This window comes from Hypanus sabinus, chromosome 9, assembly GCF_030144855.1.
Source record: "Hypanus sabinus isolate sHypSab1 chromosome 9, sHypSab1.hap1, whole genome shotgun sequence".
In the NCBI taxonomy this organism is placed as follows: Eukaryota; Metazoa; Chordata; class Chondrichthyes; order Myliobatiformes; family Dasyatidae; genus Hypanus; species Hypanus sabinus.
In genome coordinates this window covers 43,319,074-43,463,252 of record NC_082714.1, presented here as the reverse complement: position 1 = coordinate 43,463,252, position 144,179 = coordinate 43,319,074, and the positions used below count along the sequence as shown (strand labels likewise).

The window sequence follows — 144,179 nt, the reverse complement described above, 5'->3', positions numbered from 1 at the left end:
ATTTTTATGTCAAAGGCAGCTGCTTATCATTTTGCCTCTGGAACTGGTCCATATTTTGAGCAGGATGCCAATGGTGTTGACAAAATTGAAATATGTAATTGATGAATGAGTAAATGACCCTGATAGCACTGCAGACTACTTTATGATGATTGAGAGTTCACTGATGTGGTAACATTCAAACAGGACTGGATTTGTAGTGCAGGTACAGTGCAAGATCATAAGTCTATCTTATTGTACTAGGAAACTGTTCAATAGTCTTATAACAGTGGGATAGAAACAGTCCTGTACTTGATGGTATGTGCTGTCAGGTTTTAGTATCTACTGCTTGATTGTCGGGGCAGGCAAGTACACTCGGGGTGGGTGTGGTCTTTGATTATGCCGGATGCTTTAGGCAGGGAGAAGTGTCGACAGGGTGCACAGAGGGGAGGCTAGTTTCCATGATGTACAGAGTTGTGTCCACAGCTCTCTGCAGTTTCTTGCGGTCAGTGGCAATTTCCATACCAAGCATTGGTGCATCCAGATAGGATGCTTTCTACTGTACATCTATAATTGGTGAAGGTTGGGCGGGGGAAAACACACTAGACATAATTAGCTTCCTGAGCTTTCTTGACAATGACATCAACATGGCTGGGCAAAGATATTGGTGATGCTCTTACCTGGGAATTTGATTCTCAATCCTCTCAACCTCAACACCATTAGGTAACATATCATCACCATCCTTCTATTCCCCACCTTCCAAAATCAACAACCAGCTTTTTTGTTCTGCTAACATTGAGGGAGAATTGTTGACATGGTACCATGTCACTAGGCTCCCATTCCCCTTGGTGCATTCCAACTCACTGCTACTTGAGGTACAACCCACTAACATGACATCATCTGCAAAATTTGTACATGGAGTTAGAGCAGAATCTGGCCACAGTACAAATGTACAAGGAGCTGCAGACACAGCATTGTAGGCACCAGTTTTGAGTTAATTGTGGCAGAGGTGGTGCTGCCTTCTTCTTCATGCACCTTGCGCGTTACACGCTTGGGCAATCACGGCTCTCCACATCAAACAATCCCTCGCAGCGTCAATGGTATCTTGCTCATTTAGATTTGTTAGCCATTTCACAGAGTCCATATATTCTTCTCTGCCTTCCTCTTCCATGTTTCCCAGTAACGTAAGGCATTCTATTTCTCCCTTTCTGATGATATGGCCCAAGAAATTAAGTTTCCTCTCATTTAATGTTCTCATTAAAGATCTTTTTGTATGGGCACATTGGAGTGCTGTCTCATTAGTTACCCTGTTACGAAATCTCGTAACTGGATCACTTACCAGCAAAGATAGAGAGGTCCGTTGAAGTCTGATGGTACTACTTTTAAAAGTATTTATTGATAATGGGCACAAAAATAAGATTAATGCAAACATACAGATAATATATGTCGTCAATACTAAATCTAAAGCGCGGGTATAATAATGACCAATAAGAAATAGCTCTATCGTTGTCTAGGGGATAATGTATTGTCCGATGGAAAGATAACAGTCACTGTTAGTTCGTTCAAGTTGCAGCGTTTTTGGGTTTAAGAGCGAGGCGGTTTAAACTTGCCCAGGTCTTTTATGATGCCAATCCGTTGAGTCAGGGGAGTGGGTTTCCCCGTTGTTAGCTAAAAGCCGTTTTCCGTGGTTCCAGCCACCAATTCCAGCAACGGAACTGAACATACGTGGCCTCCTTCAGATGACTTCCTGCTGTTACATGGTCGCTTAACGTTTCTTCTGGTGCATCTGAGGGGCTGTTCCTACAGACCCTCTTTTATCCTGACTCGCAGGGTCGTAGATGTCAATCAGGTTGGGGGTGATGCAATCTCTCCCTCAACCAGCCCACTTTGCCTGAGGGCGTTCACGTAGCACATTCTCCAATCCACAACTTTGTCTTCCGGAGACAATGGCCATGTCCCGTAGCTTTACATCGCCGGGGAAACGAGGCATTCTGCACATCTCTCTCTCATTTCCTGGGCCCCTTGACCCAACCCAACAGTGATCTTGCGATTCTCACAAAGGACAGGGCTACGGACGTAACAACCCTATTTCTAAATGATATTTTCAGTATTCTTCGAAGAAACCATATTTCTGGGGGTTGCTTCTAGGTTTCTTTGGAGTTCTGGTGTTAAAGTTCATGTTTTGGAAGCATACAGCAAGATTGACCAGATGTAACATTTTAGTAGCCTAAGCCTTGTTGTGATAGAAATATGTCTGTTGGTGAAAATGGATTTCATTTTTTGGAAGTTGGTTTTGGCAATGGCAATTCTTTTTATTTTTACTTTACTTCTAGCATCTTGTAACATAAAGCTACCAAGGTATTTAAAGCTGGTCTTTTGTTCAATCTCTTGGTTACCGATTACAATTGGCATTTGGGAGTATCCTGTTTTGATATTACCATACATTTGTGTTTTTTTTTTACAGTTGATGGTTTAGACCAAAATCTGCACTTGTTTGTACTACTTTGTCTAGGAGGATTTGTAGGTCTTCTGCTGCACTTGCTATTAGGGTGGTATCGTTTGTATATCTTATATTGTTGATGTTAACACCTCCAATTTTTATCCCATCTAGATCTTCTATTTCTCTGAGAATCATTTCACTATAGATATTAAATAATTCTGATGAGGCAATGCATCTCTGTCTAACTCCTCTTTGAATTTTAGACCAACTGCTTATATTATCATTTTTACCGCCATTTGATTCCAATATAAATTTTGAAGCAGTTGTTGGTCCCTTCCAACAAGAAGGGCCAACATTAGCGAGAATCTAAAATAATTTTTCATGTTGCGCTTTGTCAAATGCTTTAGATTTAGAAGATCTGGGCATAGATATTCTTTTTGAACTGTTTATTGGTGCTGCCTATCCTTACTGATTATGGTCTTATGGTGAAGTAAAGGATCCAGTTCCATCATTTTATATTATTTAAAGATACAGCACAGTAACAAGCCCTTCCAGCCTGCTCAATTACATCCATTAACCAATTATCCTACTAACCCCTAATGCAAGGAAACCCATACTTAGAACGCACACTCTTTGCAGATAGTGGCAAAATTAAACTTAGCTCACTATTACTGTAATAGCATTTGGGTAACTTACACTTAAGAATGATCTCAAATCTTGTAAAGGATTTGTAATGACTCTTTACATCCCCAATAACTGTATGAAAACCTCAATATCTTGAGAAGGACTGGGTCAGCCAATTTGAATGATGCAGTGCTAGACTTCTTGAGAGTGGATCTTCAGATTCATCCATTATTTCTGGTTTAGGAACACCAGGATTGTCCTGAACCAGAATATGTTCCACTCAGAATTTAAAATACATGAAGGAATAAACTCCCCAAAACACATTATCAGTGATTACAGATTTTCCAAAAACCTTGTTTTGATACAAAAATGTAATGATTGCTTCCAAAAAAATAGAATTTCCCTTTATTACATGAAATTGGGACATAAAAAACCTCATTAGCTGTACCATGCATTGGAAGATCTGTAGGCAGAATAAGTGCAATGAATAATTCACCACTATGCTGCAAGCCTAGCTGATCTTGTCTGGGTGTTTACAAACTGAAATGCCAGTAAATATCCAAAGCATAAAATGTAGAGAATAAGAGAGAGGTCCTGTCCCAGCAAGATTCAATGGAATTCTTAAGCAACTAATTTGTTGCAAATTTTGAGATTTTGAAAACTGATATATGCACCTCTAGTTCAATGATTCTCTGCCTATTACAACTATTAAAGTAGCAAAGCTTATGCTTCAGCATTATTCACACTCTTATGTTTTTATTAATTTTAAACAAACATGAGAAACATAGTTTGAGAATACATAATTAATAGGTTAAAGTATAAATACAAATAGATAATCCATATATAATAACCTCCCAAACTCATAGTGATTACGAAAAAAGGAGTAAATAAGAAAAAAAAACCTCCAAAAAAAAACCTAACCAACATGGGCCATTGTATTATGTCAAATATACACAGCAGCATCAATAACTCCGCACCTTCATCCAGATAATTAAGGATAATAAAAGTAAGGTTTATGAAAAGTCAGTTTAGCTCATATGAAAATGTTGAATAAATGGTCTCCAAGTTTCTTCAAATTTAATTGAAGAGTCACAAACAACACTTCTAATTTTTTCTAAACTCAAATAAGAAATAGTTTGAGAAAACCACTGAAATATGGTTGGAGGATTAATTTCTTTCCAATTCAATAGGATAGACCTTCTAGCCATTAACATAACAAATGCAATCATTCGTCGAGATGAAGAGGATAAACAACTATTATCCACCATTGGTAAACCAAAAATTGCAGTAATGGGATGCGTTTGCATTCAAAACTTTTGAAATAATACCGAAAATATCTTTCCAATAATTTTGCAAGCAGGGGCAAGACCAAAACATGTGGGTCAATGAAGCAACTTCAGAATGACATCTGTCACAGGTTGGATTAACATAAGAATAAAATCGAGCAAGTTTATCCTTAGACATATGAGCCCTATGTACAACCTTAAATTGTATTAAGGCATGTTTAGCACAAATAGAAGAATTGATTAATTGTAAAATTTTCTCCCACTGCTCAGTGGGTATAAGACAATGAAGTTCTTTTTCCCATTCCTTCTTAATTTTTCCTGATACTTCTGGCTGTATTTTCATGATCATATTATAAATGATGGCTACTAAACCCTTCTGGCAAGGATTCAGAGCTAAAAATTTTCCATAATGTCCATTGGACATAATTTCAAAAAAAACTGTAACATGTTATTCAAGAAATTTCTAACTTGCAAGTATCCAAAAAAAAATGAGTTTTAGGCAAATTATATTTATTAGATAGCTGTTCAAAGGGCATAAAACTACTATCTAAAAAAAATCACGAAAACATGTTATACCTTTTGTTTTCCATAATAAAGGCGTGATCCATAAAAGAGGGTCGAAAAAAAGTTAGATATAATAGGGCTTGATAAGATAAACTTATTCAAGCCAAAGAATTTACAAAATTGAAACCATATTCGTAATGTATGCTTAACTATAGGATTGATTATTTGTTTATTCAATTTAGATGAAGCAAAAGGAAGCAAAGATCTTAAAATAGAAAACAATAAGAAGTCTTGTACGATTCACATTCCAAATTTACCCATTGTGGGCAAGATACTATAATCGATTCTTGTGTCCAAAATATTAAATATCGAATATTAACTGCCCAATTGTAAAATCTCAGGTTTGGCAAAGCCAAACCACCCTCCTTCTTAGGCTTCTGTAAATATTTTTTACTTAATCTAGGAGCTTTATTCTGCCACACATACAAGGATATTTTGGAGTCAATAATATCAAAAAAAGATTTAGGAATAAAAATTGGTAATGCTTGGAATAAATATAAAAATTTGGGTAATACTATCATCTTAATAGCATTAATTCGACCAACCAATGGCAAAGATAATGGGGACCACCTGGTAACAAGTTGCTTGATTTGGTCAATTAAAGGTAAAAAATTAACTTTAAATAAATCCTTTAACTTGAAATATATTATAAACCTTTGGCTTCGGTTCTTACCAATAATCAGAGATCTTTTTTTCAGTTATCCCGTGGTACAAGGCAAGGCTGTCCTTTAAGTCCTTTATTATTTGACATTGTTTTGAAACCTTTAGCCTTTGCCATTTGTGAATCACCTAATATTTTTGGTATTACTCGTGGGGAAGGGACATGTTATCATTATATGCTGATGATTTGTTACTATACATATCTGATCATGAGAGATCTATTCCTGCTATTTCATCCTTGCTTGCTCAGTTTAGTAGCTTTTCTGGTTACAAACTGAATGTTAATAAGTGTGAATTATTTCTATTAAATATGCAAGTTCCAATTTATAAACACTTACCATTTAAAATTGTTACAGATCATTTTACTTATTAAAATTACCGAGAAACACAAGGATTATTCACACTCCTAAAGATGGGAAGATAGCTTTTTTTGTTCTGCATCATGACTTGCATACTTGATACAACATATTTAAATAGAAATGTAAAAGACAAATGGAAAACAAATGCTTTGGCAATCACTTCCATTTTCAGAAGCAGATGTTAGAGGGAGATGGAAAGATAATTAGGAGACATTCCATTTGTCAGAACTTTTTGTTCATGCCACTTGGAATTAAAGAATGGAGACTAAAGATTGCCACCCATGGACTTGAATAATTAAGATTCTTCTCCAGATGGCTATCAGAACATGTTCTTTCCTGAAAATTTCTGGGTGCAGGCTTTGCCACCATGACTCATTCCTGTGGTCCTGATATATCTTCAAAATCAAGGGTTCATCATATTACACACCCGCGCTATATTTTCATGCTCCTATATCTGTGCTACTCTTCGCCCTCAGATGTTAAAATGTTCTCTTTTTACATCCTGCTCTCTAACTGTGCCACAATCATTCCTGGACACCAGTTACTACAGTAATTCTGAAATTGCTTTCAAATATCTATTTATGGCAAGTACTGACAGGCCACTTCATTTCTCCAGTTCCTACACATTGTGAATGAAGCATGCCCTCCCATGAAAAGACCACACATCCAATGTAATTTTTAATTCACTATGAGCAACCCTTTAGAACTCTACAAGTAACATCTCTGCAAGTATGTGGTATACCCTTTGAAATTAAAAGTAGAACACATGTCCATTCTTTGTAAAATGCAACACCAAGCAAATGGCATTAATATTGCATAAACAATCTTTATTGGCACCCTTCAGAAATTCCAGGATATATCATTTATATCTGTTGAGCCAAACAGCCTTCAATCAACAAACATTAATTAAATGCAGGAATTGCATGGATATATTTTCCATTCTGTTTCATGTCCAGATGTCTCACATTATAATAACTGAAGCATAGTTTAGTTTCAAGTTTAATGTTCAAGAATACATTTCCATACTATTGATCAGTTACAGCACATTGTACGTAAGATGATGGATGAATTCAAATATTGATAGTTTTACAAACATTAGAACTCACTTATGCCAAAATGTCTGTCAATGTATTAAACTATTAGCTGCCTAGAAGCAAACATTTACCAGAAATCTCAGCTTCAAGTTGGTACAAACGCTAAAGTTCAAAAAGGAGAAAAGCAGCTAACTGCATCAATTTACTGCATTTGTATCTCCTCTTGCCACCTTCACATCTAAATTCCCACCTGTGTTTTTAAAATGTTTATAACTTTCTTCTGTCAGTTTTAGTGTATCAAGATTAAGATTTAAACTGAGCCTCTTCTTGTTCAGATTGACAATTTCTTATCAAAAGCCACATATCGCCAATATTGCTCTTCAATAGTACTCATTGCAGACACACACTGATAATGACAAGATCAGCAGAATCCATTATGGTAGCTAGTTCAGTGGACTTAGTGGTAGAGTGTCAGTGCTATGGGGCATCCTCCTGGTAATTCACTCCATATGCAATAGCTAAAGTCACTGCAGGTTTCTACTCAAATACCTACAAAAACTGCAAAATGCACTTATGGACTACTAATAAGAGTATTTTAATCTGTTCCCATTAAGATTATTGTAAATACTTCACTTGCATTGATCACTTTGTTTTAATTTCTTTTAATTTACAGGTTAATCAAATTTATTAAAATAAAACTTACTTACTGCAGTTTATTATTTAGTTTTTGTTACTAAAACTGGATACATCTTCCAAGGGAAATTATAAAACAATTCAACATAACTGGAGTACATTGCATCACTGATGATATCAATGGTAAGACAAGGTGGCAGATTGTGGCCCACTGTACCAGTAAGAAAAAAAAAGGACCTATACCCCAAAACATCAACCCATCCAAACCCATCCTTGATCCTTGGAGATTAAACAATAATCTTAATTGCTAATAAATATTCATCTATAATGAAAATAGGTGTGAGCAAGCTCTTTCAAAATTCAAAAATCAATTTTCCGTGTTACAAGGCGAGGAATTTCTGTGGGAGGTCAACTGAAAATGCAGCAATAGATGAAAGTAAAACTCAGAGGAGTTGCTTTTAAAGAGTGTAGTAAATGATATCAAGCATATAGTAGTGGCACATAGTTAAATTACTTGCCATCAACTTTAATCTGAAAAGATAGCAGAATTAATTTTAAATGGAAGCACAGGTCAAAATTTTCAGGACAGTGGTATAATGAGATAGTAATAAAATTGGCACTAAAGTGACTCCTGACAATAAAGGTGTATACTACCTCGAGCTTTAATTTAGATTGCAGATGCATGCTATTTTAAAGCTTTAACTCAAAAAAGGCACTACAATATAGCTAATTGTGATACATAATGAATATAAGTACTGATCAAAGTACTTCCATAGCAATACAGGCATGAACCACTACCAACCAAAATATATTACAAGCAAAAAGAAAAGCCAATCCACCACCATGGATACCATGAATACACTAATCACCACAGTACAGGATGCTATTGCCTCTGTCAGTTATTCAAGAATAAGCTGTCTCTAGCTATTAAAGGCTCAGCTTTTCAGCTGTTGATCATTACTTCCATTCTTCAGCTCACAGGACTCCACATTTTACTGAACAGTGATGAAAGTTAATGACCTGTTAGCCTGTTTCTATTGCAGTATGCAGTTAATGGAAATGCAATCAAAATTTAATTCAATGCACTGACGGCATGGAGTGCTGCTTAAATAGAGAATGTAAAGTCTTAACTGTAGGATTGGCTTATGAGCTACAAATTGATGCAAAGAAAAAAAAAGATGCAGCAATGCAATATCCTGCATTTGATCCTAGTTTCAAAACCATTATATTATATCCTGAAATTTCAATTGTCAAATGGGAAACTTAGTGGAACAAATTTAGTGCATTAATATCTACAAACGATACAAAAAGATGCTGCACTGAGCTGCATGCAAACCCAATTCCAAAACATTGTTTTACATTAATAGACCAAATTCAAATGTTTTAGTACACTTTTGACGTGTCAAGTGCACATCTGTGAATGTTTATGCAAAGCATTCAGATTACCTGCTTTTAAACCAGCCAATTACCTTTGCACCAAAGTGACACTTTGTTATATTTCTTACTTCACTACTGCATTTTGCAATTGTAGAAAGTAGTTTCCAACAACATTGAAGTGTATAATGATGCACCATTGTGCACTTTCTATGATAGTACAGCAACAGGTTTTGGTATTTTATCAAGGCTTCTAGAATGCAGATACTATTTCCTTCCTTTCACCCAGATACCATACTATCACATTCCCCAGGTTATCCCTTAAAGCAATATATGCCCATAATTGTATCTAAGTACCATCTACGTGCATCATTACAGGTCCAACAGGGTTTTCCTCCTGGGTCTTCAATACAAGAACTGATTTTTTAACTGATGATTTTGCTCACTGATTGTAAGGTGGGAAACTCATCATCCTCAAAATGCGAAGTTTTGTGGGTAACAAAGTCTTTCTGGGTCAGCACCTGACGGCATGTTGGACACACCTGGCAGTCGAGCTCAACAGTAATGGACGCTTGCCATCCATTTTTCTTGTTCTTTTTTGATTTGTTTGGTACTGGTTTTTCCTGTATTTTCAAGTCCTTATGAGCAGATAGAAGCTCCTGCTGTTTGGCTGTATCCGGCAGCAAAACCAGCAGTTCATTAAATATCTTCAGGAAATTTTCTCCTAGAATTTCTCGGCAGCTCTTATAGTACTCTGTGGCAGAAATCAGACCCTTTGAAGCAAGAATAGGATAGTGTATAAATGAAAGTTAACCAATTATCAGCATAATCTACAAGATAAAACCCAGTAAAGATTCACCAGGTCTAGATATCCATCTTACTGCTTTTTTAAGAATCAGTTATATCCAAAAAACAGAATTTTGAATTTGCCTTGTGAACACAAAGCTGATTGCTGGTGTGATGCCATTTATAAAAATCTGCCCAATTTTTACCCTCCATTTAAGTCCCATTACATGCTATCCAATCTTGCAGTCTTTTGTGCTTCCCACATCCACGCTTCCTACTCTACCACAGTAAAATAAACAATTTGGCAAATTAATAAATTAAATAAAAATCTTCTTTGGCCTGAAGAATTAACTGTTTCCCTTTTCACATATGCTACCTGACCTGCTGAGCAATTTCAGCATCTTATTTTTATTGTAGTTCAGTTACTGACAGAAAAAATTGTGCTGTGTCTTTTTCCAAAGAACGATATGAAGCGAAGGGATTTTCCACCATTTCTACATTTTCTTCTGTTTCTGCAGCTTACCTGTCTGAACTGCCCTGATTGAGTCCTAAACTTGTTGAATTTTGTTTCATCATTGTGCAAAAATGTATTTATGGACTGGATTAACTCAACGTTCCTCTGCTGAAAGTTCTCCGGAATGAGGTAATTATTTGATGAAGGTGAAGACCTACATTAAAAAAAAGTGGTTACTTTAAAAATCTGTTAAGAGTTCAGAAAAATAAATCAGAGATCATTGCTTCTCTTATCAACCCTCTTCATTTCTTACTACTATCCCACCAGCACATTATATGCATTCCCGCCACCATAGGAACATCTCTGGACATTTATCACATCACTGATAAGCAAACAGTTACCTAGAATGTCCCAAAACTTTTAACTGGAGATGGTGTTGTCTGTTGTTCCTTTATGCTTAATGTAAATACCACTGAATATGAACAAGTCAAACCAGCCTACATGTCATAGAAATAGTCAATAAAGAATGGTAAAATTGCCTACATTTAAATTTACTCTGATAAAAATAAAAACACCCTAGAAATAGGCCATATTTCACAAATTTAGAAAAATTAAAAATTCTTGACAAGCTGCACTAAAATAATGCAAAAAGAAATATTTTTCATATACTTCAATGTATCCAAGCTGCATGTTTTCTTGCATGGGCACAAAGCATTTATGAAATGCCCTAGCAATTTTCATTAAATATTTCCAGTTTGTATTTCAGTGAGCAGGGGGATTGACTTTTATACACCAAAGCTTCAGAATCTCCCATGTTTACCATTAAGTGGATATGTTTTATTAAAATACTTACTAAGGGTTAATGAATTATAGAAATTTAAAGTTTATCAGATAGAACTTTTAAGTCAGAATTTCTGATGACAGGTCAATTTTTTTCTGCCTAGCTATTTCTCAAGGGCCTAGATCTGTGTTATTTTCCTGACATTTGCCAGGTGTCCAGAAGCCACCATCAGCAGACGTTTTATTTTAAATTAAGTAGGGGGCGTGTTTGTGTCCTTGAGCAAGGCACTTAACAACACATTGCTCTGCGACGACACCAGTGCCAAGCTGCATGGGTCCTAGTGCCCTTCCCTTGGACAACATCGGTGGCGTGGAGAGGGGAAGGCCTGCAGCTTGGGCAACTGCCGGTCTCCCATACAACCCTGCCCAGGCCTGCGCCCTGGAAACTCCAGGCGCACATCCGTGGTCTCTCGAGACCGACGGATGCCACCACCAGTGGATAGCAACATGTCCAACAAATCGCATCCCTCAAATGTGATTCCCTACTGCCTGGTAGTCTAGGGCTAAATAACAAAAATCTTAAGTCCATTAGCTTAGCAGAACTGAAATGGAAGAAAAAGGCTTTCATTTGACAAAAGGAACAAAGGTTGAGCACATACACACACACACACAGACAGTACATCAGTACATCAACTGTATGTCAAATTTCACAGCTAAACTTTTGCTTTCATTATGGCCCTGGACTCAGGATATAAAACTTGCTTCTCTATACCAAATGGTTGGAGAGCAGAGCGCTGGTATGTGTCCCAATTACAACTGGGCCAATCTACGTCTTCTTCAAGCAATGCATTCTGCTTTCACTCAGTTACTCAAGTAACAAAGATTAAGAATGAAATCAGCAGTTAGCAAATACATAGTGCAACAACCACCATTCCATGGACTACAAAATGTGAAGTGATGGTCAAAGTGCAAATATTCACAAACTGCTGCTCTTTGTAAGACATGTTCATTTCTTACTTAAGCTTAAATAGTAGTAGAAAATTCCATTGCCCAAGCATTCTGCAAGTAATTGGTCACCTCAATTTGCCATTGCTAACTCACATTCTCTTCAACAGAATCAGAAGCAAATCACTTATTGAGGTCAAAGCAGTATTTTCAAAACATCACTGAGACAGAACATCGCAAAGCGAGTACTTTCCACACAAATGCAGGCGTGTCAGCAAAATCTTCCCACAGTGGTAGTAGCCTAGCTTTTATTGCAGAACAGCTCAGCACATGCAACAGGACTTTACTACTCAGGATTTTTCAAAAAAAAAAAATTACCAATCCTTTACTTTGTAACAAATGATTAATGTTCATACACTGCAAATACATTATTTGCAGTAGGGATTAGTTGTAAATTAAATTTAAACAAGTTAAAGCACCTCCAGAAATGAAAAGATTTGTGCTATTTTGGCAGGGAGATCCACCAGTACTGAACCCCTGATTTTTGTTTTGCAGTGGATAACAAAATAACTGCCTCAGTGGAAAGTATTTTACATACTGTTTTGGTGCTGGAATCATAGGCTCGCTGATGTTTGAATTCAGAGGGACACCAGTAAAGCCAGGAGGGGGTTTACTAACAGGGGCAGACAATCCTGGTGGAGGAGGAAGATTGGATGGTGGGCTCTTCACTGGTAATAACTTGTTAAAACCTGGATAAAAAATAAATTCAGAATTAAATGTCTGAAATTAGCTAAAGCTTTAATTTTGAAATCCTAATGTAAAAAGAAAATATTGTTGTTAGATATTTGTCATTACAGTAGTTTGGTACCAAAGCAAAGCATCATTGCACACTACACTGACCCACTAACATATTTACCTAGAGTTCAACTCCAGCTGCCTTTTCAGAAACTCACCCTATCCACATATACTGACTGCCAAATATCAATACAAGCACTTACCCCTCCTCCAGTATACAATCCTTAGAACATTGTGTCATAAAGAGATGGCTCTAATTCTGACTAGGTGCATTTAGTTTTTACAAATAAAATTGTAGTGATCATGTTTTTAAATGGCTGCAGTTCAGGAATATCCACTTCAAACCTGAAACACATTTAAAACAATGCAGCACATTGTTCAAATGATGGCAGATTTGAGGCTTGGAGAACTTTCATGATAACATATCTATCTACACATTAACTATCAACAACAGGAAGGAGGACAGTAAATAACTTTTCCAATCATTTACAGTTAAATGATTTTTAAAGTTCTTTAGCATCATTGTGCAGGGTCTTGAGATTTTAAGCTCTATATTGATAACTGGTGATTTTCGTTACCTGTTGAATATATGACCTCATTTTAACTAGATTACCCTTTCTCAATCTTATTTAATTAATGAATTACACTGAAGCAGCAGCAGAAAAAGTCCCTACAGCTATGAAATTAATGGTTTCCTAGTACTTCTGACTGGAAACACCAGTATTCAACATTCTTAAACAGCTACAAGAACCACTGACTTGACTATGTGCCATGAATCCAGAAGGCCCAGAATTTGGTCACTGATATGCAGCATTAGCTCCAAATTCTGGATAATGCTGGATAATGTGGAAATGAAACATGTAGGGATTCTACAGCATCTGCTGCAAGAGACGGGGGTGGGTGTGAAAATTAATAGGGTCCAATTGGGATTCCTAACTTATGGATTAGGAGGCAAGGGGAAAATATTAATTTAGCTACATTTAAAAAAATTATAAATGTTTAATTGTCCTTCGAATTATTTCTATTTTAATAACTTAAAATATGCATGAATGTCAGAGACATTAAAGCTATTAAAATAAATTACAAGTTTCACATTCCGTTTTGCTGAAACTATCAAAGGCATTCCAATGGCAAGACCTTCACATTCAGCTACCCAAAGCCTGGTCACTTTTCTAAAACATGCTCCTGAATCCTGGGATGTGGAGGGCCAATGAGGTAGTCCCTTACACATCCAGCCCAAATAACAGGCATGAGTGGACAGAAGGCACCAATTCCAAGCTGCACACCCGATCCAGCGATTTTCAAATGTTTCATTTGGTGCCAAGCATAAAATGCATAAAATGGCCCATATTTAAATATTCCCAGTTTGGCTTGCTTAGTTACTTCAAAGAACACTTTTAGTACTTTCTTAATACTTCCACAGATTGGCAGTCTCTGCTATTAAAATCTTCCATGGAGCTTAAATACAACAATCCAACTCAAGGCAAACTATTCAACTCAGCCAAACTGCTATCCAGTTAACCCACCATGCCATTGTATGATACGTAAACTTTTTAAAAAGCAGTGTCTATAGCAGCAGAAAACCCCATGTTCAAAGGCTGGATTGTGATCTTCAATCACTCATCCACAAAAAGCAATTATCAAAGTTCACTGAAACTCATCACAAAAAGCCATTTAAAAAGGGAGCAAGTCAATCAACCGACTTAAAGAAATAAAAGGTGAGTTTCATCTGAATGAATAATATATTTTATGAATGTAAAGTCACTTTCTTGTATGAACTATATACAACTATGCAGTAATATGGTTGATTCAGCCATATTTGTCTTACTGGAATAACTCAAAAAAACTTGATACAGAATAATCCCAATCAATGATTTATTTTCTGTACCAACAATACTCACAAGAATGCATTTAGGAATCTGTAAAACTATGACAATAATGATCAAAAAAAACTTAAAGGACAATTGTTTAAGGTGTTCATATAAAGAACAGTTCTTATCCCAGCAAGTTATCCCAAGCCAAAGCTTTGCAATGTCAGATTCGAAATAATTTGCTAGATTTATCTGCATAGAAACCCTACAGCAAGATACTTTATAGTTATGAATGAAGTAGAATAATGTTCTAGTTCCTAGACCATAGATCCTAAAGCCATGTATCTGACTAATAAATCTCCAGAAATGCTTCCCAATCTTGGCAGTGACTGATGATATTGATAAATGAAAGAGCAAGTTCAAAAATGCTAGACTTTTTACCACCTCTGATTTGCTTAAATTAAATAAGTGACTTTCCATACCCAGAATCAAAGGTGTTTTCAATTCCAATGCAAAATTTGCTTGCAACACACAAGAAGCTGGTCGAACTGGTGGGACAGGTAACATCTATGGAAGTAAATGGCAACTTGACATTTTGGGTGAGGCCTTTCACCTACACTATTCCCCGAAATGTCGACTGATCATTTACCACCATGGCCAACTGAGCTCTTCCAGCTTTTTGTGTGTTGCTCCTGATTTCAGAATTTGCAGTCTTGCACTTACATAAACATACTTAGTGGGCAAAATATTTTAAGCTACTATAGCATGATCACTTCTAAAATAGGTACCTGGAGGTGGATTCTTCGGTAAAACTGGGTTTCCCAGCACTGGAAAATCTTCTTCAGGTAAAGAACTTAAACTATCTTCAGACTTCTTAAACCCTGGTGGCTCCTTTATTGTGCATGTGCTTGCATTTACAGTACATAGTTTGTCAGTGTGACCATTCAATACATGGGTGACTGGTAAGGTCTTCTGTTTAGTTTCTGGAACATTCTCCTTTTGAACATTAGCTACATTTGGTTCAGTAATTGGAGCTGGTGATGAATTTTGTTTTTCTCCCCCAATCTTTTTCTTTTTACCAACTTTAGAGACAGTCTGTGTTGAATGAGTTAATAGAGAAGAAATATCTAACATTGTGGGCGCACTTCTGAACTCCTGGGCTGTCAAGCCAGTACCATCTTCCTCATCCTCCCCATCAGATTTTAAAGCAGTTTTATTTTTTGTTTTGGTACTGAGAGTCGTTGAAGATTTCTTAACAGCTTGATTAGAATTGTTGCTGCTGGAATGCACTATTTTCAAAACACTTTTACTAGAAGCATTAGTCCACGCAGTTGCTGATACCGTGGGTTTTTGCTGTTTAATTTTTGACACAAGAGCAGGAAAGTCTTCTTCCTGAAAAGTAGCATTTTTCTTAGCTGCAGATGTGTAAGTTGGAGTAAGACCTGTGCTACTAGTGCGTGTTGAAACAGACAAACTAGGAAACTCTTCTTCATTTAGGCGGACAGGAATCACATGATTAGAACTGCCAAAAGATAAAATGCCAATTAATCCTACTAGTTTAAAAAATCTTGTATTTATGAGGAATAAAAAGTGACTGATTTGTACAACACAGCCAGTTCTCTTAAACATTGTGATTATGCCCCAACGCCCTTTCTCTAATCTACTAAATAAAAATTTATTCACCCCCCCCACCCAGGATTATGCCATATTCCAATGCTGCCCAACAAAACACTTCATATTTCTTTCCTTCACCCTACCTTTTCATTTTAAATGTGAAACAAATGGTACCACTAAAACAAGCATTTGAATATTACTGAAGAACATATGGAATTACATAGAAATAATTTTAATTACACAACATGACTAGAAGAGAATTTTGAGCAGGTTGACTTGTATACCTTGGATTGGGTGGAGCAGTCACTTGGAAATTCTCTTGCTTTGACAGACCTTTAGCAGACTCTTTAATACCTTTAAACAAGGGCAAATTAAAATTTATTCATGGCTTCGCAACTGTACCACAATCTTTGTTTTGAATAATATACTTATGAATGACTTGGGCTTAATTAAGTGTGTTACCTTAAAATTTAGGCAGTTTCACAGGTCATTTATTATCTATTCCAAGGATATTTAGATTACTTAAATTGCTGAATTTCTTTACTGCAAGTTTAGAACGAACCTTATAATATTCTGCAAAGCAGGCATTGTATACATCAGAAAGGCAGCACCCTTTCTTCCACAATACTACCAGTTACATTACCTTTGTTGTGGTTCTAATCAGTTATGTTGGAGCACATGGGAGCAAACAGTTCAATATTGACCCAATACATTCACAGTAAGAGATAGACTGTTAAACTACTCAAAACCTGCACCTAAGTATATGGCAATCAAAGAAAAACCCTTCAATTTATATCAATGTCGTGGAAGATGAGAATATTAGGCCACTTAGCCACAATAACACCAGTTAATCTAATTCAATATACTGCCTGGGACGCACCTTGCTTAAGACTAGGTTAGGGCGCTTGGTAGCATAGTGATTAGCATAATACTATACAACATCAGCAATTAGAGTTAATTCCTGCCATTGCCTACAAGGAGCTTGTATGTTCTCCTTGTGACTGAATGGGTTTCCTCCAGGTGCTCCAGTTGCCTTTCACATTCTAAAGGTGTATAGATTAATAAATTGTGGGCATGCTATGTTGGCAATGGAAGCATAGCAACACTTGGAGCCACTAGCAAATCCTCGGTGTTGGTTGCTAATGCAAAAGACACATTTTACTGTATGTTTTGATGTACATGTTACAAATAAAGCTGATTTCCAACTTTGAATTAGTACCTTATACTCCCACACACCCTGATGTTCTGCAACAAAAGTAGAAAATGTTGTGAATACTCAGGCGAGGTATCAATCGTGGCACGGGAGATTGTGACATTTCAGGATGATGACTGTTTATCTTGATGACACGATAAGTTACGAAGAAGTTATAAACTTGAAAATGTTAACTGTTTCTATAGCTATTTTGGTCACTTGACCTGTTGAGTATTTGTAGCCCAGTTTTTTTAAAAGAAAGATTGTATTGTTTATTCCTTTTCATAGTTGAAATACATCTTTTAAACATTACTTTGATTAATTCATTATTTGTGCATGTCTGCTTTTATCCTTCATTGGTTTTAGAACCATAACTATTCATTTACCCCTTCATCTTACCCAAAACCATACTGATTAGTTTGAAATCCCTGTATCTATTTGTTCATTCTGACTAAGATCTCAGTTCCTGCTATATTCATCTAGAAGATATTCAGACAGCACAAGGCCTGTCAATTACACCACCTATTGAAAACCAGTATACGTAATTGACAAGTAAACAGCGGAGCTGAAACAAACCTGTAGTCTCACTAGTCGACTTAACTACACTCTTAGCATTACATGCGTCATCCTTTTCACCATGATTATTTTTGCCATTATCAGTTGCTTCCTTTGAAGCAGCTTGCTTCTTTTCCTCTTGCCTTCGTGCTGCTATAGATGCTCGAACAGCTGCAGCAACTTCACGATCTTCTTCCTCTCTGGAAAACCAAGGGTTAATTAGTTACAAATCAAGTCAATGGAGAACTAAACAGAAACTGGCATTATAACATCCAGTTCCTTTATTAGATATTTTATTCAAATCAACTGCCTCCCATTTTATTTATCACTCTTGCCATTCTTCAATTTTTCCAATGCTGATATACTGTTTTGTCCCATTTTGTGAATTTTAGAACCTCCAGTTTGTAATCTTCATAAGTAGAAATAAAACCTCAAATAGATTTTCTACCACTGTATTTTCAATATCCGTAGAACCCACCCCCACCAATGACTTAGCAATGTGCACCTCAGAGTATTCATCCTTCAGAAAAAAAAAAATTGCTGATGCTTGGCCCTTGGAAGATTGAACTCATGCCCCAATAAATGTACATTGATGAGGACGATGTAGAAAATAAATAATTTCTAATTAACAAAGAATATTTCAAAACAAAAACAAAGGCAAAGCTAGGTATTACTCTCCCTAATGTTTAATTAGGATGTGCTGGCCATAATGAGTTTTTTGGTTGTACAAGTGGTGGCAGATGCTACCAAATGGGTATTTAAACACAGGGCTATCCCAATAATCACACCAATAATTTATACTCTCAACATATGCAGCAAAAACAGAGTGCAGGCCCAGCAAAACCCTTCTGCCTAGTCATTAGGATTCTAGTGCTGGTCTAGGGCAGCACAGGTATTTTGATTGGAGAGAGAAAAAATGTCACTGAAAGTGAAATAAAAGGAGAAAAATTTAGGTAAATGAATAGCACAGTTACAGAAAACCAGAAACTGAAGTATTAATAGATGTAGCATTTAATAAGATTTTGTTTGATACCAACTTTTTACCGCATTAACTAAATATCCCTGGGTTCACTTAGTATCCAACTATCTATCAATCTGTTACAGAGCTTCCACAACCCTCTCAGACCACAAGACAAAGAAGCAGAATTAGGCTATTTTGGCCATTGAGTCTGCTCTGCCATTCAATCATGGCTGATCCTTTTTCTCCTCCTCAGCCCCATTCCCTAGCCTTCTCCCCATAACCTCTGATGCCGTGTTCAATCAAGAACCTGTCAAGCTCTGTTGAATACATTCAATGCCCTGGCCTCCACAGCTGCCTGTGGTAACAAATTCCACAAATTCACCACCCTCTGACTTAAGAGATCTGTCCACATCTCTTTTTTCCAAAATGGACGCCCCTCTATACTGAAGCTGTGCCCTTTTGTCCTAGACTCCCCCACTCCCACATCTACTCATAGGTGAAGAATTCCAAAATTCACAGCCCTCTGAATGAAACCATGCAATGGTTATCAGGCAGATGCTGGATTTCTGGTGTTTTCTCCAGCCACCATCTGTTCTTTAAAACATACCTTTTTTTTTGGTTTTCTGGAGAGAATTCAATCCAATACTATGTTGCAGTTTGGGTAACTGGTTCCTAAATCTGAACATTCTCAAAACCAATCCCTGCTGGTCACTGGTAGTTGATCCAAAAGCCTTCACACAAGTACAAATTATGGTGGATTTAAGTGTAATCCAGGCATTGAGGCTCTGGGAGTGAGGAGTCCCCAGACTGACTGAACAAGAATTTGTTTGCAAGGCCAACAAGATCTTTTTTTTTTGCAGTAGCATTTCAGTTGTCAATGCTGTTTTGAAGCTGATAAAAATGACAGAGTGAATTAAGCAGCAGTCAGCCCAGCAGTCATTTGTACTTGTTATAACAAAGAGAACACCATGTTTAAAATTACTCAGTTGGACAATGACAAATGTAACAGGTGCCAATTTAGGACTGAGGGTTTTGCCAAGGGGTCTTCTTTGTAAATCATGATGAGACAGTGTTGCTAACACAAAAGGCCTTTTATCAGGAGGAGGATGCCAAAGGAGTCTTGCTACCAAGTATTGCAAGCCATTTAAGTTCATATTTATGGAATCTGCAAGTTTTGTTTTTTTTTGACTCAGAACTTCAATAATGAAGCACAGAAGGAAAAATAAACAGTGATCTACAAGATTGTGAAGGTACACAGAACAATACCAAACAGATCCCAATATGGTTACAAAGATCTTCAGAAGGAACAAGATTTGAAATTACAACACCTTGTTAATCACACAACATATTACCTGTTATATTTCCACCTGCCTCGTCGGTTTTGTCCTCTATTCTGGCCTCTTCTATTAAATCGATCCACTTCTTCATAATCCTCTCCACCTAAAATACCTACAGCAAGTAGTAACATTAGCTGTGAATGAGCATCCACCAAAACAAGGACAAAAAAATATTTATTATTTCAAAAACTATCATTCTATTTCCTGAGCACAAAAAGTAACCTTGAGTTTACATAAATAGTTAAAGTCCATTATTAGAGTTGATCATCTTTTGCCTTGGGTATCAGCTATCTGTGAAAAAATCACTGGGAAAATTGCTAGAAATGCAGATTGACAATAGCTCAAAACTAAAGTGAACTGCCAGCTTTCTACAAGATGTGGCACGGTTTTAGACTTCCATGCTTCTGTGGTTCCATGCAGTGAACCAAGATAGGCCAGATCATGTGCCTTTGTATCTAACATCCTATTTCGACACTAACTTAAACACTGAATGGAACTGTCGATGTTATGAAGACAGTAAAGCCAATGTTTTAAATTACATGTTCTTTTAAAGCATTTTTTAAAATTACAAACATTTATATTTAAGTTGTTCAAATTAATGAACATCTTATTCCTAGATATTTAAAATGGCAAAGGCCTTTGACTGTGCTGAGATGAGAATTTTCAGCCCTGCTGGCTATTGGCATCTGGCATATATTAGCATAGGTAATTGCGTCACTGCTATCAAGCTGAATCCAGGATGATTCAGGCAATATGCCTAATTTTTAACCTGTTTATCAGCATCAAATTCAGGGACTTCTTTAATCAATTACATTTTTAGCAGTAGTGGATGAATACATCCAATACAAAATGAAATACAAAAATCATTCCAATGAATAAAAATAATAATAAGTAGTAAAAGAAAAATATGATCCCATTTCTAAAACCCTAAAGTGAAATTTAATGTAAAAATGAGGTAAATGATGAGTCTACACAAGATACTATTTAATCAACAGATGGAGTACTTTTAGACAAACTACATGCATGAGTAAGCCAAATGTTTCAATGTACCCTTTAAATAATCTAAGATCAAAGAATATAAATCAAATCAGAAAAACCCATGGTTTAAATTACCAACAATAAACTATCGAGATAACTACAGTGCAACTCCAGAAATTTCACAAGAGGACTGTAATTTAGTTAGGTCTGGAGAGGCTAATGCAAATGTAACAAATTGGAACTCCAGGTACTGTATATTCTTAATTAATCACAAACTATTGTTTCTATGCAAAAATAGAAAGCATTTCAATTGAAAAAAATGTGGAGCAATTTCTGGACCTACACTGGAGCACACTCATTAGGCAATGGATAGCCAGAAAGAGCAACAGTTTAGAAAACACCCGTGAAGCACAATGTAATTTACATTTAAAATGATGTGTAAACATAATCCACTCAAAAAGGCAACACTGAATTCTTGAATCCAACTTGCATATGGTCGAAACAAAAAGTTACATGCAGTTTAGCTCCAATACAGTGGCATTTAATGTAAAAATGAGGTAAATGATGAGTCTACACAAGATATTGTTTAATCTGCAAATGGAGTACTTAGTACTTTTGGGCACTACCATTACTGAAGATCAACAGGCAAGGAAAGAGGTAATGCAGATTCACTTAGATAACTAGGAATGAAAAGAAAACAAGTGAGACTTGTAATAAAATTAACTTATTAAACAGAAATTCAGAAAGGGCCCCCAAGTGCATTGTGAAAGATTATTTCATAAGACCAGTTTTGATATTACAAGCAGAAATGAGGTTAGCATTTGAAAACAAGGATTAAATCAGTGTTTAATAATTTGTGGGTAGTTTTCAGATTCAATAAGCAGTACTTAGTGAGACTATTCTGGGGGAAGAGAAGCAGGATTGGGTAACATTTAGCAAATCTATATGGGTAGAACTTAGAAATAATAAAATGGGTGATAACTTTGAAGGGATTGTACAAGTCTCCCTAATAGCAGGAATTCAAGCAGCAACATGCAAGGAAATCACAGAATCACAGGGCATAAGAGTTGGCAATTTCAACTTCCCTAATAATCACTGGGACTGACCATGCTAAGGGATTAGATGAAGCTGAATTTGTTAAGTGTACAGGAAAGTTTTCTGAAACAGTATGTAGATGGCTCTGTTAAAGAAAAGCCTTTATCAACTTCAGCTTAGGAAAAGAGGCTAACTGAGTGGCTACTGATAGTGTGAGGAAAGGGCAGAGTACTTTGGGTCTAGTGCCATAATTCTATTGGTTTTAAGATAGCTTTAGAAGATAGGGCTAATTCAAAAGTTAAAGCCCTAAATTGAAGCAAGATTAAATTTGATGGCATTAGAAAAAGAACTAGCAAAAATTGATTGTGACAGGCTATTAAAGGTATAAGAACGTCAGGCAAATGGGAAACTTTTGAAAATGAGATACTTCAGGGCCAGCATGTTCTTGTTAGAGTGAAGGACAAGGCTTGCAGAATTAGGGAATCACAATAAGGGTGAGATTAAGGCTTTGGTCAAGAAAAAGGAGGCATACACGAGGCAAACAAGACCCTTGAGGAATGCAAGGGATGTAAGTTAGGACAAAGAGAACACGGGATTCCTTGGCAGATAAGAGTGAAGGAGAATCCTATCCAATTCTACAAGTGTATTTAGAGCAACTGGGTAATTACAAGACAGTAGGTCCTTTGAGGAATCAGTGTAGCAATGTGTGGTGGCACAACACAAGTGACCCGGGTTCAATTCCTGCTGTCTGTAAGGAGTTTGTATGTTCTCCCCCTGAATGCTTAGGTTTCCTCCAGGTGCTCCAGTTTCCTCCCACAGTCCAAAGACATACCAGTTGGTAGGCTAATTGGTTACTGTAAAGTGTCCCGTGATTCGACTAGGATTAAATTGGGGGGGGGGGGGGGGGGGTTTGCTGGGCTACGCAACTCGAAGGATCTGAAGGGCCCATTCCACGATCTTTCTCAGTAAATAAATAAAGATGTGCAGGATCTAAATGAATACTTCAATTGTGTTGTCCAGAAAAGTTCATGGAACCTAGCAAGTTCAAGGAAAGTGATACCCTGAAGCAAAATTTTTAAGGTGGTGGTGCGAAGCAAAGAAGAAGCTTGCCCCTAGCCCGCAGTGAGATACCAGAAGACTGAAGGAAAGCTTTTTTTTTAAAAAAAAGCCAGGGAATTACAGGCCCCAATGGGCTATTTTTCAGTAGTGGAAAGTTATTGGAAGGGGTTCTGAGAAGATTTGGTTGCATATATAAAGGCAAATTAGCAATACTTAATGTAGCTTTGTTCATGGCAGATCGAATCAGATTGCGTTTTTAATTTACAAAAGAAGATTGACAAAGGTAGGGTGGTGAATGCTGTCTCCATGGACTTTAGCAAGGCCTCTGATAAATCCCAGATGGTAAATTGGCCCAAAAAGTGAGAATACTTGTAGGACATAGGTCAGTTAGTAAATTAGTGAAGTTTGCTTTCAATGGCTGAGTAATGAAGAAGTTGGGACATCATGTTACTGTTGTATAACTTGTTGGTTAGGCTGCAGATGGAGGATTGTTTACAATTCTGGTCATGGGCGCTATTAAGCTTGAGGCAGTGCATAAAAGACTCATAGGGATATTGTCTGGACTGGAGAGTTTGAGATACAAGGAGAGGAGTTTCTAACCACTCCTCCCACCCACCCCCACAGACAGAAGGTGTTGGGTATGTGAAACAAGCTGCCAGAGGAAGTGGTAGGGGCAGGTACAATTACAACATTTAAAAGATATTTCGACAAGTCTACGGATAGGAAAAGTTAAGAGGATATGGGATTAGTATGGATAGGCATCTTAGTCAGCATGTTATAATTAGGGCCAAAAGGCATGTTTCTATGCTGTGCAATTCTATGATTCTATTGTCACTTGTGGAAATACAGAGATATTGATGGATACAGAAATAAAAGGGAGAATTTTTTGATCAGAAAAGATGCTCCCATGGCAAATCCAGATTCAGCAGAGAAATAATGCTCAGATGGCATCTGTTTACTCCAACAGATTATAAGTTTGTGTATTTTTGGGATTCTTCAGCTCCTTTCTTAATGGTAACTTGAAATTATGAGGAAAATCATAATTGAACCACAATTTGCAATTGTACTGGTCAACTACCGCACACTGTTACCTTCATTTCGCCTTTGATGTCGAGGAGCATAATTGAACTGCAGGTCAATCTGTCTATTTTGTCTGGCCTCTGCTCTGTTTTTGCTGTGGGAAGCAGCTTTATGTGCTTTGTAATCAATTTCAGAACGAAAAGCATGAGTAAACTGCTCAGTATTACAACGTCCTTCTTCACACAGATAGTGCTTCTCCCGAAAATGATCACGAAGATAATCATAATCACTGCAACAAAATTAAATGCAAATTTTTTTGGGATTGTTCATGAAATAATATAGACCAATAAGGGCATAACAGAACAGAAAATTGCTTATCTAGCACACTGCTTTTAATTGTATACATTCTTGGAGATTAATTGAAGAAACAACAAAAACAATTAACTAAGGTTTTACTGCTGATGGTCAACAACAGAACCCCTCTGGAAAACAAGGACATGATAGAATTCAACAGTGATAACCCCAAAACATTCAACATCTAGGTCCATTTGAATTAAGTGAGCACTTTCAGGAAAGAGATGGTTAAATTCAGTAGGTTTCTGCTCAAATGGGATGTTGAGAATTCTGCAGCTGAAGAAAACAAACCAAAACTCCAGTTCATATTGTATGACATTCAACACACAGACTTCAACATCATCATATTGTAAACAAAGACTCTTCCCCCACCCCCTGATCTCACACCCAGTATCAACGTTGAGCATGATCACATTCTGCGTAAGTGATTCTTTCCTTGCAGGTCCTCTACAATAACTGCAATCTACATGCCATTTCTACCCCTTATTGCTCATTCTTTTAGTCTATAAAAGATATATTATAATAAAAATCATTATTATGTTGCAAATACCTACCCTGTATAACTAAATGAAAAGATCAAGTTTCTGTTGGGATAAACCACGTTAAACTGTGCATCAGTAAATTTGTCTCTAAAAGTTCCATTTTGTAGTTTGCCCACAATTTTATCCGACTTACCTATAATATTCCTGAGCACCATCAGAGTCACAGAAATGGCAGAAATAGTGATCCCGCCTCAAATGTTTAAGTAATTCATCATTATCTAGATAACGATCATCACAGAATTTGCACAAAGGATGGCCACGATGTGAAGTATCATCTGGGTCACCATGTATTCGATGACGGGCAAGGTCTTTCCGGTTATACCATTTTCGTTCATAGCTGAAAATCTGAAAGGCATTTAATTAAAATGAAATAATTCATTTTACCAAGTAGCAATTTCATGGAAAGGCATCAGTTTCACTTTGCAAACTAATATGACAGATGCATAAAACAATACTAATCAGAAATTAACTTCTTACTGAAGATCTCTTAAACATACCATGTAATTTTTGTCTTCTAATTTACTAAGTAATTAACATTTAATTTTTGTTAAATGATTAGTTATTGTACTTTAATAAATTGTATATAGTTGCAACTCAAGTTAAAAACAACTAAAACAAAACACTGAATAAATAACATTGAATTGTAAACAATTTTATAATAAGACCACGTACATCCACGTTAAATCTTAAAAAGGTGTTCGTAACTTTGATCAAAAGCAGATTAGTTAAAACAGTAATATATAGTTTTGGTAATATTTCAGCATTGTTAATCAGTTAAATTCTTCTGAAGACTGAACATAAAAGCCTTGAAACTGATTTCCATTTCAAGATTTCAAACACTTCTTACATTTCCAATGTGAAACTAGATAACAAAATATAGTTACAAAGTTGAATTTATCGCATGATACTAAACCATACCTGATAACTAAGAAGCTTTCAACGCTGAAAATAAAAATTTAAGGATAAAATTTACAAAAAATGGGTCAACTGCAAAGTAACTCATTGTTTGGCAATATTGATTTTATCCATCAGACTCAGTTGATTAGTTTCACAAGGGGAAATTAAATTCAGCAGTTTAACTAAATATTCATTAAAACAAACTACTCAGTGTCCATGAAGTCCATCTGGCTTTCTATAGTTCAGGGATGAAAATGTGCCATCATTTATCCAATTGGCCAATGTAAATCCAAACTCTCAAACTTAACTGACTCTCAACCCAAAGATTACTATTCATGTAGTAAACCATCAAAATATATATTTAAAAAATCACAAGAGTAGAATCAGACTGACCACTTAGCATTGGACATAGCTGGGACAGTCAACCACAAGTTGGTGGTTATGTGTCAAAATTGAAAGTAACAGAAATGCATCTCCTGGCCAATTTCTTGAACTTGTCAGACCCATTTCCCTTTTGTGTCTTGTGTAACAGACAGAAGAAACCCAAGAAACAACAAAAAAAAAAGAGAAATAGACCATTTTATTTGTTATGCTTGTATTGGCAATCAAGACCATGTTTCTCTCCCAAAAAAAAAACAACTTGTGCCACTTTCTTATACTCACTTAACATCCTATTCGATCCATTGCCAATTTGCATAAATGTAGCAACTGAGCCTCCACAGTGCTCTTAGAGAATTCCAAAAATGTATTAGCCTTTCTTCTCACATCTGTCCTAAATGGTTAATCTTCAACATTGAGACTGTAATCCCTGGTTCTGGACACCCTAACCACAGGAAACAAAATCTCCACATATACCCTCTCAAGGCTCATTGGAATCTTAATGCTTCAGCAGAAAAGAGTAGCCTTTAGCATCTCTAAGTTCCATAGTTTCAAGTCACAAATAAGTAAATCATTGCCCTCTCTAAAGTGCTAAATCAATGAGTAGGATAACAAGGACACAGAATATACTTATGGGAATTTCATATGCCATCAGAAGATTGACGAAAGCAGCTTACACAAAATGCTACAGAAACTCAGGTCAGGCAACATCTATAGAAAGGAATAAAAAGTCCACATTTCAGGATGTGACCCTCCATTTGTTCACCCTTCAACAAAAGTAGCTATTGACTTATACAGAGAGCAAGATCAGGCTGAACAAATGTAATCCAACAGTCAACTTATCTACAATAGAAGGTAGAGCTTAGGAGGATTAATGGTGCCTAATGGTGACTCCTTTGCTTGCATCTTTGGAAACAGCTCTATTTCCATCTTTAGTATCTCTATTTTTCCCTTTCAGGGTTCTTTTGAAGACCCTGACCTGGAGTTACATGCTGACTTCGGTTCTTTGCAGGAATGGGACACGCTCTTGGGGTCCAGCTCAAATTCAGAAGCCTAGGACCTTGGGGGCGCTGGAGATGAGCAGATTGAGAGTCGTGTCACAACAGGAGACCTGCGTGTTGTCAGGGGTGTCAGAATATCTGCTGTGGCCCTGGAGACCTGGGATCTTTGCGATCTTCAGACACAGAGCTCAAGAAAGCGGCATAATGGACTTTTAACATCGTAAACCAGTGAGTTGTTTGTTATGTCTTCCCGCTCGCTGGGAAAATGGAGACACCCCTTTCTCCCTTATTAGGGAGAGAGAGAACCTGTGGTATGTCAAATACCAAGTGAAACGCGAAGTCTTTGGGGTAACTGCAGGTTTGTGTTTTTGCTATTGCTTTGCTCATGCTTGAGTGCTCAGTGGCAGTGCAGATGGCTGTTTTCTTTCTTGCCTGTGTGGTGGTGGGGGAGAGGGTTCGGGGAATTGTTACTTGATGCCACTTACACAAGGGAGGGAGGAGCTGGGCAGTGGGAGAGTTTTGGGGTTTTAACATTTAAATATCGTTCATTCTTTGGGGCACTCCTCTGTTTTTGTGGGTGGTTGTGAAGAAAAAGCACCTCAGGATGTATAGTGTATACATCTCTCTGACATTAAATTGTACCTTTGAACTTCAGAACCATAATGCACAGAGAGTGAAATGTTACAAGTTCTTGTGAAGAACAGAAGTTTGAACTTCACTGTGAGGAAAATGTGTTCAACCACAGCAATGCCACAAACAGCACCAGGTGTATCTAAGTGTGGCACCCAGTTAATCAATTCTACAATTACTATGATCCTGCCAAACACAATTGTGAATACTTGTGACTTGTTAAATAGACATGAGATGAAATGGCTACTTAAACACTTTTGAACATCCCAAGAAACCCCAAACAATCCATGAGAAAGCAGTATATGTAACTGGCAGAGAATATTCTAATTTTTCAATGAGCGGTGAACTATAGTCTTCCATGGGATACAATTAAAACAAGTTTTATTTGACAATAGCTTACAAACCAGCATTCTCTGGCACTTAGAAGGTCAAAGGCAGCAGGTCCATGGAAACATTACAACTGCACAATCCCAATTTGACCATTTATTCATCTTCACCTGTTTAAGCATCAAGTTTATCTTCAGCAAAAACTGTAATAATTCAAGTCAGCACATCACCATAACTTAAGGTCAATCAGGATGGACAGATATTTGTTTGGCAGAAAATTCTACATCTGAGGCATAAATATTAAAAATAAAAACACACAAAAGCAATTTTTAAAAAAAGGCTGGCAGGTACCCAGTATCTCAAACTTCCGATCAAATAACTCACCTGGAGGTGTCTTACGCACAGTTTACAACTGAACATCTCGTGTTGCTTTCTCATGTGATGTTCTAGTTCTTCAAAGGTATTGAAGGGTCTTGACTCAAGACATACTGAGCAGTCATGCTGCAGGAGTTTCCTGTTAGAAATAAATGAATAAAACAGAAAATATTGAATGTAAAATACCCAAATAAACAACTGATAAAGGCAAGTTGCAAGTACACACAATGCACTTTCTTTTTCTGAACCAAGTAGACTGTCTGGGCACCATGCTGCAAGGTCCAAACACCATAAAATTAACCCGTTCAATTTTCAGCTTATTTTTATTAAATTAAAAATATTAATGGTAATATGCTGCTCATTTTCTCCTCCATGAGATCCAATTTGCTAGGAGAAAGAGTCTGAATTGAATTAACAAAAATTGGCATGTTCCACTTAAAAATGCCATGAAAAATATTAACAAAGATCCTAATAGATTCAACATTAGAAACTGCTGGAGAGTCACTATTTTTAAAAAAGAGAAAACTGAAGTACCTGAACTGGGTATGAATCTTCCCATCAGCAATATAAATACCATATTTCTTTTCATGGTGGAATTGATGAGTTATTATTGTTGAAAATGGAGACATTTTATTCACAAATACAACCTGCAAAGGACATGATTGCTATTAGTATTTTTACTATAAATATAAATACAATGGCCAGGTTTGCAGAATTTTTTTTTTTTAAATGTGCTCATCTCTACTCAGCATTGTTACATTAAATTGGTTCAGAAGTATCCAGATATATTATGTTCAATCCATTTCCAAAAGAACATCAAACATCAAGTAGTTTCACAGCCTATGTCGGGATCACTCATTTTGCTGCATGGGTGATCATGAATATCCTTGTTTGGTGTCAATAAACTTTGAAACTCTAGTTATGTTTGTACCCAAACACAGAGCCCAATTAAAGTTAAAGCAAAATAATACTAAACTCCGTAATATTTCTGGATACTGCTGTATTTTGTTTTAAACAAAATCTCAGAACTTCTGTGGCTTACCATATGGAATCTAGGAAAGTAGTACTGGAGAGGCTCATGCCAAAAATTACAATTATCTGGAAAAATGCTTAGTTTTGGACATCATACATCAAGAAATAAATGCTAGACTTTAAGCAAAAATGATACAGTACATGACTATCAGTTATTCTAGGCTTTGAAATAAATTTATGAGACATCTTTCAAACCGACCTGAAAAAAAAAGATCAAGTAGATTACAACCCCAGGATCCATGATTTGTCTCATTTTGCCAGGCATATGGTTCTTACTTTAGATTTACAAACCCCTAACCCTAAACCTTGCATGGTCAGAACAGAGTTTAGGCCACAAATCCTCCATTCCGCATTATTCTGTATTCTAAAAAAATACCATGGCAAATATTTCCAAATTAAAATCTAAACGCTTTCTAGAATTAACTGGGAGGTCACTCTCTCATAGAACAGTAACAGTAGCTTTTACATTTTGTACCTGCCAACTAAAAATTTCAAATTCAATACGGAACTGAAATTCATACACTGGTAAAGAACATCTACTTGCAGATACTTCTGTAACTGCATAATGGGAAACAATGAAAGAAGAAATAGCAAGAGTTCAAGGCCAATGTGTTCCTGTAATAGTAATAGCCATGGGGTAACAAGTGCATGGAACATTGGATATTAAGAGATAGCAAGGGATGGAGAAAGAAAAAGCAAACATGAGAGATAGAGGGAATGAATGACAGAGCAGCCCAGAGCACAAAAGTATAGGGAGGTTCTTAAAAAATTAGAAAGGCAAATACAGGTTAAAAAAAAAAATCAGCATACAGGATTAAAGTAAATGTGAAGGTGTCTTATGATTATGTTAAGGGCAAAAGAATACCTAGTGCAAAAATAGGACCCATTAGGGACAATATGTTCAATCTCTGCATGGAGCCAGAAAGTTAAGGCAAGATCCTAAGCACTACTTAAAAAAATACTTTAGCAGGCTTAATACCCAGATAAATCCCCAGGATTGGATGCAATTTATACCAGGCTGCTACAAGAGTAAGAAGTTAGGAGAGCTGGGAATCCAGCTGAGATTTATACATCTTCACTGAACACAACTGTGGAATTATTGGAGAACAGCAAATTGATCCCCCTTTTCAAGAAAGGGAGCAGGGAAAGGTGGTAGGCACCATCAACAAGTTTACAGATGACACAAAGTTCAGCAGAGTTGCTGTCAGAGTGGAAGGTCATCTTAGGCTGCAAAGAGGTATCAGCTTATTGGCAAAATGGGCTAGAAAATGGCAGATTGAGTTTAATCCAGGCAAATGCAAAGTGATGTATTTAGGAGTACTGAATGAATAGCAAATTCTTGGAAAGTATCAAGGAATAGAGGCCTTGGAGTAAATATCAATAGTTCCTTGAAAAAATAGCAAAATATGTACAGAACATAGGTTAGAAAGACATTATGGAATACTGACTTTCATTTGACAGGGAATCAAAAAGGGAAACTACACAGGTCAGACCTCAGCTGAAGTATGGCATGCAGTTCTGATATCCATGCTATCAAAAGGATGAGGTAGCATTGGAGAAGATGCAGAGGATAATCCACAGGATGTTTCCCAGGATAGAACAGTTCAGAAAAACTGAAGAAACCTGGACTGTTTACCATGGAGTAGTTACTTAAAGGTGACATGACTAAGCTACGTAAATATGAGCAATATAAATATGGTAGACTGCAGGAAACCTCCTATATCAGAGGCAAATAAAATCAGAGAATATAGCTTTATGGCAAAGGGGAAAGAAATTTAGAAGGGATATGAGGAAGATCTTCACTACACTCGAAACTACTGCTTGAAGATGATAAACTGTGGGGGAGGGGTGGTCACTGACAGCATTTAAGGTGTCTAGATGAGCACTTGAATCACTTAGGCAAAGAAGGTTGAGAACCAGATGCTGGGAGATGGATTTAATGCCCACTAGTCTGCATGGACGCATTGGGCTGAATGGCCCATTTTCATGCTACACGATTTTATAACTCCTTGGCTATTCCACTCAATCTTCCAGTGTAGAATAAGAGGTAGCTTTAAGTCAGTAGATAAACTGCTATTTGGATGTTTCAAGCTGTAAAAAAGCACAACCATATATTACAGAGGCACAAGAGAGGAGTTTATCCAGGTGGATTGGAGGAGGATACCAGCAGGGATGGCAGGGGTAGACAACCATGCTGACAGGGAAGTTATGAACAGCATAGAACACAAAGAAAGGGCATATAAGGAAACAAGAGTGAGGGGGAAGTTGAATGATTGGGAAGCTTTTAAAATCCAAAAAAAAAGCAACTCAACAATCTATAAGAAGGGAAACGATGAATTATGAGGACAAACTAGCCAATAATATAAAGCAGGATACTAAAAGTCTTTTCAGTTATATAAGGAGTTAAAAGGTGGTGAGAGTTGATACTGGACTACCGGAAAATGATGTTGTTGAGGTAGTAATGGTGGACAAGGAAATAGCAGGTGACTTAATGGGTACTTTGCATCAGTCTTCATTGTGGAAGACACGAGCTAAGTGCCAGAGGTCGGTGAGTGTTAGGGAGCAGGAATGAGTGCCATTGTATTACAAAGGAAAAAGTGTGAGAAATACTCAAAAGTCTTAAGGTGGATAAGCCACCTGGACCAGATGGATTACATTCCAGAGTCCTAAGAAAGGTTATTGAAGAGATAATAGATGTATTGGTAATGATCCTTCAAGAATCACTTGATTTTGGCATGGTCCTGGAGGACAGGAAGGTTGCAAATGTCACTCAGCTCTTTAAGAAGGGAGGAAGGCAAAATAAAGGAAATTATAGGCCAGTTAACCTAATCTCAGTGGTTGAGAAGGTGTTGGAGTCTATTCTTAAGAATGACGTTGTGGGGTACTTGAAGACTAATGATAAAATAAGTCAAAGACAGTTCTGGTTTCTGTCAAGGGAAATCTTGTCTAACCAACCGGTTATTGTTCTTCAAGGAAGTAGCAAGGAGGGTGGACGAAGGAGAGGCGGAGGATGTCATTTACTTAGATTTTTAGAAGGCATTTGATAAGGTGTCACATGAAGCTGCTTAACAAGATAAAATCCTATGGCAATACAGGAAAGATACTGGCAGGAAAAAGGAATAGCTGACAGGAGGAGGGAGCGAGTATAAATAAAACGAGCCTTTTCTGGTTGGCTGCCAGTGGCGTTCTTCACGGGTGAGTATTGGGACCGCTACTTTTCACATTGTTTGTCAATGGTTTGGATAATGGAATTGATGGCTTTGTGACAAAGTTTGCAGATGATATTGTTATGTACCCCATAACTGGGTCACTTACCAGCAAAGATAGAGAGGTCCGTTGAAGTCTGATGGTACTATTTTAACAGTATTTATTGATAAAAATACACAAAATAATATCAATGCAAACATACAGATAATATACGTCGTCAATACTAAGTCTAAAAGTGCGGGTATAATAATAATCAATAAGAAATAGCTCTATCGTTGTCTAGGGGATAATGTATTGTCCAATGGAAATATAAAAGTCACTGTTAGTTCGTTCAAGCTGCAGAGTTTTGGTTTGAGAGAAAGACGGGTTAAAACTTGCCCAGTCCTTTTATGATGTCAATCCTTTGAGAGTCGTTGGGAGTTGGTTTCCCCGTTGTTAGCTAAAAGCCGTTTTTCCGTGGTAAAGGGCACCGGTTCCGGGGCAAATGGAACCGAACGCACGTGGCCTCCCCACCAGCTTCCGCTATTACGGGATCGCTAGCATTTCTTCTGGTACGTCTGAGGGGCTGTTCCCACAGCCCCTCTTTTATCTTGACTCACAGGGTCTCAGATGTCAATCAGGTTGGGGTGATGCAATCCCTCCCTCAACCAGCCCACTTTGCTTGAGGGCTACCACGTAGCACAGTATTGTAATACACAAGTCCGTCTCCAAGAGACAATGGCCGTTTCCCGTAGCTTTTATATCGCCGGGGGGGGGGGGGGGGGGGGGAGGTCAAGACATTCCGCATGTCTCTCTCTCTCATTTTCTGGGTCTCCTGACCCAAATCAATAACGATCCTGCGATTCTCAAAAAGGAGGGGGCTGCAGGCGTAACAATATGAAGTTTGGTGGAGGGGTAGATAATGCTGAGGAAGCAATGCTATTGCAGTAGGACTTAAGACAAATTGGAAGAAAGGACAACAAAATAGCGGATAGAATAGTGTGGGAAATGTATGAAAATGCCTTTTGGTAAAGTGCAGAATATTATCTAAATAAGAAGGTTCAAACATCAGAGGGGCAGAGGGACTTAGGAATCCTTTTGAAAAAACTCTCAGAAGTTCAATTTACAGGTTGAGTCTGTGGTAAAACAGCCAAATGCAATGTTGGTATTTATTTCAAGGGGAATAGAATATAATAATAAGGAGATGTCAGGTGTAAGTTTTTTACTCAGAGAGTGGTGAGTGCGTGGTATGGGCTGCCAGCAATGGTGATGGAGGCAGATACGATAGGGTCTTTTAAGAGGCTTTTGAATAGGTACATGGGGCTTAGAAAAATAGAGGGCTATAGGCAAGCCTAGTAATTTCTGAGGTACGGACATGTTTGGCACAACTTCGTGGGCCGAAGGGCCTGTATCGTGCTGTAGGTTTTCTATGTTTCTATCCCATTAAAAATTATATAGTGTGAACTTTGAGCACTGCTATGATGTCTGCATCGGTCCAAATGGGTATAGGTGCAAAGTATAGCAGAAGTTCACAGCATCAAAAATGAACTTTACAAATAAGCACACCTTTGCAATACATTGCCCTTCATGATTAGCTGATTTAAACTTGTAAAGCAAAACTCAATTTTAAGAGCCTACCCGAGGAAATCTGCAGATGTTGGAAATTCAGGCAACACACACAAAATACTAGTGGAACACAGCAGGCCAGGCAGCATCTATAGGGAGAAGCACTGTCGACGTTTCGGGCTGAGACCCTTCGTCCTTCTCCCTATAGATGCTGCCTGGCCTGCTGCATTCCACTAGCAGTTTGTGTGTGTTGCTTTAAGAGCCCACCTTCTGGTTTTCAATACCTGTTACTCTAGCTGGGAAAACGCAAATCTCTTTGGAAAAACCCAAAATCTGTCAATCTTAAAAGTTTAAAAGTAAAACTTATTGTCAAAGTACATGTACGTCACCGTACACAACCCTAAGATTCGTTTTCTTGCGGGAGATACTTAATAAGTTCGATAACAATAGAATCAACGAAAAGCCTAAGAACTGCAAACATTTGACTTGGGCATGTTGCAATACTGGTTAATACGACACTGCGCTTGGACACGTTACAACAACGCAAGTTAATTTCAAAAAGTTGCGGGTCACAAGGAGACAAGCTTAAGAGTACATAAACGAGGTCAGAATCCAAAGACTACCATTAATAACCAAATAACGCCAGATCGAAATAGCCTTAGTCATCTTGAGTACCAGAGAACTTTGACATATTTCAAATTTGCACCTCCACTTCTCATATGCGGGAAGCCGCCAAGTGACAGCATAAAAAGGGAGTGACCTCGGTGTAGGACAACGCATTGATCACGGTGCGGGAGACGTGAAAGACACACAACTTAGTACTGTACCCAGCAATATAAAAACAAAAGACTTTCAGTAGACAGTCCCCCCCCAGGCGGGCCCGACACCAGGGTCTGGGGTGCATGCGCACACCCACCACTGAGGCCCTTTTGTGGGCTCGCCGGGTTCTGCCCCGCTGCCGAGCCGGTGGAGGTTGGGGGCCGGAGGTGGTTAAACTCCCCCTGCTTCCCTCCGATCCTCATTACCTTGTCGAGCTCCAAGCGGCACACGGCGCAGTACTTCTGCCCACACAGGGCCCTCATCTTGGTGGAGCAGCGGTAACAGACCGGGTGATCGCACTTGCCCACGGCGTAAATCTCCAGCTCCTGGCAGCAGAGGACGCAGCTCCTGTCGGCGCCGGGCCCGGGCCCTGCCAGGGCGGAGGCGGGCGCGGCACGATCACTCACTCTGTCCTTCTGACTGTTGGAGGCCATACTCACTGCACTGCACCCCGCTCTCTCTCGAGGCCTGTCTACCGGCTCACCCTCACCCGGCCACTGACGTCACCGCCACCGGCACACGCAGGAACTGACGTCGCGCCGCCCGTGACGTGGCCGGCACGCGGTTTGTTGCTCGGGACTGATGGATGCGGCATGTGGGACAGAGCGCAAGTAGAACGGGACGGGGCGATGGCCCCCAGTTGCCAGGAGCAATGACCATCAACCCAGGCATATTGCATGTCAACAGCCATAACGTGTCGCACAAATCAGCAAAATCTATTCTTTCCCTTCTGCACCGTTATTTATGTTTTTCTTGTGAATGTCGTGCCTGATACCATGTGCATGTGATGCTTCTGCACCTGTGCGTATTTATGACAATAAATTCGACTATGGCCGACTTTTCCTACGTTCATACACACTTTGTATAAATATCTTTCACCTCTTAAAACTTGCCCCCAGCTCACAATAAGCAATTTCTCACTTTCTGACCTTCACGTTTACTTGATGCTGTGAATCACAACAGTAATAATAATAGTAGTGGGAATAACTATTTATCCCGAGTGGGAGATTCTTTGTTAGAGCAGCAACATTTTAAAACACTTAGCAGTGTGCAGAATTAACTAATAGTAAAGTACTGGATATTATATGTAATAATGTTCAAAATATTAAAGCAGAGACTATCTGTGTCCTCCTGTTTCACACATCATAATACTAAAATAAAAATACTAAGGAAAATAAAGTCTCTGCTTTATTTTCCTATCCATCAAAGAGATCCCAATATAGCAAAGCATTCATATTGCTGCTTTACTTATGTGGTGAACTACATATGCCTGGGTGGACACGTCCCCCTCCGCTGACTGCTCCTGTGGCTCCTCCCACAGACCCTTGTATAAAGGGGATTGAGGTCTGAGCCCGGCCTCGCTGTCTCCAGGATGTAGTATGATGGTCAACCACTGCTTGTTCCTTCTTCCAGTCAATAAAAGCCAATATCTCACCTTTACGTCAGAGAGAGTTATTGATGGTGCATCAACAAAACTGACTCGGGGGTGGAATAAACTTGAAAACCATCTTTTGTGTCAAGGTTCTGCATCGGGCCTGAGGGAAGAGGAAAGATAATAGATATAGCAGTATGAGGAGGATTGGGGCTGGGATAGTGTCTGGTAGGTGAGGGGATGATGGGCTGATGGAATCAGGTGGCGGAAGAAGTGGGCAGGGTGATACTTACTAATTGAGTGCAGAGACAGATTATAAGATTCTGTTGAGGGGATGGGGTGAGGGCATTCACAAGAAGAGGATTTGGAGAAGTTGAATGATATTTGAGGGTAAACTGATGACAAGGTTTATAAGACCATAAGATATAGGAGCAGAATTAGGCCGTCTGGCCCATTGAGTCTGCTCCGCAATTCAATCATGGCTGATATTTTTTTTCTCCTCCTCAACCCAGTTCCCAGCCTTTTCCCAGTAACCTTTGATGCCATGTCCACCTGTCACTCTCTGCCTTAAACACACCCAATGACCTGGCCTCCACTGCTGCCTGTGGTAAAATTCCACAAATTCACCACCCTCTGGCTAAAGAAGTTTCTCTGCACCCCCGTTTTGAAAGGGCACCCCCCTCTATCCTGAAGCTGTGCCCTCTTGTCCTAAACTCCCGCACCATGCCAAACATCCTTTCTACATCTACTCTGTCTGGATCTTTCAACATTCGAAATGTTTCAATGAGATCCCCCTCTCATCCTTCTGAATTCCAGCGAGTATAAACCCAGAACTATCAAACGTTCCTCATATGGTAACCCTTTCATTCCTGGAATCATCCTTGTGAACCTCCTTTGGACCCTCTCCAACGCCTGCACATCTTTTCTAAGATGAGCAGCCCAAAGCTGTTCACAATACTCAAGGTGAGGCCTCACCAGTGTGTTTCAAAGCCTCAGTATCACCTCCTTGCTCTCGTATTCTAGACCTCCTGAAATGAATGCTAACATGGCATTTGCTTTCCTCACCACCAACTTGACCTGCAAGTTAACCTTCAGGATGTTCTGCACAAGGACTCCTAAGTCCCTTTGCATCTCAGATTTTTGCATTTTCTCCCTGTTTAGATATTAGTCCGCACATTCATTTATACTGCCAAAGTGTATGACCATGCATTTTCCAACATTATACTTCATTTGCCACTTTCTTGCCCATTCTTCTAATCTGTCTAAATCCTTCTGCATCCTACCTGTTTCTTCAACACTACCTGCCCCTCCACCAATCTTTGTATTGTCTGCAAACCTGGCAACAAAGTCATCTACTCCATCATCTAAATCATTTATATACAGCATAAAAAACAGTGATCCCAACACCGACCCCTGCTGAACACCAATAGTCACTGGCAGCCAACCAGAAAAGGATCCTTTTATTCCCACTCGCTGCCTCCTACCAACCAGCCAATGCTCTAACTATGTTAGTAACTTTCCTGTAATACCATGGGCTCTTAACTTGGTAAGCAGCCTCATGTGTGGCACCTTATCAAAGGCCTTCTGGAAGTCCAAATATACAACATCCACTGCATCCCCTTTATCTATCTGATATGTAATCGCCTCAAAGAATTCCAACAGGTTTGTCAGGCAGGGTTTTCCTTGAAGGAAACCGTACTGACTTTGTACTAACTTGTCCTGTGTCATCAAGTACTCCATCGCCTCATTGTTAACAATTGACTCCAACATCTTTCCAGCCACTGAGGTCAGGCTAACTGGTCTATTATTTCCTTTCTGCTGCCTTCCTCCTTTCTTAAAGAGTGGATTAAATCTTTCTTAAAGATTTAAGTGCATAGATGTGTTTGTTCTGGAATATTATGAAGCAATATAGGATGGGGGGGGACATGTGTGAGTAGGATTTGGTGTGAAATGAATACTTGGATATATTGTTATCTTTTTGACAGGTAGGAAAATAATTGTAGACTTTGCAGCTAGAGGTGACCAGGATATTGATAAAGGTGTATGACTCTATGTGGATGTTCAGAGCATTTTGTATAGATGATTCAGAACCTGGGCTGCAGGTAAAATTGAAATGCAGGGCCTGAGGCCCCCACTCCTAACCAACCTCATGGCTAAAGTATAGTCTGCAAAATGAGGTTAAAGAACTTAGAGCAAGAGTGCAGTGCCAGAGGGACATCATGAACTGCTGTGTAATTTGCTCCCCCCTCCCCCCCGCACTCTGGAGACAGAGCTTCAGCCCAAGGACTTCACCTTCCATGGACTGGACAGTGGTGTCAGGTGAAGGCAGAGGCAGAGGTATTTGCCTTATGTGGTGCACAGGCGTGGTGGTTCTGTCTCAGTCCTGCTCCCCTGACCTGCAACATCAAAGTTCCAAGTAAATTTATTATCAAGGTCCATAAACAGTATGTCAACATAAACAACTGATTTTCTCGCAGGCATTACACAGTAAATACAAGAAATACAATCAAATCAAGGAAAGATCCACACCCAACACGACGGACAATGTGCAAAAGGCAAAACCTTTGCAAATACGAAAGAGGAAAAAATAATATTAAATAAATAAATAAATAAATAAATAGATAAATAAATAAATAGATAAATAGATAAATAGATAAATAGATAAATAAATAAATAAATAGATAGATAGATAAATAGATAAATAAATAAATAAATAAATAAATAAGCAATAAATAATGAGCAGATGAGATGGAGAACTCTTGAAAGTGAGTGCACAGCTTGTGGAAACTCTTCAATGATGGGGTGAGTGAGGATGAGTGAAGTTATCCCCTCAGGTTCAAGAACCCGATGGCTGAGGGGTAATAACTGTCCCTGAATCTAGTGGTGTGGGGTCTAAGGCTCCTGTACCTTCTTCCTGGTGGCAGCAATGAGAAGAACACATGGCCTGGATGGTGGGGGTCCTTCATGATAGATGATGCTTTCCTGCAATACCTCATCGAGTAGATGTGTTCAGTGGTAGGGAGGGCTTTGCTCCTGATGTCTCTGCCTGTATGCAGGTAGGAGGAGGACAGCCAAGTGATCAGATTTCCTAAAGTGGGGTCTAGGCATGGAACATCAGGCATTCCTAATTGTAGTGGTCGAGTGTAAAAGAGTCAATGGAGACAGGAAAACTGAGGATTCATCAGATGATGGGGATGAGAAAACCAAGGGGAGAGATCAGATCATAAAAGGAGCTATAGAAGGCTTATTAAGAAAAAAAATTGCAATGAATTAAATGATCCTTCACAAGATCAAGATACAAATCCTAGAAAGAAAAAAAAGAAAAGGGAAAAGGAGGATGACATAGTGTCAAGTCAAGTCAAGCCACTTATTATTGTCATTTTGACCATAACTGTTGGTACAGTGTACAGTAAAAACGAGCAACATTTTTCAGGACCATGGTGCTACACGAAACAGTACAAAAACTACACTGAACTACGTAAAAATAACACAGAAAAAAATGCCATGGAAATGGGTAAATAAAACCTAATCTCCTGAGAAATTAGCAAATTCAAAGATACAAGAAGCTAGAAGAAGAAAAAGGAAGGGGAGAAAATAAAGAGTAGGTTGAAAAGGAGAGAAGGGATAGAGAGAAAGAGGAAGGTGTGAAAGAAAGAAGCAACATGAAAAGAAAAAGAATGGGATAAAGGGAGAAAGGAGCCAGGGCCAGGAGAAAGGCAAGGATTGAAGTAGACCCAGAGAGTAAAAAAGAAGAAAAGTACCTAGAGCTGTCAGAACCACTTCCTGCAGTCTCAGAGTCAACTCCTACAACCACCATGGAGAATCCCCCAGAACCTGAGATTGTTTCACAGCCACAAGTCTCACCTACCAAGCAGAGTGACCCCCCCCCCTCCGCTTGCCAAGAAACGTGTCATCCCATCCTTAAGAGCAAAAAATCTACCGTAGTGATTAAATCTTTTGTCCAGAATGGGACAATTTAAAATTTACTAAACTGTGGATGTCTGTATGTAGCACAGTAGTTGTATTATACAGTATACTGTGTACTGTAGATAGTTTTGAATTTGAATTGAATCTATATTGAATTTGAGTTTATAGCTAAGCAGGGCAGAGTGTTATGTATATTTAATATTAGAGTAATATTGTAAATATGTTGTTGATTAAACATTCTTTGTTTGTTTATGCAACCCTCACTGGGGTTCCAATACCAACTTGGTTCGTTAGCTAACTCTGCCAACAGCCACGTGACTCAGCGGTGAAAAGGCCACCTTCCAAAAGCAAAATTTGTCCAGGGTCGGTATGATTTGGGGTTCAACCAAACCGGAGGGTTGGGATGTTCCAATTAAGGAATGTTAATAGCAGCGAATGCAGTGAAAATATTGCCCGTACATAATTATCGGTCGCCAAGAAATGATATCGTACAACAGTATAAAATTACAAAGAAAGTATATTTACCAATTTTCATCTTGATCAAACAATTAATAGGAAAAGAAAAAACAAATAAAAGGGCCCATTACAGTTATTCAGTCTAAATATGCGCATAAACATTGGAGCTCGTTTCTGTAGCAGCTGGGTACATTGCTTTACTCACGGCGTGAATTCCCATCAATTACAGGTAGAACTTCCCTTCTTGGAATCCTTCATCACACAAAGGACTCATTGCATTGGGGTCACCCCTTCAGATGGGATCCTCCAGGTGTCTTCCCTGGTGCTTTCCTCTCCGCACCTCCCGCCAAAAAACCCCAAACCAGACTTCAGAAACCTTATCCTGCCCTCTAAAATCTCTAAAATCTCTAAAATCTCTAAAATCTCTAAAATCTTTTCTCACATCCCACAGGACAGAAAGTACCAACACATATCCAGCCAGAGTATGATTGGCTGACAAAACATTCCTATATTGAGCAACATGGCTCTTTAGCTGAAGTCAAGACACTCTTTCTGGCAGGACACAATGCTTTTACAGAAAACTACTAAAATAAAAATACCTCACAGCATAGCAGTAAAAATCTTACCCAGGACATTACATTTAAATAATTCATTATGGGTTATATGTAAAAGTATGTAACTGACATACGTCATCACACCACCATGTCATATGCGTGTGCCTCATTTAAAGTAAAAGCATGAAGTTAGAATCACATTTTGGACTTCTATTTTTTCCTTCTGATTAATTTAATGCTTTGGAGTTAACACCCAAAATGGATTTAAAAGATGTTGAGGTAAGCTGCTTCTTGCTCGCCAATGGCAGCCCTCGATGCATTGAATGCCTGCTTAACATTAGCCTTTGACAGTATGTAAACTGCGGTCAGGAACATGGAGGACAGCTCTCTTGGTAAGCAGAACGATCGGCACTTCATCATTAAATATTCCAGATAGGGGGTGCAAGAGTGTGACAAGACCTCTGTGTCCAAGCATCACAAAGAGTTTATTATGAAATATAGATGGCTCCCCCTCCACTAACCACCATCTTTTGCTTTTCCAAATCAGCAGTCTGGTCCAAACGTGTACTGAGAAGCCCTCAGGTTTTATCGACGTATCCATGTGTCCTGAGTGAACAATGTCTCCATGAAACAGAGAACACAACAGTTCTTCATTTCCTATGATACAGTAATCTTGCTCTTCGGTCCTCAATCTTGTTCTCCAGCGACAGTACATTTGCTAACAAGATGCTGGATAAAGGAAGTTTCCTGCCCCATTGATTTAGTCTGGCTTGGAGTCCTCCCCTCCTTCCTCTCTTTCAGCCATGGCGATGTATCTTCATCTGCCGAATCCTTCAGAAGATTGTGAAGTCACTAGTTCATTAAGACAGTTTTAAAGTACATTACTTGAAGGGAGATCACATGCTTCATAGTTCAAAAGAGACATATTTATACATTTTGTAAGAAAGCAACAACACATCACCATGGTTCACCAGTGCCATCTTGCCTGCCTATCACTGTATCAAGCAGGCAAGTGTCACCCATTCTACCTGGCGAGGGAGTTTTCCGCCATCATCCTGGTTGCAGTGTACTTTCCAGCCCAGGCTATTGTCAGGCTCACACTGGAGGAGCTGAGTACTGTGATCTGCAGACACTCTGATGCCTTCCCAATCATTGCGGAGTCTTCAACCAGGCCAGCTTGAAGAAGCCTCTGACGAACTTCCACCAACATATCACCTGTAGAACCAAAGGAGCCAACACACTTGATCACTGTTACACCACCATCTAGAACGCTTGCCACACCCACACTTTGGCAAGTCCAATCACCTAGCTGTACTTCTACTCCCAGCGTACAGCGAGAGACTGAGGACCTCAGCAGTAGAGATGAGTACCTCATATGTATGGTCAAGGAATGTGGAGGAATGCTTATGGGACTCCTTTGAATCGGTGAACATATGGGGATTCATCTTTGGGTCAGAATGAATATGTCACAGTTGTCACTGACTTCATCAAGACCTGTGTGGATGCATGTGAGCCTTTGAGAGTGTCCTGGGCATTCACAAACCAGAAGCCATAGATGAACAGGAAAGTTTGCAATCTGCTCAGGCTAGATCTGTGGTGCTAAATAATGATGATCCAGAACTCTACAAGGAGCCCATATATGACCTTTGGAAGGCTATCTTAAAAGCAATTCCCTGTGAAGGTAGAGATGAAATCGGATATATGTCAGCTATGGCAGAAGTTGCAGCCATTACTTCCTACAAGGCAAAACCTAACATCATAAGCATCCATGATGCTTCAGTCCCTGATGAGCTGAATGCTTTTCATGCAGGCTTTGAAAGAGAAAGTTAAACTATTCCTGTGTGAATCCCTGCAGCATTAGGCAACTCCATGATACCTACCTCAACATTTGATATAAGCAATACCTTTAAAGAGGGTAAACCCTCGTAAGGCGTCAGGCTGCGATGGTGTACCTGGCAGTGCGTGGAAAACATTTTGCAGCCAACTGGCTGGGGTGCTCAAGGACACCTTCAAACTCTCACTGCTGAAATTGGAGGATCCCAGCTGCTTCAAAAGGGCAACGATCAGACCAGTGCCCAAGAAAATCAGAGTGAGCTGCCTCAATGACAATTGCCCAGAAGCAGTCACATCTCCTGTGAATGAGAGTGTGGTCATCGTTAGGATTAACTCCTGCCTAAGCAAGGACCTCTGCACACTGCAGTTAGCTGATGCAATCTCACTGGCTGCCCACTTGGACAATGGCGATACCTACATCAGGCTGCTGTTTATTGATTACAGCTCTGAGTTCACCACCATCATCTCCTCGGTACTAATCAACAGGCTTCAAATCCTGGATGTCTGCACTTCTCCCTGCAACTGAATCTTTATCTTCCTCATCGGGAGACCACAGTCAATGCAGATCAGAAATAACATCTCCTCCTCATTGACAAACAACTAAAGCACAATCCTCTGCTCTATTCAGATTCAGATTCAGTTTATTGTCATTTAAAAACCACAAATGCAATGCAGTTAAAAAAATGAGACAACGTTCCTCCAGAATGATATCACAAAAACATATGACAAAACAGACTACACCAGAAAATCCACATAACGTTTGGCAATCCCTAATCCAGAGTCCGGAGAGGCTGCTGCGTATTAATATCACGCTACCGTCTTAGCGCGTATACACTCATGTATACACTTCTGTACACACTCATGACTGTATGGCTAGGCACAGCTCAATCACCATCTATAAATTTGCTGATGACACAACTGTTGTTGACAGAATCTCAGATGGTGATGAGGAGGCACACAGTAGTGAGATTGATCGGCTGGTTGAATGGTGTTGCAATAATCAAGGTCAGTAAGACCAAGAAATTGATTCTGGACTTCAGGAAGGGGAAATTGGGAGAGTACACAACAGTTCTTATTGAGGGATCAGCAGTGGAAAGTTAAGCAGCTTCAAATTCCTGAGTGTCAGCATCTTGAAAGATCTATTCTGGGCCCAACCTCTGGATGCAATTATGAAGAAGGCATACTATGGGCTATATTCCATTTGGAGTTTGAAGATCAGTCAATTTGTAGATAACACCATTATTGGAGTGACAAAGGCTGTCATAGTTTGTTAAGTGATTTGGACCAGCTGGAAAAATAGGCTGAAAAATGGCAAATGGAATTTTATATGGACAAGTGTGAGGTGTTGCACTTTGGAAGGACAAACCAGGGTTACACAGTGAATGGTAGGGCACTGAGGTGTGCAGTAGAGCAAACGGACTTAGGAATACAGATCTACAATTCTTTGAAAGTGGGATCACAGATAGAGAGGTTTGTAAAGAGAAAATTTGGCACATTGGCCTTCATAAATCAGGGCCTAGAGTACAGGAGTTAGGATGTTCTGTTGAAGCTATACAAGACGTTGGTGAGGCCCAATTTAGAGTATTGTTTGCCGTTCTGGTCACCTGTCTACAGGGAAGGTATCAATAAGCTTGAATGAGCGCAGAGAAAATTTACTTGGTTGCAGCTAGGTCTTGAGGAAATGAACCAGGATATTTGTTTTGTTAGAGGCATATAAAGATTATGAGGGGTATAGGTAGGGTGAAGCATGCAGGCTTTTTCCTGTCAGGTCGAGTGAGATGTGAACCAGAGATAGGGTGAAAGGTGAAATATTTAAGGAAAATCTGAGGAGTAACTATTTCACTCAGAGGTTGGTGTGAGTGTGGAATGAGCTGCCGGCAGAAGTGGTGGTTGTGGGTTCAGTTGTGATATTTAAGATAAATTTGGACAGGTACATAGATGAGAAAGGCGGGAAGGACTATGCTGCAGGTACAGATCAATGAGACTAAGCAGAAAACCAGGCTGCAGAGTCTAGATGGGCCAAAGGGCCTGTTACTGTGCTGTAGTGCTCTATGACTCTTTGACTTCATGCACTGATGATGGGTCAGTGGCTGCTACCAATGATATCAGACATTTGACTCCAGACACTGAAGTCAGAATAATGATCCCAGGCATTGTGGACAGGTTCATTAGAGCTGGCTTTTTGAGAACAGGTCAATGAAGTTATGTGCTGAGAGCATGTCACCAATATCAGGCAATGAAGTTGGATAAATGCCACCAGGCAAAGATATTATTGGCATGTTCCAACTTGCAAACAAAGCAACTTACAAACAGAGTTAAGCAATATCTGTAGAGCTCCTGTGGCCTCTCTGTATGTGAACCTAGTAGAATATTCCAGAATCCAGCTGTGGAAGGAGGTGTTGAGGCAGATCGTCAAAATCTTGGTCAAGGACACAGATTTTAATGAGAGCCTTTTAGGTGGAAAAAAGGCAGAAAGATATAAGGACATATTCCAGATTCAATATATGAGATAGGAAATGAGTATGAGAGCTTTAGTTTTTGGAAAATGGAAGGGAGGAGCCAATTAGTGAGTCACTGGCATAAACGCATGTCAAATGCATTGTGTAATGTATGCACCTAGAACTTAAAAATAAGATATTAGTGATAGTGCATAAGTAATACCTTAATCTACCAGAGCCCTATAATGAGATTAAAAAGTAGAAATAAGGAGATTACAAGAATGAAAATATCTGATGCAGATGCTTGTCTAAATCTGCCTATTCCTTTTGCCTGATGTTTAAGACCCAAACTTTAACAAAATATGTCACGCCAGGTTACACTGGAATGAGGCTGGAAATGCAAACTGGGGGCATGTAACAAGAAAACAAAGCATCTGGAAATTAGACCATTGGAATAAGGGAGGCGATGGACGGGTAAGGGCTTAAATATAGGAGTTGAAAGTTAGGTAGTAACTTTGTACCTTGTTGTAAAGTTGTAAAGGACATAGAGGTAGGGAGGAGGAGATCAGGTCTGTGCGTTGCAGGGGCAAGGTTCAAGGAAAAGGGCATGCACAAAATCACATTCCTCTGTTTGTCCGTGTCATTGTTTGCTCAGGGCATGTTTCTGCTAACGACTGACCAACAGAACTTGGGTCCAATTTGCTTGGACCTTCTTGCTGTTGGACCAAGAACTCATTTGTCAAGACCAGCTGGTAGTTATTCCATGTTAAAAAGTTCACATGCAGGGATATTGCACTTCTCAAAAGAAGCCTGGGGGGGGGGGGGGGGGGGGGAAAAATCATCCTTGATCCTAAGGGACAGCCTAAGAAGTCTTCTCAGAACTTAAAAAAAAAATTACTTGTCCTGCTCCCGTAATCCAGAGACCATAAATCAGCTGTGCACAACTGTGAGCTTTATCCAGATTGTTCAATTTGGCCCTAGTGCATAAGAAAGTGCATTTTTGGATTTTTTTATTCAGCTATTTCAAGTATGGTTTTGCATTCAAGAGCACTTGAGAACTTGAACTTGAGAACACTCTTTTCCAAGTTGGACTCTCAGTTTATCACTTTATTTCTCATTTATTTTTTGGTAATGATCTTATAATAGTCATGAAAATATCGCTGCAGACTCCAAATAGTATTGTTAATCAGCTGCAGTACCAGCATAGGCCATTAAGGGGCGGTGGTGTATTTTTTTAAGGAACACTCAAAATGCTGGAGGAACTCAGCGAGTCAGGCAGCTTCTATGGAGGGAAATAAACAGTTGATGTTTCTGGCTGAGACCCCTCATCAGCACTAGGAAGGAAGGGGACAGAAAGCTGAAAATGAAGGTGGGGGAAAACTGTTGACTTTTCAGGCTGGACTGAAAAAAAAGGGCAGCAGATGCCAGAATAAGAAGGAGGGATGGGGACAGGTAATGGGTGAGCCCAGGTAAGGAGGTGTGGTGAACTACATATACCTGTCTGGACATGCTTCCCTGCTGACTGCTCCTGCGGCTCCTCCCACAGACCCCTGTATAAAGGTGATTGGAGGCACTGCTCCTCCCTCAGTCTCCAGGATGTTGTGTGATGGTTCCTTGCTGCTGACAGTGCTTTCTTCAAGCTAATAAAAGCCTATCTCTCGCCTCACATCTCCAAGAGTTATTGATGGTGCATCAGGAGGACAGTGGGTGGGTAGAGGAGAGGATTGAAAGGGAATGATGTGCAAAAGCTGTGAGGGAATAGGGCTGAGGTAAAGGCCTGAAGAAGAAAGAATCTGATAGGAGAGGACAGTGGACCATAAAATGAACAGAAGAAGGTGAGGGAAGCAAAGTGAGGTGATGGACAGGCAATGAGCATGAGGGAGTGGAAGAGAAGGGGGTTAGAGGGCTATCAGAATGAGGAAAAGCAAAGGCGGGGGGGGGGGTGGGGGGGATGAAGAAGGTTGTGGTTACCAAAAGATAGAGACATTGATGTTCATGCCATCAGGTGGAGACTGTGAAGTGTTGCTCCTCCAATCTGCATTTGGCCTCATTGCAGCAGCAGAAGAGGCTATTAGCGGACATGTTGGTGTGGGAATGGGAAGTCAAATTGAAAGAGGTACCTATTAGAAGATCCTAGCTTTTGCAGCAGGCAGAATGAAGAATCTCGACCAAGGTGGCCCCCCAGATTGCATCAAACCAGATGGCATGAGCATCAGTTTCTCCAACTTCTGGTAACTGTTTCACTCTGTTCTCCCCACCCCCACCTTTTTGTTTTCCCTCATTTTAGTGGTCTTCCCACCCATTCTCTTCACCCCTCCCCCACCCTCATGACCTGTCCATCACTTCCCTATGGTTCTTCGCTTCCCTTGTTTTATTCCACGGTCTACTGTTCTCTCCTGTTAGATTCCCTCTTCAGCCACTTCCACCAATCACCTCCCAGCTGCTCACACCATTTATTTCAATCCCACCTCCCCCCTCACATGGAGACACCTATCTCATACCTGCTTGGATCCCTGTCCTGCCTCACCCCCACACCACCTTAGTACGCTCTTCCCCTTCCCTTCTAGTCCCGATGAAGGGTCTCAGCGCAAAATGGAGACTGTTTATTCCTCTCCATAAATGCTGCCTGGCCTGCTGAATTTAACTGGCATTTTGTGTGCGTTGCTCAAGATTGCAGCATCTGTAGAATCTGTTGTGTCTCTAGTTGTATTTTTAAAATGTTGTTGATACTCTACTCACCAAACTTATGCTATCTATCCAGAAAATACTCTGCTATAATTTTTTAACAACTCCCACAGTCTCTTAACCATGTAGTTTCAAAAACCGCATTGAGAACCTGCACTGCACTTCCTCTGTATTTGTTACACTTTATTCTATATTGTTATTGATTTACCTTGTTCTACTGCAATGCACTGTGTAATGAATTGATCTGTATGAACAGTATGCAAGATGAGATTTTCACTGTATCTCACACCCTATGACAATAAATCAAATTCTTAATTCCAAATCTTCTATCCAGAAATCTCCCCTGAATTTGTTCTCCTTAGATTAGTTTTTGAGGTGGTATATTATCTTTCAAAGGAGATTTATCTTTTACTTTAAGTTTGACCTCCTGGAATAGAACTGTTGGTGTTTCCATATCATTAATGCCGTGCATCTGTTACTTCCTGAGTCTCTGATTCAGTGTCTATTTACAGATAGGATTACTAAAGACTGGTGTAATCCACCTGGCTAACTCTCTGGAAGATCTCCCTTTCCAGGGGTATTCCTGCATCCTGCCTCGTTCTTGGTATGACAGCTGGCTACCTCCGCAATGGTCAGATCTTTGATTATAATAGGAACATAAGCAGAATTAGGCCAAAGAGTCTGCTCTGTCATTCCATCATGGATGATTTAATATGCCTTTCAGGCCACATTCTCCTGTCTTCTCCTCGTGACCTCTGATGTCCTAATTTATCAAGAACTTATCAATCACCAACTAAACCCAATGAAATGCCTGCACAGACAAATGTGGCAAAGAATTTCACAGATTCACCACCCTTTCACAAAAGAAATTTTTCCGTACCTCCATTCTAAATGGACATCCCTCAGTTCTGAGACTGTGACCTCTGGTCCTAGCCTCCCCCACTATAGGAAACATCCTCTCCACATTCACTCCATCCAGACCTTCCAATATTCGATAGGTTTCAATGAAATTCCACCCCCCACCCCCCCACCCACATCATCCGCCTTCCTGTCAGCTTGAACTAGCCTGGCCATTCTTCCCTGAACTCTCTCATTAACTACTTGCTTTTGCCCACAGAACTCCAGTTCACTGGATGTATTTTTGTTCCTCGCACCATTCTGCAGATCGTTGTGCCTGAAAACCCCAGGAAATCAGTAGTTTCTGAGATACACAAATCACCCTGACTGGCACCAACAATCACTCTATGGTCACTTAGGTCACATTTCTTTCCCTTTCTGATGTTTGGTCTAACAACAACTGAAACTTTTGAACATGTCTGCATGCTTTAATGCATTGAGGTGCTGCCATATGATTGACTATTTGGATAATGAGCAGGTGTACGGGTGTATCTAATAGAGTGGCCTCTGAGTGGACCTCACAGAAGTAGACATACAGTAGAACTACAGACATACCAGCATTATTAATAGATTGTTTTTTGTTCCACTTACAATGAAACACCAAGAAGAGGATAATGTTTATCTTCTTTTAAAATGCGGGCTGTTATGACTACATGCAAAAATTATTTTGGATTATTTTTATGGGGTCTATCATTCATGATGGACCCCATAAAACATGTTTTTGATTCCAAAAGTAACCCATGATTTTAAATGAACATTGCTTTATACATTTTCTTAAATGTTAATTATTAAAGCAATATAAACTTACCCATAGATGCTATGTCAAGATTAATATTAGGTGTTGCTTTAGTTCAGTATACTATTTAAGGGATGTCTAGCTTAATTTTCATCACGTGACGCAGTGAGAGTATAGCAGGGTAATATAGAGATGCATCAGAGAAAAGGGTGTTCACAAGTGAAGGTATTGCCAAATTAACAAGCAATGCAATGTTACAAGTGGAGTGGCTTGACTTGTGTTTTCTAAATTAGGGAATTTCGAATTAAGTAAATAAGTCCCAAATAGACTGTAACTGTTTTTGACAGCTGACACAATTTTCATAAAATTGGCATGAACTGCCTGTGACTGCTGACTCAAAGTGAACCAGACACTTCTGCAATTGGATACTGGACTCTACCAGGTCAGTCTGCGTGGGCTGCTGCATCTCTCGTCCCATTACGCTGAGCACTGACGCTCCCTGCGGCCGTGTGCTCAGCCCGCTGCTGTTCACACTGCTGACACATGTCTGTGTCACAGCATCCAGCTCAAACCGTCTCATCAAGTTTGCAGACAACGTAACTGTGGTTGGCCTTATCAAGAGTGACGATGAGACAGAGCATAGAGAGGAAGCAGCTGGTGGATTGATGTGAGAAGAACAACCTAAGCCTGAACATGGAGAAGACAATAGAAATCATTGTGGACTTCAGAAAGGTGCAGACAAGCCATCCCCCTCTGGGAATACATGGCTCCCCCATAGAGAGAAGTGCACCAAGTTTCTGGGATGACCTCAATAATATCACTTCTCTGAACAAGAAGGCACAGCAGTGGCTCCACTTCTTAAGAAGACTGAGGCAAGCAAGGCTTCCCACCCCCAGCTTAACTGTGTTTTACAGGAGCACCATTGAGAACATCCTGACAAGTTGCATCTCCATCTGTTAGAGGAGCAGTTAGACATTGGACCGGAAGTCCCTACAAAGGACTGTGAAAGCAGCTGAGATGATCACAGGGTCTCCCTACCATCCATCAGGGATATTTATCAGGACCGCTGTGTACGCAGGATCCTTAGTATTATTAAGGATCTCACCCATCCATCCACCATCCTCTTTCACTTTCTACAATCAGGTAGGAGACTACAAAGCATAAAAACAAGAACAGTCAGGATGAGAAACAGTTTCTTCCACCAGGCCATTAGGCTTCTGAACACCCAGCCACATCGTATTCAAAGTGTCACTGGTTAATCTGTACCGTACCTTACAATATTCAATATTAATGCACTTTAGTTTGTTATTTATGTGTGATTCATCTGTAGATTTTATCCTTAACTTCACAAGTCATTGTGTGTTATGCGTACTTCTGTGCTTTAGACCCTGGTATATCTCACATTTCTATATACATTATATGGTTATATACATGTATGTAGTTAAATGACAAAAAACTTCACTTGACATTTGACACTTGGCCTTGTAACCATAGCATCTTGTTCAACCGTGATATGTTTCAGACACTTCATAACAAAGATTTCCTGTTGTCGCATGGACAAAGTCACCATAGAGACGCAGCTGTAGATATGAAGTAGTCTCTTTATTCAACAAAATGAGACACGGTCACCATAATATAGAGACCTTGTCAGAGAAAGAGGCCTGCTTGACCCAACATTACATGACATTTTATATGCTAATTGTCAAAGGACAATGCTATATTTACAATGTATGTATAATACTTCCTATGAATTACTTAGAGTGCCTATAAAAAGTATTCACTCCTCCCCCACCCCTTGGAAGTTTTCATGTTTTATTGTTTTACAACATTGAATCACATGGATTTAATTTGGCTCTTTTTGACACTGATCAACAGAAAAAGACTCTTTTGTGTCAAGGTGAAAACAGATCTTTACAAAGTGAAGTAGATTAATTACAAATATAAAATGCAAAATAACCGATTGCAAAAGCATTCACCCCCTTCAAGTCAGCATTTAGTAGATGCACCTTTGGCAGCAATTACAGCCTTGAGTCTGTGAGGATAGGTCTCTATCAGCTTTGCACATCTGGACACTGCAATTTTTCCCCATTCTTCTCTACAAAACTGCTCAAGCTCTGTCAGATTGCATGGGGATCATGAGTGAACAGCCTTTTTCAAGTCCAGACACAAATTCTCAATTGGATTGAAGTCTGGACTCTGACTTGGCCACTCCAGGATGTTAACTTTGTTGTTTTTAAGCCATTCCTGTGTATATTTGGTTTAATGTATGGTTTCATTTTCTTGCTGAAAAAAAAATCTTCTCTGAAGTCGCAGTTCTCTTGCAGACTGCATCAGGTTTTCCTCCAGGTTCCCTGTAATTTGCTGAATTAATTTTACCCTCTTTCTTCACAAGCTTTCCAGAGGCTACTGCAGGGAAGCATTCCCACCTTGCCACCACCTTGTGTTTTTGATGATGTGTGGCGCTTGGCTTATGCCAAACGTAGCATTTAGTCTGATGGCCAAAAAGCTCAATTTTGGTTTCATCAGACCATAGAACCTTCTCCCAGCTGACTTCAGAGTCTCCCCCATGCCTTCAGCAAACTCTTGCCAAGATTTCATGTGAGTTTTTTTCAACACTGACTTTCTCTTTGCCACTTCCCCATAAAGCTGCGACTGGTGATGCACCTGGGCAACAAAGGGCAACAATTATTGTATGCACAGTCTTTTCCATCTCAGCCTCTGAAGCTTGTAACTCCTCCAGAGTTGTCATAGGTGTCTTGGTGGCCTCCCTCACTAGTCCCCTTCTTGCATGGTCACTCAGTTTTTGAGGACAGTCTGCTTTAACCATATAAAACCATATAACCAAATAACAATTACAGCATGGAAACAGGCCATCTTGGCCCTTCTAGTCTATGCCGAACACTTACTCTCACCTAGTCCCACTGACCCGCACTCAGCCCATAACCCTCCATTCCTTTCCTGTCCATATACCTATCCAATTTTACTTTAAATGACAATACCAAACCTGCCTCTATCACTTCTACTGGAAGCTTGTTCCACACAGCTACCACTCTCTGAGTAAAGAAATTCCCCCTCGTGTTACCCTTAAACTTTTGCCCCCTAACTCTCAACTTACGTCCTCTTGTTTGAATCTCCCCTACTCTCAATGGAAAAAGCCTATCCACGTCAACTCTATCTATCCCCCTCATAATTTTAAATACCTCTATCAAGTCCCCCCTTAACCTTCTACACTCCATAGAATAAAGACCTAACTTGTTCAACCTTTCCCTGTAACTTAGGTGCTGAAACCCAGGTAACATTCTAGTAAATCTCCTCTGTACTCTCTCTATTTTGTTGACATCTTTCCTATAATTTGGTGACCAGAACAGTACACAATACTCCAAATTCGGCCTTACCAATGCCTTGTACAACTTTAACATTACATCCCAACTCCTATACTCAATGCTCTGATTTATAAAGGCCAACATACCAAAAGCGTTCTTCACCACCCTATCCACATGAGATTCCATCTTCAGGGAACGAAGCACCATTATGCCTAGATCACTCTGTTCTACTGCATTCTTCAACACCCTGCCATTTACCATGCATGTCCTATTTGGATTATTACTACCAAAATGTAGCACCTCACACTTATCAGCATTAAACTCCATCTGCCATCATTCAGCCCACTTTTCTAACTGGCCTAAATCTCTCTGCAAGCTTTGAAAACCTACTTTAGGCAGATTTACATTTCTTGATGATTGACTTAACTGTACTCCAAAGGATATTCAGTGACTCGTATCCATCTCCCGACTTGTGCTTTTCAATAACCTTCTCGCAGAGTTGTTTGGAGTGTCTTTTTGTCTTCTTGATGTAGTTTTTGCCAGGATACTACCTCACCAGCAGTTGGACCTTCCAGATACAGGTGTATTTTTACTGTAATCAATTGAAATAACTTGACTGTGCACAGATCTCCAAAATCAGATCTCCATTTAACTAATGGTGTCATATTAAAGGGCGGGGGTGAATATTTAGGCAATTAATTATTTTGTGTTTTATATTTGTAATTAATTCAGATCACTTTGTAGAGATCTGTTTTCACTTTTGATATGAAAGAGTCTTTTTCTGTTGAACAGTATCAAAAAAGCCAAATTAAATCCACAGTGATCCAATGGGGGTGAATACTTTTTATAGGCACTAATTGCAAGTCTATGATCAGACAGGCTCTTGACTAAAAACTCACCCACTATCAGCGGCCCCAGATTCATCTAATTTCCTAAGATTAACAATCACAGGGAAAAACAAGAAGCGGTAAATTTCACCGTGGCTCACATATGTAAGTCAATCACTTGTGGTTGATTTCATATTCCGTCTGAACCCATTCTCCTGCCTTCGCCCCATAACCTTTGACATTCTTACTAATCAAGAACCTGTCACTTTCTGCTTTAAATTTACCCAATAATTTAGCTTCCACTACCTTCTGTTGCAATGAATTCCACAGATTCACCACACACTGGCTAAAGAAATTCATCATCATTTCTTTCTGAGGCTGTGCCCTCTGTTTGTCCCACTACTGCAAACATCCGCTCCAGTTCCACTTTATACAGGCCTTTCAATATTTAGTAGATTTTAATGAAATTTCCCCGCCCCACCCCATCGCATGATTCTAAATATCAGCAAGTGCAGGCCAAGAGCCACCAAACTTTCCTCAAACTCTTTTATTCTAGGGATCATTTTCATAAATCTCCTTTGTATCCTCTCCAATGTTCTCTCTTTAGATATAAGTCCCCAAACTGCTTACAATATTCCAAAGTTAGTCTGATCAATGCATTATAAAGCTTCAGCACCATATCCTTGCTTTTACATAAGAACATAAGAAATAGGAGCAGGAGTAGGCCATCTGGCCTGTTGGGACTGCTCCGCCATCCAATAAGATCATGGCTGATCTGCCTTTTCCCCAAACCCTTAATTCCCCTACTATGCAAACACCTATCCAACCTTGTCTTAAATTTATTTACTGAGGTAGCCTCCACTGCTTCATTGGGCAGAGAATTCCACAGATTCACCACCCTCTGGGTAAAGCAGTTCCTCCTCATCTCTGTCCTAAAACTACTCACCTGAATCTTGAGGATATGCCCCTTAGTTCCAGTCTCACTTACCAGTGGAAACAACTTTCCTGCTTCTATCTTGTCTATCCCTTTCATAATTTTATACGTTTCTATAAGATCTCTTCTCATTCTTCTGAATTCCAGTGAGTATAGTCTCTCTCCTCATAGTCTAAACCCTTCACCTCTGGAATCAGCCTGGTGAACCTCCTCTGCACTGCCTCCAAAGCCAATATATCCTTCCTCAAGTAAGGAGACCAGAACTGCACGCAGTGCCTTTCATCATTATCAGTATCTTTTATCAATATCTTTCATCTGTCGAGAACAGAAATTATACTTCTGATATTCTTCTTAGTGATCTTATTTAGATATTTTCATAAAAATTTGAATTCTGAAGCTTAGGAACAATTCTCTTGCAGACACTGTTATGTGCTATAGATGTAATCTAATCAAATTCCACCATGAACAACAGCACGTCTCTTCTGATGAGCATAATGCAATCTATGGATGTTTTGAACAGAAGGAAATTGGCATGACACCACCCAATGTGATAGCCTCCAGCGCACCTGAAGCCACAGTCAACATTGCAAACCTAAGATCAGATTTCTGGTGAGCAAACCCAGAAAACATCCAGCCCGGATGGTGATCCTGGCTGTTCCTTAGATTCTGTGCAGATCAGATGGTGCAGGTATTTGTAGACATTTTTAACTCCTCTCTGCTTCAATCTGCGTTTCGCAACTGCTTTAAAGACCACCATCATCCAAATCCCTAGGAAAACATGATAGTGTACCTTAATAACTACCGCCCAGTGGCTCTGACATCTACCATCATGAAGTGTCTTGGCATGCTCCAGCTTTCCAGACAACCTCAACCACTGCAATTCTACTTCTGCCAAAACAGACGTACGATGGACAGCACCTCCCTGCCTCCTTGGCTCTACACTCATCTCTGGAGCATCTGGGGAGTAAAGAACCTACATCAGGATTTTTATAACACACATGAAATGCTGGAGGAACTCAGCAATTATGGAGGGGAATAAGCGGTCACCGTTTTAGGCCGAGACTCTTCAACAGGACTCATCAGACTTTCATTTATTGACTAAGATGGACCGTTGATCTCACAATCTACCTCATTATGAGCTTGAACCTTATTGTCTGCCTGCACTTCTGTAGCTGTTACAAGTTATTTAACATTATTATTGTTGTACCTTGTTCTCCTTCTATGCACTGTGTAGTGATTTGTCTGTGTGAATAGTATACAGCGCAAGCTTTTCACTGTACTCCAGTGCATGTGACAATAATTATGATTGAATTGAAACCAATTCTGATTCATCAATAAACCCTAGGTTTTTTTTTTCCCCTTGGACGTTCATTTATCTTTCCCTCATGTACATATACTTGAACTAATTCATGCTGTAATGAATGCTGAATTCTAATCTGTCTCTATATGAGCATGTTTCGGCTGAATTCCATACGGGGCTCTTGAGTGACTTATATTGTTTTGGTCTCCCATGCAATTGAAAATATCTTAAAATCTTTTCAGCATCTTAAGACCTTTAACAGTGCGCCTAATTCCTTTTCTGGGAAATTACACCCAGAAATTTACAATTTCCTAATAAGAGGGAATAACGTTTAAACCTTCCACACTTTACTCTTTTATCTAAAGAAGGAAGAAATTTTCAGGGTACTCAAATATGGTCTGACTAATACTTTGTGCACATTCTGACTTAACTTCTGTATTTTCAGTTCCGTGCCTTTTTTTTACCTTTTTCTAAATATATCACATTAACCCATACAGTGATTTGCATGCCTGTTTTCCATTATCTTGCTGGCACATTTAAATCTTTAATTCGCAAAAAGTATTTGCAACCTGTGTAGCCAGAATTTATGGGGTGGTAAAGAAGGCATTTAGCATGCTTTATTAGTCAAGGAACAGAGATCAAAAGTTAGGAAGTTATGATCCAGCTTTATAAAACTCTAGTTCGACCCCACCTGAAGTATTGTATTCAATTCTGCAAGGAAACAGATATCAAAGAAGAATTGAATTGACTTAATTTCTTAAATGCTTCACATACATGAGGAGTAAAAATCTTTACGTTACGTCTCTGAATGTGCAGTGTGCAAGTTATAGTAATTTGTAATAGATAGTGTGTACAGTAAGATTTACAACAGAACAGTCAATATAGCTTAGAAATACAATTGTGTCAGTGTGAATTAATCAGTCTGATGGCCTGGTGGACGAAGCTGCCCTGGAGCCTATTGGTCCTGGCGTTTAAGCTGCGATACCGCTTCCTGGATGGTAACAGCTGGAACAGTTTGTTGTTGGGGTGACTCAGGTCCCCAATGATCTTTTGGGCCCTTTTTATGCACCTGGGTTCCTAAGATTGTCATAGCCGGGGGTGGTAGTGGGGATAAGCTCCCACTACCTATAAAGTGCTCCAAATGGCGTGTATTGCTGACATCCAAGTCCAACTCTTGGCCTTCATAGCTTAGCTACTAGGCCTGGCGGAACTGGTTCTACTGACAAGAGAAGGGGCAAAGGTGGACCACTGGCGCCTCAAAATCAGTTGCTTTGGGCAGGTGGGGCTTGTCAGCCTTGGACGGCAGCCTGCCTAGGAGAAGGAAAACTCTGATTTTAAACCTCCACTATCTTTCCCACGGGAAAGGCTTTGGGAGTAAACCCGAGGAAGAAATCCAGAGCGAGGGTCCCTAAGGCAGTTGATGTTGTTTACAACTTCACTCTGGCAACCTCTGCGACAACACTGGTGCCGAGCTGTATCAGCGCTTGCCCTTCCCTTGGACTATGTCAGTGACGTGGAGAGGGGGAACCCGCTGCATGGGCAACAGCCGGTTCTTCAAATCTTCCCACCCAGGCTTGCGTACTGAAGGGGATGCACTCCACCAGAGGCACAAACGCATGACCCCCGGGATCGATGGCTGCCCAACTACCCTTGTAAATGTCCTGAATAGTGGGAAGTTCACATCCACAGATGCACTGGGCTTTCCATACCACTCTCTGCAGAGTCCTGCGATTGAGGGAAGTACAGTTCCCGTACCAGGCAGTGATGCAGCCAGTTGTGCCCCCTGTAGAAAGTTCTTAGGATTTGAGGACTCATGCCGAGCTTCTTCAACTATCTGAGGTGAAAGACGCTGTTGTGTTTTTTTCACCACATAGCATGTACAGTCCAAGTGAGGTCCTCAGTGATGTGGATTCCAAGGAACTTAAAAGCCAGATGTAAGAAACAAGATGAAAGCTAATTTAGAATTGACTGGATTATAGAAAAAGAGATATATGGAATGGAATGGATTGATAAGTAAATTATTAAACTGGAGAGTGATCAATAAGTACTTAGAGAAAAATAATATGTTACGAATGTGCCACAACTCTGAGGGGCCGAAGGGTACAAAGTCGCCCCCTCCTTTTTGAGTATCGCAAGATTGCTATTAATTCAGGTCTGGGACCCAGGAAATGAGAGAGAATCCACAAGGTTTGGAATGTGTCCTGGCCTCAGCGAAACAAAGCCACGGATAACGGCCATTGTCTCTTGGAGATGGAATTGTGTATTGAGTACTGTACTATTCATTGAAGCCCCTCAGGGGACGACCAGAGGGGGCTGGTTGAGGGATTGTATCATCCCAACCTGATTGACATCTGAGACCCCGTGAGTGAGGATAAAAGAGGGTCTGGGGAACAACCCCTTTAGACGCACCAGGAGAAACACTAGAAATCCCGTGACAGCGTTTAATAGCGACAGCCAGTGGGGGGCTCGTGTGCGTCCTTCCCTTGCCTGAGATTGGCGGGCTCACCACGGAAGAACGGCTTAGCTAAAGGAGAGGCCACAAGTGAACGGCCACACCAACGAGACTCTGACGGATTGAAATCATAAAAAGGAAAGCCGGCAAGTTTCTCAAAATCTCTCTCTCTCCAACAAAAGGCTGCAGCCTGAATGAACTGAGTGACTTTTATATTTCCATCGGACAACACTTTATCCCCTAGACAACGATAGAACGTATTTCTTATTGATTATTATTATACCCGCACTTTTAGATTTAGTATTGACGATATATATTTGTATGTTTGCATTGATATTATTTTTGTGTATTTTTACTAATAAATACTGTTAAAAATCGTATCATCAGGCTTCAACGGACCTCTCTATCTTTGCTGGTAAGTGACCCAGTTACGGGGTACGTAACAGATAGAAGAGTTGTTAGTTCATTATTATTGGGACCAGCCAGGTGGATGCAGATTCTTTAGAGAACACATGAAAGAGAGGGGAAAATACATTAATTACAAACAAAATCTTGGATGTCAATTTGTGGATGTAGCAAGCCATCACTAATTATATTTAAAGGTACCTAGCTTCCATTCTTCTCAGCAGCCTTTTTGCTAAAATAATGGTTTGTAATTGCCTTGGAATAAAGCGGCAGTTAACTAGAAAAATTCACGACTCTGTGACAATGGCCATTCATTAACTTCTTATGAATTGAAGCCAGTTTGTTAATGTAGGTAAAGCCATTGTTCCAAGAACTGAAGTGGTCTCCCTGACACAATCAAAATGATTTCAGATTGCACAGGCCACATTTTCTTACTATTTAGTTGGTAAAGTAGGTAAATGATTTGTCCTCACTGAACAGTGACTTGTTTTACAAATCTGTGTATTAACGGTGGGGTTATATTGCATGTCATTAATATATCCTTCCACCACTTTTCCGCAATTATATATGTGCTAAATTTAAATCTTCACACTCTGTCCTGCTCTTGCATTGTCAGGCTGCTTTGCCTAGAGATGCAGAGTAGAGTTGAGCCGAGTGAGGAAAGAAGTTGTGAAGCTGGCTTTTTGGTGTCAATACCATCAAAAATTACATCCCAAAATATAGATCTCAAAAATTAGATCCATTCCTGCTGGAATGTGTACCTGTAGTTTGTGTGTGAACCTGTAATTTCTACATACACCTAACGACCTCCAGCCACACTGACAACGTCAAATAGTTGACACATCAAGGTGCTTGAAAGGAGTGTTACCAAATTCTGTTTGTTTCAGGAATCCATTAACAGAACGTCTTCCAGTTAGTCCTGATGAAGGATCTCGGCCCAAAATGTCGACTGTACTTCTTCCTTTTCCATTTTAAAATCTTTTTTATTAATTATTATTGAAGATTAACAAAAAAAGATACATTAAGTCAATATGTCATTATGTACAATAAAGAATTAAATTAGCAAATAACTGATTAACAAAGCTAAGCAATATATCAATAATAATAATAAAAAAGAACCCCTACTAACTAAAAAAAAACCCTACTGACTGAAAAAAAACAAAAACAAATAAAAACCCATTGGGAGCACAACCCCGGAGCTATACATCATACAAGCTTCCAAAAAAAATCAATCCGCCAACTCAAATCCACGTAAAGAAAAAATGGAAGGAAACAATATCAATTAACTCAAATCTGATGATAGTAGCGGGCGAATGAACCCCACCTTTTCTCAAAATCGGGTCAAGGATCAAAACTTCGACTTCTGATTTTCTCCAAACTAAGACATAGCATCACCTGAGAGAACCATTGTATCAAAGTAGGAGCAGAAGCATCTTTCCATTTCAACAAAATAGCCCTTCTGGCCAATAATGTAACGAATGCAATTACATGTTGGTCTGATGGAAAAATACCATGAATATATTGAGGAATTATACTAAATAAAACTGTCAATTTATTAGGTTGTAAATTAATTTTTAAAGCTTTAGAAATTGTAGAGAAAATAGACTTCCAAAAATGTTTCAATACAGAACACGACCAAAACGTGTGTCAATGTGGCTGTCTTGGTTTTACATCTGTCACACTGACTATCAACATTAGGAAACATTTTAGACAGTCTCTCCTTTGTCAGATAGTAATGATGTATAATTTTAAATTGAATTAAAGAGTGATTGGCATAAATCGAAGAAGAATTGACAAACTTCAAAATCCGCAACCAATCTTCTATACTATCAACATTAGGAAACATTTTAGACAGTCTCTCCTTTGTCAGATAGTAACGATGTACAATTTTAAATTGATTTAAAGAGTGATTGGAAAAAATCGAAGAAGAATTGACCAACTTCAAAATCCGCAAACAATCTTCTGTACTGTACTTCTTCCCATAGATGCTGCCTGGCCTGCTGTGTTCCACCAGCATTTTGCGTGTGTTGCTTGAGCAGAACATAGGAAGCAGCTTGACCAAAGAGACACGTGGCACGTTTGAAGATAGAGCTGTGAGGATTCAACTTTATTTAACCAAGATCCTCTGCAGATCCATGAGCAAGGAAGTGGTGCATGGTTTGGATAGGGTGAGAAATAGCCTGTAATTTTGGAAGACCTTAAATTTATGGAGGGTGGAATATGGGGAAATGGCTCAGGATTTCTTGGAATAATTGTAGCAAAGGCATGATTGAGGGGCTCAGCAGGAGATGAGCTGAATCAAGGGCACAGAAAACAAATTGCTGAAATAAGTGGCCTTTATGGTAATGCAGCTTGCCATTTGGAACTTACCTAAAGGTCAGACATGGCAGCAAAGTTGCATTGGCAACTTGCAGAGGAGAAGGATGAAATTCATAACTTGGAAGTAGACTTGCTCGCAGGATTTGAAGGCAATAGCTTTTTGTAATTTCCATTCATGTCCATGTCTGTAGGGCACCTCCGTTCATCTTGGAGTGTTCAGTAGATAAGCAATTTAACAACTTAGATACCTAGAATTCCTAGTATACCTTGACGTTTGTGCTCGATGGGCAAAACAGCAGCACGCCAGTGAACCTTTTGGTAGCTAGCTCATGACTGTTAATGTCAGAATTGAAAATATGTCACTAGGTACTCCACTTGGAGGATGAGTTCAGGATGGGCAGTGAATTTAGGACTGCTAGTCTGATCCATTGTGTGCTGTACTTGGCGGGGGGTGCAAATCAAGCTCTGGAAGCTAACAGAGACAGGAGACCGAGGATTCTGCGGAGAAATAGATACACTAGTAACTTGGGCAAAAATAGTTGGGTTCCAGATGAATATGTCAAGAAGATTAAACTCCGCAGTGAAAAAGTGTTATTTTCTGGAAATTCTATTATTTCCGGCAACGAGTAGTCTGTGGCTGTACATGGCTTTTTCCGCATCTGCATTATTTACTTTATTGTCTTCATCTAATCAATGCTTTCTGTCAAAATTTATAGTATTTATGAAGTGCACATGACGTATGTGTTTGAAATTGTATTTGACAGTAACAGCCCGTCGTCAAATGCAATATAATAGCACAACAAAATATATTCTGAACTACTCAAGTGGCTTCTGTACTTAAGCCACAGACAATGATAAGTGAATGGTACACGATTATTCCCGAGGAGCAAGCACACGACAGGTAGGCAGTAATCTTTAACAATAAGCTTCCATCTTCTTACTTAATGACTCGCTGAGCTTCCTTACAGAGGTGGAACTGTATTGACAGCCAGATTGCCCAGACCTGGCCTGTTGCCCTGACTCACTACCCAGGGTCACACAATATGATGGGATGCAGAATTCATCCAAGCTGGCCCCATGCCCGAGGCAAGCAGGCACTTGGCAGTGGGTAAGCTGTGGGCAACTCTCCAGCTGTCAAATGAATGCATTTGTCTTCTATATCAGTCTTCCCTGGCACAAAACTGTGGGCAGGGTATGGAATTCATCAGGGGATCTCCCTCTGACTCCAGCTCATTTTAGGTGTCTGTTTATGATCAGTCGTGGGCAAAGTTCAAAGGTGGGCTGAAGTCCAAGTTGCTTTTTTCTAAATTCATTTATGGGATGTGGATGTTGCCAGCTAAGTTAGCACTTATTGCCCAGCCCCAGTTGCCCTTGAGAAGGTGGTGATGAGCTGCCTTCTTGAACCGCTACAGTCCTTGAGGTGTAGGTACACCCACAGTGCTGTTAGGGAGGGAATTCCATGATTTTAACCCAGTGACAATGAAGGAACAGTGATACGTTTCCAAGTCAGGATGGTGAGTGACTTGGTGGGGCATTTCCAAGTGGTGGTGTTCCCAGGTATCTGTTGTTCTCGATTTCTAGATGGTAGTGGTCGTGGGTCCGGAAGGTGCTACCTTAGGAACTTTGGTGTGTTGTTGCAGTGCATCTTGTAGATAGTATACACTGCTGCAACTGTTTGTAATGGATGCTTGTGGAAGGGGTACCAATCGAATGGGCTGCCTTGCGCTGGATGGTGTCAAGCTTCTTGAGTGTTGATGGAGCTGCACTCATCCAGGCGAGTGGCGAGTATTCCATCACGCTCCTGACCAGAGCCTTGTAGATGGTGGACAGGCTTCGGGGAGTCAGGAGGTGAGTTACACACTGCAGGATTCCTAGCCTTTGACCTGCTCTGGTCGCCATGGTATTTATATGGCTAGACCAGTTCGGTTTCCTGTCAATGGTAATATACTGCCTTGATGTTGAGGGCTATCACTCTCACCTCACCTCTGGTATTTAGCTCTTTGGTCCATGTTTGGACCAAGAAGATGATGAGATCAGGAGATGAGTGGCCTTGATAGAACCCAAACTGGGCATCCGCAAGCAGGTTATTGCCGAGTAGGTGCTGCATGACCTACTGTTGATGACCTCTTCCATTACTTTGCTGATGATTGAGAGAAGGCTGATAGGGCAGTGATTGGCTTGGACTTGTCCGGTCTCTTGTGTACAGGACATACCTGGACAATTTTCCACATCGCCGGATAGATGCCAGAGTTGTAGCCATACTGGAGCAGCTTGTCTAGAAGCGCGGCAAGATCTGGAACACAAATTTCAGGACTATTGTTGATCACCAAGTTATTCCTTTAGGGAACACCTGCCATGATTCAGACCAATGCCTAACACAGGTGCAAATAATGATGGGGATAGCAACTGGGATACTACACTGTATTTAAAAATATTTTTGTAGCAGTTCATTCCCCTTCATGTCAGGGCAAAGCTTAACTAGCTGTCAAAATATTTTGTGGACTGGATTTGTCGTAAGAAGACATTATACTTTTTATCAGGAAGGATTTCTCCTCATGAACCGCAGATGTCTCCATTGGTATGGTTGTTGAAGATAAAGAGCCAATTGGATATTGCAGCAGTTCTCTAATGTGACTTTATTCAGTTTAGATACATCTGCATGAAAGATTAGGTTTGAGAAGCTTTCTGAGAATCAAAGCCACTTAATGCTTCATACATTTTGGATACAATGAAAAGGTGTTGCTATTTCTAATAGTTCAACAGATATGACTGAGTATTTTTGATGATGCTGGAAATTTCCCAAGGTTTTGAACACAGGTTTGAGAATTTTGATGTATCTATGTTTGCCAAAGGGTCAGATACCTTAATTCTAAAACATATTGTCTGCTAAAGCCTGGTCCACTCAGACTGCTTTCTTTAATAGCTATTCTCACTTCATATCTGTTTACAGTAATCCATCCATTATTCCCTTATCCTCACAGTACTTCCTGCCTCCGAATTCTGATGTATCTTTCCAGATGTAGATGTGGATTACCATAATAAAGATCTGCGCTGATCAACTGGTTGGAGCATTCACTGAGATCTTTAACCTCTTGCATCATCATTCTGCGGTACCCACCTGGTTCAAGTGCCTTCTCTTATACCAGTGTCTAAGAAGAACATTGGTAATCTACCTCAATGACTATTGTCCAGTAGCACTTACATCCACAGTGATTAAGTGTTTTGAGAGGTTGGTGATGAATCATATCAACTCCTGCTTGAAAAGCAACTTTGGTCTGCTCCAATTTGCCTACCACCACAACAGGTCCACAGCAGCTGCCATCTCATTGACTCTTCACTCAACCTTGAAACATCTGGACAGCAAAGATGCATGTATCAGGATGATCTGTATTGACTACTGCTCAGCATTCAATACCATCGTCCCTTTAGAACTAATCAATAAGCTCCAAGACCTTGGCCTCAATACTACCTTGTGCAATTTGATCCTTGATTTCCTCATTTACAGACTCCAGTCAGTTCAGATTAGGAGCACCATCTCCTCCACAATCTTTATCAGCACAGGTGCACCACAAGCTTGTGTGCTTAGCCCTTGATCTACTCACTTTGCACTATGACCATGTGGCTAGGCACAGCTCCAATGACATATTCAAATTTGGTGACGACACCAGTTTTGTAGGCCAAATCAAAGGTGGTGACAAATGAGCATATAGGAAGGAGATTGAAAATTTGGCTGAGTGGTGCCACAGCAGCAACCTCTTAAAACAGCAGCAAGACCAAGGATTATTGACCTCAAGAGAAGGAAACCAGAGGTCAATGTTGGAGGATCAGAGGTGGAGAGGGACAGAAACTTTAAATTCCTTAGTGTTAACATTTCGGAGGACCTGTCCTGGGCTCAGTACACAAGTGCAATTACGATGAAAGCACGGCAGTGCCTCTACTTCCTTAGGAGTTTGCAAAGATTCAGCATGACATCTAAAACTTTGACAAACTTCTACAGATGTGTTTTTGTTTTCCCTCTCCGTGCTTCATGGTGCACAGGGCAGCAACCTTGCCATTTCTTCAGCATTTTGCCTGTTCTTTATGAAGCCATGTTGCTAGCTCAACAATCAACCCTGAATGGATGGAAAGAGTGCAAGGAGCCAGCTGGATTCGAACCCTGGACCACTTGCCTCAAAATCTGGTGCAGATGCCACTACACCACTGGCTGGCTTCTGTAGATGTGTGGTGGAGAGTATATTGACTGGCTGCAACACAGCTTGGTATGGAAACACCAATGCCCTTGAATGGAAAATCCTACAAACAGTACATGGAGCATTGTCATAGGAAAGCTGTATCCATCACCAGGTACCCCCACCACCCAGGTCATGCTCTCTTCTCACTGCTGCCATCAAGAAGTTACAAGAACCTGAAGATTCACACCACTGAGTTCAGGAACAGTTATTACCTCTCAACCATCAGGTTCTTGAACAAAAGGGGTAACTTCACACACCCATCACTGGAATGTTCCACAACCCATTGTGATGAACCCCTAGATTTCTCTTGCCGTGGACTGTCATTTTAAGACTTCAGCCACTAAATTCTCAGCTCCTGTTGGATCCTTACTAAGAGAGAGAGAGGGTGGAACTACTTGACTCTGCAGCTTATTTTGATTTAAGCAAGGACACTCACTCACACACAGTCAGTTGCAGTTGGAGTCGGACAATGGAAGGAAGCCAGTGACTAAGGGGTCACTGGTTGGAACTTTCGAGTGCCCACGAGTGTGGGTTGAGCATCGACCCAGCACGTCAATAAGTGGCTATCATGTTGTGTGATTGGGACAACCTTGTGGAATCTACCTATGTGTTAACCCCCGCCTGGGTAGTAGTTCCCTTTAAAGACAGAACCCCTGTGATAAGCTACTATTGGTGATAATTCGTAAGTGGATTTGGAACGACGATGGATAAAACCTACAGCGATTGTTATCCTGTTTTACCACCGTGTAGCCTGTGGAATGCAACATAAATGCCTTCTCTCGATATTCACCTTGGATTACAAATATCTCTCTCACATCATTTAATCTGTGGATGAACTGAACTTTCATACCTTATCATCTCAAGATTTGAAGCCTGGTGCCCCCCTCGAGCTCAATATTTTGGGAGTTATATTTACACAAATGTATACTCATAACACCATTAACTTTTGATTATTCTTGTTTAAGTTGCTATATTAAGTAAAAACTAATAAAGATAGTGATTTTAACATCAAAACCAGACTCCAGGCATGGTCTGTTTCTGCTGGTTCATTTAAACTGTTATTGGTACGTAGCACCATGAACTAATTTTCAAGAACCCTTCATCTCATGTTCTTGATATTTATTGTTTGTTTGTTTATTTATTTAGTCATTCTTTCTTTCTTTTTGTATTTGTAGTTTGTTGTCTTTTGCACGCTGGTTGAACGCTCGAGTTGGTGTGGTCTTACATTGATTCTGTTATGGATTTGTTGAGTATGCCTGCAAGAAAATGTATCTCAGGGCTGTATATGATGGTAAGTATGTACTTGGATAATAAATTTACTTTTAACTTTTGAACCATTAACTCTGTCTCCTCAGCCTCAATGTGACCTTCTAAATTTGGTAGTATCTGGCCATATATCCCAGAATGCCTTGTGGTACATGTCACTTGCACTGTCTGTTCTAGTATTGCAATGTACTATATATATAGATACACACACACACACACACACACACACACACACACACACACTGAAGTTCAGAATTTCTTCCACTGTGATTTCAGTCATGGTCTATAAAAATACCATGCTTAGTTTCAAAAAATAATTACATCAAGCTATGAAAGCGAAATTGTAATAACATCATACAGCCCATTGTATCCAGGGCAACCATCTAATACCAATATATACTGTACTTATCCCATTTACCCAACTTGACGCAGACACACATTGCTCCTATTTCTGTCCTCACTGGTACTGTATATGGCACTAAAAGCAGTTTGAAGACTACTGCCACGAGAAAATCTGCAGATGCTGGAAATTCAAACAACAACACACACAAAATGCTGGTGGAACACAGCAGGCCAGGCTGCATCTATAGGGAGAAGCACTGTTGACGTTTTGGGACGAGACCCGTCCTGACGAAGGGTCTTGGCTCGAAAAGTCGACAGTGCTTCTCCCTATAGATGCAGCCTGGCCTGCTGTGTTCCACCAGCATTTTGTGTGTGTTGTTGTTTGAAGACTACTGCCGTTGAGTTCTTGCTTTTTCGCTATTCAAACTCTAGCTGCAGGTCCTCAGTGCAGTTTCTACCTACGACTTCTGTCTGCTCACCTTCCCGCATAATGTCTGCAAGCGGTCAGTGATATCAGTGACCCTTACACCACAGAGGCATTATATAATCCTGCAATTAGATCAGCTCCCCTGATCATTGCTCACTTGATCTTTCACAATCATCACTGCACAGCTGGTGATTTTAATCGATGATCCTCTTGATATAACAGTAATTCTAAAAGACCCAGTGTTTTTCATAATTCTGTTCTGGTGGATAGTTTTTGTGGAGATTTTCTCTCTTCCATTGATACTCATCGTACCACTACTCCTGTGGGCAGGTTAATTTAATATGGCGGGGGATGGGAGCCAATATGACAGAGCTGAGGTTGAGCCAGTAGGTTTACAAGTAGATGATGGGTGTAACATGAATGTAACTAAGGACAAGCCAACAATTGAGTACAAATGCAGACACTGTAAAAAGTTAAATTGTACCTCAGAGCCAAAATTCAAAAGGGTGAAGAATGCAGGACTGAAAGTGCTGTATTAACATGCACGTAGCATTTGGAGTAAGGTGGACAAACTCGTGGCGCAATTAGATATTGATCGGTATGACGTTTTGGGCATCACTGAGTCGTGGCTGAAAGAAGGCCATAGTTGGGAGTTAACATCAAAGGATATACAGGAAGGCATAGGTCGTGGTGTGGCTCTGTTGATAAGAGATGGAATTACACCTTTAGAAAGAGGTGACATAGGGTCAGAGAATGTTGAATTTTGTGGGTGGAGTTAAAAAACAGCAAGGGCAAAAAGGACCATAATGGTATTCATAGATAGGCCTCCAAATAGTAGCCAAGATGTGGGTTTGAGTTTGCAAAGGGAGCGGGAAAGGCATGTAATAAGGTAATGACACAATTGTAATGGGGGACTTCAATATGCAAGGGAATTGGGAAAATCAGGTTGGTGTCGGAATGCAAGAGGGGCAACTTGTTGAATGCCTATGAGATGGATTTTTAGACCAGCTTGGGGTTGAGCCTATTCGGGGAAAGACTATCTTAGATTGAGCGTTGTGTAATAACCCAGATCTTATTAGTGTGCTCCTTTGGAGGTAGTGATCATATTATTGAATTCATACTGCAATTTGAATAAAGGGAATTACAGAGGCATGAGGGATTTGAAATAACTAACATGAGGGGGCATAGTTTTAAGATGCTTGGAAATAGGTACAAAGGGGATGTTGGGGTAGGTTTTTCCCCACACAGAAGGTGTGTGGAATGCACTGCCAGTGGTGGTGGTGGAAGCAGATACAATAGGGTCTTTTAAGAGCCTCTTAGATAGGTACATGGAGCTTAGAAAAATAGAGGGCTATTCTCCAGGGAAACTCTAGGCAGTCTCTAGAGTAGGATACATGGTCAGCACAACATAGTGGGCCAAAGGGCCTGTAATGCGCTGTAAATTTCTATTTTCTATGAAAGAAGAGCTTGCCCAGGTGGATTGGAGGAGGATACTGGTGGAGATGACAGCAGAGCAGTGATGGCTGAAATTTTTGGCGATAGTTCACAAGGATGGATATGTCCCACAGAAGCAATTCTCAAATGGTAGGTGTAGGCAACTGTGGCTGACAAGGGAAGTTAAAGACGGCATAAAAGCCAAGGAAAGGGCATACAAGATAGCAAAATTGAGTGGGAAGTTGGATGATTGGGAAGCTTTTAAAATCCAACAAAAGGCAACTAAAAAGCTATAAGAAGGGAAAAAAATTATGAGGGCAAACTAGCTAATAACATAAAGCCGGATACCAAAAGGTTTTTCAGTTACATAAATAATAAAAGGGAGTCAAGAGATAATATTGGACCAATGGAAAATTATGCTGGTGAGGTAGTAATGGGGGTCAAAGAAATAGCAGATGAGCTTAATGGGTACTTTGCACCAGTCTTCACTGTGGAAGACACTAGAAATGTGCCAAAGGTTCGTGAATATCAGGGAGCAGAAGTGTGTGCCTTTGCTATTACAAAGGAAAAAAGTGCCAGGCAAACTGAAAGGTCTTAAGGTGAATAAGTCACTTGGACCAGATAGTCTATATCCCAGAGTCATGAAAGGGGTTGCTGAAGAGATAATGGATGCATTGGTCATGATCTTTCAAGAATCACTTGATTCTGGCATGGTCCTGGAGGACTGGAATATTTGCACATGTGACTTCCCTCTTTAAAAAGGGAGGAAAGGGGAAAAAAAGAAATTATAGGCTAGTTAGCCTAACCTCAGTGGTTGGGAAAGTGTCAGTCTATTATTAAGGATGAGGTTACGGGATGATGTTGGAGACTAATGATAAAATTACTCAAAGTTAGCATGGTTCAGTAAAGGGAAAGCTTGCCAGGCGAATCTGTTGTTACAAGCAGGCTGGACAAAGGAGAGGCAGTAGATGTCATTTACTTGGATTTTCAGAAGGCATTTAATAAGGTAGCACTCATGAGGCTGCATAACAAGATAATATCCTATGGCGTTACAGGAAAGATAGTGGCATGGATAGTGGAATAGCTGACAGGCAGGAGGCAGTGAGTGGGAATAAAGGGGGCCTTTTCTGGTTGGCTGGCGGTGACTAGTGGTGTTCCTCAAGGGTCGGTATTGGGACTGCTACTTTTCACATTGTCAATGATTTGGATAATGGAATGATGGCTCTGTGGCAAAATTTGTGGATGATATGACGATAGGTGGAGGAGTAAATATTGCTGAGGAATGAATGTGATTGCAGCAGGACTTGGACAAGTTGGAAGAATGGGCAAACAGTGGCAGATGGAATAGGGTGTTGGAAAATATATGATAATACATTTTGATAAAAGGAACAATAGTGCGGACTATTTTCTAAATGGGGAGAAGATTCTAACATTGGAGGTGCAGAGGGACCTGAAGGTTAATTTACAGGTTGAGTCTGTGGTAAAGAAGGCAAATGCAATGTTGGCATTTATTTCAAGGGGAATAGAATATAAAAGCAAGGAGATAACACTGAGCCTTTATAAGACACCTGTCAGGCCACACTTGGAGTATTGACAACAGTTTTCGGCCCGTTATCTCAGAAAGGATGTATTGTCATTGGAGAGGGTCCAGAGGAGGATCACGAGGATGATTCCAGGAATGAAGGGGTTAATATACAAGGAGCATTTGGCAGCTTTGGGCCTGTACTCACTGGAATTAAAAAGCATGTGGGGTGATCTCATTGAAACCTACTGAATGTTCAAAGGACTCGATAGGGTGGATGTGGAGAGGACGTATCCTATGGCAGAGGTATCCAGAACTAGAGGGCCCAACCTCAAAATTAAGGGGTAAACTTTTAGAACAGATGGAAGGAGGAATTTTTTAGCCAGAGGCCAGTGAATCTGAAGAATGCACATGTGTTTATTTAAGGCAGAAGTTGTTAGTTTCCTGATCGGTCAGGGCATCAAAGGATATGGTGAGAAGGCAGGTGTATGGAGTTGAGTGGGATCCTGGATCAGCCATGATGGAATGGCGGAGCAGACTCAATGGGCTGAATGGCCTAATTCTGCTCCTATGTCTTATAATCTTTTACAGATTTCCTACTCAGTCCTTACAGTTGTACCCATGTTCTGCCCCCACCCCCTTCCAGACACAGTGCTATAAATATTGGACTGGGTGTTATTAAATACAGGAATATCCAGTAAACGTTTTGTACATTGAGGTGATGACATCCACACCACAGTCTGGTTATACCATGGCGACCATCCAGCAAAGGGCTGAATCACAGGGAAGATGATTTCCTATAATGTTCCCCGTTGCACAAATTGATACTGTGGATTATTAAACCGATTCACCAATTAAAAATATAGGTTAACAGGGACAATTGTTCCATTTCATCTAGTTCACGCACCAACCCTCCTCCTGTATCATACAACTCCCATTCCTGGCCACTTGCCCACAATTGTCGGAAGCATCTCTCAAAATAATTTTACAACTTTTATGCATTCTTTCAAGTGATAGTCACATGCTGAGTATTTAATTGCCCACTCCCAGTTATCCTCGAGAAGGTGGTTGCCATCTTGAACAGCTGCAATCTAAGGTGTGGGTAAAGCCACAATGCTGTTTGGGAGAGAGCTGTAAATTTCTACTGCCCAAGTCAATTAATAAAATTATTTCAAACATGAAAGTTATTAAAATAGCATCTGTGCTCTGTGAATATTTTGTACAAAACTTATTCCATCATTTTGAGAACCTGAATACAGCTGTTTTTTTTTTAAACCTGTAATCTTTATAAATGGACTCAAAGCTATTAGCTTTCCATAAAACCCTGCTAGTTCACAGATATACAGGAGGGAATCAATAATTGCCAGCTTCTCTGGCCTGTCAGAAAGACAGATAAAATTCACTGTGCTAGAATGAGATTCAAGTCACAAGCAGCTCACATTAAGGTTGAGGCCTGGATTATTTGCATGAGTCGGTTATTTCTCAGAAATGCACAGCATTCACAACTGACAGCAGTTTCCCTGGAGCTGGACAATGCACTGTACAAATCTTCAGAAATTAATTCACCAGCATCTTCGTTGTTGCTCTGTTTCTGACCCTGAGTATAATAATAAAGCAATTTTATTGTCTTCCAAATATTGTGTGTCTCTGAAATGATTCATAATAGTTGTATTGCATTATTCACCAGTGCTATTTTTAGATGTTGGATCACACTTAATGAAAACAGCAGAGTGTAATATTTTTGACAAGATTGTTATGTCAGCTAGAAACTGGATCTGTATTTTGTAGGCATGTTGTGTGAAAATCTCATTTGTCTGGCATGCATCATTACTTTAAAAAAGCTCTAAAATATTGAAAATATAGATATTACATAATGCTGGCAACAAAGTATAGTATATTCCACAATTTATTATTTTGTTCATCTTTGCTGTATTTAGAAAATATTCCAACAGCATCATACTGATTTTAAAATTACCGGTACTCATTCCCAATGAGTACAGAAGAGAATGTTGAATGATCCAGCATTAATGCAGATTTTATCACAATACTATATAAATCTATATTCATTGTATCTCCATTGTTTTACTGGAGAAGATTAGAAATAACCATGGTTCTTTTAATTTAAACAGAAGGATGATTATTTAAAACATATCTTTACATCCCAAAGGCAATATGTTGGCAATCATTTGTTTAGACATTATTAATTTTTATTTTTGCCCAGATGCTTGGAGTAAAATAAAGCATTTGTATGCAAAATAGGAAGTGCAGTCATCTTCAAACCTTTGTGCTTTGAGCCTCCTTTTGTGAGATTAGAACAGAAGACCGAAGGGTCAAAATAGTTTCTGGTCCTTGTGTCCTCAGTGTTTCAGTGCAGGGAGGCTGCCAACTTTAATGTTAGATGCCTAAAGATGTTAAATGATGTATTCAATATCGTAAGTGCAATATTCTATGCATATACAAAACCAATGACAACTTAGAAGCAAGTCTTAATGTGGTGAAAATCCACTTCTGTGGTATTTAAAGGTTCCATTCCTACTCAGGCCACAGTTGAGAGGTCCAAAGCATCTATCATCCTCTAAGGCAGGAATTCCCAGCCTTTTTATATGCCATAGACTTCTGCCATTAATTGAGGGGTCTGTGGACCCCAGGTTGGGAACCCCTGCTCTAAGGAAGTGTCTCTTTTAACTTTCCATTGTTACTGATTGGTGATCACCTCCAGTCCCATCCTTTACTATAAATATCCTTAGAAACCCATTTCATCATCTTCCAGCTCCTTAAACCCCATCCCTACTTAACATGTGCCTGCTCCCACCTAGTCTTATATCCCACCATCTGCTTGATGCCACCTGTACTGATCTCTCAAAATATTCCTTTGCTCCCTACCCCCATTTGTCAAGATTCTTTCCCCAATTCACATTTTCCATAATCCGTAGAAGATTGCCAAGTAAAGGCCAAAAGCACATGAAGCTTTGGGTTGGCAAGTGGCAAGAACTGCTGCTCAAGCTGTAGTTTGGGAATCTCTGATGTAGTACGTACAAATAAATTTGAAATGTATCCCATCCAAATTCCATGAACAGCATAATGTTCCTGTCAGACAGTGATCTGGACCAACATTTCCCAAACTGTGGCATTTATTGATGAGGTGTGCTTAACATATATTTAGGAAGTATTTGAGAGAACTTCTATATTAATCAAATTGATTTGCGTTCTGGTATTAGCTCCAACAGCTAAAAGGTTAGGTTTGCTAGTTACACCTATAAAATAAGTTAACCTTTAAATATCCAACATTAAAGAAACTGAGAATAATAAACTATGCTTTGACCTGGAATATACAGAACAAAACTTGTACCAAAAAAAAGGCTACAAGCCTTTAATCTTCTCACTTACTTCTTCATATGGACACAAAGGTTTTTTAAAAAAAAATTGTACAATTACAAAAGGAAAGTCCAAATGATATTGTGATAGAATATAACTATTGAACTGTTCTGGTCAGCTAATAGATTGATCAAACAAAAGTTTGGATTAAAACTTAAGATATATTATATGCATATATATTTTATTTGTTTAGGAATACAGTAGCAGACCATTCTGGCCCAATTGAGTCCATGCTGCCCAATTATACCCATGTGACCAATTAACCTACTGACCTCTAGTCTTTGGAGTGTAGCGGGAGGAAACCAGAGAACCTGAAGGAAACCCACATGGTCCAAGCGGGAACATACAAACTTAAGACAGCGTCAGAATTGAACCTGGCTTGCTAGCGATGTAATAGTGTTGGGCTACCATGCCACCTGTTACTTATTGACAACTATTTTTGATGCTTTTATGATCTTGCAAATCTTGACCTTATTAGAATGTTAATTATGAAATTAGTAACTGAATCTTATTATGGCATGTTCTCCAAAACACAATAAATGTGACTGGGTGACTGCCGTAGAGTTTGCCTGGTTTGACTTGCCGTTACATTTCTCTCTTAACTCCACTCATTTTCTCCAAATCAAAGGTGTAGCAATGGGCATTTACTTGGACCCCATCAATGTCCATCTTTTTGTGGGGTATGTGGAACAGCCCTCGTTTCAATCATACCCAGGACTATTTCATTAATTCTTCTTCTGGTACATGAATGACTATGTTGGTGCTCCTCCTGTATTTATGCAGATCACAACAACTTTTACTAGTTTTGCTACCGATTTCCAACCCTGCCCTTGCTCACATAGTTAATTGCTGACTCTTCATTTTCTCAATCTCTGTCTCCATCTCAGGAGATAGGTTTGTAATGGATGTTAGTAGCTAGCCTACTGACTCCCACAGCTGTCTCAACTCTCTTCATCCTACCTGTCATATTTGCTCCAAAGATGAGACTTCCTGTACAAATGCCTTTGAAATGTCTGCTTTCTTCCTGAACTATGGCCTCACCTCTTCCATTGTTAGCAAAGTCCTTGAACAGTTCCCAGGCCTCTGCTCTCACTCCTTCCTCCAGGATAGAGTTCTTTGGTCCTCAACATTCACTCCACCAGACCATTCTTTTTATAATTTGTCACCCTCAGAGAGTTACACCACTAAACTTATCTTCCCTTCTCTTCCTCTTTCAGTATTTCCCAAAAACCATTCCCTTCACGACTTCCTGGACCATTCTTACAGATGACTTGTGGACGCCAAATGCAGTGCACGAGATTGGAAGCAGCACAAGTGAGTCACTGCTTCACCTAGAAAGACTAAGTCCCAGCATGGTGGGAAGGAAGGAGGACAAGTTCTACATCAGCCGGTTCTTACAACAGTTTCCCACACACACTTGGCATCCAAAAAGTTATCTTCTCTGCATCAGAGATTATGTAAGTGCTTTGTGGAACCCCTGTATTCAGTCACCAATGTTTTCCCATTCCACTCCAAATTTGAACTGTTGGTCTAGTGATCATCTCAAAATGAGGTGTTAGTCATTGAAGAGATAATAGGCAAAAGAGAATGAGCAGATATAATGAATACTTAAAATATTAAGCAAGGTAGTCACCATTTAAAGAACTAAAAAGCAAACGATATGCTGTAGATTTCAGACAGATAGCAAATGTGGAAGATGGTACATACTAAAGAGTTCATGAATTTTGATCTTAAGTTCTAAATTTTACATCATCAGTGCCCTGTGATGAATCCCTTTAAGGTATAAATAGTTAAAACCACAGAAAGCAGATTATTTAGGACTAGCCTGAAGAAATCTGCTTATTTTGAACTACCCTGATGAGATGCAACATAATTATAATTGTATTCCAAAGCAGATATTATACTTGAGAACCTCAAGTCAGAAAATAATTATTTGTGCAATAAATGACGTCCTCCATCTATAGGTTATGTGCACTGACACATCTTTATTGAGAATTTATTGTACACAGGCACAAGATTACTGATTACAACAACAGAGCATTGTTCTTTAAGAACAAATAAACCAAGATGTAAATACAGTAGTTCACTTAATTGTTTATATTTTCCATACGTCACTGATTGTGGACACTATTTTAACACAACATAAGCACCACAGTAACTGTACTGTACTTTTTAACCATGAACCTTGGTGAAGAGGGAGTATTACAATGTGCACCATTTTGCCACACTGGAACCTTTTGGTTTATCTTTCTTGAATATGCTTTTCTCTTCAATGAAATGACGATTTGATTGTGTATGTAAACAAAAAGATCCCAATTTGATAGCTTTTAAAATTAACATTTTATGTTAGAATACAGATTGTAATCTTTCAAAGATTGTGCTATTAGATCTTTGCTAGATTGTAATTTCAGTTTACTTCATTAACCATAACTCATTAAATTTAGTCAAAGCATAAAATTTGAGATTTATCTAATGTAAAATAAAGATTCAAGGTGCAAAGTTATTTTATGACTAAAGGACCATTATAAACACGAGGAAGTCTGCAGATGTTGTAAATCCAAAGCAAACAAGCATGAAATACTGGGCAAACTCGACAGGTTGGGCAGCATCTGTGGAAATGAACAGTTGACACTTCAGGCCGAGGCATAAAGAAGGGCCTCAGCCCGAAACATCAGCTGTTTATTAATTTCCATTGATGCTCCCTGGCCTGCGCGTTCCTCCAGCGTTTTGCACATTTGTTCATAACGGAATTGTATGGGATATAACAAAAGTTAATGCAGTGTCCACTTATCCACATATGGACAGTAATGCATTGATATGTTAACGTTTAGTTAATGGCCTGTAATACCTGAGAAATAAAAAAAGATAGTCCGACATCATCACACAAAAACATTTCAAGTCCCCAAGAAAAGCAACTATAACCAATATACAATTGAGAATTCATGAAGGAAAACGAATTGCTGTGTTATGATAAAGCAGTGGGTTATCACAGATCTTAATGACTTTTTACTTGGTATCAGTTTAACTCAGTACCTTAAAGAATTTGTTTGAATTCATTTACAATCATTTCCACAAAACTGTTCATTTAAAAATGCCTATGGCGCATTGGCATTTTTCTTTGGCACTTCAGTAAACCACAGAAAGAAATTTAAAAACAAGGTACAGAACCTTCATCAGTTACAGCCCTTTCAAGACAGGGAACACTCCAAGGAATTCTGTGGAGCGGATCATTGTGCTGCATTCAGAATCATGTGGGAGAAAGTTGCAGAGACAGGGTGATGCTATTGGTGGGAATTAAAAACAAGGACCTGAAATTTAATGAATGAGATTTAATTGAGATAGAGGAGCCAAATCAAACTTTGTGATTCACTTTGAGTGTGAGCCACTAATTGTCTATCAGACCCAGATCCAAGAAAACAACTTCTTGCTGCTTTTTAATGCCATATCCGGAGCAAAGCAAGTTTCACCATACCAAATGATCAGAATTTTCCAAAGAGTTTATTTTAAAATGCTAAAGTTCCAAGCAATTACAGCTTGAGAGCTACGCTGTTATGTACATGTGCCATCATGTCCTTCAGTCTCTGCGCTAAGCTATCAGTAGCCTTGCCTAGACTATGCAGAGATGATGGTAGTTCTACTCAGTTAACTCAATGCTGTTTGCAAATTTTCTGTCACTATAATCACTTGGACTAGAACATAATCATGCAGCAGGAGTGTTAATACATGTCTGATGCAAGAAAGGAGCACAATATCTGGTCTAGCAGCGGGTTCAGTTTCTTGGCATCAACTTAGCCAATATGGCAACATGGGTATTTTAGGTACTTTTGATGTAGGGAGCATAAACCACTAAATTGGACCATATGCACACTTATTTCATACCACACTTGTTTAATCTGAGACCTTTAAGGTAGTTTGAAATCACTAGTCTAATCTTCTGACTAAACTTTTTTTAAAATATGTAATTTACCATTTTCCTGAAAAGTTAATGTTTAAATTGGAGTGTGTCCATAACAGCCACCGTAAGTGATCGTTTAGTCCAGGAAAATAATGTTATCGCTCAGTTAGGCTAACCTGTTTGATCTGCATTTTTGATAAAAGGTTGGGCAGTTGCTGCCTGGCTACTTCTGATTTTTCTGAACCCTCATTAAAGTTGTCAAGTACTGTAAATCTGTGTTGTGTTTTTAAGTTCATAAGATGATTAGAAAACCAAATGCCATAGTTTCAGCATATCCACGGACATTGACAGTGCCAATCTGCTACTTCTAAATAAACAGTAACTACAGCAGATATTTACCTGAGGTGATAAAATTAAGCAATCTAAACTAGCACAATTATGACCACTAATCAACTCAATAAGAATAAAACCTCACGAAAATTGGTAGTCCTCTACTTTGCTTGAAACAAAACCTGGCAAATTGTTACAAACACTTTTAATAAATATTGTAGTTGATCTGTTAACTATCAGTTCTCCACCCCCTTACTTCACCTCAATTATCACAGTTTGAGTAATCTCCTCTAATACAATTGGAGACTATTTTCCCTAGATTTTGAACACTAAATTCAAATGCACTTTAGTGAATGCTCATTTCACATAAAGCTTGATTATCCCAATTAATTTCATACAAGCTGTTCATCAATAAATGGTATAAATGCTGGAGTGTTACATTTTTTTTAAATTTGGCAGTACTAGCAATGAAAACTGCTATTGTTTATATGCAGAAACAACTCATGACAATATTGTGGCTTGGTAAATGCCACAAATTCAATTCGTAACATCAAAATCTGTAAAGGTTTTCCTCCCAGCAGGAAAGCACTTGTCATAAGGAGGCATGATTTCAATGTTAAAAGTGAATATTACAATGTTCCAGAGCATTTTAGAGCCAATAAGTAGTTTTTAAATATGGTCACTATTACAATGTAGAAAGTGGTATCCACACAGCATGCTCCCACAATAAGTTTAAGGCATATGTTCCTCAAAGCAAGCCAAAGGAAGTTTGTAAATTCCCAGGAGAACATATTAAGTCTTAGTTTAACATCTCACAGAATATACGATGCCACCAACAGTAGAGCATTCCCTCAGTCTGCACTGGAAAATTCATCTACATTGTTGTGAGCTGGGACTTGAATCCACAATCTCATAACTTGGACATACAAGTAATGACAACTAATAATGGATTTCAGAAAGTACACAGTTAAGGGGATAAACAACACTAAAACATAGCTGCACAGAGGACAATAAACGTGTGAAATTGCACACCTAGACTGAGGTTTGAAGCAAAGGTATCGCTAACTAAAAGCATATAGCATAAGAAACTATTAGATCAAGTGGAGGCAAGGCTGTTTCCTTTAGGAAGATTGCAAGTCTATCTTGACTGGCTCTTATCCTCAAGTTCAGGAATAAATTGGGTAACATGGGAAAGGCTTCTACTTATTTAAAACTGTTATTAATATGTTTGTAAACAGTTATTCAAGCTCACTTAATGCCCAATAGAAATTGCATCAATGGTACAAAGTACTAGATGGTTTCCTGACCAAGTATCTTGAAATTAAAATTGCTATCAAAAGGCTTCAAGTCCTGACTATGCCACATACCTTGACAGAAATGAGAACTACATCGACATGCCTCAACATTTATCCCAAGCTCTAAAGTCTCCATCTTTGCTCCACATCACCAATCTTGGGGCCCGATTAAATGACATTGCCAGCTAAAAGCCAAATAGAAAGCCACACCTGCTACTGGTAAAGGATTTATTTGAACTTCTCCAAGTATAACTACTTTTTACATTGGATTAAAGATCCTCTCTCAACGAGGGAGTCCTAACTGTTCAGGATAGCTTGAACCCAGTTCTCAAAATGGAAAGACCAGCATCAAAAAATACATTTGACAGATCGCATGGCATGTTAACAAAATTAAAGCCCATGTGATTAAGGGGGGTAGATTTTTAAAAATTGGCTAAGTGGCAGAAAGAGCTTTTCAAGAAAGGAATTAATGATACTGTATACATTTTAAACATTTTTCCTTAATATATTTCAGTGACCTGGACATAATGTATAGGGAAGATAGTTTTTTTTGAAAACTTTGAAATTATGAAATTGAGTAAATAGTGAGTAGTATCACATTCCAGGAATACAGAATGGGTTAAGTGAGCAAATACTTGGAAAATGAACTGTAACATATAGAAGTACGAGTGATTTTCATTAGAAAAGTACGTCAATATGAATTAAATGCTGCAATTTTAAAAGAGCTGTAGGAACATTGATGAGATTGGATGGGATCATTATCGAGTGGCAGTAAGCGTATACAAGTTTTTTTTTAAAGTTGCAGGACATGTTGCAAAACATGGGTTCAGTGAGATCTTGGCTAAATTAAGTCCTACAATAAAAAAAATGCAAGCCTCCCAAAAGGTTGCATGAACCCTACTAGAAATATTGTTCTGAGTTCCAGCCATTGCACTGTAGAATGATTATGAATGTTTTTGATAGGGTGTAGAGGATATTTACCAGAACAGCACCAACAATGAGTGACTTTATATAGGTGAAGAGAGACACACAAGATCTTTTCCTTTTAGAGAGGCCAGAGACAATATTTGAAAGACGTGTTCAAATCTGTGTAAACAAATGTGGAAAAATTGTTTTAACTGGCGAATGAATTGTTAAGAGAGGAGGCAGAGGTAAACTAAGTATGCAAAGAGAGAGAGGGAAAAGCATATGCAACTAGTAATGTTAATTTTGATTCATTCAAATTCAATACTAGCTCCTAAAAAGGGAAGAGGATAAATATTTGTAGGTTGGTGGGGAAAGACAAGTAGATGGACTAATTGGATAGTTCTTGAGAAACCTGACACAAATACTTTGGGCTGCATAATATTCTTCTGGGTGGCTATGAATTTAATCGGCACCTTTTTATATTTCTGCATTTTATTGCCTTTAAGGACTTAGATTGCAGGCCATTGAAGAGGGTGCTGCTTAGGTCGTCTCTCTTACAAACAAGGGTTTTTAACTGCTATATACAAGCGTTAACAGTTACTCTGGCAAATTTATGCAAACCACATTTGCAATACTCTATCATTAATATGATTTATCTTAACCTACAGATTCAGCATCCCTCACTCCCCCTACTCCCCATATATCATTCACATAGTCAAAAGGATTATTGTGATGTTTGGTTTCATTAAACTTTAAAAAAAGGCACTGTTTGTTTCTCTACAAAACAAAATATCAGCAGTATGTGTCAGTATGGAGTTAATATCAGCTAATTTAGCCCTGTTAAATTAATTTTACTAAGAAAATAATTGTAAGCACTTGCAGGCAGGTCATTTAATTTTCCTCTTATTTAGAATCTGTATTAAATCTTGTAATGTTAAAGTTACATTGTGTTCAAGTGGAGGAATTACTTAAATATAAAGTAGGAAATCGCAGAATTGGTTTAGTAACAAGACACTTTCTCTGGATGTGTGGTCAGTTTAAATAAACACACTGTCAGAAACAATCCTAGGAAGTGGTGAATTCAAATACAAGTGAATTATTAGTTATGTCTGATTATTAGATCCCATTTCCCTTCAAGATAAATTCCCAAATGATCAAACTGGAAAATATTTCCACTTTACCAGCCCACATATTTATTTAGTCTTTATAAAATGCTTGGCACATCTGTGATTAGAAAATTAAATTCAAAACTTGCACCATTGCTGATATTTTAAGTAATTTTGTTTGAGTCTTGCATTTGTGACATTTAATTGATTCCCTACAAAATAAAAATACAAAATTGCACTTTGTTGTCCTGGCATCATTTTGTTAAATTGTTACAAAGGTTGTATGCTGGTGAAAAAGGTTAAAGTTCAAATATTAAGGATACACTTATCCAACTGGCAGTACGTACATACATCACAAAAGGATATAGGATGTTTCAGACTGTTTTAACATTGTTTAATTACATTCTCTTATCCATAGTCAAAAGAGTTCCAGCATACTTTGATGGCATGGACCTGAAGGCTCAAGGAACAGATTAGGTGTTCCTGGTTTACAGAGGTTTAAGAGACTCCCTTCTGTTTTGTGTGGTGACTTTCCCCTTTGGGTTACTTATGATCTATTTCATGTACAATTCCATTCACAGACCTACTATAAGAATGAGATTACCATACAAAAACACACACACACACACACACAAAACCTTAGGTTATATAGAAACAGTCAGGCTGTACTAAAATCACAATCAATACTATTTGAGTAATATTCTATTCAATCATATACATCTGCAATCACATGTATAAAACAGTATTTTAAAATATTTGCATGGTACCTATTCAAAAGTTCAGCTGACTTGTTTCTAAGTTGCTCTATGATCTTTTACAATTTGCAACTATACAGTTAATTCAGACAGCAGGAATACAGACAAAATTCACATCCCCACTTAGCTCTGAGCATTGACAAGTTAAAGCTTTATACACTTACTAGAAAACCTAGCACATCATGTGGAATAGTGAATCATGAGTTCACAGACAGCCTAAACAAGGAGAGAGTTCCTAAAACACTAAATAGGTGCTTTATTGTTGGAAGAGGCTGTTTCCAAAGTATATTCTACATATTAATACAAGAATGACAATACCTCTAATATAGTGAGTACACTACACTATTAGCCAAAGAAAGGTTACCCAACATCAGTTTAGCACATGAAAAGCCTAATGATCTTGGACAGCACTTTAGTACTCTTGCAGCTAACCAACCAGTGAACCACATTGCACCACAGATAAGATCTGTATTACAATATCCCTTTTCCATTGGCCCACATAGGCTTCAGTTTAATTAGTTAAATATCAAGTCCCCATGCAGCTTTACAAGTTCCTTCAACAATTTGACTTGATCGTTTGTGAAAAACGGTTGCAAAATGCAAACTGTTCGCAAGTTCACGCAGTAGATCAGGACTCTTGGTGGGAATTGACAAGACGTAGTTCAAACAGTGTGGAGGGGCTAAGAGGATACACAAAAGGCAATAAATAGATCTGATCTCTGATAGGCTGGATTAGAAATCTATCTAGGCCAACAAAAGGGAAACTGTATTTCTAAGTGACAAGTAGGACCTTTGGTCTCTAATACGATGGCATTTGGTATCCCTTGGAGGTTGTACCCAGGTTTTCAGCAAATGGTGGGCTCTGGAAGGTTTCTGTGTTCTCTATTCCAGTACTGAATGGTGGATGGCCAGCGTCCAAGTGATCGTGGGAGAAGAGTGATGAGTCAGCTCCCAAATGGTACCTCTGCCATGCCTTAATGGTTAGACCAGCCTTTAATGAGATTCATTAAAGGAAAAATATAATTATGTTTGTTAGTATATGATAATTAGGCACATACAGGAAAAATATAACAGAAATGCAGTTAATTTAGTGGAGATTAGTCAAGTCTCTTTACAATGCAGTATTCCATGTTCTCAGATTAAACACACAAGTGTTCAGAAATCACTACAATAAGACTTGTTTGCTTTAGGTATTCAACCATATGTTGGGCAATGATTTCTGAAACTGATGTTCAAATGCATCTCTCTCACTGTAATCCAAATGAGATTTGTATAATTTCATAGCAAATCTTATAACCTGTCTTTTTACTTTCACCATCCACTGCCCAAGAATATTAATTAAATTCATTTTAAACTTATGTATTACCAATGTTTTGCACATTTGCGAAAACAACTACTTTAAAGTTCTTTCATTTATTACTCTGTCAGTGCAATACGTTCCACATTAATTTCACATAATGGAACTAAAGCTGTACTGAATATACAGCCTGTTACATGTAAAGAGTCAGGATTTTTGTATGGCAGAAAAGAAGTGTCGTAAATTATTATAAACAGGTTATTACATACAGTGACTAAATTCATAAAAAGGTGCATACTGCTAACAAAATACAGGTGAATTTTTTTTTGTCACATGGGGAAATTTTTGCATCTCATTTCTGACTAAACTACACTATATTTTCAATTACGGGGTACATAAAGTGAAAACAATAGTGCTAATATTGTTTAATAATGAGTCCCAAAGAAAGGTCTCAGCCCAAAACATTGAAAGATTGAAACATTGAAACAAAGAGAGGTCTCAGCCCGAAACATTCATTTCCATAGATGCTGTCTGACCTGCTCAGCTCTCCTCCAGAATTTTGAGCATTGTGGCAATATTTCGTATTTTAGTACTTAGCATTGGAATCTGGATTTTGTATGATTTATTTGCATTCAAGATTGTTGGCAATTATTCCTGCTCTGATTTCAGTTTTGTGGGAATTATTTAAATTAAATTATGAAAGTGAGCTGAAAAGAATCTATTAGCTATGATCTTCTCAGAAATAATGTCCAAATGGTTTTGTGAAAGGCTAACATGGTTAACTTTGTGACTTGTGAACACAGGAGGTTATTGCAAAACAGCTTTCAATAACATGATTAATCTTAGTGTATCTTGGTTAGGTAAACTACTACGCAGTAAGATGTTAATTATTTAGTCTCAGAGCACAATGAAATAAAATCTTATCAATAATTTAATGCATTCTGTTAATGATATTAAAAAGATATTGTGATAGGGATACAGTCAGTTTGTTAACAGGCACAAGGGTTGGTTTATATTGGTGAAGATGGTGAAGACTGAAGGACCAGTCTTTGGACATCTTCAATAAATCCTATATTTTTAAATTTGTTGAAGGCCAAGAGAGACAAGTACCCCTGAAAAAAAGTGACAAAATTTATCATAATTTATTAGAGTACAGGGAACGTTTGTACTCTACTACAGAACTTCAGATCTGATACAGGTTTTTAATCAGATTATATCTCTCAAATGGCTCTTTCACTAACAGTGTCAGCCAGGCCACAGTTCGATCTAGCAGCATTCTCGCATCTACATCAGAAGCACAAAGCTTAGGCCAAAATCATTCTCATAACTTCCTGCAACTGGACAGCTTGAATAACAGCTGACAGAAATGGGACAATAAGAAATTTGATTTTTTCATTGGGCTGGCATTTATCCGCTTTCACACTGCCTGGATTATTGGATGCAAGGGCCTCAACAACAGCTTGTGATCAAGGATGCTCATAGTGTTTTAAATTCTAACAAATACTTACCCAGGACAATATAGAAAAGAAGGAAAAGGCAATGGCAGCCCGCGCAGCATCGGCACCTTGGTTGAACGGAAGGTCGGCTGATGGGGTTTGTTGCCACTGATTTGCCAAAAAGCAGAAGCTTACGAACCACAAGAATGTCCAGAGTCCTGAAACAGATTTAAAACGGGCCGGGTTAGGTGGTGAAAAGCAGAAACTGTGAATGCAGGAAACCCAGAACAAGAACAGAAATCCCTAGAGATGTTCGGCAGGTAATACACCATCTGTGGTGACAGGAAAAACGTTAATATTTCAGGTTAATATGACCAGAACTGGAAAAGTGGAAATGTTTTAAATTGCATAGAGGGGAAGGAATGCCTTTGGTAGAATGGAGTATGTGCACATTATTATTGTCAACCATGGATTACTGTTGAATAATCACCAATGAAGCTGGGAACATAAAACTTGATAAAAATGTAAAGCAAAAGCCCCTAAAACAAAGTTTATCCTATCTGCAGCTAATTATAGAATGATACAAAGTTACAGTACAGAAATTGAAAAATAACCACTGATCATACAGTATGCAACACACACACGCAAAATGCTGGAGGAACTCAGCAGGCCAGGCAGCATTTAGGAAAAGAGTACAGTCGATGTTTCCAGCGGAAACCCTTCAGCAGGAACATACTGCACCCTTTTCCTAGATGCTGTGTGTTTTGTGTGTGTTGCTTGAATGTCCAGCATCTGCAGATTTCCTCTTGTTTGCCACTGATCAACTTACACTCATGGCAGTCCAAAGAAAGGGTGCTCTGAATATAAAGCACACACTAAGCTCCTGGCCCTTTGCCTTGAAAGTTACAGAATATCATCCAGAAAACCTTTTAAGAGTGCTGAGGATTTGTGCTCCAACTCCCTTTCAGGTAACCACTTCCAAACCATACAATATAGCTGTTTGGATAGATTATTTCCTTTTTCTTCTTAACTCCACTCTAACCTTCCAAATTATTTTTAATAATGTGCCTCTAGATACTACAGTAAGTAGACATTCCTACTTGCCACCCAGACCTCTCAGATACATGCACGATAACTGACTCTTCCTTTTCCTCTGAACTACCCACTGATCACATCTTTGAAATTTTTAAAATCTCTGTAGTGCTATCACATCCTCCCCTTAATGCAATAACCAGAACTATACTCGTACCCAGCTTAGAATTTTATACAGTTCTAATATAATTCTCCAGATTTAATTTACTATGTCTCATCCAGTAACAACAATGATCCCATATACCACTTTGGCCACTATCTACCTTTCCTGCTCTCTTCAGAGATCTGCAAACAAGTACTGCAAAATCCCTATCATCCTCCGCAGTTCATGGTATCTTATCATTTATGATACAGCCCCATTTTCCCTTCACAAATGGAATACCTTGTACCGCTCCAGACTGAATAGGGATTTGTCATTTTCCTGCCCTCCTGGCTAGTCCACTGATCTAGTACTGCAGTCCACAGCTTTCTTCCCCACTATTAGCGAGTCCAACCCCTTTTCGCCAATCCCCCCACAAAGAACAGAGGCACTGCCCTACATGAAGCTCACGTAAAACTTTAAACTTTCCATTATAGTGGTGCTGTTTTGTCTTAATAAGCAATTCTAAAAGGAATAAAATCTTAGTTACTGATTGTTGCTGGTGAGAACCTTTTAGCATTGACTCTTCCCTACCAAATGCCATTGGTGTAAACAGATTCATAACAAAACAAAAAGCTAAGAGTAGGTTGAGAAATCTTATCAAGCATTCTTCTACTGTTAATAAACATCTATTCATTAGTAGCTTTGATTCGTTTTATAACATCAACATTGTCATGTTTGTCATTAACCTTAATTACCAACGTCCATTCCATTTAATTCAGCTTGCTCCCCAATTTAAACTGATTTCTTCATCAGTACTTCTTTCAGTTAGTCAACATTATCAATGTCTGGTTATACTCTGTCAATAAGAAGGTGGGAAATACTCAGCAGGTCAGGCAGGATCTGTGGAGAGCAATGTGGTTAACATTTCAAAATTAGAAAAACATAAGAAAAAGGATGGAAAACATACTGTATGTTTTAAGTGGACAGAAGAGTATGCGAGCAAATAGAGTCAGACTAACTAAAATGATGAGTAAAATTAAAGGCTTTTTCATCAAAATGTGAGCAGCATTCAGAACAAGATTGATGAATTGATTGCAACACAAAATGCTGGAGGAAAGTCAGAGAGCATCTAAGGAAATGAATGAACAGTTGACGTTATGGGCCAAGACCCTTATTCAGAACTGACAGATCAAGCGATTGCACAATTAAAAGTAAATGGGTCTGTTAATGATAGCAATTCAGAGGTGTGGTTGCAAGGTGGGCAATGCTGGGAAGTGAATATTTGAGAGCATTTCATACTTGGGAAGAAAAAAAAAGGAAAAGTTAGGAGTTCTAATCAATGATATTAGCTCAGTGATCAGGATGTAGAATCAATTTGGCTGGAGATAAGAAATAATATATCACTGGCTCTGTCCTTCAGTACAGCTAATATTGTAGAGTATAAAGGATTTTAATTAAGTGTATTAATTATGGAAGATTTTGATTATACAGATTGGACAAATAGAGTTGGCAAGGGTAGCCTTAAGGGTTGCATGGAGTGCATTCTGGATGATTTCTTTGGTTCCCTGTGGCTTCTGTCAGGGAGCAGGCTCATTGCACTATATCAGATTTCAAAAAGGTAGAATTAATAAATGAGGCCATCGTGAAGGATTACCCAAGAGGTAGAATTTCCCTTACTTTGAGGGCAAGAAACTCGGTTCTGAAACCAGTAGCCTAATTTTTAATAAAGGATATTACAATGGTACAAGGATAGATTTGTCTGAAGTGGACTGGGAGAATAGGTTCGAGGGCAAGGCAGCACATTAGCCGAGACAGATGTTTACCCCAGTGCCATTTTCAAGCACTATCCCCCTTGCCTCTAGATCCCATTAACTACCAGAAATCTAACAGTCCCTATCTGAATGAAACCAATGACTAGTTCTCCAAAATATTAAATATTCACCAGCTGAAGGAAATATCCTAATGCAAAGAAGGTTGAAGTTCATTCCTGGGTTGAACGCTATTATTCAACCAGTGAAACAAAGATTTGAGGAGGGGTTAACAGAATGGATGCTGAGAGGATGTTTAACCCAGAGGAAGTGTCTTCAACTGGGAGGAGATGGGGGTACAACTTCAAATAAGGGATCACCCATTTAAGATAGAGCTAAAGAGAAAGTTTTACTTTCAGAGGATTGTGAATTTTTAGAATTAGCTAACCAAAGATCCGTGAAAACAGAGTGATTAAACATATTCAAGGCAGGGACGGAAGACATTTAAACTGCACAAGAGTCCAGTGATACAGGGAGAGAGCGTGAAATTGGCATTGAGGTTGGGTCAGTTAGCTGATCAGATGACAGAACCTGTTTCTATGTGTGAGCAAAGGGAATCTCTATGCTAAAAGGTAAAAACCAGGAGAAACCTATTGTCACAGGTGGCATTGGTGACAGCTGAGAGCATGTGTCCACCTTGTTAATTGTAGCTGATATATCTGGAGGTGGTGTAAACAGAGGAACATGAATGAGAACAGAAGAAAAAACACTATTGATGGAACTGTAAGATGCAGTAAGATGCACTGCTGGAAATAGAGCATGGGACATGGAACAATACAATACAGATGATGTGCCAGCCTCTTAGCCTACTCCAAGATCAATCTAACACTTCCCCACCCACAGAGCCCTCCAGATTTCTTTCATTGTGTGCCTAACTAATCTCCCAAACATCCCTGATGTATCAGCCTCTACCACTACCCCTGGCATTACCCCATCCCGGCAGGCGGCATCTGCAGAAAGAGAAAATCTAAGCTTAGACCCTTTAGGAGAACTGCCAGCTCTGACACAAATTAGAAAGACTGATAACCTGACTGGGCCTAGTCATTCACTGGGCCATCCCGGCCTGAAGAGGGGAAGATTATCCTGGGGTGACTTAGTGAAGGTGGTGAAAGGCATGGAGACGGTACCTTGAAGGTCAAAACATAGTGTATCCTATTAATGTTCTGGTGGGAGAAAATGGGCTGAGAGCAGAAGAGAGGAAGTGGAGTCTCTTCCCATCTCTGATGTTCCACAGTAAGCAGCTTTTGATCATTATGATTTTTCCATCAGCAGATAATGTCTAGATTCCTCTTGCTGTTTATCAGCACTCAGAATCCACATGCAATATATACACATGAATTTCCATTATAATCAAATTCAATAATATTAGGATGTTTTACACAATTAAATTTTGTTCTACACACCTATCCATGAATTTACATTTTATTAAAAGAATCATTAGAGGAACACAAGCACGCAAACAGGATATTTGGCCCAATTCGTCCATGCTGATCAAAGTACCCATTTGAAATTTGTACTTGTACCTATCTGCGTGTGTTGCTAGGGTACCTATTTGAGCTGGTCCCATTCCCCTGCATTTGGGAATTTTCCTCTAAGGCTTTCCTCTTTTTGTACCTGTCCAAATGTTTTTTTAAAAACATATCCACCATTTCCTCTGAGACCTCCTCGTATCACATGCCCTGACTCTCTGAAAGACTTGCATCTCAGTTCCACTTTCTATCTTTTCTCTCTCATTTTAAAGAATGAAAAGTATCTTTATGCAAGTTCCTTTGAAGTCAACATAGTGGAATAACAGAGAGGGAATCTGACAGGAGAGGAAGTGAACCATGGGAGAAAGGGAAGGAGGAGGGGCACCAAAGTTCTAAGTAAAGTTATTATCAAAGTACATTAATGTCACCATATACAACTCTGAGATTCATTTTCTTGTGTAATTAATAAATCCATAATAGAATCAATGAAAGACCTCACCAACTTGGGTGTTCAATCAGTGTGCAAAAACAACAAACTGTGCAAGTATAAAAATAAATAATAATTAATAAATATCAACAACATGAGATGAAGAGTCCTTGAAAGCAAGTCCATAGGCTGTGGGATCATTTCAACAACGGGCAAGTGAAGTTATCACCTCTCTAACCAAGGAATCCTCTATCACTAGTGCAGTCCTCTTCTCCCCTCTTCCCACCTAAGCTACAAGTGCCAGATTCCATGCCAGAGACCAAGTAGCTGCAGCTCCCCACCCCACCCAACAGTCTACTTATTATTGAGGGGAATGGCCACAGGAGCACTTTGTACTGGTTGACCACTTCCTTGTCCTCTCCTGACAGTCACCCAGATATCTGCCTTCCACATCTTAGGGGTAACTATGACTACAACCCCTCAGTCCCTCTCTATCATTTCCTCAAAGTTTCATGTGAGAGCCAAAGGTCCTTGAGCTGCAGCACCAGTTCCTTAAAACATTCTCCAAGAAGCAACAGCTCGGTTATCCTATTGCAGATATGGTTATCCGGGAGGCTGGTGGTCTCCCAGAATTCCCACATCTCACACAAAGAACACAACATAGCCCCTGAAGCCATTCTCACTGCTCTATGTACTAACAGATCAAGATTGAAGAATAAGCTTACTAGATACGCCTATCATCACCAAGGCCTCTCCAGTCTAACACTGGTCCACTCCAATAACTGCTCCACTTGTCCCTGCCTTATTTTTTATTTGCCCCTGCCAATGAATCATCATTTGATTGGCCCACCAGAAAGCCTGAGAATGCTCCTTTTTAAATCTCATTCAAGGACCTGTGAGTAATCTCCTCTCTCGCTCCCAAGGTGTTGTTCCTCCAGCTTGAGAGTGGCCTCATGGTGGCAGGGGAGGAGGCCACAGACCAACGCGCCAGATTGGGAATTGGGATAGGAATTAAAATGGCTGGTCACCAGGAAATCCTGCTTCTTCCAGATGGAACAGAGGTGCCTGACAAAGTGGACCCAGTCCAAACTGGGTCTCACTAATTTAAAGGAAGCCGCATCTGGACTGGATACAGTGGAAGACCCCAGCAGATACACATGTGAAGTATTGCCTCACCAGTAAGGAATGTTTGGGGCCCTGAGTGGGGGTGAATGGGGCAGATACAGCACTTTGCCACTTGCAGGGATAACTGCCTCTTTCGGCAATGTAGCTCTTTCAGTAATACGTTGATGACTAAATTGGTGAAACTTCATGGACCCATGGAGAGCTCGTCAATTTCATCAACTTTGAATCAAATTCCACCCTGCCCTGAAATTCACTTGTTCCATTTTTGATCGATCTTCCTCTCCCTCTCCAGAGAGAAGATGTTCACTGAGATCTTTTATAACCCTACCAATTTGCATGGTTATCTTGACTACACCTTCTCTCCTGTAAAAAGCCATTCCTTTTTCCCCATTCCTTTGACTCCGCCACACCTGTTCCCAGAATGATGTTATCCTTTCCAGGACATCAGACGTCCTCCTCCTTCAAAGAGCTGGTTTTCCCTTCCTCCACCTTTGATGGTGTCCTCTCCCACACCTCCTCCATTTCCTGGACATCCTCACTCAACCCATCTTCCCACTGCCTTAACAGGGATGGAGTTCCACTTGTCCTCACCTACTACCAATGAGCCTCCACATCCAACACATCAGTCTTTGCAACTTCCGCTCTAACAGGTGTCTACCACCCAACACATCCTTAGCATCCCCCCTCCCCCCAAACCCCACCTTCCACAGGGATTGCTCCCTCCGCGATTCCTTTGTCCATTCCTTCCTCACCATTAATCTCCTTCCTGACACTTAACCCCACAAGGGGCAGAAGTGCCACACCTGCCCATTCATCTCCTTTCAAGGCCCTAAACACTTCACATGTGAACCTGTTGGGGACCATCTCCCAGATCCAGTGCTCCCAATATGGTCTCCGTTCCAAACACAAAAAGTGGGATTTCTCAATCGCCAACCATTTTAGTTCCTATTCCCTTTCCCGTCCTGACATGTTGGGCTATGGCTTCCTCTTCTGACACGATGAAGTCAATCTCAGTGTGGAGGAACAACACCTCATATTCCATCTAGGTAGTCTCCAAACTGATAGCATGAACATAAATTTCACAAACAAAAAAAATCCCCTCTTATTTCCTTCTCTTCAATTCCCCACTCCATCCTCTTACCTCTTCTTCTCACTTGCCCATCACCACCCATTGCCCCTCCCCCTTCCTCCCAAAGTATTGCCCTTTCCTATCAGATTCCTTATTGTCCATACTTTTGCCTCTTCCACTCATCACCTCTGAGCTTCTTACTTCATCCCCCCCTTCCCCATACACCTGGCTTCACTTATGACCGTCTAGCTTGTCGTCCTTCCTCTCCCCCCACCTTATTCCAGCATCTTCCCCCTTCCTTTCCTGTCCCGAAAAAGGGTCTTGGCCTGAAATGTCCACTGTTTATTCACTTGGTGGGGGGGGAGGGGTGTGCGCTCATGTGTGCATGTTGCTCTGGATTTTCAGCACCTGCAGAATCTCGTGTTTATGAAACTAATTTACTGTCTTCTCTGCCTCCTTCCCACTGCTAATAGCCAAATAAACCTCTTCTTTTTTATGCCAAGGGACACATTTTTGCAGTACTTCCCAAATATAATCAACCTTACTGACATTGTGAATAAAGCTGCTGTTAATTGTACTAGCTCTGATACAAGTTAAACCAGTTTTGATTTTTAAATGATAGTGATCATAATACAGAGATACTAGAATGGAAACTTTTCACTTCATGCTTGTTTGGTTCCAAATTAAGGAAGCACATTAAATGACAGTTTGCATAAAAGGAAGTGAAAAATCTTGAAACTATAAGGTAGAACAGTTAACATGAACAAATCTTGTCAATTGTGTAATGCACAGGTCTTTGTTATAGTCCCACTGTGGACTGTATGGCCTCCACTCATTGCAAACCCTACTTCGAGTTTGTGGTACTCCTCTTGGCTCATTCGGTGGCACAGTACCTTAGCCATTAGTGTAACATTTTACAACACCAGTGATCTGAATTCTTGCCGCTGTCTGTAAGGAGTTTGTCTGTTCTCCCTGTGACCGCATGCATTTCCACTAGGGTACTCCAATTCCCTCCCACATTCCAAAAAATGTACAGATTAGGTTTCGCGAGTTGGGAGCATGCCATGCTGGTGCCAGAGATGAGGCCATGCTTGCAGACTGCCTCAGCACATCCTCTGCGCAGGTTATTGATGAAAACAACACATTTCATTGTGAATGCTGACTTTTGTATATCTGACCAATAAAGCTCATCTCATTGTCTTTTATCATTAGTGTATTTGCCAACTGCGTCCAGTTCCGGCTCTGCTCACTACGTCCACTCTACCCCATAGTACTTGCTTGAGCAACCATTTGTAACAAGATCTACACAAATGAATATTAAATACTAATTATAGAAACCCCCTTTATTAGTTCAAAATTACATCTGCCAAACCTGTACTCTGAAGCACAGCACCTTGGATGTATTTTGAGGTTACAGAAGCATATTGTAGAACATGACAGGATTTTTATTTTATCACATGGAAACCATAAGAATTGATTTCCTTTGTTGGAACAATTTTATTTCAAAGTGCTCCATTTATATTGAAGATACATCATTACAAATTGTGTACAGCACAGTAAAAGCCTCTCGGCATTAGTCCACATTGACTCTTATGCTGTACATCGTCCTCATCCAACTCTGCTCCATCTAACCTCAAAAACATTTCCTTATCTTCTGATTTCAGTTTCACACCCTAGCAACACAAGGGAACATTGGGAAAATGGCCAAGAAGCAGATTCCTGCTCCCTGCAATAAATGTGTGGTATCCACATCAAGCAAGAACCTGACAGGACACAGACTATTACTTCACAAAACAGCTTTCTAAAAATACAGCTGTTGATTCTGCAAATCCTGTGCAAATGAAGTCTGAATCATTTGCAAGTTTATTTTCAGTGCACGATGAGTGTGATTGTATAATATCTGAAATTCAAATCCAGAATTTTTTAAAATCACATTTTAAAGCATAACAATGCTAATAATTCAATCAGGTTCATTTTTAATTGCTTATAAGTTTTAAACAAATACAGTTTAATGTTTGACTGATTTAAATAATTGTTAATATTTCTGATAAATAGGGAGACAAAAAAATATTTCAGGCAGTTTGCTACCTAATTCAAGGGGCATTTCTTAGTTGCCAGTATTATGTGGGTGGAGCTTTTTCTGTAGGGCCCTGCTACATGTTGGCAATGACATCAGCAGAGTTCTGCTGAAGAGGCTTCAGGGCAGAAATTCTTAAAGTAGGGGGATGCACAGAAGCCACATGCAGACAATACAAAGGTCAATGGCAAGTGTGGATGGTATACTAGTAATCGGGAAATTCCAGACCAAATTTTTAAAAACATACATGATCAACATTTTAAAATTAATTTGCATTTCCATTAAAAGACATTAATTGCAATTAATTTATAGCACTATCCCTATATAAAACAATTATACACTGCAAAAGCCATTTTGAAATATTATCAGCACACAGAAAAATGCCGGAGGGGATTTTGTCTTTGTTGTTCAAGATTTCCAGAATCCGCAGAATCTTGTGTTAACACTTAATAAAATCATACACAATTTCACATTTCTCCTCTAGTATTCAAATGATTTATGAACTGCTTTTGGTTCAGTTTATTGATGTTCTAAATAACATCCTTCAATTATACATATTTGTCATGGTTTATAGTAAATGACTGTCCCACATCTCAAAATGAATTTGTTATTTCTGTGTCAAAGCTAATTAACTAAAATTTCCCTTTAAATAAATGCAAAAGATTCTGTAGGTGATGGAAATCCAGAATAACATTCACAAAACGCTGGAGGAACTCAACAGGTGAGGCAAAATCTATGGAAAGGAACAGAGAGTCAACATTTTGGGCTGAAACCTTTCAAATATTAGGCATAACTATTAAACAATCTAACCTAAAAGACAATGAAATAAAATAAGACGGTGTGACTCCTCTGAATAATTGGTGGTTGTAAGTATATGCCAAAGCCTTTAGGACATTAAAATTACTGACAGATGAATTGGATTTGAGCATGTAAGAAATGACTATAGACCACAGCCCATCCAGCCTCTTTCAAAATTGCATCTCTTCCAGAAATTTCTCTTTGTGCATTGATACCTGCCTTGTATGTATTTCTGTGCAACCTTATGACAATCTTTCAGTACCTTTCACACTTAAGTCCTTTCTAAGCATATCAGCACCCAGTCTGGTCATGAAGGCCATTCCTAATTGCATGTGCAGCCATACTTCGATTGTGCAATGGAATTCTGGTTGAAATGCATAAGGTTGAGCCACTTGTACTGACAAGTAGTTATAATGAGCTAGTGCACCAGCAATTAAAATCAAATATACATCCTTTCTGAACCACATGGTCAGACTCTGATCCTAGTGCAAACATCTGATCACCTATACCTTCAATCTTGAGCTGCAAGAACAAATACTCCCACTAATCCAGATAGCAACCTCTGCAACATCAACAGCATTTCCTCCTTATCTGGAGAACTTAAATGAATGCATAATATTTTGCTAATAATTTAATTGCAAATACAATATGGAAAAGGGTATCCTACTGAATTATTATTCCCATTAAGTGGGAAATTTAAAACTATGACCGGTAATATCAATCCCAACTCGAACTAAAGATAGAATTAAAGGAGTCTGGACCCACAATTTCTTTATGATGCCTAATACTAACTTACCATAGAATGTGGAATTCTCTAGAAAATAGCAAACGAGAGCAGAAAAAGCAAAAAAAAAAGATGCTGGGTGTATTGTTAAGAAGTACAGTCTAGAATATGGAGACTGTCCGAGGCTGGATAAAGGGGACTACAGGCAGAGGGAGGTCGGAGTAAAGTAAATGGACTGAGCTCGAACACGTCTGACTGGCACCTTTTACACATGGCAGCATGATATTTTTTGTATGTTAGTGTCATTTTTTTTAAATGTGGAATTTATGCAAGAAAGCTTTTCATCTTTTAAGCTTGATCACGCTCTCTAAACTTGAGACTGTGACAAGCAATATTTTTGTAAAAAAGTGTAAAAGCAAATGTGTATGATACTGTACTTAATCATGATTCTATTGGCGTCCGAGTTATCTTCCCCCCCACCCCCAACATGCAGCCATTGACTCACTATGACACAGATCCAGCCCACATCTATAATCAGTTGGAAACCTTGTGCCAACTCACCAAGACTTGGAGCAGAACTTTTGAAACACAAAAATAAAAATAACCCTTTTTTATTTACTGGAATAAATTCTGTAGAATCTTGTAGTTCCTTGGATACCTTGATTATATTGTTATTTAGTAGTGTTGTAGATCATAAAAATTAAACTGCAAAATAATCATTATACATTCATTGGTCTCACATTAAAATGAAAGAAAATGAGAATTAATAACACTTAAGCAGTTGTATATTTTCTGTCCTGAACAGTTCTACCTTCTCAGTCATGAAATTATACGATACCTTCAAAATGTATGTTTGCATAGAAAGAACAGTATTGAAAAATGCTGATGTTTACAGAAGCCTAGTTGTATAAGCTTTTGGCTGAAGTGGATAGACGACAATGATACAAGAGGAAGTGAGAGATATTAAAATCATGAATGTAAGAATGACAAGCAGGAGATCATTTCATCTCATGGGCCTGCTCTCACATTCAGTAAGATCATTGCTGATCTCTCTTGACATCGCGACATTTTTGTGGTAAACTACGTGTACCTGTCTGGACACTCCATTCTGCAGACTGCTCCTGTGGCTCCTTCCACAGACCCCGGTATAAAGGCGATTGGGGCACTGCTCCTCCCTCAGTCTCTGAGATGCCGTGCTCCCTTTTGCTGCTAATAAAAGCCTATCGTTCACCTCCTGTCTCCGAGAGTTATTGATGGTGCATCAACTTTGTTAAAGTAATTTAACAAAGAGGACTGCCTGCCCTGGGCTTAGAGGACTGTATGTGTGTGGGAGGGAGGAATGCGGCTCGTTCTGCTGTTGGTGCTTGGTATGTTCAGTTCTGCCGAGCACTGTGGGCATGCTTTGTTGGTGTCAGAATGTGCAGCACACTTGCAGGCTGCTCCAGCAGATGTTGGTTGTTAATGCAAGTGACACATTTCACTGTATGTTTCAATGCACATGTGATTAATCCAAATCTGAAATCCAAAGTATGTAGCACTACTAAATTTTACTTAACAGTCAATATCTTCGGCTTAGTTTTACCATTCAATGTGTTCTGCTTGCATCTTGCTAAATGTTTGATTTAATCTGTTTGTGCCCTGGTTGAGATGGAAACAGGAATGGGTGCTTAATATTCCAGGATTTCAATGTTTTAGAGGAGGTGGGTGGAAGGGGGCAGTTCAACTATTAATCAGGAACATCATAGCTGCACTCAGAGGGCCAAAATAGACTCATCCACCAAGTCTATATGGGTTAAACTCAAAATTACAAAAGATTGAATCATTACCCAACGCCAACTCCAGTTTAGCCCTGCTCTTGTTGGGCAATATACATATTAAGAAACCCTCTCAGATGCACCTAATAAACTCTGCCACATCTAAACCTCTTGCACTAAGGAGATCCCAGTTTATATTAGGGAAGTTCTGTAATGTATTACAGAACCCCCAATAGCCACTGGGACACTGAGGAACAAATATGCAGGCAAGTTAGGGAAAGGTCTAAACACAACAAGGCTTTTGTTGGGGGTGACTTCAACTTCCCTAATATAAACTGGGATCTCCTTAGTGCAAGTAGTTTAGATGTGGCAGAACTTATTAGGTGCATCCAAAAAGGTTTCTTAAATCAATATGTATATTGCCCAACAAGAGCAGGGCTAAACTGGAGCTGGCTAGCTGAGTAATGAGCCTAGCTAGGTAACTGACTTTTCATGGGAGAACAGTAAGGGAACAGTGACTAGAACTGTTTTAAGATTGCCAAGAAAAGGATAAGTATATTCTTGCAGGAGAATTAAATTGGAGTAGGACAAATTATATGAGTATTAGTCAGGAACTAGGGTGAGTTAATTGGGAACAGCTGCTCTGGGGCAACTCCACATCTGTCATGTTGAGAGTGGTTAAATATCAATTGTACAGAGTAGGAGGTTAGGTATGTTCCAGTAAGAAAGGACAAGGATGGCAAGGTAAGAGAACCTTGGATGTCAAGAGGTGGTGAATTTAGTCAAGTAGTAAAGGAAGGTTTAGGAAGCCAAGATCAAACAGAGCTCTTCAGAATTATAAAACAGCAAAAAAAAACAAACAAGAAAGGAATTAGGTGAGCCAGGAAGAGCCATGAGAAGTCCTTAGCAAGTAGGATTCAAAAAAATCCCAAAGTATGCTCTAGCATATCAAGATCAGGGGAATAACTAGGCCCTGGTAGGGCAACTCAAGGATAAAGTAGGAAACATATGTTTGGAAGTAAAAAATGTGAGTGAGGTTATAGATGAGTACTTTGCATCAGTATTTACCAAGGAGGAAGATGAAAAGGATTTGGTGATTAGTGTGAAGCATTTTAACTTGCCAGGGCATTTCAAGATAAAGTAGTGGTATTGTGTGTCTCGAAGTAGTAAGTCCTCCGGGTTTGATGTGATATATCCCAGCTTACTGAGAGAGACAAGAGGGAGATTACTGGGACTTGACCAACATTTTTATGTCATATCTAGCATGGAGCACTGGCAAACAGCCAATTCTGTTCCAATATCCAAGAAAAACAAGGATAATTCAGGAAACTATAGACCAATGTCACATCTGAGGTAGGGATGTTATTACTAAAGATTCTTAGAGATATGATTTAGAAATATGTGGAAAACCATGGCCTCTTGGAGACAATTAGCATGGCTCTGCATGGAGCAAGTCATATCTTAATAATGATGGAGTCTTTTTGGGAGGTGATAAAGATGATTGATGGAAGTAGAGCTGTGGGTGTTCTCTACATGGATTTTAGTAAGGCATTTACTCAGCTCACTCATGGGAGATACACCCAGAAGATTAAGATGCATGGGATGGACAGTGAATTGGCCATTTGGATTCAGAATTGGTTTGCTCATTGAAGACCAAGGATAGTGGTTGACGGCATTTACTCTGGCTGGAAGTCTGTGACCAGTGCTGTTGTGCAGGGATCTGTACCAAGAACTCTGCTACTTGTAACTTAAATAGGTTAGTAGATCTGCGCACAATATTGGAATTGTGGTTTGCATAGAAGACTGGCAAAAGAGGCAATGAGATATAGATCAGCTGAAGATACAGACAGAGAAACGGCATAAGGAGTTTGACACGGCCAAATGTGAAGTACTGCATTTTGAAAGATCAAATGTAAAGGGACATACACTGATAACGACAAGACTCAGTAGTGTTGATGTACTCCTAGATCTTGGGGCCCCAAGTCCATAAAGTGGCTACAAAGGCTGATGGGGTGATAAAGGCATGTGGAATGCTCGCCTTTATTAGTCAAGGAAATGAGTTATGTAGCAGCTTTATAAAATTCTAGATATACTACATCTAGACAACTACTTTAATCTCTGGTTGCCTCATTATACAAAGGATGTCAAGGCTTTGGAGAAGGTGCAGAAGAGTTTTACCAAAATGCTGCCTGGATTAGAGGGCTTGCGCTACAAGGAGAGATTGGCCAGACCTGGGTTGTTTTCTCTGCAGCAGCAGGTGAGGGGAGATCTGATGAAGGTTCATAAGATTGAGAGGCATTGATAGAGTAGGCAGTCAGGATCTTCCTCCCAGGCTTGAAATGTCTAATACCAGAGGAGCCACATTTAATCTGGGGGGGGGGGGGGGCGTTCAAAGGAGAATTGTGGGTAAGAATTTTTCCTGTGTGGCAGGTACCTGGAATGTGTTGCATAAGGTGGTGGAGGCAAATACAATAGAGGGGTTCAAGGGGCTCTTAGAAAGGCGCATGGAGATACAAGAGAATGAAAGGAAATAAGCATTGTGAAAGATGAAGGGATTGATTAAATTGGGCATTAAATTACTAATTTGGACCAACACTGTGCACTAGTGGGCCTGGTCCTGTGCTGTACTCTTCTATGTTCATGTTAACAATGTCTACATCAGTCTCCACCATTTACCCTGGCAGCCCATCCTAGATAACAACTCTTCAGAATCCTCCTCTAGTTTGTAGATGGCTGTATTACATTGACAGTTTCTTTAACTTTGCTCTTCCAAACAGGAAAGAATCTGTGTTTGCTTCGTTAAATCCTATAAACCTTTATTGGGTTATATATTAACCTTTAAAACCCCATTTTATCTTCAAGTGCATGTAAAAGATACTTTGGTTGTATTTTGAAACAAACTAGGGAAATATCCCAGGTATCTTGGCCAACATTTGTCTCTGAATTAACATCAAGGGAGATCTAGTAATATCCATTAATGTATCTGTATTATTGATATACACAGGCTGGCTGCTGTGTTTCCCAAGGCGAATAGTAATCTCAATTCAAAATTACTTCATTGGTTCAACAGTGATTGTAATAAATGAGAATAAATGAAACATAATATTACAGCCATTTCTAAAGCTCACTGGACTTTGAAGAGAACATTCATGACTTTTGAACTGATACAGAGAGCAGATCTAAAAGGAAATGGGGTATACTTGAAATTTTTTATGAAAATGAGGATCAACAGAAGCAGTAGAGAGAAAAGGAGCAATCACACCAGTGATTATGCAACAACGACCTACACAAAAAGTCAGAAGGCAGCAGAAGTGTAAATATACAATATGCAAATTTGTCCTAATGGAAAAGCCAAAGACCAGTAGATATTGGATACCCTATTATTCATGAATAGAAACATTGTGAAAGGTATAGAAGACACAAAATTCTCAAAATATCTCCAGGAATTCTTTCATTTAAAAAAAAATCATAATAGTGAATTCAGTAACACGGAATATGTGGATTCCGAAATTCAGCATGGGGTACCAGTCCAGAGCAATTTTATAATGGTGATCATAATTCCATTAGATTTAGTATAATCATGGAAAGGATGAAAACAAATCAAGGTGAACTATGTAGGGTCCTGATGAGAATACATCTGAACTATTGTGAACACATTTGGCCTCCTTGCCCAAGGATAAACAGAAGGACTGCAGTGAGGATTCATCAGATTTAGTCCAAATGGGATATCTGTCATTTAAAGAGAAATCAATTAAAATGGGACTCAAGTTCTTTTGCATTTAGGAAATTGATAGGGAGTTTTATCAGCACGAATTCTTCCAGGGTTTCACAAGGTAAAGATAAAGGAATGGCGTTTCCACACGCTGGTGTGCCCAGGGTTTGGTCTGAAATAAGACCATTCATGACAAAAATGAGAAGACATTTCTTCTTCCAGAGGATGGTGAATCTTTGCAATTCTCCACCCAAAGGGGCTGCAGAGTCTGTCCCTGAGTATATTCATAAGAGTTACTAGGTTGCTTTAGTACACACTGATTGTCACTCACTGTTACCAGATTTGGGCTAAATATATTCCAAACCAAATGACAATGATGTTCGTCTTTTGCCTAAGAATCCCAGTGAATGAGTAGGATTGTTATGACAATTTGGAAATGAGTTTTGATGACAACCTAAAAGATATTAGATTTATTGAATTCCATTTCCCAACTTGACATGATGAGATTTGAACTCAAAGCTGTTGAAATTAACCACACCATGTGCTACACGAGTAATAAAAATGAAAACAGGTCAGCTTCTTTTTGATCAGAACATCCATGTGACACAAGCCACTGAGGGGAAATTCTACATCTCTAAACCCAAAATCCAGTACCCCTTTCTCAGATGAGATTTTTATAAACAAGGTTTGTAATCAATTGTGAGTATTTTAAATCTTGGTTATTTTGGCGAAAGTCTTCCACTTTTACTGTCTGTGGACAATCAATAACTGCAAAATAACAAATCTTTCTTTGAGAAATGTAACTGAACATAAGGAATTGCTTATAACTTTACATTTAGAAGTAGAAGTCCATCTCCTTTGCGACACTAAGTATATCTACCTGAAAGTCCCAGATCTCCCATTACAATATGTTTCCTGTCCTTTACACTACTCATCTGTGGGAAGTAGAAATCCAGGGTGAAGCACAGGATGCATATGAAGAAGGCCATGATCCCAATTGCAATGCCATAGTTGCAGGCGCTGTCATTTTTATTGTAGACACAGTAAAGTTGATTGCTGCCGTTATTGACGTAGCCTTCATTCACAATAGAAGCAAATACAACAATGGAGAAAACCTGTAGAAAAATAAATGAAGACGTGAGAATGTGAAGAGTTAAAACTTTGCGCATCAACAACACTAACAATTCTAATCAAAAAAGGTCACCAGCAAGGAAGTCCTAGAACCCCTAAATACTTCATGGTACAAATTTTGAGAATAAGGATCTATAAAATGCACATATGCCACTTCAATTTATCCTAGCCAAACTGAATTCTCAATGAAGAATTGTGTTTAGAGGAGCAGGGAACTCGGAAAGACCTTCTCCCAAGCTTCAGTGTATATCATTTTATGAAAACCTCTCTTTATTGAGTCTGACACAGGCAATGTTGGTTCTGAGCAGAGATCAGCAGTGTCTGCTGTGCTTTGGAAGCAACTCACTGAGCTTACTCATCTTATCCTGTTCAAATCTCTTAAGCTTTATAGCTTTGAGTTGTTCACCCAAAACAGATTGCAAAGCAGAGTTAAAGGAAGTGATCTAATAAAATTGGCATATAGCTTGTGGTCAGATGAGATGCATCTAGAATACCTCATGACCAAACTTCCAGGAATTCTTCCTACTGACCTTGACAAGCCTAGACGTAGTTTCACGTTGACTAAACCCTGGGAAATTTACAAACTACAATGTCTTTGTTCACCATCTGCATCCTAGGTGATGGCCTGCAGGTTCTGAAGTGGTAGTTATTGATTACAGCCATCTGATCCAGGCCTCGTTATTGTCGCAGAAGTTCAAAATAAACACCAAAACTGCATCAAAGCACTCTTTGAAACACGTTTTAAGTAATGCAATCTTGAGATTAAGCAGAGCTTGGGTTGCTTATTTTAGATCTGAATATACTGGCTTAGCCAGTGTCACATTTTCTAATAAACACTAGATCAATTTTTCAATCTACAAGACAAAAAGAACACAACATGATGCAGTTACTGGAGAGAGAAAGATGTTTGATTTTATTTGGAGACCAATTCCCAACTAGAACACAAATATTTAATGTTGAAGCACTTGTGCCCAAGTTGCTTTGGAATAATGCCTGCTTACTCCAAAAGTTGAGGAGTTAACAGTATAAACCACTACCTCTCACAAGGTTTTAAAGGACAGATCACATTAGTAGGATGGGGGGGTGGGGAGAAATAAGGATATTTTGAAAGTCAACTATAAACCAGGTTTGAGAATCATAAGGTTGCAGAATCAGGCATGACTCATGCCAATGATGAAACTCAAAGCCTTGCCTACGGCATACAGCAGGTCATGTGGCCCTCCACATGCCGATTTTATTTTTCTGGTGTCTGAATGCTACAGACAGAGGAAGCACAAAACACATATTAAGCAATTTGTTTTCCTTCCATGATTTCTCAAAAAGTAGTGCTCATTTGTAGATTAGAATATGCTTTGTTTTCAGTAACATTTAAAAATCACTCGTGAACTGAGTCAAATCTAACTCAAAAATATGAAAATACTTGAAACTTATCAACTTAACATTAGTTGACACAACTTTGTTTTATATGGTAAACAGGAGAATTAAAAGAATTTCTTAAAGATTAGATCTATGTTGATTTACCTATACATCTGACAAAACACCCCTTGTCCATAAGCAGTAAAGTTGGAGTCAAGGGGCACATTAAAATGAGTCCTGTTTCTATGCTGATTCATTCAAATTTACAGGGTATTCCCAACACACGACTGAGACTTCTCACCTTTTACTGTAATGTGTCACAAGTTCAGTCCTTGGTCAATGCTTCTGCTAAAGGCATGTTTCATGTGACTGATGACAGATAAATGTGGTAACAGGGTTTGGGGACAAAATTACTAAGATGCCTGCTGTCTGGAATGTGTTCAAACAATAAAGTACCTGTGTTGACGGATTAAATTACCAACCATTTCCTGTATTTTAGAGCAAAGACTCCCAGCCTTTATGCCATGGACCAATACCATTACACAAGGGATCTGTGAACCCCAGGTTGGGAACCCCTTTTTCAGAGGTTGGAGGGGCAACTATGATCTGTGACTGTATTAACCCTGAAAAAAAGTGTATCAATTTATGCACTACTGACTAGAAAATCCACATGGACTTCAAATAGATGCATGTTTAGTGAAATGTGTGGAAGTGGTCAGAAAGTACCAATGAGATGGGAGATTATTGCAAATGTGATGGACAGCAAGACAAGTGGCTGTAAATAAAACACAACGCTTATGGAAAAGTAAGTGTGTGACTTGGACTGTGGTGTGTGATGAAGTGCAAGTCAATGAATGATTGGGACGAATGGGCCAGGGCCAGATTCACATACAGTTGAGAACATTGAGCCTGTTGTCCAAAAAAAAAGCAGCTACTAAATATTTCTACACTAAGATACCGGTGTAAAAGCAACCAGAAATAATTCAACTTGACTCTGGAGAAAAATGTAATGTCCTTATAAAGCAAACCATTTATTTCAACGCAGTGGAGGCAAAGCCAAAAAGTACTGCATAATCAATACAGTATATATCATGGCTACACTGAAGCATACCAACAGATGCTCTTGGAAGATAGTGAATATCGGGCAACCAGACAGGTGTAGGTTTCAATGTGACGAAATAATCTACTCTTGGAATTGGCAAAGCAGTGTGGCTGACAGGATCATGAAGTCTGCTTCAACACAGTGGATCCCTTCAACTGCACAACTTCCAGTTGAACATGCAGATGTTTGTTTTATTTAGAAAAATAATTGGATTCTAAATAGTATTTAGCCCTTGATGAAAGGAAGCAAGCAGATGTACACTCTCCAAGGTATGTTCCAGCAACTCTCAATAAGTTTAAAACTAAGTTGGAGGGACAGGCACATTAAAAGTGATACCAGGGATCATGAAGAACCCCAGATGTCAATTAGGTTAGGTAGGAGTTGAGAGATCTATTGACAACCTCACATAAACCTACACGTCTAGATTTAAGAAGTCTTAATGAAGCTATCAAGAGCAGTATCTGCTATCTGTAGACAACCACGTTCAGCCAAATTTCTGTAGAGTTTTTAAAAAAAACAATGAACTGTGTCCAGAATGAGTTTTGTTATGAAAACAAAAGTGTTGCCTCCTGCTGTTCTATCTGTTCCTAGTAGCCACATGGTCTTACCCTTTCAGAAGTATACCCTTTGCTCAACCCATTCTTCCCTCACTTTCTCTGCTTCTGAAAACTAGCCTGATTTTCTCTCTTCCTGTACTGATGAACGGTCCTAGATCTGAAGTAGTAATTGTTTCCCTTTCCACAGATACTGCATGCCAATGCTCAGTAGTTCTAGCATTTTCTGTTTTTGTGTATTTTGGCATATAGTACTTCATAAGCAGAATTTCATTCTGAAATTAATTCAACCTGTCATTCAAGGTTTCTTTAATCGGAATATCATGTTCTCGTTTGGTTGAACCCTAAATCATAGCGACACTGGACATGTTGTTTATGAAAGTGGCCTTCTCACCACTGAGTCACATGGCTCTTAGCAGAGTTAGCCACCGAGCCAAGTTTGTATACCAGCCCCAACAAGAGTGTCACATTTGTGGGGGTCTTCGTCCGGGATTTTGGATGCTGTGTGTAAACGCTGCTTTAGGATTGATTAAGTAGTTTGTGTGCTTATTTTAACCAGTGGTTAAAATTGTGTTGAGGAAAGGCACTTTATTATGGTTGCCGCAGTTTGGTGTTATTGGAAAAGTATGTCGATAAGTACTGCTCGTGTTCTGAGCAGGGTGGATATCCGAATTCCCAACAAACTGCAACTGAGAGTGCCAAGTTCCGTAAAAATGTTGTGGAAAGATTCACTGATGTTTTGACCCATCAGCTGGGAAAGATGTCATCCCAGTCCAGGCTACCAGTGATGTAGCTGTAGGCTACGAGCACTATTGGAGGGAATGCCTGTAAGGATGTAGGCAGGTAATATAATGATTTGGACTACCCCAACAAAAACATGCAGTGAGCTGATATTAGGATGCAATTAATGCCACAGTGATAAAGACTATCAACTTGACAAGGGCTATTCCAGATACTGCTCTACTCGTTTTACACTATGACTGCGTGGCCAAGTACAGCTCCAACACCATATACAATTTTGCTGATGACACCACTGTTGTGAGCTGTATCAAAGGGAGTGATGAATCAGCACAGAGAGAGATTGAAAACTTAGCTGAGTGGAGTAATAATAACAACAACCTCTCACTCAATATGGTGGTTCATTTTGGTAGGTCAAATACGATGACAGAATATAGTATTAATGGTAAGACTCCTGGCAGCGTGGAGGATCAGAGGGATCTTGGGGTCCGAGTCCATAGAACGCTCAAAGCAGCTGTGCAGGTTGACTCTGTGGTTAAGAAGGCATACGGTGCATTGGCCTTCATCAATCGTGGGATTGAGTTTAGGAGGTAATGTTGCAGCTATATAGGACCCTGGTCAGACCCCACGTGGAGTACTGTGCTCAGTTCTGATCACCTCACTACAGGGAGGATGTGGAAACCATAGTAAGGGTGCAGAGGAGATCTACAAGGATGTTGTCTGGATTGGGGAGTAAGCCTTATGAAAACAGGTTGAGTGAACTCGGCCTTTACTCCTTGGAGCAATGGAGGATGAGAGGTGACCTGATAGAGGTGTATAAGATGATGAGAGGCATTGATCGTGTGGATAGTCAGAGGCTTTTTCCCAGGGCTGAAATGGCTAGCACGAGAGGGCACAGTTTTAAGGTGCTTGGAAGTAGGTACAGAGGAGATGTCAGGGGTAAGCTGCTTTTTTAAAAAAAAATGCAGAGAGTGGTGAGTGCATGGAATGGGCTGCTGGCAACAGTGGTGGAGGCGGATATGATAGTCTTTTAAGAGCCTCTTGGACAGGTATATGGAGCTCAGAAAAATAGAGGGCTATGGGCAACCCTAGGTAACTTCTAAGGCAAGAACATGTCTGGCACAACTTTGTGGGCCGAAAAGCCTGTATTTTGCTGTAGGTTTTCAATGTTTCTAAGTCATTAAGACCAAGGAACTGATTGTAGACTTCAAGACAGGGAAACCAGAGGTGCATGAGCCAGTAATCATCAGAGGATCAGAGGTGGAGAGGGTCAGTAACTTTAAATTCCTGGGTGTCACCATCTCAGAGGAACTGTCCTGGACCTATCATAAACATAAAATTATGAAGAAAGCATGACAGCACTTCTGCTTCTTCAGGAATCTGCGGAGATTCAACATGTGATAAAAACCTTGGCAATCTTCTATACGTCTGCGGTGGAAAGTGTGCTGACTGGCAGCATTACAGCCTGGTATAGGAACACCGTGGCTTTTGAGCAGAAAATCCTACAAAAGGTAGTGGATTCGGCCCAGTACACCACAGATAAATCCTTCCCCCCCCCCCCCCAATTCCTCCCCCCAACCATTGAGCACATCACATTGCCATAGAAAAGCAGCATCGAAAGATCCTCACCACCCCAGCCAAGCTCTCGTCTCGCTGCTGCCATCAGATAGAAGGTACAAATGCCTCAGGACTCTCACCACCAGGTTCAAGAACAGTTACTACCCCTCAACCATCAGGCTCTTGAACAAAAGGTGATAAATACACTCGTTTAGAGGTTCATTTACAGATGATTATATTGTTATTTCATGCTTGTTATTTTTAACTGCATTTGCACAGCTTGTTTCCAGTTTCCAGTTCCTGAGGTTTACAGATACTGTTCTATAGATTTGCTAAGTATGTCCACAGAAAAAAGAAGAATCTCAGGGTTGCGTATGGTGATATGTATGTGCTCTGATAGAAGATTTTACTTTGAACTTTGAAGTAGGAGATTGAGGCAGCCAAACAGAATTATGCATTTCCTGAAGTAAGTGATTCTGGCAGAGTGGAAAGGCACAACAGAAGGTTGAACCTGTTCTGGAAGATAATCTCACACGAGAGAGGAACCAGACACTTGCGGTATCCTGTGAATTACCATCCTTGCAGTCAAAGGGTAATTTTTAAACCAAGCTTCAAAAACAAAAACTCCATTCTTCTGGGAGTTTTACGTTTGCAGCACGAGACACAACATCCACCAGCCAGGGATGAGAAAGGAGATCAGAAACTAGATACAAAAACACAACAGCTACTGATCTCTCAAAAGGTACTGAAAAAAAATATGCATCCTCTCAGACTGCCCTGGGAAATATCTGTTAGACCTGGATGAGAAACTGTATTTGGTGATAGAATGACCATTTTTCAACCTTCTGGGAGACAGACTTTTAGAGGGGGGAGGGTGGGGAAAAAAATAGTAATCAATATCTTTAAGTAACAAATGACTCAGTTTGTCTGATGAGGCATCCCTGAGATATTGATCACCAATGAAGTGTCACTATTCACAATAAACAGCTTAGTGACCTTCTCAAACTTGATCATCCATATAATGTCACTTTCCACAGTGTAATGCAAGGGCAGTGAACATTGTTGAAATGGTCAAGGAACTGCTGAGGTTAACTAAATCATCACATTTGAGTCCTGCCGAAGGGTTTCAGCTCAAAACTTCAACTGTACTTTTTTTCCCCATAGATGCTGGCTGGCCTGCTGAGTTCCTCCAGCATTTTGTCTGTGTTGCTCATCACATTCAAACTCTTGTTACAGTATCTTGAGCCTTTCACAGTGCCCCAACCTAAGAACAATCTATTGTTTGCAGAGGCTTACAAGAGGAACAGAAGCTTCTACCAACAATAACACTGCAACATCAGAAACGTAGAGAAAAATAAATGGTCAACTGAAAGTAGGTAAGGGCAGGAATGCAAATTCCATGGCTGAAGTGTCACGGTTAAGAAATGGAGGCAAAATACAGATCAAGTTCACATTGGCCAACTCCAAACATGGTGGGAGACAATGATAACTTGACACTCACCACACACTGGATTATACAGGGCACAATGGATCAGGGCAACTCAAATCAGAACCATTTCAGAATGACCACCGAGGAGTTTGTTTATCCAATGTGCAAATTTACTTACCAGTTACCTGCAGAGCATGAATACTACTATTCAACAGTCCCGTGGAGAATCATAACCAGTTAGAGCCAGATTAGGAATGACAGTAGTCAATACTCTGAACCAAATGGGGAATGTACCACGTATGCCATGTTAATTTCAATTTGTGAACAATGAATTCTCTAGTTAACAATTTAAGGATTGCTTTATGGGAATATTTGTTGTCACAGGATTTGGAATCAAACTTCTACACAGCATCTTTGAAGTGGAAGCAACTGCAAGGACACCCTCTCACTTTGGAAGTTGCTTCATGAATAAAATGCATTTAAGGGAGTGTCTGAGACTTACTATCATGCACAGACAATACAAGAGTGATGCTGATAAACTTTCAATGTGGTTTTCCAAAGTTCCAGCACCAAAATGGGGACTTGGAGTTTCACACACAAAATGCCAGAGGGACTCAGCAGGTTATCTATGGAGAGAAATAAACAGCTGATATTTCAGGCCAAGATCTGGCCCAACACAACTTCTCATTTCCCTCCATAGGTGCTGCCTGACTTGCCGAGTTCCTCCAGCATTTTGTGTGTTGCTCAAGATCTCCAGCATCTGCAGAATCTGTTATGTCTCTGACTAGGAGTTTCAAGTTTCTGACTTGTGAGTTTCTTGTAGACTGCTAAACATCAAAGTATTAGATCATAAGCACCAAAATCCTCAAATAAATTAAGATTTGATTGAATTCAAATGTATGTACTTTGTTTTTCCTACCATAAATCCACAGCCCTTCCTTCCAGCCCCACCATCATTTATACACTGCTAAAAGGTCATGAAAAGACATGGCTCATAACAAACAAACAAATAGGCCATATATAGCTTTCTCTTACCATTTGGGTATCTGTCCAATACTATGTGCAACATTATAGTAATATGGGCACAGCCAGAAGAAATGATTGAGAGTAATTACAGCCCTAAGGCTCAGCTTCAGTGTCATTATTCCCCTTCACAAGAGAACTCCCTCTAATCAACATTATTATAATGTTGGAAATACCACTGATCAGTTAATTCTAACATCTACAGACCTACTTCCAGAACAAAACAATAATTACTTTTTAACCTCCCAAAGTTACTGCATTATTTGCACCTCGAATTCTGCAAAGATGCACTGATGAGAAAAGTGTATGTGCATTGTATTAACAAAAAAATTAGGACACTAACAATGACACTAATATACAGCTGTGCAAATAAGCAGGCAGTTTTAACATTATGTGGCAGCATTTCCCAAATGCCACTAACTGATGGCTTAGAAGTCCTATTGATTTGGTATCCAGGATATTGAGACACTGTCCCGTGCTCTTTTGGGCCCCAGTGAGTATAAAAGGATCATGGGAATTGGGGCCCTAGTGAGTTAATGTTTCCATTTAAAGTCACTTGATTCAATAAAAATATTTCTTACCAAGGTGTCACATCTTTTTAAAAGGTATTACTGTATAAAGGTAGGCTGGAATCAGAGTTATGCATTGCAGAAAGAGGCCCTGTGGTCCATCATGTCTATACTACCCTTTCTGCCACAATAATCCCATTTGTCCAGTGTCCTTCAATGTCCATTTAAACAAAAATAATAATCCTAATCTGGAAAAATCAGAATCTTATGTTGCTGGGGATTTTGACATTTTGAAACATCAGCTCCGAAATTAGGTTAACAGCACAAGATGATTAAGGGGTTGGCCGAGGCATTGAACTCAAAAGGTAGAGAAGTGGTTGTGAAACTACTTAGAGTATGAGCTCAGCCACTGCATTCTGGTGATAGGGGAGATGTGAAAGCATCATTAGACTATGTGAAGAAAGTTTGAGGACATTCCTGAGGCTGAGAGCTTGGTATAACTAGGATTGGATGGAGACCTGGAGGGTGAGGGAGAGGATGGAGATGTGAAAAATTATGAGGGGCTGAGACAGGAAGAAGCCAAGTCAATAAATGCAGAGGTTCCTAACTTTATTTTAAATGCCATGGACCCCAGGTTGGGAGCACTGCTTTAATGGAGGGACTACTAACTAATGGATATAGATTTTGTAAAACGGTACATTTTCCCTTGCCCGAAGAGTGGAACTGGCAGAGTGAGAAGGTTGTGGAGGCAGAAACCTTTGCCACAATTTCAGTCAAATAGTGGTCCCCTGCTTAGAGCTGCCCCACAGAGCCCTGATTCATTATACTGTTCGTCAACCTCCAGCCCAAACTTTCACAGGAAACTACCCACTGATACTCAAGAAAAACAGATATTCAGTCAGGCAGCACACTGGGAGCCCTTGTCTTCCTCCAGCAATCTCAGATCAACACATCACTCACCACTCAGTGTGGAGAGGCCAACAGACAGGTGCAGAGATAGAGTCACACGGCATGGAAACGGGCCAACTCATTAACACCCATCCAAGCCAGCCCTACCCCCATGTTTGGCAAGATGTGGGGCTCAGGGGTGCACCTTGGCCTTTGCTGTGGACTGGCAGCACTTCATACACCACGTGTGGACCTGCAACCTCCCTCCACCATCGGTTGGGTGTGATGGAAGATGGCAGATGGCGCTTCTTCACTTAGCTGCGCAAGGGCAATGGCCAGAGGCCGCTGCTGAACTGGTTACCGAGAAGTCTCTGGGCTGGGGAAGAGAAGCGCCCATTAGATCTGTGCCAGGCGATGATAGAGAGCATGGAGCAGGGGTGCCAGTCTGCAGCAGCGAGCGTGGCGGTTTGCTGTGGGGCCGGCGTGCCACTCTGAACCCCACACCTCAGTGCCGAACGGCAGCCTCCGCCCGCCCAGCCCTCACGGGCAACTCTCCGCACCGAGCCGTGGCCGACTCATTGCTGGATTTGTAGCTAGTTGCCTGCACAGCTACACTTAAGGCAGTGAGTTCATTCTTGGCGTAACAGGGGACTCACACCGGGGGGGTTCCCATCACAGAACCACTGTCAAATCCACAAGACTCACCCCTTTTGGCACTGGTTCTGAAAGTGCTCTCAATCCTGAGAACGCATCCCTTGCAGAATGTATGCTCAGAACAGCATCTTATGGGCCACAAATAGAACTGCAACGTGAATTTAACCTAAATAACTCCATTTGATGTCTCCTTCTACATCACAGTTTACGATTCTGTGAAAACAATAACATTTATAGAATTCTAGCTAAGTTACTATTTAGTAAACAAAACTGGGAGATAGCAGGATATTATTTAGAATCTGGACTTTTGAAATGGTAAAGGAGTTCTCTCCTGTGGCTCTTCTGAAGAGTGATTCTGCATGATGCAGTACTGAACACTCCTCCATCCTTACACATCCTGTAATTATTTATTGGTATTTTGTCAGTTTTAGCCCAGTTACTTAACATACGATCAAAAATGAAGAGTTCCAGCACACAAATTCCAGCTTCAGACATCCCAAAGCTCTTTCACGCCAACAAAACACTTGCATGGACACGTCCTAATGCACTGAGTGACAACAGTTAAATTATGCATAACATCAGATTTTTTTTATATAAATGGGAAAAAGAACACCTAACATGGTTTATAAATGGGAGATAAATACCGGCCAGGACTATTCTTCAAGGATGGTTACAGGAAATTTAAGTATATATACCATGGATGCATCAGTAGCATAATGGTAAGCATAACGCTATTACAGCTCAAGGGGTCAGAGTTCAATTCTGGAATTCGGACTTCAATTCTAGCGTCCTCTGTAAGAAGTCTGTACATTCTTATGCGTACATGGTTTTCCTCCAGATGCTCCAGTTTCCCCCCCACAGTTCAAAGATATACCAGTTGCTAAGCTAATTGTTGATTGTAAGTTGTCCTGTGATTGGGCTGGGATTAAATCAGTGGGCTCTCCGAGCCGGAAGGGCCTGTTTCATGCTTCATCTCTGAGTACGTGATAGATATATCAAAGTGCAGAGAAAGGGCCCCCAGCCCAAATGTCAATGACAGCACTGCCAAAACATCACATGCTTCTTTATCAAGATCAAAACTATTTCTCATATCCTTACCTGTACCCATTCCTCTTGGTTCTCTGCTACATGCACAATACAGTACCACGTGGATGTTCGACTCAATTTCTCCTGCTCGCTGACCACATTACCTAGTGCTCCATCTTAAAGTTACCTCCTTGTTTCCAAGCCCTCCACTCCTCCTCACCCTCCTGTCCTATATCTGCAGTGCTTTACTTCCAGCATCCACATCACCCTTTGGTTTAATTGCTTAAAATTTGAATGCTAAGGAGAAAAAAACCCCACTAAACTAACATAAAACAAGAGAAGGAAAGATTGGGCAGTCCATTTGAGGATAAAATTTTAAAAAAATATCCTTCTACTCATCTCTGAACTTTCGCGAATAAGGAGGATCAAAAAGAAAAGAGGAAAAAAATTATTTCTTAAAAAATAAGAAAAAAATTAAATCATATGAAACTATTGAATAAAAAGGTCACCAGACTTGCTCAAAATTAAAAGGTGTCAAAAGTTCGGCTTCTAATTTTCTCAAAACTTAAACAGGACATAATGGAGGAGAGCCAATTAAAAACAGTAGGTGGATTAGTATCTTTCCAGTGTAACAAGATAACTCTCCAAGCCAGTAAAGTTGAAAAGGCTATCACATGTTGAGCGGAAGCGGGAACTCCTGTTTCCTCTGGAGTAATCCCAAAGATTGCCGTGTGTGAATTGGGTTGTAAATCCACACCTATAACTTTTGATAATATTCTAAACACATCCCTCCAAAAATTATTTAACTTTATGCAGGACCAAGACATCTGAGTTAGAGTAGCCACCTCAGCAATGCATCTGTCACAGGTGGGGCTTATATTAGATAAAATATGTGCTATTTTATCTTTTGACATATGGGCCCTGTGTACTATCTTAAACTGAATTAGGGAGTGGCGTGCACAGGTAGATGAATTATTAACTAGATAATAAATTTTACTCCATTGATCATCTGAAATTGAATGTTGAAGTTCCATTTCCCAAGTACGTTTAACCTTATCATTAGGCATCATATGTGCATTCATTAACTGTTTATATATAATAGCTGTTATTCGTTTTTGAAGTGGTTTAAGCTGAAAAATAGCATAAATCAAATTTGGTGAATGAGCCAATGGATAATTCGGTAAAAAAATCATGTAAAAAAATTCCTAACTTGCAAGTATCTAAAAAAAATGTGCACTGAATATATCATATTTATCCACTAACTGTGAAAAAGACATTAAACAATCCTCTGAAAATAATCTAAAATAGTTTTTCTTCCCTTAGTTTTCCATATTAAAAAAGCCTTATCCAGAGTTGATGGTTTAAAGAACAAGTTAAAATGGATATTACTAGAGAGTACAAGACAATTTCCAGTCCTTTTTTTCTCTATGATTTGCCAAGTTGTGGTTTCTTGTTTATATACAATAGCTTATTATACGTATTTGACTTTGACAGTATATATTCTTTTGTTGTTACTACATTTTTGTATTATGTGTTTGCTATAACCTCTCCTGATTTGTATCTTTTTTTGTTGAAAAAAATCAATAAAGATTGAAAATGAAATGAAAAATGACAACTTAAATGCTGTCCCTTCTGGTGTCGATACCACCTCCCCACCTGTCCCAACTATTCCATATTTTTGGACACTTACCCAAACAATAGTCTTTTAGCTTGGTGTCTAAAGCTGTGTTTGACATGTATAATTTTAATACACACTTCATACACACAATTGGCTGTGTCTGTGAGACACCCACAGGTATCCCAGCAAGTGGCAAGAATGCTACAGCCTGAGCTTGTCCTGCCATGTCTTAACCATGGAGACATCGCACAGAACCAAGCTCTTGGTCCACTGAATCCAGGCCTACACCATGTTATTCCTATATTGAACCCATTTGGCTTCACAAAACCAGAAGAGTTATTATGGGATGGAACTGAACCCTGCCTCAAAATGACACTTTCACCAAAAATAAGAACCGATTCCACTGCTCACTACAAAAGTCAAATCAATTCTAGGGTAAAATTTGCCCATGATAAAGGTGCTGGATACATGATATAGTACTAAAAGATGCTGCTTGGATTAGACAGCACATCTTCTGAGAATAGGTTGAGCAAGCTAGGGCTTTTCTCTTTGGGGTGAAGGAGAAAGAGTCAACTTGATAGAGGTGTACAAGATGATAACAGCCACAGATCGAGTGGAAAGCCAGACTTTTTCCAAAAGCAGAAACACTAGTACCAAGGGGCATACATTTAAGGTGATTAAAGGAATGTATAGAGGTGTGGAGTGACAAAGGTATTTCCACACCCCATACAGATGGTGGTGGGTGCTTGGAACATCCTACTGGGGTGGTGGGAAAGGCAGATATATTTGGGACATTTAAGAAACCCTGAGATAGACACATGGACGACAGAGAAATGGAGGTAATCATAACACTGAGCCAAAGGGAATACTGTGTACTGTGCTGAATGTTCTATGTATAATATATTGTTTCTGAAATTTGGTTTCTACAGCCATTTCATGGATGTTTTGAACTACCGTACTAAACATTGTATGAAACTTTTAATTGTTATTGCTAAAATGAATTAAGTACGGCAAGATTTACAAAGTTAAATCACTGGAGACTATAGGGACTGTTGAGTCATAAACTTGTGCGTATAAAAGAAATGGCATTTGAAATTGTAACTGTTGTGAGTCACAGTATCAGTGGCATTTAAAAAAACTTGTTTAAAGATGGCCAAAAGAAAACTGGGATGTCCTCAAGTGTGTTAAATACCACTCAGGTAATCAATCGAATCCTATTTAGAACTGTATCAGTCACAAGACACTTCTAGAAAATTTCTTCACTTCCTAATGAGCACAAAAGAACAAGTTCACATGCATTAGATTTATTGAGAGAGAAGTTAGCTCATGGGGTCCATTTCCTTTTAAGATACCACAAAAGCAAGTGTGGTCCAGTGAGGAGTATGGGAATGCAGCTTCCCTTCCCTTCCTTCCCAACAGTGCTATTTGAAGGGGAAATTAACTACTTGCAAGTAGAGGTTTATGTCTTTGTTCCAGTTCTATAAAAGACTCGCACTTTGCAGAGCTGATGTGTCATGTGCTGAAGTGCTTCAAGGCATCTGCTAAAACCTGTTGATACCAGACGCAGGTGCACAAGGTGGCTTTCTCCTTGCAACAGAACAGAAGATAACATGGGAATAGCAAAGGGCATGGGGAGGGAGAGGAAAAAGGAAGATAGTTGGCAGGAGGCTGCCACACTCCAGTGTGTTCAACAAATAAACCCCTTATCTGAACCTCAGCAAGGAATATTTTGAGATGTCTACAAGTCAGTGAAGAGATCCTCTAATCTTGTATTTTAACGTTGTTTCAGGAACATTGTGGCCACACTACAATTAAGCAGACTACAATTCATACACTTCCTAAAGACCAACGACTTTGACAGAGATGAGGCATTTTTGTAAGAAATACTAGCTACCTCACAGTTCAGGTTGTTTTTGACTACAGGAATATCACTGTGAAGCTGCCACATGTCAACTGTGAGAGGTACTAAAGTGATTCTACTCCCAGAGTCTCAATCTGGCATGTGATAATAAACAGTGAGCTGTGAGAATCAATGTTCAACATCCTGGCACAAAGTTTTATTCTGTGGCTCTGCCAGCTACATACATCCTTCGTATATGTCACTCCACTGTATGCTTGCTTCATGCTGCTACTAAGCCATGATCATTTTCAATTGGTCTTCAACAGAACCAAATCAAGGCCAGTGGCAAAAATCTCCCTTGATTCAACAGTGACCTCAACTATGACGATCTTCTCAGGAGTGGTGGGGTAATCTTTAAACTAATAGGAACCTGTGCAGCCTATTACACTCTATAACCATTCTCAGCACTATGCACACAAAACCGTACACATTCAGATACAGAACTTCACACTATTGTCTACTTATTCAATGAAGAATACAAGAGGATAGAGATGGGGGTGGGGGGAAAGAGGAGTTGGAGGTTGTAGGGTAGGGGTGCTCAAAGCCTCAGACCTCTGAAAACTAGAGTGAGAGCAAACCATGCTCCATCCTGGGGACTGCCCAACAAAGATGGCTGCTCCAATAGGGGTTTGTACCTCTATAAAAGTGTATTGTTGAATATTTTTATATTAGTAACACTGAGCTAGTTGCTGCTACTGGAGCAGGCACATGAAGAGACAGAGCATTTATTTTCCCAAGTTCTATGTTTTTATAAAGAGTTAAATATACCTGCCATCTTCAATCATCTTGTACAGGTGGAAGAATACAAATATTTCTATCACCACAGCACCTACTTCACAACAAGTTAGAAATAACCACTGCAATCTAACTTCCCAAACACCAACCTTTAAATAACAAAGGTCAGTTAATCACTCTAGGCTCCTTTGCTTGTCTTATTATTTCACGCAGTGGCTGCACTGTGACTGATGAAGGGTTGCTCAGCTTGACTGCAGCAACTGAAGAGGGCCCTGGACTGTGGCCTAAAGCAGGACTGTCCCACCTCTGCCTGAGAGGCAGCTGAGGTGACTGGCCAGCTGACAAATTATGAAGGCCCAGTAGAGTGGAGGTGGTGGGGAATGAACGATAAAGGAGATTGCCTTTGTTCACCATGTGACCACTGCCCATTCCCTCAGGACTGCATCCTGGCTACCCTGATATTCTGTGGAAGGGAAAACTGCAGGGCTGCTCCAAGCAGTACAACGCACAACCACACTGGGGCCAGTCTAAACTGCATTCCCGAAATTGAGCTTCCACTGGGCTCCTACTGCTTGCTCTGCAACATCGCCCATCTAATGCTGCATCGGAGTTGAACCCACCAGTGTGCACTTCCACGCTGGAGAACGAGGCCTCTGTGCTGACCCTGACAGGACAATCTTGAGGCTAGTCATAGACTCCATGTTCCCTGACGTTGAGCATGTGCTTCCCAATTCAAAAGGGCATTTCACTGAGCCTACCCTTCAGTAAACTTCCATAACGAGAGTCTTCATCCAAGTTCTCTGGCGCAGAATTTAAGAGCTGTCCACCCGTGTAATCTTTTTTTCTACTCTGGACAGAGGCCCCTTGTACTCCTATTGGGTGCAGATGGCGACTCAGTGCAAGTGTTCACATCACCAGCATCCTTATGTAAAAATCAAATTTTGCCTACATGACCTATCTTTGCAACATCCAAACTTCTTGCCCAGGCTGCCATTTTTGGATAGATTCTGCAATATATCATTTCTTTCACCTAAAGATCTAGAGAACCATAACAGTAGCCAGCAGCCTCGCTGTCCAGAGGAAGCCAAATGCTGACCACTTTTGCTTGGCCAATTATCTTTAGCAATGGCATGCATGGTTTGTGAATGGAGCATCTTAAAAAGTACAATAGATGGTAAATTTGTTTAGAATATTATTTTGCTCCCCCTTTAAGAATGGATTGGATGCATTTCAGGAGAGATTTACAGGTAATCCATGGGGCGAGAAGATTGTCCTATCAGGATTGGCTCAAAATATTTAGACCTTCTCAATTTAACAGAAGCAAAGGTGATCTCATTGGCATTTATAAGACTCTAATGTTCCCCCAATAAAAGAATCTCAAAGAACAGAACATATTTACAAGATGCATGAGCAGGCCTTTTAAACCATGGTGTGTAGGAATTTCTTCTCTTACGGTGAATCTTTGGAATCCTCTACCCAGAGGGTTGTGGAAGCCAGCTCCCCAGGGGCAATTTATTAAGATGCAGATAATTTTTGAAAGGTTGGGAATTGAAGGCTATGCCTTCCACTGAAGAGTAAGGGTCAAGGGCAGGGCATTTAAATCATGAATTGAAGAGCCTGGAGGCCGGTTTCCTGCTATGCTCTTGTGTATCACTCCAAGGGTACAGTGACAACAGATACCTTGTCACTACTTGCAAATCAGTTGCAGCACATTTTAGGGCATTTATGAATAGCTCCCAAAATGAACTTCATCTATAAAAGACTACTTACAATTTGGAGGCTTTAAAAAGAAAACACATGAACAATAACCTCAAATGAAGCAATGTAGAAAAACCCGTTAAGTCTTAAAGGCCAAAAGGTTTGATTTGCCCATAGGTTCAATTCGTTTTACTCTCCTCAATTCTATTAATCTTTCAGAATAACATGTTGTTAAAGCTAAAAGATAATGTATTGAATTTCAGATATCCCCATTGCACTGAGCACTGGTACTCCCCAGGGTTATGTGATCAGCCCACTGCTGACGCATGACTGTGTCACAGGATTCAGCTCAAACCGTGTCATCAAGTTTGCAGATGACAGAACATGGCTGGCCTGATCAACAACGATGGCAAGTCGGAGCAGAGAGGAAGTGGTAAGAAAGAACAACCAAAGTCCGATGTGGAGAAGAGCAAGGAAATCATTGTTAACTTCAGGAAGGTGCAGACAAACCATCCCCCTCTGCAAGAACACGACTCCTCTGTAGACGGCGTTAAGTGCATCAAGTTCCTGGGAGATCACATCATGGATGACCTCACCTGGTCCTTTAATACCACCTCCCTGAACAAGAAGGCACAGCAGCACCTCCACTTCCTAATGAGATTGAGGCAAGCAACGCTCAGCCCACCCCAGCATTTTAACTGGATTTTACAGAAGCACCATTTAGAGCGTCCTGACAAGGTGCATCTCCATCCAGTATGGGAGCAATCGTACATTGGACCAGACATCACTACAAAGGACGGTGAGAAAGGCTGAGAGGATAATAAGGGTCTTCCTGCCGCCATTTATCAGGAGCGCTGTGTACACAGGGCCCTTAATATCATTAAGGATCCCACCCACCCATCCAGCACCCTCTGACTTTCTACCATCAGGCAGGAGACATTGATGCATTAAAACAAGAATGATCAGGATGGGAAACAGCTCCTTCCTTTAGGCCATTAAGCTTCTGAACTCCCTGCTGCATCGCATACAAAGTGTCACTAGTTAATCTGTTCTGTACCTGATATAATTTAATTTATGCACTTTACTTGGTTTACTTGTGTGTAATCCACCTGTAGATTTTATCATTAATTTCCTAAGTTATTGTGTGTTGTATGTAATTCTGCCCTGGGTCGGAAAAATATTGTCGCATTTGACGATATACATGTATATAGTTAAATAGCAATAAACTTGAAGTATAAAAAACTGGAATGAAATTGCAACAGGACTCCATTTTTATCATGACCCAAACTGTGGTTGTGGCCATTATTTCATCACCTACTTCAGGGCTAGGCTGGTAATAAAGCAAATAGTTTTTCATGAAGGTGTCTAAGAAGTTTTAGTGCTCAAAACAATTCAGTAGATGACTTCAGGACATTTAAATTACCTGGAATCATTTTCATTTGTGCTATAATTATTTTTACCTCCACCAAGTTGTCCATCTCCTGAATATTGATTAAGCAGGTGATAATTAAAATTTAAAATTACTTTTTTCTCTATTTGCCTGAACAGCCAAATATCTCATTCTCATCTATACTGGACTGATAATTTACTAATACTTCTAAAAATCATGAAGGTTATGCACTTTACAACAATGACTTTGCTTCAAAGATACATCATTGACAATGAAGAGCTTTGAGATGTCCTCAAACCATAAGAGCGCTGTATAATTTGTGTAGTCTTTCTTTAAAAGAGTGTTACTTTTAAAAAATAGGAGTTTGGCACCTTAAAAAAATACCGAAGATTCCTAGCTTTGCCAACTTGTTTAACTGGTTCAATTGCTTTCCCTGAATGACTCCAACTACTGCATCTAGGAAGAAAGGTCATATATTATAAGTGAATGATGAATTCTGAAATGGGGAAGGCAATGAGGAGTTTTATGCCTTGCCAAATGACACTGACTTGACTAACACTTTAATTCTCCGTCAGGGTTTGAAAGGATAAAAATCCATTCTCGTCTGCTATCAGCTTCCCCCTTCATCCTTTACACCAATCATTGCCCAGCTTCTCACTTCATCCTCCCTCCCTCACCTGACATTGCCAATTACCCACTGGGTTCAAAGTTCCAGGTAAAATTTATTATCAGAGTACATGTCACCACACACAATGCCAAGATTCATTCTCCTGCATGCATACTCAGCAAATCTAAAGGACAGTGCCGTCAACAGAATCAATGAACAAACTGTGCAAATGCCAATATAAATAAATAACAAGAGCATGAAATAAGAAGATAGAGTCCTTAAAAGTGAAATTATTGGTTGTGGGAACACCAAAAACAGAATTAGTGTAGTTCTGGAGCCTGATGATTGGGAGTAGTAACGTTCTTGAACCTGGTGGTGCGAGGCCCGAGGCTCCTGTTCCTTCTACCCAATGGCAGCAGTGAGAAAAGAGCATGGCCTGGGTGGTGAGGATCTTTGATGATGGATGCTACTTTTCTACAGCAACGTTTCATGTAGGTGTGCTCAACGGCTGAAAGGGCTTTACCTGTGATGTACAGGGCTAAATACACGACCTTCTGTAGGATTTAAGTCAAAGGCGTTGGTGTTCCCATACCAGGCCATAATGCAGTGAGTACACTTTCCACCACACATCTCAGAAGTTTGTCAAGTTTTTGATGACGTGCCGAATCTCCACAGACTCCTAAGGAAATAGAGACACTGTCCTGCTTTCCTTGTAATTACATTTATATGGTGGCTCTCTGAGATGGTGACACCCAGGAATTTAAAGTTACTGACCTTCTCTACCTCTGATCCTCCAGTTAGTCAGGGCTCCTCTCATACAATCCTTCCCCTCCTCCTACCATCTTACTCAGGCTTCTCTCTCCACCCGCCCCCTCCCCCCCCCCCCCCACCCAGCAGTCCTGATGACGCATCTCAGCCCAAAACATCGACTGTTTATTCCCATCCATAAACGTTGCCTGACATGCTGAGTTCCTCCAGCATTGTGTGTGTTGCTCTGGATTTCCAGCATCTTGTGTTTAGTATTCCTTTATTAAGAGCCCAACAGATACAAATTGAATAAAAACTTTTCAGATTGCTTAAAATGAGGACTACACACTTAATTCTACCACATTTATTTAGATATACAGCAGGGTAACAGGCCTTTCCAACCCAATTACATCCATATGACTAATTAACCTACTAACTTACGTGGAAGGAAACTAGAGCACCCAAAGGAAACTCCCATGGTCACGGGGAGAACTTCTTACAGACAGTAACAGGAATTGAACCCAGGTTACTGGTACTATAAAGATTTGCATTAATTGCTCTGCTATCATGCCACCAGTTATAAAAATTTATAGACTGTAAAGTGCATTTGAATCTCATATCATTAAACTCTAAATCTCATGAAACAAAGGAGCTCAATTATAAAAATACAATTCACCCTCAAACTTTCATTCCTACTTGCTACAGAGCAATCAATTTCTAATATGCATTCAATACGTTCTTTACTGTTGAATTAAAAGTTTCCAAAAGAAAAATTTGAGCCCCAGGACAAGGAGGAATAGAGGGCAAATGTGTTCAAAGTAATATGGCAGATGGTCAAAAACATCTGGATATAATCAGAGTGCAGATTGATAGATTCACTGGGTGCTGTGTTGGTGTGATCAACCAGTCCGTAGACTCCTCACGTACAACAGTCATTCACAATGAGGATAGTCCCATCCTAAAGTGATCAAATTTAGGTTCTTGTGAATGTTTCTGGCTACGGGTCAATGTAAAGACAATGTGAGAATATGAAAGTATGCAGCAAAAACAAACCATTGTAGCCACAGAGATGCAGAAACAGCAAAAGCACATGGTCAAAGACCAGACATTCACTGCTACAGCAATGGGGTTCATTAATAGAAAAGCGCAGAGTGATCATTCTCAACACTCAGACAGTAAAAAAAAACTTCATAAAGAAAAAAAAACTGCAGATGCTGGAAATCTGAGCAACACACATAAAATGCTGGAGAAACTCAGCAGGCCAGGTCCTGCTGAAGGGTTTTGGCCTGAAACATCGACTGTACAAGAGAGAGCAAGACAGAGACTTAAAAAATAAAAAAACTGTTATATGTACATCTAAATATACAATGAAAAGCAATGTTTGTGTCAACAATGACAACAGTCCAAGATGTGCTGGGGGCAGCCTGCAAATGTGGCCATGTTCCCAGCACCAACATAGCATGCCCACAACTTACTAACATTTACCACTGCCTTCAGAATGAAGGTACAAGTGTCTCAGGACTTGCATCACCAGGTTCAAGAACAGTTACTAACTACCCCTCAGGCATCAGGCTCTTGAACAAAGGGGATAACTTCACTTGCCCCACCAATGAAATGTTCCCATAACCAATGGGCTCACTTTCAAGGACTCGTCATTTCATTCTTGTTATTTATTGCTGTTTATTTATATTTGAATTTGCACAGTTTGTTGTCTTTTGCACTCTGGTTGAATGCTCTAGCTGGGAGGTCTTTCGTTAATTCTGTTATAGTTACTGTTCTATAGATTTGCTGAGCATGCCCACAAGAAAATGAATCTCAATGTCATATACGGAGATATATATGTACTTTGATTTTTAAAAAATTACTTTGAACTTAATCCATATATTCTTTGGAATGTAGGAGGAAACCAGTGCATCTGGAGTAGACAGAAATCAAATGAATGGTCCCAAAAATTGTTTAAAGTTCTATTCTATTGAAATTGTAATACAGTCTCATGTGTTTGACCTCATGACCCAAGGCTTCTCGTCAGTCAACATGTTCACATCATTGCCAAGCTCTCCAGACTGCGAGGGTGCATGGCCACACGGTGACTGAAATGCTCCCACACACAGAGCCTTTGGTGCCCCACAGCTAGAATTCTCTTTTATACAATGTTAACGTTATGCTAATACGATGTTGAAATCTATGCTAATATTTGTTAAATACACTAATTTGTTAATATAATCCATACGTTATCTAATTGTACATTTACTTTAAAATATTTTACAACTTTAACATATTTATATTGTCAGTGTTTCAAATTACAACCCTATTACAAATTGCAACAATAAAACAGACTGAAAGTCAGTAGCTCATTAGTACTAAACCACTGACTTACTGAATGCCAACACCGTTTAAAAGTTTAAGACAAAAGATTTTTTAAAACTATATTTTATCTATTAATTTGGTATAATGAAATCAAAAGTTTTTGATTTTTCAGTCTTCAGTCTAAATATTCATAGTATGCATATTATATTGAAAAAGTGCTGTGCTGTTTTCAGGCCATGTAAAAATTTCTTGCTCTGTCCAATAGTTGGACTGCACAGATGTTAAAAAAAACTAGAGGGAACATTGTTGCAAAGGACCATTCTCTAAGCTCAATAAAAAAAAATCAGCCTGTGTATTTCACTAAATAAAATTCAGGAGGAGTTTTATTTTTCCTTACCTACTTGAAAATTTACCCCTAATACATTTGTGCATTACAGATCAAGTTAATCGTTGATTTATAAGAAATAAGCATCAAAATCATATTTGCAATTCAAGTTCAAGTTGTGTGTTTACGTGGAAATAGAATGATTGCAAGGTACTTGATCGGATAGCATTTACTCTATCATTCAATTTTGAAAACTAATATCCACCGAGCAGGTTCAACAGAAGTTCCCAGAATATCTCCAGGGAGTAATATCAGATTTTTGTTTCCATGGTTACCTTTAAGGAGATAGGGATGAAATATCAACTGCATGGGAAAAATAAGGATGAAATAACATGAAAGATGTGATTTACAAGCCCAGAAATTATAATTAATCAAATCAAGAGTGTGCTCTAGATTAAAATGTGTAAAACAGGACAACTTTCCTTATTAGTGCCCTGACTTTTTACCCCAACCCTCCTCCACCAAACTTCTGGAAGTGGCAACTATTCAGCTGAATCAGTTGAGGCTGCACAATAGCGACAGGGGAAAACCATTACAGAGCTTTAAACAAAACCGTCAGCGTGGTAGAGTAGCGGTTAGAGTAATCAAATTACCGCACCAGCGATCGCTGAGCAGGGTTCGATTTGGGGGTTGCTTTTGCATTCTTCCCATCATTGTGTGGGCTTCACCCGAGTGCTCCTGCGTCCCGCTGCGCTCCAAGGCCACACATTTAGTGCGGGAGAGCAGTGGGCATGCCATGCCAGCACCAGGAGCGTGGCAAAGCTTGCGGGCAGCCCCCTGCACAATCCTTGTACTCTGGTGGATGCTGTTGCAAAAAAAATAAAGTTAGGTCGCCATGGGAGCCAAGCAGTTAGCACGATACTATTACAACTCGGAGTTTCGGAGTAAAGAGTTCAATGCTGGCGTTGTCTGTATGGAGTTTGTGTATTCTCCCTGTGAGTTTCCTCTGGTTTCCTCCTACAGTCTAATGATGTACCGGTTAGTAGGTTAATAGGTCCTCGTAAATCATCCTGAGATTAGTCTGGGCAGTTCGGCTCGTTGGGCCGGAAGGGCCTGTTACACACTGCATCTCTAAATAAATAAATTCCCACCACTGTTTATGTAGACTTTGTACGTTCTCTCTGGGACCGTACTGGGTTTCCCTCGGGTGTTCCGTTCCGTACTGGTTAGAGTTAGTGAGCTGTGGTCATGCCATGTTGGTGCCAGAAGCACGTCGACACTTGCAGGCTGCCCCCAGCGCCACCCCAGACTGTGTTAGTTATTGACGCAAACAACATACTTAACTATGTTCCAATATACAGGTGACAATTAAAACTAATCTTTGTCTTTAAAACTGTCAACTGAGAGATTGCATGTTTCTCCGGGCGTTGTGCAGATCAGAGTCAATAAGCTTGTGCTGCCTCAGTCTCAAAAAGGCATTCTAAATGACTGGCAATTTTCCGGTGCATCCAAGCCAAATATTTCTGGCTTTTGGGATTTTCCTTAAACTGAATATCCAATGTGAAAGCACAAGATTGCATCCTGAAAACACAGCTATTCAATAGAACAAAAGTTCAGGAGCAACACTTAAAATATCTCTGGGCTTTAGGATGCATGGAAACAAAATACAACTGACTACCTGTGTCAATGATTCTAGAATAGGACTACAGTCCGGGTGGAATACTGATTTTAGCACTGGTGTTGGTGCCAATATCAACAGGAATCAGAGAAGGGTTGATGCATTACTCTGTTAAAGCTAATGCGTGGCTTCTACACCCATTCATAATTTTTATGTCATGTAAATTCAGCAGACTCTGTCCTAACTTAGTACATCCTTATCCTGGCACAACACCACTTCATTGCACCTGGACATAAAGTTGTCTTCTGCACTGTCATGATGTTTCACAGAGGAAAAATTGCTTTAAATGTACAAGGCTTGTTTAAACGCAGCAAGGTTTTGTGGCTCCATTAAGCAGCAAAAACCATGGCTGTTGGTCCAAGTGTGAAACAGATGCAGAAAATGTTGGAACGGTGTTGAGAAACACAGAAAATGGTGCAGGAAAAGTACAGAAAACCTTGGGCAGCAACTTGTGAGAGAAAATCAGAGTTCAGCTTTCAGAGTGCCAATCAAAATAATGAAAGGTCCTCTTGACAAGGTAATTCTGCTCCTCTCTATAGCTGTTGCCTGACCTGCTGGTGATTTCCAGCACTGATCAATTCTTGTGTAACACAAAGTTTGCCTCTTGGCAATAGAGAGAGTGCCATATTGGCCTCGCTTCATCAAATCCCTGAAAACCAAAACTACAGATACGGGAAATCAGAAATAAAAATATAAAATACTCAGCAGGTCTGGTCACTTCTGTGGGAAGAGAAACAGAACATTGTCTTTATTTCTCTTACCACATATGAATATTTCCAGCAATTTTTGTTGAATGGATCCTTGATACATTGAGTTGTTCAAGATAAAATTTATTTCTTTTTAACACCTTAAATATTAAATAAAACGTAATACTCATTGTGGCACATTTTTTTTCTTTCTAACTTGAAAGGCCTCAATGTATTAAATTTGTGGGACTGGCTTTATAAACTGGCATACTTAATGTTAAATAGTCTTTTCACTGAATTCAAATGCCTACATTTAGATACATGAAACCAGTTCCACTGGTTAACCTGACTTATCTCTGTAAAATGAACCTTTCTGCTTATTTGCAACCACTCAGCTGAGACACAAGGAAAATAACGAAATGCAAATTGACACTCCAGTGCAGCAGCTCTACATCAGCTTTACTTTTCCATTTAACTTGTTCTTTGCTTCTTCACAAATACCAGTGCAATTCTCATCCCTCTTTGGAATTGCTATGAAGTCTGCAGTAGGAGTCCTCAACAAAGTTGTGTCAACATTCTCCAGGGATATGAGCGAGACATATTTTCCCTTCAAGTACTTTCCATTTAAGGTGTGATTGCAACATGGGCATGTTAGTCCTTTCAGCAGGGTACAATGTGAAACTGGCAAAGCTCTTGCTGCTCTTTAAATCCAGACATCTTCAAAATTCCTTTCTGCTCCTACATCTGTTGCTGCCCACAAAAACACTGCCTTACAGAACGTCCTTCCACGGGCAAGCAGCAACAATCTGCTGCTGCGGGAGCTCAGCAGGTCAAGTGGGAGGAAAGGACCAGTCGAAACCCTGCATCAGCACTACCCAACCTGAGCAGTTCTAGCATGGTCTGTGTCAGCTTCTGTTCTTCCACCTCACTTTCTACAAATTATCTGATTTTTTTTTTAAATTTAGCAATCAAAATATCAGCTACTTTAAAAACAGGACCTGGATAAACGGCAACAGAACAAAAACATTCAAATAATCGGGTAGAATGCCAAGATGCATTTACTTTGCAAGCTAGAGCAAAAACTGAATTAAAGGCTTAAGTGGCTTCAGTTAACCTACATTGCTCCAGTTCTGGCTGCTTGCTATCATTAATTTTCAGTTTACCCCAACTATGGTGCAAAAGGTTCCAAGCCTCAGAACTTTGCCCGAGACCGCGGGAAGGAGATCCTCTCCCTCTCCTCATTTAAGCAGATCCTTAAAGTCTAACTTTTGTTCATCTGCTTTACTATTCCCTTGCATGAATTATCATGTAATTCATGTATCATGTAATTATCATTACTTTTGTCTGGTAACCCTTTCGTAAGGAAGCTTCAGATGTTTTAATACTTTAAATGTGTTACAGGAGTGCAAATTGCTCATAAAACAATTTATTATTCATAGTTCTATCAATATTTGACAGTTTTGCTGAATTACTTAGACTTCTCAGCTATCTAAACAAAGTTAAAGACTTAGAGAGCAGGTCTTCTTGGTGTTCATACCGAATCATTTGGGAAAAACAGAAAATTCAGTTATGGGGGAGTAGGGCCCAAAATGAACCAGGGTAGACAGATTTTATATTTGTTACAGTTTAATTGGATAAAAATAACATCCTTTCTAAAAGTATGCTTCCAATCATTTTTCATTCTCTTTTATACTCAGCTTATCAGAATGATCTTACATAGATGGCATTTCATGTGCTAGGCATTCTTTGTTGAAAATAAAGAAAAAATGCAGATGCTGAAAATCTGTAAAACAAACACAGAATGCTGGAAACACTCAGCAGATCAGGCAACATCTGCAGAAAGAGAAACAGAGCTGATACTCCAGGTGCTTTCTTTAGACCGCAAGACCATGCAGGATAGGAGCAGAGTTAGGCCATTCTGCCATTTCATCATGGCTGGTCCATTTTTCCCCTCAGCATCAATCTCCTGCCTTCTCCCCACATCCCTTCATGCCCTAACTAATCAAGAATCTATCACCCTCTGCTTTAGATATACCTGTACCCAATGACTTGGCCTCCTTAGCTGCCTGTGGCAAAGAATTCCACAGATTCATCACCACTCTCTGAATTAAGAAATTCCTCCACGTTTCCATTCTTTGTCTCTAAGAAAAATGTTGCCCTTTCTATACAAGCTACTTTAAAAAAATAACAAAAAAGTACACATTTCTCTTAACTCAAGCCATTAAACAATAAAGAGCTCCTAATTAATAATTATTGAATCAGGTTTGATAAATTTTATAAAGAACCAAGGAAATTGCCATGAACTGTACAGGTATTAAGTGTTTATTATTTTAGGCTTGATGTTAATTTGAAGCCTACATGGATGTAAATGATCCCATGAAATTAAAAGCAGGCACATCATCTCCATTATCCTGCCGCAATTATTAATATCAACAGAAACAGATTAGTCACATTCATGGTACCATGGAAAAATTGGCTACCATGCCTCTTATTAAAATAATCATTACTTTCATGTTTTCTCTACTTTGTGACAACATAGAGGCCATTTCAGCCTAACAAAGCTGTTCTATTTAATTAGCTGTACAATGCATTTGTATGTCTGAGGGTGGTTTTATTACCTATCAAGAATGGATTTCAATTATCATGTAACAATTAATTTATATACAAACACAAGTAAGTGAAAAGAGCACAGGAAAATCAATTCCAATTCTATCAGGCCCACCATATCTGTTCCATAATCCACTTAAACACAGACTCTCCATCTAATCACATAATCTCCCGTAAAAACCACACAAAAAAAAATTTGTAAGTTCCCCTGCAACTCCAATCCACAATCAACATTTTCTGAGACTCAGTTAAATGGTTTCCCAGAATAACAGTTAACCACCATAACTGGAACTGGTCTGTTAAATTCCCCTTAAGGAAACAAAATAAATTATTAGCCAAAGGACATTTAAGTGATGAGGTAATGTCAATCATAGATTTTCCCCTGAGGGACTTTCAGTGGAAGTTATTCTAATCCAAACACCCGCTGACATATCCATTTTATATGGAAATTCGCCAATTTCAAGATTTCAATTTCAAAAAATACACAATTTGAGTGAAGGGAGCTCTTTATTACTTTAAAGGCCCTATATTTTTCTCAAAATCCAGTAAAATAAATGTCCATAGAACCATGGGGATGTTCCAGCAAAGCTTGATCAGACATTACCACAAGGAACACAAATTAACAATTGATGTGTAGTCTTAAAACCGAAGTTTCTTCATGGGCACCTGACAGCAGAACATATTCCCTTTATACTCAATCATCTGCCTTCACGATTGGACCAATTCGGAAGACGAGAGTTCCTTACCATGTGTCCCAAGTCAAGAACTATGTAACACTGAGTCTGAAACATAACCTATACAAATGTATCCAAACAAGAGCTGGGTGAATCAAGTTCGAAGAGGCTTTGGCTACAGTTAGTTTTAAGGCTGTATGTGCCTGAAGTTTAGGTAGAGAAATAAACATTGAGATTTAGTTTAATTTAGCATTGAGGTCGGCACAGATGTCGTGGGTGAGGGGCTTGTTTGTGTTGTATAGCTCCATGTTCTGCATCTATAACATTCCCATATGATCCCCTTCCCAGTGTCCTAACTCTACAATAAATAAACTATAGGGAAGAGGATGACCTGATAACAGCCAATCTTCCTTAGAACATTCACACCTAGTAGTACTGAAACTGGAAAGTAATATGTACTATTACGTAAAGCAAATGATAGTATTAACAGGACAAAAGTAATGCAATCTACTATAATATTCATGTCTCAATGAATGCAGTCGGTTTCCAGGGTACAGATGTGATTGCATCTTCAAAGTGAAGGCAGCCTTCTGTCTTTTAGATGGTTTACAATTTGGGATCAGCTACGTGCGGATCAACTGCCGTTATCCCAGTCTTACAGTGTGTTTAGACTCACTGAAGGCAACAAGCTGTGACAGTACAATATGCCGACCTCCTGTTTGCTTTGACGCTCTCAGCCAGCTCAGCTTTCCATTTCTTTTCGTTCCCAAAGCTCTCCTGAGAGGTCAGGCTCCAGTGGTGCTGGCTATCACACAACCTCTCTATGTCAGTGCCTCACTGATTGGTCCATGGAACAGAAGTATGAACATTCAGCAGATAGTGATCCAGTTGGACAGCTGACTGAAGATAATGTCCTCAGGAATGGGCCCACCATCCATCCATCCAGCAGACCATTAGCTTGGTAATGAATGTGCGACTGACAGAGACAGAACACACTGGACACTAATGTATTTGTCCTATCAGGAGATCCTTAGGAAAGACCTGGTGTTGGTAGAGTGCAAACTGTGAAGCCTTCTCTCCATGTACGTACAACCCAAGTCTTGCTGTTTTCGAGGTGTTAGTTAGGTGACAGATTTGGTAGATCTACATCATGTTGTGCTCCATTGTTCACACACTCTTAGCTTCTACACAAGAAGCAGCTTTTGCACTGAATATGTTGAAAGATGTCATCAACTGCCAATAATGGTTGGTCAGCATCCTGCATCCTGACGAAGAGTCTTGGCCCAAAACATCGACTGTACTTCTTCCTATAGATGCTGCCTGGTCTGCTGCGTTCCACCAGCATTTTGTGTGTGTTGCTTGGATTTCCAGCATCTGCAGATTTCCTCGTGTCCAGTGATAATGTCCAGCTTCCTGATGGTCAGTATGGACTCTCTGAAGGCACAAGGGATATCTGTCCATTTAACTTGGGGCCTATTCCCTGGTGCAGCGTCAGCAACATGAAGCAGCCTCGAGTAAAGACATTCACCCTCAAACCGATAAAGTTGAACAACTTTCCATCATTTATGGCGATCGGCTGTAAGTGCATGACAGCCCAAGACAGAGCAAATCTATTTGACCCCACTGTGGATCTTAAAGTGTTCTAGTGAAGGCCACTCACAGTGACCTCGCCAGTCACGAGGATAAGAAAGGGACAGATCACAGTACAGTTTCAGTAAGCAGCCAGTTTTCATCAGCAGCTTCAAAATAAAAACCTATTCACACAATAAAAGACCCGAGGCTACTGAAGGCAACACCTCCCAAATACCAGCATCAAAGCTGCTAATGGAAAGGATGAAGCAGTGCCCTCTTGTTTTGGTCTGCTAACTATCACTTTAAATCAGACAGAATACATATTGTCAATAAGATGTTTCTTAAAACTTCACAAAATAACAGTGCCATTGTTCCAAAGTTCATCGTCACTGACTACCTGGGAAATGGTTTGAGTGGAAGTGAAATATTAACAGGCTCAGTCACAAATTAATACCAGATTAAAAAACACAAAATGCTGGAAGAACTCGGCAGGCCAGACAGCATCTATGGGAGGAGGTAATAAGAACGTTTCGGGCCGAAATTTTGTGTTTTTTTATTATTTCCAGCATCTGCAGATTCACTCGTGTTGCCAAGTAATACCAGATTGTTACTTTACAAATGACAATGCTGCCTATCAATCTCTAATGAGTAACCTGCAGAGTTAGTAAAAAGGGAAATTTAGCACTTTCTACCAAGTAGCTTCAGTTTTCTTTAGAAGAACTGGAAATTTCTGGAAGAGAATTATGAAAATGAGAATTTCTGGACCTTTTATGATCTGTTTTAAAAGAAATGCACCTGAGAATTTCCACAAAAATGCTACACCCGTATATTTATTCTTTGTTAAAAAACAACTTCAAGAAATATTCAAACAGAAATTTTATTTCCAAACTACATGTAATTTACTTTGTTACTGTGCCCAACATAAGTAACAGTTTGATTCCAAGGCCAATAGTTCACAGAAGGGTTCTTAATCAGGGTTCATGAAAGAGACAGGGATTAAAAAATTAACATGATTTTTTGAACTTTGCAGTGGTGGGCAGTGAGCAATTTTGTTAGAGGTCCCTCAGGCCAGTGCGCAATACTGCCCTATTTATTTGATTGAGTCCATTCCCTGTTTTTGATGCAGGTTAGGGGAGACCGTTGATAATTGGAGAGCACTGTATTGCACGGAGGGGAGGACAGTAGGCTGATGAAGAGTGCGAAATGTGTTTTCCAAGCACTGAATGGACTCACTCAACTTGGGCTACGACATCAGCCTCTCCCTCCTGAATTACCTTGAGAGTGAGGAAGGACACCAGAAAGTCTCAAGTCTTATTGAAAACCAGCTGGAAGAACTGCGGAACAAAATTGAACAGTAATTATCCTCCCTTTCAATACAAGTGTATGGCTGGTTAAAGGACCCTTTTCTCTGAATATTCTGACTTTGAGAGAAGAGGAAGAACTCTGAGCTGCACTCTGATGATGCACTCAAGATGAAATTTACTGACCTACCCCTGGACGAGTTCTGGATTTCTGTGAAAGAGTATCCTACCATTCATCGGAGAGCAATGAACATCTTGCTGTAGTTTTCAACTTCTTACATGTGTGAGCAAGCTTTTTACTTGTTTAACAAGCATCAAGAACAAGGATAGAAATTGTCTCAGTTCAGTTGAAGGTGAAATCCATGTGTGCTCATCTCAAGTTCAACCCAGAATTGAGTATTTGTGCAGCAAAAAAAAAAACAAGCACAGATTTCACATGCTAGGTCTGTATTCGAATCTGATCGTGTCATTGAGTAAGAAAATCTTTTATCAAAGTCTTGTATAAAATTCTGTCTTAAACTCCAATTATAAAATTGTTAATAAATTTTCATGTTTAAGTAGCATTAAGATCAATTTACAACCTTTATTTAAATTAAATCTACTGAGTATATCTTTAAAAAAATTAAATCCCATTTTGGCTTAAGTCAGTTATTTAAAAGAAATTTATTATGTTTGCCTTATGAATTTTAAAAAATTTTTGAAAGGGAAAAAGAGATTAATTTCAAGAAAGGTAAGCTAAGCTTAACTACCTGTTTTTTTTTCTCCCCAAGAAAGGTTGGCTAAAAATTCATTCTCTACTCAAAAGAGCATTGACAATTAGTTTTGGATTATAATCTTTACAATTTACTGATCACACTAAATTACCATGAGCTGTAGATACAATAATTTTTAAATCAGGGGTTTCCTGAGACCTGAAACTTATTTCAAGGGTTCCTCCAGGGCAAAACGGTTGCGAAAGGCTGCTTTACAGGTTAAAGCAAAGCGCTGGGTTGGTCTTTCTGTTACTTTGTACAAGTCCACATCTGATTCATTGTCCACCAGTCTGTGACCAGCACAACCACTTGGGGTACCAAATTATGGGCTTTACTTTCATAATTCAAAGAATTAGGAATATTAAAAATCACATTAAACTGTGTAGTGGGCAAGAGAGCTGTTTTAAGTGCTTAATCTGCGCCTCCTTCATCCCCATACCTGAATATTATAGCAGAAGGCCGCTAGAGGACCAAATTTAGCAAATACGCTCTGATGACATCATCTTCCAGATCTTGCCAATAAAATGCACTCGCTGAGCAAAATAGTAAATGGCATTATTCCCTATTCTGGATCCCATTCAAAAGCAGACAGCATTAGTCAGCAAGCGCATTTTTAATGGATTCAAATTGATTTCCAGATTCTCCTGCACACCAGTCTTATGGTGTGACTGATGGACAAAGTCAGGCAAATCCATCAATTGTTACACAACGGTCCCGCGGCGTTTCACAACAAGACCTACGCTCCTGTGTAAAATTTAATTCATGCATACAAACTGGGGGGAAACAAACAGCGAGCGGGCTGATAACGAAAAAAACAATTTCAGTTTCGCTACCCCTCGCGCTTAATGCCAAAGGGGCGCAAAACCCCCAATACCAACCCAACCGAATTGTCAATGAAATTCATTCGACCCACGACCAGTAAGTGCGGTAATACTTGTTCTATTGGTAGAGCTGACCAACGGAGCAGAATCCTGAAGCAATATGTTCAGTGAATTACTTTCTTTATCATTCAGTTCACAACGCACATTCCTTTTGAATCGAACCTACTCTACAATCAGGTGCATAACTTTCACTAATACACAAGCACAATGTTTATTTTTGGATAAGACTCGCAAATTAATGTCAGTCATAAAAGGGAATGACAAAGTGTACGTTGCTGGGGGGGACTATCAAGTGATTTCTACCCCCGCCCCCTTTTTATTTTACCCAGGCGAGACAGAGCGCATACATGATGTGCTAGCTATTGTTTCATTAACAATCTAGTTCATGCACAAGGCACGCATTAGATGAGCCCAAATGACATCCAATTAGTATTGGAATCAGACATTATAACCCCACGTCACGTAACAAGAGCACATCGGATACACGATGCATGGGAGTGCAGCCGAAAAGCAGGTGTGCTGGGCTCAACGTGAAACCCCGAATCAACGCTACAAATTATAACAATAAAACTAAAGCTTCCTGTTCATTCCTCTTTGCGACAAAATTGCATTTGTACGTTCCAAATACAATTGTGTACAAAAAGTACTCTCGATTAACACACCCAAACCTTGACAAAACGCAATAAATTACCATTAAGTAAATTTACAATACATATTAAATCTTTGTTAACAACTGTTAAATGAATTAAAGCTTGTTATATTGTTATCAAGGTCTGGAAAGTAATTTAATATGAACTGACGTCAATGTTTCCTACAGATATTGTAGAATCCATCCAAGCATCCAATTGTAAAATAAAGGCGCCAGAGGCTGAAGACTACTTAACCTCTGATTAGTTATATTGAAACTTTTTACAAAGCCTTAACTTGATTTGAAAGGTAAGCTTATAACCCGTTCCATGGAATCTCCATTACTTGAGGCAACTTTGTACTGCGCTGACGAGGAATTTCGCGTGTTTCCAAGATCACTCTAATTTGAAGAATGGCTGAGGCGATGAATTCAGGTTTTGTGAGTGAACGTCCTCGGGATACTGTAACAGCATTTAGCATCTGATCACTCTGGCAAAAACGACGTACAAAAGCGACCCTGTTCAGATGACACAGCCGATACTGGTCTTGGTTTTGTAGAAAGACACAAGTGAAAAAGGGTTTCCCCACCATTTCACAGGGGAGGGTTGGGAAGGGAAAAAGCCATTTCTGCACCATAAGGAAGATTAAAATAATACCAGTTAAGTTCCGTGCTACCTGCAGTCGGACACCTTGGCCCATAAATACTATTTACCAACACAACGCCAAAAATAAGGATCCCAGATGCTGAACAATTAATAGACGCCGGAGCAATAATGCTCGTACTGCTCCCATCTTTTATATAAAAAAATATCAATTATGGTAAAAAAAAATAAACCCCTGCTTTAAGATAATTTGTTGTTTGAACACCACGGGTATTTACAGAAAATGGGAGAAAAGAAACGCATCCCAGGGCTCTGTCTATCTTCCTTGCATCAGTAACACGACAGCACCTGGATTCTGAGAAATCTTCCAGGTAGGATATGTCTCCAAACATCATTTCACAATTTATAAAGACTTAGAGCCTTTTAGTTCCAATTTTAAAATAAATAAACGCTGTACCGCTGCCTTACCCAGCTGAGGATGCGGAGAATGGTTTGGGGCTGTTTGAGGAAAGCGATGGGATCAAGAGCAGCCCCAGCCTTTCCAGCGCCGTATGCACCTCCTTCCATCTTGAGCTTTCCTCTCTGTCTGGCTCTCGCTCAGCCTCCGCCTCAAGTACAGGAGACGGGCGGCGAGGACGAGCACTTCCCTGCGGTTGCGCAAGAGCGCGCCCCCGTGCGGCGTCCCCCTGTGCACGCGGAAATAAAACGAGCACAGCGCTAGCCGTCAATCACACCGGAGTAAGGGGCGGCGTTACTGCGCGGCAAGAATAAAGTTATTTTGCAGGAAAGGGCGTACTCTTTATGAAGGGGAGCTACAGTGACTGCCAAATGAGTGCCACTTATCAGGCTTGCTGTCTCTGTTCGACAGGATAAACAAAGTACATAGATATGACCATGAGACAAAACAACAAAGGTTTATACCAATATTTTGGTTAACAGGATCTAGATGAAAATAGAAAGTATAGAGTTATTTTAAAAGTGGAAATTAAGAGCAGCAACGAGAGAGACGATGAAAGCGGATCAGTGGTTGAAAGACAAATTGTTTTTTTTAAATTATTGTTGGGGGGGATAGTTAAACTCACAAGACTGACGTGCTGGGTGGAGTTCCCACAATTTCTGACAGACCACCAGGATTTCCCCTGAGTTCTCCAGTTTTCTCCCACAATCCTATGTGGGTTGATAGGTTAATTGACCGCTGTAAATTTCCTGGTGTATGTAGGTGTAGAATTAACGGGAGGGGAGGAGTTGCTGAGAACATGGTGAGATTAAAACGGGATTAGCCTACATGGGTGATTGATGGCCATAGCAGACACAGCGGCCTGTTTCGATTGAAAGGCAGGACTGACTAAAGATCTAAAAAATACACCTTGATAGAGGAGGAGAGGAAAACAATAATGAATCAAATAAAAACTATAGAAAGCGGACCTGCTCAATACTTCAGTGGGGAAGGCTCAGTTTCCAAGTATCTTCAAGACAAATATTGATAAATGTTTAGGTATTAATGAAGAGGATATAGTTCAGGAAAAAGGTTCTGCAGTAAAAGATTAACCATGATGATACTGAACAGCAGTGCGGCCATTGAGGGTTGAATGCCTACTGCTGGTTATATTTCTGACAGCTTGATGTAGAGACAATGGTGGGAGAGTCTAAGACCAGAGTGTACAGTGTCAGAATAGAGTGGTGTCCTTTAGAACAGAGATGAGGAGATATTTCTTTAGCCAGAGAGAGGTGAATCTGTGGAATTCTTTGCCTTAGTGAACTGTCTTTATGCATATTTAAGAGAGAGGTTGACAGATTCTTGATTAGTCAGGACATGAAGGGATACGGGGAGAAGGCAGGGAGTTGGGGCTGAGGGGAATATTGGATCAGCCATGATGGAATGGTGGAACAGACTCAATGGGCCAAATGGCCTGATTCTGCTCCTATGTCTTATGATGTTGTGGTCTTGTTTTGAATCAATCCTGGGCGCATTGAGGGAACTTAAGGATGAAAGGGGAATGACTCTGGCCTCGATTTTTAGGCCCTTCTCGTGATGTCTGGGAGAGACACATCGGAGTCTTTGTCCAGATGTGTGTGGAGGGACATTGGGCACTGCACTTTGTCAAGTTGGTGAAGCAGATGGAAATCAGGGAGCTGGGGCTCAAAATAACTTCAAGGGAAATGAGCATAGGAACGTTTGTCAGGAGCCTTGGTAATAGTGGTGTCAGGGTTCATTAATCAGTTTTTCTTTGGTCTGATCCTTTGGTGGTGTGGCTTAGACAAAGCAATAAAAGAAACGAAAATAAAGGCCCACCAGATGAAAGGGAAAGTGGCAAGCTGGATTTAAAAATAGCCCAGTGACAGCAAGCAAAGGGAGACTGTTCACCACTTTGCCTGATTGTAAAGCACAATTCTGGCTCTTTGCTTTTTATGGTTCGGAGTCCCAGTTAATGAGTTTGCTGAGGATTATAAAATGGACAGTGTGGTTGACTTTTACCGCAGGCTTGGCTCTCAAGCCTCCCACTTCTTTCATTTGGTTAGCAACTCATTCAGACTGTTCAGTTTCATTTGTTCATGAAATGAGAGCAAGGAGAAATATCTAGGTGACAGAAAGGTACCAGCCAAGTGGTACAACATTTACAAATGAAATTTGGTTCCGTGAAGAAAGACAACAAAGCATGGAAGTACACTTAAGAAGTATGGAGGAACCAACAGGTTTTTGAGAGCTGTCAGGGTCTGGTCCGGTCCGTAATCCGCATTCTGGATCTCGATCCGGTCCGAGGGCTCCAGACTCCGGGTCCTGCAGTTGTCCCTCCCATCACCCGTGATCTAGTTAGCACCCTCCTGCTTCAAGGAGGCACACCTCTGACTCATTGAGCTGCAGGTGTTTATAAGGGGCCTTGGGACTGGGACCAGGCGGGTGGTCGTTTTGTTCTGTTTCCTCTTTCTCTGCCGGCTCCGAACTCTTCTCTGCATTCTGTTATCCTGCCCGGGCTCAGATCCACTCCTCATCATGCTTCTCTGCCCCGTACCAGTACTGCCAGGTTGGTCTGCTCCCCCACCTCTCTTCCCATGCGCTGGTCCCGCTTCTCCACTCGTTTGTTTTGTTCACGCGGTCGCGCTGTCTGCTGGCCGTTTCTGAATTTCCCATTGTCATGGTTGTTGTGTTGGTTACCCTGGACCTATGCCCATTCCTATCCCTTGCCTCCATCGGGCAGGCCCGGCCGGTCTGCCGCTGCCCGTGGGGGTTCTGCCCCATTCTCCTCTTCTGCTCGAACCCTGGGATTGTGCCCCGCACCCACCTAGGGGTCCGCATCATGCCCAGGCCTCAGGCAACCCTACCAGGGACATATGCGGCTCGCCCAGGGATGGCTCTCTGCCAGCTTATCTAGCCACCTAGACCTGTCTGCCTGCCTGCCTGAACCCCGGGGACCTGTCTGTCTGCCTGCCTGAACCCCGGGAGCCTGTCTACTTGCCGGCCTGAACCCCGGGAGCCTGTCTGCCTGCCAGCCTGAACCCCGGGAGCCTGTCTGCCTGCCGGCCTGAACCCCAGGGACCTGTCTGCCTGCCAGCCTGAACCCCGGGGACCTGTCTGCCTGCCTGCCTGAACCCCGGGAGCCTGTCTACCTGAACTCGAGCTCCGGGAGCCTGCTCCGCTCTGCCTGCCTGAACTCCGGGAGCCCGCTCCGCTCTGCCTGCCTGAACTCCGGGAGCCCGCTCCGCTCTGCCTGCCTGAACTCCAGGAGCCCGCTCCGCTCTGCCTGCCTGAACTCCGGGAGCCCGCTCCGCTCTGCCTGCCTGAACTCCGGGAGCCTGTCTGCCTGCCAGCCTGAACCCCGGGAGCCTGTCTGCCTGCCGGCCTGAACCCCAGGGACCTGTCTGCCTGCCAGCCTGAACCCCGGGGACCTGTCTGCCTGCCTGCCTGAACCCCGGGAGCCTGTCTACCTGAACTCGAGCTCCGGGAGCCTGCTCCGCTCTGCCTGCCTGAACTCCGGGAGCCCGCTCCGCTCTGCCTGCCTGAACTCCGGGAGCCCGCTCCGCTCTGCCTGCCTGAACTCCAGGAGCCCGCTCCGCTCTGCCTGCCTGACACTCTATCTACTTGAACCCCAGCTCTACCCTTAAATGCCATGGCAACCCCATCCTGTCCTCCCCCTAGTCTGCGTCCTGCGTTTGGGTCCATCCGGCCTTGGTCCTGACAAGTGCATGCCCACAGATCTCTAAGGAAGCCAGGTGGGCAAATAAAAGTTAATAAGCATGCAGAATGGGTTCCTTTACTAGCTGATGACCGAATATGAAAGCCAGGAGGAGATGCTTCAATTGTATAAAACATTAGTTTTGACCAAAGCTGTAGTTGTATCATTTCCACAGAGAAACCACAGAGGTTCTCTCTGCTGTCAGCTATGAGGAAAGCCATTGCCAGATTTTTTCTCAACCATCAACTCCCAGTGACCGAAGAGATGCTCCCTGAGCCACAATGCGGATTCTGCCCGTATGAAGAGTGTGGCCTTCAATTTCAAAAGGAGTAGCACCAATGACTGTTCATTGTCTTATCTGACAATCACTTAAGGCCTTGGCATCATCAATCAGAGAGACTGCAGAGGACTGTTCTCAGAATTGGCTGCCCGCAGAGATTCATTGTTATCATACATTCATTGTTATCCTTCATTTTCGTCGTGATGCCATGCAAGCTATGGACTTAACCAAGTTTAGAACATGGCCAATCTCAGTGCAGGGGGTGCCAAGCAAGACAACAGTTTTATCCAGCATGTGCATATTTTCTCTGGTTTGTAAACAGGTTTATCAATCTTTCTTGCTGCAATGTTGCCCCTCACCTCTAAGAAACTGCTTACTGAAGTGGAATGATTATAGAGCACTAATGGAATATTGCTTAAACTCCAGAAGCAAAGGTCTCCTGAACCTCAGTAGGTAAGCTGCTTGTTACTTGCACATGCTTGGAGGATAATTCATAGTTAACTTTGCTGATGACACTACAGTTGTTAGCCGAATCAAAGGTGGTGACGTATCAGCATATAGGAGGGAGATTGAAAATCTGGCTGAGCGGTGTCACAACAATAACCTCTCACTTAGTATCATCAAAACCAAAGCATTGATTATTGACTACAGGAGCAGGAAACAAAGTCGATGAGCCAGTCTTCATCAGGGGATCAGAGGTGGCGAGGATCAGCAACTTTAAGTCCCTTTACTTTATCATTTCAGAGGATCTGTCCTGGACCCAGCATGTAAGTGCCATTACAAAGAAGGCAAGGCAAACTTTCTTAAAAGTTTGCAAAGATTTGGCATGTCATTGAAAACTTTGACAAATTTCTATAGATGCATGATATAATGTACCAGTGTACTGACTGGTCACATTATAGACTGGTATGGGAACACCAATGCCCTTGAAAGGAAAAGCCTCCGAAAGTAATGGATGCAGCCCAGCCCATCAGGAGTAAAGCCCTCCCCACCATTGAGCACATTTACTAGAAGTCCTGTCACAGGAAATCAGCATCCATCATCAAGGACCTCCACCATCGAGACCAGGCTCTCTTCTTGCTGCTGTCATCAGGAAAGAGGTATAGAAGTCTCAAGTCCCACACCACCAGGATCAGGATCAGTTTTTACCCCTTAGCCAATAGGTTCTTGTATCACCTCACTCGCCCCAACACTGAACTTCATCCCCCCCTACCTTTCCCTTCACCTGGTATCAAATTCATACCCCCCACCTTTCCCTTCACCTGGTATCAACCATCACCTTTCACCTTGTACTCTTTCCCCTTCCCCCACCTTCTTATTCTGGCTTCTTTCTCCTTCAATTTGAGTCCAGATGAAGGGTCTCATCCTGAAACATCAGCTCTTCATTCCTTTCCATTGCTGCTGCCTGAACTAATGAGTTCCTCCCCATTTTGTACAGGCTGTTTTCAATATTTTGGGAGCCATCCTTTAAAGAGCAATTTACTGTGTCCATCAATGCACCAGCGCAGTCCTTGGCTGACCAAGGAAAACGAGGGTAAACATAAGGCCTCAAATCCAGCACAATATTCTTGGTGTAACAGGAAACAATCATCTACGCCTTCCTGGGTGCTTCTTCGACTTGGATCATAACTGCAGGCATCTCAAATCAACACCATCTCCAACAAATCCTCTGAACCCACTTGAAAGGAAGCAAACCACCCCAGCTCAGCATCCTCAGCACTAATACCCTAATTTCATACCCAGTTCACTCCACTGGGCACTCCACTTGGTCCTCATGCCCAAGACCAGGCTTTTGAAACGAGCACGAGCTCTGTCAGGCAAGAGATTCCCAGGTGGACAAAGGTGCTCAACGCCTCCTTGAAAACAATTGAACATTCTGGCTGATAACCATTCAAAGAGATACAACTGAGAACCTACAGTCCATGTGTTGGGAGAAGACACTTGCACAGCATAGACAGCAGAAGAGGGTCACCACTTCACAAACTCTAGGAATCTCCTGTCCTATAAGCAGGAGCTTGGTCAAGCAGTATCTGTGGAGGCAAATGAACAATCAGCATTTCAGGTTAAGGCCTTTCACCTGGACTTTAGTTTTAACATAGTTAACATATGTTTTAACATAGAGGGAAAGGTATAGTGTGCATCACTGATCTCAGAAAGCAGCACCAAAGGCAATTAAAATGGTTATCTTAAATTCAGCTTTTGTTTTGTATATATTACTTTCAATGAACTTCCCTTCCACATCTGCCTATCATCTCTTCTAACCTGGATCCACCTATCCTTTGTGTACAATGTCCTGGGTATGTTACTCAGAATGGGCTCTTTGGTTTGTTACAAGTAGGAATGCTTCTTTGTCGGATAAGTGTTTCTCTCACCGTTGTTTCACTTTAGAATGGCTGATATGGTAATTGTATTCATTTGTTAATCAATGGGGAATGTCATTGTGTCTTGTGATGCTGGGAACTTGGGGGAGGGGTTTTCGCGGGTTTTTTGGAGAGGCCGAGGAAGACGCCGAGGAAGGTGGACGTGTGCTGGACTGTTCGTAAGACCACCGGGGTGGTCCCAGGTGCGACGGCCGGATGGGTCAATTGGTTTGTTGATTGAGCTCCAACGAGTGCACTAAACAGACTGAACTTTGATAAGTTGGCGCCTTTTGTTTTTTTCCTTGTATATATATATATATATATATATTGTATTGCCTACTATTTTTTTAATTTTAGTAAACTCTTTAAAGTGTATTTCATAACGGTATTTGTTGTGGATTTGATATTGTTGGCGGGCGCGAGGCATTAACTCGATTCTCACAGCACCTGCGTGTACGGGAGGTGGGTTGGAGAGTGGCTGGATCTCCTTTTTCCTCTAGACATATACCAGCCTGTTGGGTAAGGGTTACATTTGCTATCTCTTGCTCCACCCCTGCCTGGCACTTTTTTTCTTTTACCCTGGCTATCTCACCTCTATTTTTCAGTCCATCTGAAGGGTCTCTACACAAGATGCCAAATGTCCAATTCCCTCCATTGATGACAAATTACCCACTGAGTTCCTCCAGCATCTTGCTTATTGCTCCACATGGCAGTATCTGCATCTCTTGGATCTTCACCCCCAGTCTTCTCTGTGGCAGATGACACCTCTCTAAATCACCTTAGAACTTCCAGAACAATAATGAGGCAGCCTGCAGAGAGGAAGTCATCACCCTGACACAGTGATGTCAAGAAAACAACCTCTCCCTCAACACTGCAAAAGAACTGGTTGTGAATTACAGGAGGAATGGAGACAGGCTAACCTCCATTGACATCAATGGATCTGGGGTTGAGAGCTTCAAGTTCCTCCGCATAAACATCACTGAGGATCTCACATGGTCTGTCTATACCAGCACAACTGTGCCTCTTTCACCTTAGATGGCTAAAGAAGTTTGGTATGGCTCCCCAGATTCTAAGAACTTTCTACAGGGGCACGATTGAGAG

General features: G+C 40.1%; 2 protein-coding genes across 3 annotated transcripts; both read right to left on the bottom strand.

Annotated features, from left to right (window-relative positions):
- Positions 1 to 3,791: 3,791 nt before the first annotated feature.
- On the bottom strand, positions 3,792 to 36,048 carry znf598 (zinc finger protein 598). Of its 2 annotated transcripts, XM_059979570.1 has the most exons (12): positions 35,586 to 35,911; positions 29,311 to 29,423; positions 28,786 to 28,915; positions 25,302 to 25,513; positions 24,344 to 24,561; positions 20,196 to 20,292; positions 17,904 to 18,082; positions 16,420 to 16,489; positions 15,310 to 16,043; positions 12,514 to 12,664; positions 10,260 to 10,404; positions 3,792 to 9,723 (listed from the first exon to the last, which is right to left on the bottom strand). In XM_059979570.1, the coding sequence occupies exons 1-12, from the start codon at positions 35,811 to 35,813 to the stop codon at positions 9,376 to 9,378; spliced, it is 2,625 nt and encodes an 874-aa protein (XP_059835553.1). In that variant the 5' UTR covers positions 35,814 to 35,911; the 3' UTR covers positions 3,792 to 9,375. The 2 variants fall into 2 exon arrangements, 1 of the variants encoding a protein (XP_059835553.1); XR_009513962.1 differs by lacking the exon at positions 12,514 to 12,664 and having other exon boundaries at positions 9,586 to 9,723; positions 35,586 to 36,048.
- Positions 36,049 to 76,406: 40,358 nt separating this feature from the next.
- On the bottom strand, positions 76,407 to 136,947 carry syngr3a (synaptogyrin 3a). The gene is made up of 4 exons (XM_059979569.1): positions 136,735 to 136,947; positions 102,473 to 102,707; positions 85,528 to 85,673; positions 76,407 to 83,713 (listed from the first exon to the last, which is right to left on the bottom strand). The coding sequence occupies exons 1-4, from the start codon at positions 136,831 to 136,833 to the stop codon at positions 83,522 to 83,524; spliced, it is 672 nt and encodes a 223-aa protein (XP_059835552.1). The 5' UTR covers positions 136,834 to 136,947; the 3' UTR covers positions 76,407 to 83,521.
- Between the last annotated feature and the right edge of the window lie 7,232 nt (positions 136,948 to 144,179).

Coding starts and splice junctions, on each gene's coding strand:
- znf598 (XM_059979570.1), bottom strand. CDS start 35,813: ATGGCCTCCAACAGTCAGAAGGACAGAGTGAGTGATCGTGCCGCGCCC. Junction 24,562..25,301: donor GGTGCTCAGGAATATTATAG/GTAAGTCGGATA, acceptor ATTTTGTTGCAG/TGATTATGATTATCTTCGTG. Junction 10,405..12,513: donor ATGATTCCAGCACCAAAACA/GTATGTAAAATA, acceptor TTTTTAATGTAG/GTCTTCACCTTCATCAAATA.
- syngr3a (XM_059979569.1), bottom strand. CDS start 136,833: ATGGAAGGAGGTGCATACGGCGCTGGAAAGGCTGGGGCTGCTCTTGAT. Junction 85,674..102,472: donor GGGAGATCTGGGACTTTCAG/GTAGATATACTT, acceptor AATCTGTTTCAG/GACTCTGGACATTCTTGTGG. Junction 83,714..85,527: donor TCTTTTCTATATTGTCCTGG/GTAAGTATTTGT, acceptor ATCTCATTAAAG/GCTGGTCTAACCATTAAGGC.